The sequence below is a fragment of the Anabas testudineus genome, chromosome 6 (genome assembly GCF_900324465.2).
Source record: "Anabas testudineus chromosome 6, fAnaTes1.2, whole genome shotgun sequence".
Taxonomy (NCBI): domain Eukaryota; kingdom Metazoa; phylum Chordata; class Actinopteri; order Anabantiformes; family Anabantidae; genus Anabas; species Anabas testudineus.
In genome coordinates, this window is record NC_046615.1 from 11,501,511 (window position 1) to 11,645,689 (window position 144,179).

At 40.7% G+C, this 144,179-nt stretch overlaps 7 protein-coding genes across 19 annotated transcripts in view; 4 read left to right on the forward strand and 3 right to left on the reverse strand.

The window, feature by feature from the left end:
• frmd4a (FERM domain containing 4A) overlaps window positions 1-13,816 on the reverse strand; it is a 53,069-nt gene extending 39,253 nt beyond the window's left edge. For 2 of the 7 annotated variants that reach the window (XM_026365275.1, XM_026365274.1), the window contains exon 1: window positions 13,421-13,816. In XM_026365275.1, the coding sequence (XP_026221060.1) occupies window positions 13,421-13,513 (93 nt within the window). In that variant the 5' untranslated portion in view covers window positions 13,514-13,816. Of the gene's footprint in view, window positions 1-5,362; window positions 6,182-13,420 lie in introns of those variants that run through there. The other 5 variants (XM_026365278.1, XM_026365271.1, XM_026365273.1 and 2 more) reach the window with 5 other exon arrangements.
• Window positions 13,817-54,076: 40,260 nt separating this feature from the next.
• Window positions 54,077-57,116, forward strand: LOC113165259 (receptor-interacting serine/threonine-protein kinase 4-like). Of its 2 annotated transcripts, none has more exons than XM_026364651.1 (12): window positions 54,077-54,202; window positions 54,438-54,601; window positions 54,718-55,027; window positions 55,125-55,282; window positions 55,375-55,424; window positions 55,569-55,724; window positions 55,886-55,968; window positions 56,068-56,098; window positions 56,205-56,260; window positions 56,438-56,483; window positions 56,607-56,849; window positions 56,943-57,116. In XM_026364651.1, the coding sequence occupies exons 2-12, from the start codon at window positions 54,444-54,446 to the stop codon at window positions 56,957-56,959; spliced, it is 1,308 nt and encodes a 435-aa protein (XP_026220436.1). In that variant the 5' UTR covers window positions 54,077-54,202; window positions 54,438-54,443; the 3' UTR covers window positions 56,960-57,116. The 2 variants fall into 2 exon arrangements, with proteins under 2 accessions (XP_026220436.1, XP_026220435.1); XM_026364650.1 differs by having other exon boundaries at window positions 54,081-54,202; window positions 54,399-54,601; window positions 56,943-57,115.
• A 2,107-nt stretch (window positions 57,117-59,223) lies between these two features.
• Window positions 59,224-63,759, forward strand: impdh1a (IMP (inosine 5'-monophosphate) dehydrogenase 1a). 4 transcript variants are annotated; one of them, XM_026365869.1, is made up of 15 exons: window positions 59,224-59,322; window positions 59,846-59,894; window positions 60,496-60,597; window positions 60,728-60,802; window positions 60,960-61,166; window positions 61,263-61,350; window positions 61,438-61,637; window positions 61,942-62,032; window positions 62,136-62,231; window positions 62,339-62,482; window positions 62,631-62,772; window positions 62,890-63,033; window positions 63,150-63,233; window positions 63,432-63,448; window positions 63,582-63,759. In XM_026365869.1, exons 1-15 carry the CDS (start codon window positions 59,225-59,227, stop codon window positions 63,683-63,685), a joined length of 1,641 nt encoding a protein of 546 aa, XP_026221654.1. In that variant the 5' UTR covers window position 59,224; the 3' UTR covers window positions 63,686-63,759. The 4 variants fall into 4 exon arrangements, with proteins under 4 accessions (XP_026221654.1, XP_026221655.1, XP_026221656.1 ...); XM_026365870.1 differs by lacking the exon at window positions 63,432-63,448 and having other exon boundaries at window positions 63,582-63,624; XM_026365871.1 differs by lacking the exon at window positions 63,432-63,448 and having other exon boundaries at window positions 60,728-60,787; window positions 63,582-63,624.
• Window positions 63,760-65,802: 2,043 nt separating this feature from the next.
• LOC113165684 (proline-rich transmembrane protein 4) lies at window positions 65,803-70,600 on the reverse strand. The gene is made up of 5 exons (XM_026365379.1): window positions 70,355-70,600; window positions 70,251-70,254; window positions 69,996-70,028; window positions 69,128-69,844; window positions 65,803-67,898 (listed from the first exon to the last, which is right to left on the reverse strand). Exons 1-5 carry the CDS (start codon window positions 70,598-70,600, stop codon window positions 65,803-65,805), a joined length of 3,096 nt encoding a protein of 1,031 aa, XP_026221164.1.
• Window positions 70,601-72,584: 1,984 nt separating this feature from the next.
• Window positions 72,585-76,267, forward strand: si:dkey-5i3.5 (uncharacterized protein LOC565091 homolog). Its single transcript, XM_026366438.1, has 4 exons — window positions 72,585-72,757; window positions 73,246-73,519; window positions 74,965-75,211; window positions 75,374-76,267. The coding sequence occupies exons 2-4, from the start codon at window positions 73,283-73,285 to the stop codon at window positions 75,733-75,735; spliced, it is 846 nt and encodes a 281-aa protein (XP_026222223.1). The 5' UTR covers window positions 72,585-72,757; window positions 73,246-73,282; the 3' UTR covers window positions 75,736-76,267.
• A 2,153-nt stretch (window positions 76,268-78,420) lies between these two features.
• rbm28 (RNA binding motif protein 28) lies at window positions 78,421-84,053 on the forward strand. The gene is given in 21 exon segments (XM_026366601.1): window positions 78,421-78,742; window positions 78,895-79,041; window positions 79,143-79,261; window positions 79,378-79,453; window positions 79,577-79,669; window positions 79,762-79,833; window positions 80,005-80,107; window positions 80,196-80,455; window positions 80,537-80,606; window positions 80,706-80,815; window positions 80,912-80,985; window positions 81,119-81,254; window positions 81,564-81,628; window positions 81,763-81,921; window positions 82,082-82,201; window positions 82,203-82,232; window positions 82,319-82,393; window positions 82,478-82,601; window positions 82,900-83,038; window positions 83,344-83,458; window positions 83,615-84,053. Coding segments are annotated over 21 exon segments (2,340 nt in total). The 5' UTR covers window positions 78,421-78,624; the 3' UTR covers window positions 83,750-84,053.
• Window positions 84,054-84,337: 284 nt separating this feature from the next.
• Window positions 84,338-86,424, reverse strand: LOC113165986 (leptin-like). Of its 3 annotated transcripts, XM_026365845.2 has the most exons (4): window positions 86,384-86,424; window positions 86,072-86,236; window positions 85,359-85,539; window positions 84,338-85,265 (listed from the first exon to the last, which is right to left on the reverse strand). In XM_026365845.2, the coding sequence occupies exons 3-4, from the start codon at window positions 85,506-85,508 to the stop codon at window positions 84,930-84,932; spliced, it is 486 nt and encodes a 161-aa protein (XP_026221630.1). In that variant the 5' UTR covers window positions 85,509-85,539; window positions 86,072-86,236; window positions 86,384-86,424; the 3' UTR covers window positions 84,338-84,929. The 3 variants fall into 3 exon arrangements, with proteins under 3 accessions (XP_026221630.1, XP_026221631.1, XP_026221629.1); XM_026365846.2 differs by lacking the exons at window positions 86,072-86,236; window positions 86,384-86,424 and adding an exon at window positions 85,645-86,055; XM_026365844.2 differs by lacking the exons at window positions 86,072-86,236; window positions 86,384-86,424 and having other exon boundaries at window positions 85,359-86,055.
• Window positions 86,425-144,179: the final 57,755 nt, after the last annotated feature.

Below are 144,179 nucleotides of genomic sequence, written 5' to 3' on the forward strand. Positions count from 1 at the left end.
GTGGTCTGTGTGTTCATGACTGTATTTGTGTGTGTGTGTGTGTGTGTGTGTGTGTAATTCTTCTTGTCCAAAGGGAATCCCGTCATTGTAAAGGTATTGAATGTCTTCCATTTGGCCATTTCACCTGAGGGAGAGCCAGAATGTGAGGGTAGGAGGTGGAAAGCTTTTGTTCAGTAAATAAAAAGCACCTGATCAATCATGTGCCACAGTTTCAGATGAGAACTGGGCTAATCTTTTAGCTTTAGTTGTTGATTTATTTTCAAACCCTGGTTCTATGTCTTACAGTCAATGAAAACCTCGAACAAATGTCCTGACAACATAGAGTTGCTGGTTTTTATATGAGACTACATTACATCTCCTGTATTTTTGTCAGTGTCAGGCAGAATTCAGCCAACAGATGTGCACGTACTTGAGAGAGACAGAGTTTAAAGAGATTTGCAGTATATTAAGACAAATTATATATAGTTAAACGTGAAATACATCTCATCTCAAATCTCAAAGGGAAGCATATCTGGTCAGATTATAACTGCTGGAAGGAGGTTTTGGTTGTTATGTGTCAAATTCCCAATATTTTGGTTCCTCACTCATCTCTAAAAGTGAACACACATACAAAACATCAAGCCTCTGTCTGGTAAACACATGTGTATATGGGGATATAATATCCCTACAAACAGAGGATCTGAGAGTCACTAAGAGGGATTTTCTCAGACATTCACCAGATTTCCCCAGTAATCCTTTGGGATTACTATTCTATACTGAGACCCTGACCTCTGAACTTAAAACATTATAAACCCCTATATCCCCATCACTAATGCCACAGGTGAAACTATCCCTTCACTCAATGGACAAGAACCACCTCAGAAAAAAACTCATATCATGTGCAGTCTGCCCATTCAGTTTTGCCTCTGGCCGCGACTCAGACACACTTAGAGGATTTAGAGGGATACCAGTAAGAATTATTAAGTAGGCTGCTCAACCTTGGCCCAATAAAACACCCGCTAGATTTTGCAACTTGAGTGTTTTATCATGTTTACCAACCGAGTAGTCTCGCTGCAGCTGATATCTAGGAAATCGTATTGTGTTGTTGTAATAGATCATTTCTCTTTCTCTCTTCTTTCTGTTTACAGTCAGTAAAGATGCATGCCTCGGTACATGACTGCAGGAAGAGGAGTTGAGTGTGTGAGCATGCACACGTCTCAAATTAATCAAGTCGGCCACCATCTTATCAAGTACTGTGCCACATTACCAGTGAAATTAGATTCTGGCATGGCAAAGAAGCTTATGGTGCACAGTAAGTAATAACATGACACATTAGGGAGGAGGGGCGTCCTGCTTTAAATGTTGAACATCTAACAAGCCTGCAAATCACAGAGAGACTCATCAAACACATTTACATTAACAAAATATGAATGACAGATAAAATTTGGATTTTGATTCATGATTTATGGAGCAGTGAGAACATTTTTTCCCCATGTTTGAACTACTGATGAATCTCTGCAGGAAGCGTACCCCAACAAGTCTTTTCCCCTCTTTCCTTTTTCTCTTTCACACACACACACACACACTTACACTGACACACTGGGTATTTGATAAACCTGGGAATGGAGCAGTGGAAATGTTTTCCAGACGAACTATGCAAATAAGACTTTATCCCTAGAGAGATATTGTAAACGGCTTCAACCACCAACAGAATCTACAGAGGAGTGTTTGTGTGTGTGTGTGTGTGTGTGAGAGTGTGTGTGTGTGCGCCTCTGCTGGAATATCAAACACAAACATACCTCTAGCTAGTTGCAAACAAATTAGAAAATTACCAAAAAAATAAACAAAGGACTGGAAAATCTTGAGACAAAGTCTGTTCTGGCTCTTCACCCCTCCCATCAGCAAACCCCTCTCTGTCGGTTCTGGGAAGAGATTTTCTCACATACAGTCCCTGACTTTGGCAACGAGAACAAAGATGGCTGCCAGACAAGTATAGTGCTCAAAATTCTTCAGTAGGAAGTCACAAGTTCAACTTCAACCTCTATTTAATGATTACTTGGCTGGAAAACAGGAAAAAAGAAAATGGTTGAGAATTAACGACGACAGGCAGATTTCCTATTCAGGACATTTGCCTGCCTGTCAGGAGTCTATTTTATTGACATCTGTTTCAGAGGAACATGAAAACAAGTGGATGATAAATGGAACTTGAGAGTCAGAAAGGCTTAGCAAACTGGGCCGAGCAAAATCATAGTGAACTCCTCTTCCAAAAACTTCACATGCTTCAAAACACCATGGTCTGATTGAGTGGCCATAGTTTATCAGACCATAAATAAAAGAAGTAACAGACACAAATGAACCAGCTCCGAGACAGAGGGAGGACTGTGGATCCTGGGCTGTGCTGCTGTGTCTCTGCTTTATATCATAATGGCCTGTGGCTCATCAGTGAGAAAGGAATATGATCAGTGACAGAACTATTCTCACAGGAAACACGGCCAGATGAGTTCAGTGGGAGTAAAGCGGCCAAGGTTTCAATCCTCAATGTGAAGCAGTGGAGCTCACAAGCTAACACAGCAGTGGGGTGAAATGAATATGTATGATAGATGTGACATAATGCAAGATTTTAAATATGTATAAACTTTTCAGTGTTGCTAGGAAACAGCTTGCATCTACGTTTCGTTGTCACCTAGGACAAACAGCTTCCTGTCAGCTACAGTTATTACCAAACTTTGTAACGGGAAATAAACTGTCTATGTTCGACATTTATCTTGTCAAGTCTGAAATAATCCACAGCCATGTTGAACACAGTGAGGATGGGTTTTGCTTAACAACATGCCACTTCATGTTCTTATGAACAAAATGATGGGTTGTGGGGAGTCTTGTGAGTTGCAGCACAGCGATGGTTTCAGGTAAATACAAAATTCTTGCTTAGAGGAAGTCCAGCCACCTGTGTTTGCTATAGTCCTTACCCTTTCTTCTTCCCCATGCAGGATATCCTGCTGTTAGGATGGGGTGGAGTGCTAAGAAGGGGGGGCTCATGGGAGAAAACGAGAAGTGAAAAGATATAGTATACACAGCTGAGATTTAGGTGAATGGAAAGCACCATGAGAAATGCCAAACAATTAACCAGAGACACTGGCTAACACAGAACAGCAAAGCACTGGCCTCTCATGCCTGTTGGTACCAACCTGATTCAAAGGGTCACACCACCAGAGGAAAATGTGTGACTGGAGGCTGGTGAGTCAATATTACTCAGCCTGAATTATAAAAGTGTGAACACGTAGCTGTGTTTTCTTGACGAGATGAATAACCCCTGCGTCTGAGAGACATTTCGCAAAAATGCTGCAGCCAGCTGGTTAATGTACAGCTCAATCACGCACATTGCTCCATGTAACATGCAGAGCACCTCAAGTATACACTCGAGCAAAATGCAGTAAAATATCTGGGATACAGTCCTTGATTGAGTATGAGCGGCTGCTGGTGATGGATTTCTTCCTCAGTGAGACTTGAAATGTGAGTACAGAGAGATTTAAATAAGAAATGAAGAAGTAATTTAAGTACGGAAAAAGGCAAAAAACAGAACGTCAGAGAGGAAAAATAGACACGGAGGAACAGGTTTAGATCAGAGGACTGGAGTGGAAATGTTCTATTCTATTTTTGGACAAATGAAAAAACTAGAGACAGTGAAAACTGGCTGATAAAACATAAAAACGCAGTTAAACCCGTCTCAATCAGTCTTGCTCTCTCTCTCTTCTCTCTTTCCATTGTGTGTGTGTGTGTGCGTGCCAGTTTTGTGAGGATGGATATCTCATTAACGGTAATAAAGGAAGCGGGCCAGAGAGGCAGTGCGGTGAGGCAGGGATATCCCCATCCTGCAGCCTGACACAGTGACCCCTCCTTCCTTTTTCCAGTTGCCCTTGCAGCTCCCTCCACTATTAAGTGCTCTACCTTGGACCATACAACTTCATCACAGCAGGTGGAGATATAATGTTTGTAGCTCATTAAAAAACGAGCAAGTGTGTTAAAAAGAGCTTTGAATGACCTATTTCAGATGTTAGTGTGTGTGTGTGTGTGTGCCATCAGGCGGGGCTATGAAGGACAGTTTTCTTAAGGAGGTCTGGTGTATGATTTGAGTTTCCTCTGATTGTGTTACCCTCCCTCAGGATACTTAGGAGCTACATGAAAACATATTTGAAGACAAAAGTTAGAATAACAACCCAACTAACTCCCCCTACGAGTATAAAAAGAGCAAAAAGACAGGAAAACACGCATGGAATTTTTATGTTTTCACATATTTCTGTTCTAGATGCTGCAGGTTCACACAAAAAAAGTATTAGTATATTGTATTCAGTACAGCTTCAGTATTAGTATACTGAAGCTGTACCATACAGCTCTCTAGAAACAAGTCTGATTAAACTGTCTGTGTTAGCCTGTTGGGTTTGTCCTGCTGCTGCCAGTTGCACACAGGGCAGGTGGGACACTTGGGGAATACTAATGGCTCCATGAAAGCCCCAAGTACCAATTCAGACATGGTGAAGTGAATACTGATCAACCATTTTGCTGAATCACAGCGACACAAACGCAAGGCACAAAAAAGATGCAGCTGGTTTTAATAAGGCAACTCAAATAATTCAAACCAGTGAAACTGTTCTATTAAAGCAATCACATACAAGTTACGAGGGTGTTGGATTAAATGTGTACGACGATGGATAAATTGTCACCCGCCAGCCAGTGTGTCTTTTGTGTGAAAGGACCCCTTTTCACATATCCATAGAAACATATACCCGTTTAACAGCTTAGTTACCAGCTCCTTAATAGTGACCTTAGCAACACAACTTCCTGTTAAAACTTTCCCTCCTTAACTAAACAACAACAACAACAAAAGAGCAAACTACACAGAGGAAAGCAGGGGAAAACAAAACAGCTTTTTTCAGTGCAACAGATGAACTTGGCAGAACAGCACTCCACATGCACCTGATTAATGTGTTGGAAAACTATGTCAATTTATGTGTCCCATTTCTCCAGCATGGACTGCCACTACATCTAACCCAGTTACGTCCTCCAAGCTTAATGAAACAAATCAGTCATGTTTAACCCTGTGCCTGTCTCTGGCCCCGGCCTATCGCCTGAAGGACATACCTGGGATACAGTCATCTGTTCACAGCATGCCTTTCTCCTTCTGTCTCAAGCCATTTATAAAGCTTTCTATGTCAGATACCCATCTTCACACGTGGAACAGCATAGAGTGGCAATTTGTGGTTGCAAATAGATGTAAATCTATTTACATTACATTATTATAAGTTAAATACCATGTGCAGGGTTTCCATTGGATGCATTTGCACATTCACCTTATTGCTTCTTTTTGCATATGTGCAGTGCAGCCTACCTGGTAGAGTGGCCTTGAAACACACCTGTGTGTGCGCAAGAGATGCAGGGCTCCAGGAAGGTTCCTGGCATGCACACAAAGGCGCCGGAGGGCTGTGGAGGTGAGAGTCCACAGCAGACCCTGACGAGTACATATCACTTCGTCTAGACCCAACAAGACTGCCTCCATTACTGCACTTATTACCAGCGATCTGAAATAAGACTTCCAGAGGTATGTATAGCGATATCAGCGCATATTGGTATCACATTAGCAGACATGTAATTGCACAGGTGAGCCATTACAGGTAAAATCCACACTGGCCCAGGTAATGAGCAGGTATGTTTAGCCTATATTGTCCTCTTGAGACCGCTTAGCAGGAATAGATCATAATTGGGTCATCTTTAGGGGTAAGACACAGAGAGACAAGATAACCTCGCTCTCTTCCTCTCAGTATCTCAAGAATTTAGATGCCTCCTCAAGGTCAAACCATGCTCGTCCTTCTGTCCCAGTCCCACACTGCTCATGGTCCCTGCTGACGCTCTCTCTGTCTCCCTTCTTCCTCCTCTCTTCCTCGCTCTCTTCGTCCCATTGAAGCAGTGCACCCGGTGTCCACTGGTCTCAGCACCAAAAACACAAACATTCCCACTAAGGAAATGCAGCCGTCTCCCCGAATGGCAGTTGTTTTTAAAGTGGTAAGCGCTCTCTTACTGCGGCTCGCATGAAGAGAGTCCTCTCTGTTAGTCTCATGTTTCAAGAAGAGAAGGGTATGTTTCCAGCCTGCACACCTTGTCGCACTATCTATCAAACTCAATCTATAAAAACAACATGCACTGAGACAAACACATGCACATATATATATGTATTCATCACAATTCATCACATTCATCCGAGCATGCACAGACCAAATACAGTCACTGAACTGAAAAATGTGTCTTTCTAACAGCACTGGGATTTTAGCCAGAACATTCTTATAAAAGGACAGATTCTTTTCTTTCAGCTAGTTTTCCCAGGCTGGAGTCTCCTGACTTGACCTTTCTAATTCTTCCAAAAACCTCAGTCCAGCCATTTTGCTCCTCTCTATCAACTCCACACACGGAGAATGAGAAATAATATCAATATAATTCATTACATCTAGCCTAATTGTTTATTTGAGACACAAATTTTAAATTAATCTTATCTTACACATTCCCATTTACAACAATGGCCACATGGAGGCAATACAACCCTCATATACAAGCTGTGCCAAGCCTGAAGTACCTTCATCCTTGCCAGTCTGTTGTAAACTCAACAATACAGCTTAAATGATAAATGTGTTCTGAATTCACAGCCAAACATATCATATTCTACCCCCTGCTGACCATTGCATGATCTTTTGTGTCACCAAACACTAAACTGACTAATTTTTCAACTGTTCCTGCACTTTGGTCAGAAACTGTTGATCAATAGAGAAAAAAATATAACTGTAATTGCTGTAAAGGGGGCTCCTGTACTTCTCATTAGTTGTGGGTTTAAGTACCATTGTTTGCTACTAAAACACAACCTTAACTAGCATGTTGACATATCATTATGGACACAGTACACTGTGCACAGTGGGCACTTTTTATTTTTATTTCCCTGTTGCTGTGTCTGGTTTGTTGTAAAAAAAAAAAAAAAAAACAACCTAATCTCCAGCTTTGCAATACAGTCTTAAGTTTACTTAATTTCACCAAACACATGCTACTGTACAAGATTTCTCATTCCACAGAACCAGTTTCCCATCCCTCTATCTCAGGACCTCGTATTTCACTCTCAGTAATGTCTTGAGAAACCCAATAGGAATGTGTGGTATTCCTAGAGTGTGAATTTTCCAAAATGAATCACATTCTGGTTGGCTTCGGCTGGCGCTGCACACAGAGTCTGGAGACAGTCACCTCTCAGCAACTGTAATTTACAAGGGGTGTAAATATTTGTTGTGGTAGGGAGGGGGGCGAGAGGTTAGGTATGACAGTGCACTGTTCCCATGATTCTGTGTGTTTGCAATGTCCCGCTCAATCCTGGGAAAGGTCGTGAGGGCTCTGTGATGTAAACAGACATCAGCAGTGTGTCAGCTGGCTGGTTATTACCATAGCAATAAGAAAATGGAAAAGGCCCCGTTTAGGGTTTTACAACGATAGACAGATGGACTCGACACCTAAAAGTAAGATAAGATGTGTTGCTTTATATTTTCTTACACACATTCATCCTCATCTTAATAAACCTCAAACCTGTGCACACTCAGTTATGAGGTCATCTCAGTCCTGACACAGACAGGAAACTCTCTCACTTTCTCTACTCCATTTACTGCTCTCCCTCCCTCCCTCCCTTCTTCTTACTTACTCCTGCCGCCATTTCTCTCTCTTCCTCCCTCTTTCATCTCGCACTCTTATCTTTCTCTTTCTCTCAATCTTCCTACTGCTCTCTGATCTTCGCTCAGGCGTGATATGCTAGAGCGAAGGCAAGTCCGTGAGAGAGAGAGGGAGATAGAGGGGGTGCAGTGGAGGGAAATGGGTCACAGACACTGTAAATTCACGAGAGCATTTTCAGAGGAGGCACTCTATCACACGAATTCGCTAAAACACTTGTGTACAAGAGAGAAGAAAGTACAACCAGGTACTACTCGTGCAATTTTCTTTTACTATCATTTATGAATCACAGTTCAACTGACATCTGGCCTTTACAGCAGGCTTACATTTCTTAGAGACTTAGTCTAAACACACGCCACTGTCACTGTGACAGAGATTACAAGTGACATACGTGTATAGACCCTGTCTGGAATTCAATTCCAATCAGTCTAGTTTAATGTGATTGCATTAGAGGTGCAAGCAGGAAAATCAATAAATACTGCAACGTGGCTGACGTGAGGGATGAAAGCAGGGAACTTCTATATGGACGCGTGTGAATGCGTGCGCATGAGCGTCACTTTCCCCGTACATCCGCGCGCCTGGAATAATTCAGCTAAAAAACGCTGTTTACTGCGCATCTGCGTAATGAAAAGAAAACCCCCATGATGAGACAAAAGCTTTGAAGCATCAGGACTTCTTAGTCTCCCTAGTATAAAAGTTGACCTAGTTCATGTGTTACATGCTGTTATATACTTTACACACACATGCACAAAGCATGCACACATTTTCCTTCTGCACACACACACACACACACACACACGCTCTTTCTCTCCCTCTCTCTCTCAAGCTAATCATTCTCTCCACTTTGCCTGGCAGATAAATATTAATGAGGATTACTATGTTACTGCAGGACACCCACGGGAAAACAAGAAACTGCACCTCTTCTCACTGTGTCGCTCCCTCTTTCTAACCCTTTCCTGCTCTGTCTTTCTTTGTCACTCATGCACACCCACCCACACACACACACCCACCCACACACACACACACACACACACACACACACACACACACACACACACACACACATACACACACACACACACACAGACCATCTTCAAAAAAGTCTTTAAAGTGTCTCTTTCTCTTTAACTTTCCCTTTTTATTAATTTTATTCTGTAATTGCAGATTACACACACACATACACACATGCGCGCACACACACACACGCACACAAACTATGAATAACCCTGTTCATACGAGTGAGTCACACACAGTGCCTCCGTTCTCACTGAGTCGTGTTATCTCTGTCTAACAAAAAGCACAGATTGTGCTGGGATATTTCAGGAACATTTTGGGGTCTCCACATCCTGTTTTGGGGAGGGGGGGTGGAATTTAACAGACTCTTTCCCATCAACCCACACTCATCTTTTTCTCTTTTCTCTCTGCTCTGTCTCTTTTTCTTCAAAGGAGTCATTTCTGAGAACAGAGAAGCAGAGATAATGAAGGAATCATTCTGGGCTTTGCATGAAGGTGGCAGAGGATGGGGACACACAAAAACACAGACAGGCTCGCTCACACGCATCCATCCACTGGGGATGTTTTGGCAGAGGACAGAGGAGTCCAGTTTCACCATAGCTACCCTGCTAGCAAACTGTGTCCATAGAGAAAACACATTATCAGCAGCTCACTGCCTTCAGCCTTCACTCACAGTCAATAGGTGATCATCTCTCCACTGTTTGATTGTGCTCTGTACAGATTTACTTTGAACTTGTACGCAGCTGTGCCGTGTGTCTATAGGACTGCAGGTTGATTTTGGACGGGAAATAGAAAACAGAAAAAAAATCATAGCACAGAGTGATGAAAGAAGTCTCCCCTGTGCCCCCCCCCCCCCTCGCCTTTCCTCCCTTGCTCAAAAACATTCTTCCTTGTGAACTGCCTTGGGGAGAAAAGGGGGGGGGGGGGGGGTCCCTTTTCATGCTGAACAGGGTGTGGTGCAAGAAGGGCATTCAGGAGCCTTTAGCTCCAGTTATTCCCACCTCTTTCTTTTTTTATTCCCATCTTTCCCCTTTTCTTTGTCTCATTAATTAACGGACCACAGCTCTCTCACCTACTGTCCTGAGGGCAGTTTGAGAAGTCTGGGAATCAATACAAGAGAGCAGAGGTGCAGGGGCTAAATCTCAAAGCTCTAAACTGATTTGCTAACAGGCGGATGATAAAAGAAAATTAAACAGAAACTTATGCTGAAAGTTGTTCCTTTGTTTTCCGCATCAACTTAGTGTCTGCCTAAATGAATCCTGACTCAAATGGCAAGATAATTAGATCAGGCTGATGAGAAACAAGCAGAGTATAAACCTGATCCACAGAATGCCAGAGTCCAGCGCTGACCTTCTCTGTGATTGGTGCAGGCGAGATGTTTAAAGGTAATGAGGATCGATTAGTATTCCTGCCTCACCTCTTGCCTGGCCTGCCTCTAGCTTTCAGGCCCACAGTGGTGAGTTACAGTTGTGCTATTGTCTGTTTGCATATTGTCTGTTCGCAGACCCATTCTGTGTATGTGTCTCTATATGTGCGGGTGTGTGTGAACTTTTCCTTCTCCGACAGTGATTCACCCCTCCCACCTTTAAACCCCTGCTCCCCTGCGGTGCCCCTGACAACAACATGTTTCCTTGGAGAGCGATTCAGCCTCCTCAAATCCGAAATGTTTTTGGTCTGTTTTGAACCCCCCCCCCCACACACACACTAGCACGCATGCACGCACACACACACACACACACACACACACACGCACACACACTCCTTTGTTTGTTTGTTGTTTTTGTTCTTAATTTCACAGAAAGGAGCTGAGCAGCTTAACATGATAGCAGGATAACAAAGGCAGGGGATAATCCTAATTCAGCCAGCTCGCAGAAGTAATCGAAACAGAAAACATCCCCTAAAAGAAACTGTTTTTAAACTAACACCAACTGTGCAATTTATTATCACAATATACTGTAAACACAGAGTGTTTCTTAGGACTATCTATTAATCCTCCTCTCCTCTTATGTCAGAGCTGATAAAACTATTTTCTGTGTTGCCCCTTCCTTTTCACAAAACTGTTGTAGTGTCGTAATGAAAGGTACGGAAGATGCCAAGAAAGGTGAAATGATTGGGAAAGAACCATCACAAGTCTAGATAGGAAGAGAGGACTTCTGAGCCGCAGCAATGAGGAGTGGAAAGAGAAAATGAAACGAAATTGACTCACAGAGAAAATGGATAGAAATAAAGTCTCCTCGTCAGTCCTTTGTGGTTTTATTCATGTGTCATATTTGTTAACTGTGAACAAAGATGGATACATTCTCAATGCAGATATTCCTCAATTATCAGTGACAGAAACCCACATCCATCAGAAAGTACTGACACCAGTGTAAGACCATTCATCTGCATTAGACAGGTGACAGTGAACAGACGAGGGAGTGAAAAGGAATAGAGGAGCCATTATCAAAATATATTTCAAGCAAGTTACAAAATGCTAATGGTTTTAGAGAAAAGCGTTTAGCCAGTGGGGATGCGCACCAACTAACCTCTGCATGATCACTGGGAAATGCTGAGGGATATGAAAAACTAGGCTTCCAAGTGTGCAAAATGCTTTTAAGTGGATCTAGGCTTGCAGCAATAAACATCTCCACTTCAACATTCCCCTCTGCTCAGTCAGCTGCTTATAGCTGCACAGATTCTGTCAATATTTTCTTTCTGTATGCTGCTATGTGGCTTATGCAGTCGCATAAGGCAGAGGCTGCATGATAAGTTATCTAACATGACAAGTCAGAGCAGAGCAACTCTGCAGCTGTGTGTAGAAGTGAAAGTATTTGAGCCTCAGTAAGTACGTAGGAAGACAAAGACATGGCCCAACAGACTGTTAACCTTTACGGAGCCTTTGGGGTAGAAACCAGTAGATCATGGCGCTTTGTTCACCTGCCATCAAAGAGGTGAGGAATCAGTCAGGCTCTCCTTTTAAAATGTCAATTCTTGAGCACGTATCTGCCCATCTGATTTCATCTTATATAACTACTGTGAAAAGCTGATGCACTCACTAATTTAGAAAGCAAGCTACACATTTGTCTATGCAGTCTTCCAGCACACAGCACAATAATGCAATGAATTAATGTAAATCACAACAAGAAACCCCCCCCCCTTCCCAGTCTGTCTGCACACAGCTGGCTTCAAGAAGAATGAGTGGCAGTAGAAGGGAATGTGCAATCAGGAGAGCGAGAGAGGGAGAGAGACCTCCCTCCATTCCTGCATGAGGAAATCAGCTTTTCTCCATTAATTAAGGTGATTTGAATGACTGTGTGTGTGTGTGTGTGTGCACAGGCACCAGCCAATCAACTAGCAGCAGTAAGCTCTCTAAAAAGACCAGTGGCAATTCAGTTTCCTCCAATCAAGCACTATTATGTCCACAGTTTGCCAGACACATTAAATCGTGCATCGGCACAGACTCAACCGTAAGTTGTAAGCATCAGAGCAAATTCTAAGTTGCATTATCTCAAATTTCATTTACTCTGAAGTTTCTTATTTGAAAGGACTCTAACACGACAGCCTGGGGATAGAAATGATGCAGCAGTTTTTCTTGTGCTGGAAATAGACTGAATATGTTTGTGTTATTAAAGCGAGAGCCGTTTTCATCCGATATTAAGTAGAGGCACACTGTGTCATGTATGGTAGGTATCCTCTGTGCACGTGTTCAATCAAAGAGAGAACTACAAAGAGACTGGCAATTCTCAGAAGAAGCCATGGCATTTAGAAGTCACATTCAGTCAAAGAGACGTGTTAATGAAACATCAAATGGGGAAACTTTCAAAAGCGAGATGAAACTCAATTCAGTATGAGCACCTCATAATTTTGGGGGAAACAGTTTGGAAGAGGTGTAAGCACAGCTAACTGTCGTTGAGTTCGAGTCACTCCATACCAGCGTATTTACAACATGAAAGAGAGCCGACGCACGTCACAGAGTAAAAACAATGCAGTGAGGAATGACACACACGCACGTAAATGTGGTGTCAGCTGCAGAGTTATGCATCTCTCTCTCTCTCTCTCCGCTCACACGCACACAAACAGCTTTCAGCTTTCTCGCAGCATAAACAACCTTGCTGAAGAGTACAAGCGGTGAATCACCTGGCAGGTTGCAGCCTGTCTTCACAGCTGTGACATAAAGGCTAACTTTGCAACACACATTCCATGTCTAACTTAACTGGAAACTATTATCTTCAGTCGCTACGCGAAATGATTTTTCACTGGATAAAGAAAGCATGCAGGACAGGATCCAGCACTTTAAATCAAGCTGCAGAGGATGCTACGTGTGGCTTTGAGTCAGTTTAGTTGTGTTGACAGTAACAGGCAAACAAACTGCACTCAAACAGCCCTCCCACAGTGAGATTTCCCCATAACCTTGAAAACCGAGGACGGCAGTGGAATACATTAGCAGTGACAGAGACAGACTGAGCCGTGGAAGGATTGACAGACTCAGACTGACAGGAAGAGAAACACAGACACGTATTGTCCACTGCAGAGATTAAAAGCTTTGCTCTTGACTTGTCTTCCACCAACTCAAATCTAATGCCATCCCCTGGATTAGCCAAGAACCTTTTTATAAATCCCATTTATACACAGAGAAAGGGAGCGACCAAGGCAGAGGAGAAGGGAGAAAGTGAGAAAGAGGAATCTAGTGAAGCTTGTGTCTTACCCTCTCTCCACTGTTCCTCCGTAAAGTCCCCACCGGCAGCTTAAGCATCAGCCGGCGGGTTCTTCCAGGCGTCACCGCTCCCTGGACCACCATAGCATGCTCCACAGTGTGTGTGTCCGTGGGCGTATGAGCATGTGTGCGAGTGTGTGAGGTGGGTGTCCTGGCTGACCCTTCCAGCCTGGCAGCCGGGGTTCACGCAAACTTGTGCGTGGGTGTGTATGAGGAAAGAAGCTTGTGATGTAAGGGTGTGTGTGTGTGTATGTAATAGTAGTAGTAGCCCCACACCGGTCCTATGTCCCTCGATCTGCTTCTCTTTCTCTCTGTGTTAAAACACCACCCATTCTGCTCCACTCAGCTACGCTCCACTCTGCCGCTCAGGAGGTGAATGAGTGTGTGGGAGTGTGTGACAGGGAGAGGGAGTGTGCTTTGTCTCTCCTCTCCCTTCTCCAGCTCTCTGGCAGCTCCCCCTCCCTGCCTCCCACACTCACTTCCTTCAGTTGGGGGCTTAACCAGGTCACTGGATTAATGTGACGTTACGGCTGTCATTAGCATACGCACTGGTGTCACGTGAGCCACTAATAATTGTGTGTGAGCATATATATCCCCACCACACACACACACAGCCCTTGCAGGGGATCATGTGGGGAACCTCAAAAGGAATATGGGATGTTTTGCCATCTGGTAGGGAGATTATCTTGGAAATCCCATATCCAGCTTTCGCTCCCTACACTGTCTGGTTAGGATATAAAGGGGCTCATGCATGCAGATACTGATCATCTTATCATTTAGCTCATAGTCTACATGCACTAAAATGTAGAAACCCACCTGATATTTTATCCACAAAGCTGCATCAGTGGTGCACATGTAGTTGCACTGCCCTCGTAGGAATCTTTTATCATGATGTGTGCAGTGGGATTCGGCTGAGTCAGTCCTCTGTATCGACCACGGTGGTCTTTACATGTCCATTAAAGCTATTGCACTCATGAGTTACAGCAGCACCTAGTGACTTACTGTCATATTCACATCATCACTCACCGCTCACCGCTGAGCTCTGTTTGCCTCTGCACGGCAATACTGAACTGATTAACTAAAGTGGATCAGCGCACACATGCACATACACTCACTGGCCACTTTATTAGGTACACCTGTACACTTGTTCTGCCAAGAATTGTACTTTTACAAGGTCATCATTTCTCATTTTCTATTGAAACCATAAGAAAAGTGATAATTCTACTGTATGTTTATTATTGAGGACATAGTGGGAGGTGTAAATAGAGTGGCCAGAACATTAAAACACCTCTTAATCCAACAGATCTGACAAATAAGAGAAATTATAACCTTGTAAAAGTACAACTCTTGGCAGAGCTGTTGTATTATATTGCATTGCATTGTACAAGTGTTCCTAATGAAGTGACCAGTGAGTCTATACACAGATGCCCAATATGCATATGCACAAGCACGTATGTACAGTATGATTTTGCTTGGTTGGCACAGTTATGACATGATTCAGTGCTCACTGGTCACAGCAGGGTTTGAAATCAAAACCACGAAACAAAATGAGCAGTCAATCAAGCCTTTTCCAGCCCATGTGTTTGATTAAGTAACAGACATAAACAAGTATTCTGTATGAACACAGACACATATACACACAAAAAACATGCACGCTGTGCTAAAGCTGAGCGACAAGCATACAGGAGAAAATCATCCGCAGTGGTAATCCCCAGTAAGCATTATTTATTTAACACCATAGCCCACATCAGTGTGTGAGTGACTGTGGCCTACATGGGAAATATCAGAGGGCTATTTATAAACTCAGTCTGCAGACAGCCAGGTCTTACAGATGACACACTGGAAGAATTGAAAAAGTTCTCAGTCTTTGCACTGCGACTGGTATTCTGTGTGTGATGTTTGTGTAAATTCAAATTGTGCTGACAGAGATTAACAGCCAGCGCTGATTCAAGAGACAAAACCCTGCTGCTTTTATAGGGAGATAGTATGACACCTTGACGGGGAGATGACAACACACTCGGCTAATTGAACAGTTTAAGTGTAGTTTGCGTGTGTTTGCTCTCTTCTGCACCGTGCCGCTTTTCCTTAAAAGATTTTTCAAATTCCTCTGCGTGTGAGGTGATAAGCCTTTGTCTTGACAGCAGAAGACAAAAAAAAAAAAAAACAACTATTCTTGATGCTTCAGGCTAGATGCACAATGACCCATTTCAGTCAACAAGCACACAAGAATAAAGGCAAATGGAATTTCACTTAGTAATACAAATGTGCAGTGCACAAACATATAGTACATAATAGCACATAAAAATACAAGAAACCCAGGCAGAAAGCTAGAAGATTAAGATGTCTCCGTGTGGTGGATCAGTTCATGGCAGCGGTTCTCAAGCATGATTTAAAAAATAAAAAAAAAAGGTCATTAAATGTAGATAAGAAGAGAGAGATGGAAAGAATAGGTGGGAAGAAAGAGATGCTAGTGACGAAGCTGCAAACAAAGCGCTTGGATCGTCTGGGTTTTACTTGTGTGTTGTGTGTGTGTGTTGTGTGTGTGTGTGTGTGTGTCTCATCTTTGTTCACAGTTGTAATAATAACAAGCAATTGTTCTATATTGTAGAGTCCTGATAACCCAGCCAGTCTCTGCCCACGGCTGTCTGACTCATCCCTATGGTCCTGCTCCTCACTGTTGTTGTGTGTATGTGTGTGTGTGTTTGTGTGCGTGTGTGGGTGGATGTGTTTATGGAAATGCCCTCTAGCTGGACTCTCTTCCCAGCCCAGGCAGCCAGGGAGGGGGTTAACTGTTTATGCTACAAGACTCCACAAATTACAAAGAGCTGAGCTGCACAGAAAAACAACTGATAAACAGTTGTGTGGCTTCAACAATACCACCATGATAGTGCAATTCATTTCATGTCTCACTGCATGCTACTGTCTGCGCTTCCAAGGCTACGGTTGTGCTTTGTTTCTCTATCTTATGAGAGCAGGATGAGCAGAAAGCAGGGCCTCCCACCCTTCATAAGGCCAGAACCAATCATAATGACTTCTCCACAGGGGAACATCCACTTCAGTTATCATCCCTTCAGCAGCAGCACTGGGCACGAAAGCCTGGGAAACACTCAGAAAGGTAACAGCTCATGAGATTTTAAGGAAATTGGAACATTTGTGTGACTCATTGTGAAAAGTGGGACATATTTGTATTTGGAAGAGATTTGGTGGAACGCAGGGACAGGTCGTCCTGGTCAAATCATGTCGCTCGGCACAACATCTGCTCAACCTGCTGTGAGGTGACTGGGTCTGCGCGTGTGGGTGTGTGCACATACTGTATATCCACTTGTGTGTTTTTCAGTATGATTAACATTTCAGTCACTCTGGCAACAAAGGATTATAGACAGACTGAAAAATCTCATGCATCTTGACGAATTGTGTACGTAGTGTAGATATTGCCGTGAATAAAATAACTTTGTCTCAGCATGGTCCACATCCAGACTCATAAACTGCTATTGTACAATCATTTGTGCCTTAATGAAATGATACAATATATCATTGCAATAGGTCAGTTAGAATTATATTATGGGGAGACTATAGTAGGCATGAATGGGCTGCTGAATGTGTAATTTCCCCAGTGATCATCATTCCAGACTTCTGAATAATTCACTCAAGTCGACTGCAAAGCCTGCGTGTGCAGGGCCAGTTAACAGAATCAGAAACTGGACCATGCATGCTATAATAAGTGGAAGGCTGAATGATAATAGCTTATCAGGTTGTGCATGTACACATAGAAATTGGATCAGGTTCATGATAATTGTATTTTCTCTACTGATTTTAGTGACTCTACAGTCAATTCAATCGGAAAAGACTAATCAGGCAAGAAAATGAGAAAAATCTTATTGCTAAGCCTGACTAATTTATTCAAATTTGATGTGGAAACACGTTTTCAACTATTGCACCACACAATCTGTCAATCTGTTTCATATGTTCAATTCTTTATTTTCATTTTTAGTCACCAAATCCACTGTTTTTTCACTGTTCACCATGAGAAAAATACAGGTCTATCATAACACGATATATTCTCTTTCTAAAAGAACAAGGTAGCTGTGAAAAGATTTGAAATCTTTCCACAAATATTCTGCCTTGGTTGTGAGAGGTCTGGACACTGTGACTCCAGCCTCAGACCCATTGATACCATTGTGAGGTCAATGTAAACCGAATGACAATTGTACAGGAGGAGATGAGAGGGAGAAGGTCAACATGCTATTATTGAACAATTTTGTCACTGGGCAAAGGACACGCCCATTACATAACAGTGTGGTCACACATAATACATTCAGTCAATAGCCTCAGCACATCTATAGTAGCACAGCCAAGAGAGGAACGTGCACTGTAGACTGTGCACATGCCCATACACACAGTGCAAAATGTCATGAAACAATGCTCGCTGTGCAAAGAGTAGAAACTCTTGGTATCAGTACGTCACAGTGTTTGTGCTGCCGGCAGAATAAATGCTCTCAGAAACCACAGGGCCTTTGTGGCAGACCAGCTCTGCCAAAAATATGAACTAGTGCTTTATGGCTGCTGGAAAGAGAGGAGACATTGGTGAAAAGAGCAAAGCAGTGCTGTACAGCTGTGATGGAACCAATCCCTTCCAGCTGAGGTCTTTCTGTTGGAGGAAACGGGGAGGGTAGAGGAGGAAAAAAGAAGAGATACGGGAGGAAGGAGAGGGAGACGAGCGACATTTAGCTCTGCCTCCAGGCCTGCATTGTAGAAGCGGTGAGGATGCTGGTGGAGAAGACTTGGGGGATGGAGATGTTTGTGGGGCACACCAGGAGGAGATTCAATTAAACTGCACAAGGAATGAATGCATTTTTAATCACACCGCTTCATTTCCTGACGTGATTGTCAGCCTTTGTGCCAGACAGTGAGGCATCCTCTGACAGAGGAACTGCCATCTCTCTCTCTCTCTCTCTCTCTCTCTCTTCCTCTGTCCTCCCCTCACAGCTCACGTAGCTGAGCGGACCAGCAACACAATACACAGCAGCTTTGGCAGGAGCTGATATGATGTCATGAACGGACATTTTACAGCAGCCAGAAAAAAAAAAATCCAATCAGCACACACAAGTCATGTTACTATTTTATTCATGCTGTCACTGTGCATGTGGCAATGTACATGTGAATGAGACCTGTGTGGAGGTGGGGGTTGCTATTTTCAGATATTCTTTGCCTTTGTGTCAATGGCAGTATAAATTGTCCTAAAAGTATGAGCTGCTTCCACCACATACACACACTCACTTTAAGCTGTTTGGCACAACTCTGTAACCCATGCTATGTGCAGTCATGTGCTTTTAATCTCCAAAAGTGATTTTCAATGCAGAAGAAATAGTGTTCACCTGAAAAATTTACAGTCCATGAAGCTTTGACTTAGGCTTCCTGCAAGCAATCAAAGCAACAAAATAGTGACCTCCTTTTTTTTGTAGTAAAAGAGGTTGTAAAGGAAGTACATTGCCTCAGATCCTCTTCGCTTTCCTGAATCATTCATATGCACTGCTGTGCTAATAAAAATAGCAGGGTACCCTTGAATGTAGCTGTGCTCTCAGCTGCTGCTCCAAGCCAGTGCGCATATATTTAGCAGGGCTCTGGAGATCCCTCTCTACTCGACGGTGAAGAAGCACTGAAATTATTGTAATGACCCTTAATATTTCTCTTACAGCCCAGGTCTACGGCTCCATCTCAGTTAATTCAAACGTACACACAGAAGGTGTATTTCATTTTACATTTTACATTCACCAGGCATGCATCTACACTTAGGTTGTGAGGCAGAACAACATGGAAAACCAAATAAATCGAATAAATGTATATTGCTATTTGGTAACAATAGGCAGATTTTAAATTTCCATTTCCCACAAATTTATAAATTCAAGAGTTTCGATTTGGTTGAAACTTAAAAAAATCTATAAAAACTGCAGCTTTGTCTGCTGTCTAGGTACAGCCTGACAACATTTTTTCTGCATTACAAGCTGCCCGATGCACAACACACATCTACTTCTGGTGAGCCATTGCATAAAATTATTCAATTCACCCTGCCTTTATTTGATGGTTCACTGAAACAGGGTTTCTCTCAGCTCATGCCTGCATGTCTTAACAATCAAGAGCGTGTGTGTGTGTGTGTGTGTGTGTGTGTAAATACATATGCACCACCATATGCACGCCCAGTAAGCTAAAAAAGATGAAGGCAATTTGAATATTTTTAATTCATGTATGCAAAATGACCAGATAACCCTTTGTTTTCCAGTCTCTTCCAGCAATTAGAGGAATAAATAAATAAGCAGTCTAATTAGGATGCGCAGAGGAAATGCAGAGGAAAGAAGCATTTTCCTGACTCCTGTTTTTCCATCCCACATGCAGTGCATGAATAATCCAAATCCTTTCCTGCCCGTAAACACAAATCTTTATTTCTTCAGGTGTAAATCATCTATGGGTAATATGAAAATGACCAAATCTCTAAAATAGGTTGATAGATTCATGCATCAAATATGAGTGTTACCAGGGGATGAGTACTGATAGTGTTTATTGGAAGCATAGTACATTTCAGGAAAGGATAGATTAGTTACTCAAACAGATGCCTGTGCTGTAAACAATGTTAAACGGAAACAGCACTTTAATAACCAAATTCATTACAGAAGCGGGCAGATCAAAACAACCAGGTAATCTGATATGTCATATTTATAATGTGTTTGTGTGTGTGTGAACAAAAGTAGACAGCGTGTCGTCTGTGTATAAGTATGTTTTTGTATTTACTTCACATGTGTAAATATACGGTGGGTGAGGGATGCTGTGTTTTATACACTGTAGCCCAAATGTTTTGAAAACTACAGGGGTAATCTACCTCTGGTCTCAGAAGCAGGAGGTTTGACCATGCCACAGCTTCTTTACACTGTCTTCCAGTTGGTTTCAGGATTGATTTCAAGATTTTACTTAGACATTTTTACAGAACTTTTAACCCTATATGTACCTGCACAATCTAAGATCATCCGGTGTTGTTCTTTTAGGTGTTCCAACCTCCCAATTGAGGACAAAGGGTGACAGAGACTTTGCAGTGAGGGCACCAAGGCTTTGGAATGACTTGCCTATGAAAATTAGGCAGAACAAATCATTGGTAAAATCACATTGCGATAGAAATGTTTTTGCAGATTTTTCTGCGTTATATCTTGTTTTGCTTAATTATTTGTATGTTCTTGTGTTTTATTCCAAGTGTATGTTTTTTTTTTGCATTTTTTGTTAAAGTACTTTGTACTTTGTAAGGGAAGTGCTCTATAAATCCAATAATAATAATAATAATATTAATAATGATTATTATTAAATCCCTCCTTCATTCCCCCATTTACTCATGTTCAACCCTCACTTTAGATTTTGTTCATTGCTCATCAAAAGATTTATGCCAATGTTCACATAAATATGAAGGCTGTGGACCACACAGTATGCCCGGACTCAAGATTTAATACTTTGACTTTGGTTCAAAGACAATTCCTCACATACTGAGTTAACATTCCCAAAGTATTTAGTCAGAGGGCCAACCGTGCGTTGAGTCATGCATAGGTCATCCAGTCCAGGTTAGACTCTTTATTCACTAAATCTTCCTGTTCACAGAGTTTGACGTTTAATTTGCATGTTTTTTTCTCAGCCAATTAATGCGAGAGCATCTGGACAGAGACACGAACATATGTTGGCCTCTGGTCACCAACTGCAGGTATTCACTGAGTAGGTCACACACACAAAAAGGTATGATGTTGAAATACTAAAATGCTCATTCAAAAGGCAGATAAGACAATTGGCGAGTTTTAAAACCAAAGTGAACATAAGAAAGAGTGTGCAAACTTACGAAAACATCCATAAGCATGTGCTCCAGGGTCACCTCTAAGTCCTCAAGTCGTGCTGCAAGAGTCATGATTCAGTTCGTAAAGACTCGATCAAGACCCAAACTCCAGTTCTACAGTCTGTTGTCGTCCTCTCTCTTATTACGTATAATCATGGGATACTGATTAGGAAGATCTTCAGCCAGGTCAACCATGTAATATCCCAATTCTTTAAAGAACAGTGCCATGACAGTATCTAACAGTTCAGCCTTATTTTGCCACACTCTCCTTTCATTCTAGATCCAACACAGCTTCCAAAACATCCAGTTGTTATCCAAACAGCATCTATCTCTCTATTTTCACTAAAAAAACGTCTCCAAAAACTCCAAAATTTGCTTTGATCACTCCTTTGAGCAACCTGTGGCTCCTGATGAGGATTTGTTATGGATCGGAGTCTTGCAGTCCTCTCCAGAGATCTGAGTTATGATCCATGGGTGAGATGAAGACACAGACAACTCTCTGGTAGAGGAAGGGCGGAGGGTGGGTCCCACTGTTCCTGCTAGGGATGCACAGAAGATGGGGAGGAGGAGGAAGAGGAGGAAGAATAAGGCCAGATGGAAGGAACTAATATGTAATGGAGTCATGTTTCATTTTTCTGATATCATTCCATTTCACGGTCTCTAAGATGTTTGAACAGGATATCCCCTCCCTCATTCCCCCCCCCCCCCCCCCCCCATCCTCCCCCCTTTTCTCTGTCCTCTTTCAGGTCTCTATCCACAGTGGGTGTCTTTGTGTGGTGGGAGAGCCTCGGGCAGCTGATGCCCAGTTCTGGGTGCTCTTGGCTAGGGTCATCCTCTCTCACACTGAGCCTCTCATCAATGGGCCTTTGTAGGAGCCTCATTAAGGGCTGGCCCTGGATGCTGCGGCTTCCACAGACCCACGGAGAAAACAACTGCGATATGGCCTGGATCTATGACTGGAAGCTTATGTAATAGTTGTGGGACAGGGTGGGGGCTGGAGGGTTGTAGAAGACAGTGCATGTGGTGTGGAGGGCTGAGGGCGAGGAGGATAAGGGTGCATGGCAGAGGGGGCAGCGTTTCAGTGAAGGAGGAAGGAAAACAGAAAGCAAAAGAAAAGAAGGGAAGCAAGGGGGGAGTGAGGGATGCTGGTGGGACGCTACACGGAGAGGGGTTGTTTTTGTTTTTCTGGCAAGCACCGCTGAATTGTACCCTCTATTCTTTGCCAATTAACCAGATGTAGAGTTTAAGAAGGGAGACTGAGTCAGTTAGAGGGGGGTATAGTGGGAAATGAGTTCAACTGGGCTGTAGCACCAAACAGGATATGACTAGATACAGTAACAGGCTGTGAAGAGACACTGATTATGCTTACTTGTACACAAGAAACTAAGTTACGCATGAAGAAAGGCAGTACTCCTGTCATGTGGAGTACTACTCAGTCTGAGGACTGTTTTATAAAACTGTCTACAGCTTTGACTGAGAGAATGATACAGATGGAGTCATAGTAATGTCCTAGAGTTGTCTCAAGTCATGTTTCAGATTTCACATATTTGACAGAACACCTGTGTTATATACTGGAGGTATGCAGGTAAACACATGAGGCTATTTAACAGTTTCAGACGGTCTAATGAAAGACGTTATGATATGGTACTCTGAGATATGTGGGATGCAGTGTTTTTTGACCCATGCTAGCGTTAGAAAGGTTGCAGACCTGCTGCATCTCAGAGACACCCATTTAAACCTTATACAGTATCTCCTTCTTGTCTGTCCCCTGCCCTCTTCCTAAGCCATACAGACCAAGAGTGCCAGTGGCCTTTGCCCTCTGACCTCACTTGGGTGTGAGGTCAACAGGAACAACTACTCATCACTCCTCACATTAACTCTATGGTCAGGAGCACTGGGCTGTGATGGAGGGCACTGCACAGCAGTGACACACACGCAGACACACACACAGACACTCCAACAAACATCACTAAGTAAAAAGTACACAAGTCCATCAGCCTTGTGTTGCCCTCAGGAGGTTTCCCTGTCTTCCTGAAGTCGGTTCTAATGCTCCATGCTGTGAATGTGAATGAAACACCCACCATTAATATCCCTCTAATTCTCATTTGCATGCAACTCATGCATTTAAAAAAAAAAAAACCCTCCAGCAAGATGGACAGTATATGGGCTGTAAGACTTGTCAAGCAGGTGGCAGTGCATAGAGAGTGGCAGGTAGCCTATATAGACCAGTGTTTTCAATAAGTGATGAGCTTAGCCCCCAACAGAGAGGCAACACAGGACAGCATGTCCCAGTGTGAGTCCTTCTTGGGAAGGCTGGGGTTAAAACCCAGATTTCTGCGTGTAATCCAGTAGGTGTGTGATGGTAAGTGAAGGTTGTGGAATCAGTCGCTAGTGCAGTGTTTACAACTGTCTCAGAGAGAGTTGAATCTCCCCTCACTTCTTTGCATAATGCATAAGCAAAGAACACATTATGTTCCATCCAATTCATACAAACCACAATCGTATATACTTAGAAACATGTTAGTGTGTGATTTATACAAATGAGGCAGTTTGAACTGCCAAGCTACTGTCCCTGCACATGATTTATTTAAATACAAAGGTGGGAATTAAAAGCCTCCCCGTGGATCCTTCTTCACACTGCCTCATGAAAATGATCACGCACACATAAATAAAAAAACATCCTAACTATTACATAGATTTATAGATACATATAAAGCATAATAATTTACATTAAAACATCCAAACCACAAGCTTGCTATATTAACCACGGTCAAATTTCCTGCAAGCAGTACCTTAGGACGAATGTGTAAGCAGTTTAAGTCTGGGATATTGTTCCATCCCGTTTCCTCGCTGAAGTTGACAGTCCCAGTAATCCAGTAAACAGCAAGAGCACCGGAGTGGCAGCTAGCGCAGCAGCTCAGACTGTGCATTAGAAAACTGGCATTAATGAACCTCTCTGATTTGGATAAAAACTCTGAGGAGAGCTTCGCTCAATAGGTCTAATCTTGAACAAGCGTACAGTGTGTGTGTGTGTGTGTGTGTGTGTGTGCCAGTGTGACCCTGATTGGTGGTGATGTCCACCTGGTGAGGAGAGCGGGGGATATGTGCTAATCAAGCACTAGGAAATCTTCCAAGTGGTTTGAGGTTTGTGCACACAGCCAAAACACACAGACACATGCTCACACATTCAGAAATAGTATCCTTTACAGACATGTTGATAAAGCCTCTTAAGCACCTGTTTGCAGCTAACTGTCTAAAGGGGTTATTGTTAGTCTTACACGCTGGACCAGTAGGTGTTAAAGTCTGCAGGTCTGCAGAGATTGCAACACACTGCACTTAACCTTCTCACGTGCCTGACCTCAAAAGTTTTGCCGACTCACTATATGTCATATTGTTATTATCCTTCTGTTGTTTAAACACATCATGAACATATCTTTACTTTATATATTGTAGGTCTGTTGCTGTCTTATTCTTTTCTGTGAGTTGTCTCCTTCCATGTACCTTTTATTCATAGCTCCTGGATAGTGTAGTGACAACATGGCTGCCCTCCATTCAAAAATCCTGGCTGTAGCCTACCTCCTTACGCTTACCCTGCCATTGCATATTTTGTACCTTGTAAGTTGCTTTGGATAAAAGCGCCTGCCAAATGACTAAATGTAATTGTAAATTTGTTAGCTTCGAGTGATGAAGGCCAGCAAATGCAGATGAAAGGGATTCTGCTAAGTCATTCTCTGCAGCTGCAATTTTGCTGTGTCACTCAGATCTGTCATTGCACATTATGGTCAATGGCTCATTGTTATTTGTGCCTCCTTGGGTGCTGGTGTGTGTGTGTGTGTGTGTAATTTAGACGCAGGTGCTCTCCACTCTCTTGTGAAGGTCACCTTGAGAACCCATTTATAGTCACAGCTCACCAGAGCAAGTGTTTTTGAAATATTTGAGCAGAAAAAGAGAATATCTGATATGAAGCGAGCTTAAAAGACACTCATAAAACAAACACGCACACCTTCTACCTTTTGTTACTTGTCCAGAGCTTTCGCCTCCGTCCTACACACAAGCCTCTCACCGAGGAGTGAGTGTGTGTGTCTTAGAGGCACTGAGCAGACAGAATGCGACAGAGACATATTTTAGAGGCGGGTTGTATGAAGGCGCTGGATTGAGTCACGCTCCAGCATTTTCTGCCCCAGTAAACTTAGCCCACTTTATCCAGTTCCGAGGAGGCTTCCCAGCTTACGCCGCGCACAGAAATAGACACAGACAGACGTACACGAACCCAGCAACACTGTCAAGTGGATGAGAAAACACTGTTTCGCTAACAGTGACTTAACAATTAACACTCTAGTAAGAAGGCATGTCTGTCTGCCTGCGAGTCTCCACAACTGTTGTGAATTACTCTAGCGTGCAAGCAGCTCACTCACACCAACTTAGGATCAAGCCATTCACGTGAGCCCCCCGATTGCCAAAGTCCACACACGATTAGGAGTCTGATTTGTATCAGCGTGAGCGTTAAATGTTTGATGATACGGCTACATATTTAATCTTTACAGGCCAGATCATCGCGGGGATATGTGTTATACATGATTATACTCCCATGGGAAAACAGTGGGATACTGGGAAAAGAAGGAAACATGGATTAACATAATTTAACTATTGTGTGTTTATGTCTGTGTGTTTTGATAATGTGGATATAGAATTTGATAAAACAGACCAAGCTGTAGATTTTTACTGCAGATTGACTGTTTTCATTCTTCAGACCTCTGCATTTGTCTACATCCAGGATGCAGCTGTGCTTATATTGTTACTCTCGTAAACCTCTCAGCCCCTCTTCACTACACAAAATGAATCATGTTCCTTGGGGCACAAAAAAATACAAACTACCAAACTATGCACACAAACAAATGCAAAGTACAAAGAGGATGCACCTGAGCACGCTGCGCCAGACACGCAGACACACACACTCATACTTGCATTTCCTCGTTTTTCTAATGAGCCAACATGACCCACTCATTCTTTAACCCCCAACACGCGCTCCCAGGAGTGCAGTAACCCAAGCCAGACTGCCAGTTCCACCTCCTGCTGCAGGCATGAGACTAATCTGCGTGTTACTGTACAGATGGGCCCCACACCTCTGACAGGTGCACTGGCTTCTCTGCACCCATGTAACCAATGGTGAACACATCAAATGGCACGAGCAGACCGTCTTTGTTAATGTGCAGAGGATGAGAGGGAGGAGAGCCCCTGGGGTTCAGGGAAAGAAAGATGTAATTTGAGGAGATCAGCTTCACCTCCTGACACGACTCCAGGCCGCCCGCTTCACTTTGAAGGTAAAATGTAGAATTAGTGCATTAGTCTGTTTTATGTGTTTGTTGTTTTACGCTGAGTCATTTAATAGTCTGTATGTTTAAGAAAGAAATATTTAGGCGACTATATTACTGACTCTGTAAGGACAAATAGATGGGATCGAAGGATCCAGTGGGGGAGTGAGGTGACAGAGAGGAGCCAGACTGACCCCTGGGGCCACAGCCTCCACTGGGGTCCCCTCCCACCTTTCTCTTGTCTTTGTCCTTGCTACACCTCCTCACCTCCACCACAGTCTGGAAAAAATAGAGGAATGACAGACAGGGCTTGATCAGGCCCGGGTTCCAGTCCAAGTCAATGCCCTGTCCCTTGGTAATTACAACTTATTTACATTCAGCTCATATTATCGCCATGGGAACAGATGAGAGACGGAAGATACAAAAGGGGAGGGGAGCTGAAAAACACTGAAGATTGGATATATAAAAAATGAAGGTCTGGGAGGAAGGGAGGAGGATTTATTGGGGATGGAGCACAGGGGGGTTAAATCCAGGTAATTGCCCCTCCAGCAGACAGCAGGGGTAATGGGATGGCCACTCAGTCACTGACAAAAACTCATAATTATTAATCAAGAGCACTCTTTAACATATGCTTTCCCCGTTCAATTTCTTTGTCCCTCCCTTACTCCCCTCACTCGTTTTTGTCATTTTCTCTCCCTTTCTTTCCTTGGATTTTGTCTTTCCCTTGCTCATTGTCTCCTCCTCGAACAGCAGGAGGAGCAGGGATGAGGTCATTAATTATACATACAACAGTACGATGGTCACCACACACACACACACACACACACACACACACTCTCTCTCTCTCTCTCTCTCCTCATTCCCCACCTGGTCCCCTCCACTAGCGCTTGTGTCTCTGTGAAAGCTGTGATGATGAATGACAGGAACTGCAGAGTTGTCCAATAAAACTTGGTGTTTACTGGGGCCAAATGGGCAGCACTCACACATAACAGCAGAGCAGCAGACCAGTGCTTATTAGAGCTGAAGGTCTACACTTATTAGCTCCATACATCAGACAGCACATGGCGATGAGGAGGTCGGCTACATCAGAATCAAACGTTCCTCCTCAGTGCTTACTTATTTCAGTGAAGAGACTCCTGTAGCTTACTTTTAACTACAGGAGCTACAAGGAGAAGAACGTTCACCACTATCACCACATGCCAGGAGGATCTGCTCTTCTGCTCAATGAAAGAAACTGATTCAGACAATCAAGTGCTGTGGCTTCTGATTTAGGGAAGCCCTGGGCAAGGCGAGTGATTCCCATCACACAGTGCACTCTGGTGGTCAGACAGTGGACTACATCTCCCAAGGAAAAGGCTTCAAAAGATGGACAAAATTACAGAAATAGCAAATAAAAGGAAGATGGAAATTAAAACAAACTGAAAATGCCTTTAAAATTAACCATGACTTTCAAGTTGCAATTAACACTATCAGGTGCAGCTTTTGCAAATCTTAGGACAGGCAAATTTGCAACATGATGTTTCCCTCAGACCTGGACTGATGCCACTGGAAATCAACTAACCTTTGTCTCACCAAAAAAACCTGAATTTACAAAGCTGGCCTTTTTGCAACACTATCATCACTATCATAATCAAACTGCTTGTATTTAAGTATACAGTACATACATAATAATCACCCAACTGCACCCACTCCAGGACTTGTAAGACAACATTCCACGTGGGGTTGAAGGTTTCCTAAATAAAAGGAGTCTGTTTCTTCTCTATTGTATACTTTGTACATTATTATCTAAACCTAGTACAAGCGTCAGCATGTAGCTCAAAGTATGTTCTGTGCGTAGGAAAAACAAGCTTAAACACATAATACTGCAAACTGTTCACACATTAGCAAACAAAAATGTAAACAGGATCATGTGGCTTTATTATTATTTTTAACTTATTGCCGTTATTGAATCTGTGCTGTGAGAGTCTGTTTTAAAGTGCCCATATCTTAATGTGTGCCATTACAGACAAACAAGACAAAGCATAGCACACGGGCTTACACACATGGGGCAACAGTGTCTCAGTTGGTAGGGCAGTGGTTCAGGAAATCCCAGGATTGATGGTGGTGGTTTGATTCCTGGTTCCTCCCCAGCATTCTTGGACAAGACAGTGAAACCCATAGTAGCGTCATCATCTATGTGTTCAACAACAATTTCATCATGGAGAACAATAAAGTCGTTTTCTAAACTGTGAATTATAAACAGCATAAAAATATAGTCATATTATACAGGTACATATTTAGGTAGTCTGTATGTATGTCAGACAACTTGCAATGGTGCTCACGCAAATAGAGTACACAACAAATAACAACAGCTGTTCCACAGAACCAGACACATCCACATACAAACACCTCTAGACATGTATTAATGGCCTTAACTGCAATGGCAGATGTTCACATCTGTTCAGAATAAAACACGCATGTACACGTACACACTCAAACATACACACACACATAGAGACAGGGGTGAGTCATAAATCTGACACACGTCACATTTAATTGTTCTAACAAGCAGTAATGAGAGCATCGAGGGTCAGCGAGACACTTTGGATGATGTAAGTATTCCTTTGAGAATGGGTCGGCATCAATCTGGTAACCCTGGTTTAATATTTGGTTATAACTTAGCGCTATTGCAGCTGTCTACACATGGGAAAAAGGTGATAATAGTGACAACAGTGTTCAAGGAAAATAGAAATCAGGGTCAAATAAAGCACAGCACTATTCCCCAGCAAATCTAAACTGAAAAAAATATGATATTTATATTCATCACTGCTGCATTTTTCGCCCGAGTTGAACCAATAAGATCACTAACACTGGAGGAGATTGGTAAACTACCTGTGATGTCATGGTCTGCTGCCTCAGAAAATTAAGAGCTAAAAACTCAAGAACCGCTCCTTCCCCCTCCAGGTCTATCTCGCCACTCTGCGCAGATTTATTGGCACGCTCACCATCACTATCTTTCATCTCACCTCTCACCTATCCAACCATTCGTCTGTCCATGTTCTAGCATCTCCAGCCTTTCTGATGGGACGCTGACAAGCTAACTAATTAAATTAATAAAGAAGTGTGGTGGTAACATATGGAGCTATATGTATACGTCATAAGTCATGCGAACTGACCAGTTTGCATAGAAGAGTGCTTTCTACAGTACAAGCTACTTTGCCAATTATATTCAAAGAAGCACGGCCCAGGTCAGAACCCAGTGAGGGCAATAACTGCAACCCCGAGCTTTAGGCTACATTCATATTTATAATAGAGCCAGCATCCCTGCAAATGTGTCCATGTAGGAGTAGTGTAGTTGCTGGAGACCAACTGTGAGTTTGAATTGCTGAGTTGTTCTGTGGCGTGTCTTTCTGTTGATATGAGTGTACTTAGCACCATAAAAATTCATTTCCACAGTAAATGCTGTTCTTTTTACTCTACCAATTTTCCTCTCTCTATTCTACAACAACATCCCTCTTTCTCTCTCCCCTCAGGACACTGCTGACATCAGCCCCATTCTTGGTCAGTCAGTGTTTGAGCAGACATGCCACTGACTGCCGTCAGCGTCTTCTTTGGCCATTTAAGGAGGTCATAGTTCAGAATTCAGGGTAGGATGTAAAGGGATGCAGGTATGATGACTTAAAAATGACAAAAATAAAAAGAGAAAATGTGCTCCTCTGGTGAAGTGAGGTGAAAATGGCAGCTTAAAGAGTGGAGGAAATGCTTAAGTGTGTGTGGCTGAGGTAGATAAGAGAACAATAGATAATGGGCTAAGAGGAAGAAAGAAAGTCCGTTTTCATATATGCACGGGTGTTTGTCTATGCAAGAATATGTCTGTACCAGGTAGATCTACTGATGATATATGATACTTGTTCCCTGCAGGGTCACCCTTTGTGGCAAGGGTGACACTACTAATCCTTTGCTCGTTCATCAAAGGTGTGTATGCACGTCTTTCCGTGTATGTGTGTGTTTGCCTGTGTGTCTACATGCTTGTAATTGCATTCCAATATTGGAAGGTATAATTGCCATTCTGATTCTCTAAAGGTTAAAAGCAGTGTCTCTTGTGGCTATCTACTCTCTGCAATTACAAGGATAGAGTCAATATACATAATAAGACTGCTGGAGGCTCTTTAATCTGAGGTGCATGGTTTTACTAGTAGCACACAAACACAAATACATTAATTGAAGTATGGTGTAACAGTAAAAATTTCATTACAATACACAGGTGTCTTGCTGCGTCTTCTAACTATCTTTTTAGACACTCAACTAATTTCCCCTCCCATCTTTCAATTGCCTCTCTTGGAAGTAATTTTAACAATGCCTGTGGACTGATAGTAGCCAATGAAGTGGAAAATCTTCATCTTGTGTTTCCATAGCAACACCTAACATTAAGTGCATCACTGCTTTACTTGTCTGGTTGCTCAGTTGTGCTGATTGATCTCATCATTCGGGGCTCTTCAAGGGGACAAGAGCACATTTGACATGCCTGACACAGCAGGACGCGCTCACATGGACGGACACACACACACACACATTGACACAGTCACGATCAGAGATGGCGTATGGCTGACATGTAGTGCCATATCTTCAAACGGGGGCAAAGTGGAGATGTGCAGCAGGGAGGAAAAGCTTCAAACAGGGAACTGTGGGAGTACTTTTCTCTCTACATGGCATCCCACTGATGTTATGTATCATCTTTATCTGACTGTGTGTCATCAATGCATAGAGTTATGTCTCAAAAGACAAAAGCATTAAAAACATTAGCAATAAATCTGTGATGTATTGGTGGGTCAGAAAGTGATAAAACTATTACAAATTATTGGTAATAACCTAGCCTTTACATTGTGGCCACTTTGAGTTAAAGCACCTGAGGCACCAAAACATAATTTAATCAATATCAGACATGAATAATTTAAAGCCTTGTTAATAGATCTGTTCTTTATTCTTCTGTGATTTACTCTTTAGGTCATAGTAGACGTGGCTTATATCCGATTTACTACATAAAATCTACACTTCCAATATCACTATTAGAGACTCCTCTTGACAGTGCATTTGGTAGACTAGGGCGTCAGCTGGAAGATGGGGCTGTCCATCCAATGAGTGTGTGCAGGTTCCCCATGTGGCTCCATCCACCAGACACCTCCCTCTGCTACTTACTCTGGCCTTTAAATGTTGCCAGCCAACACGCTGTGCTTTGAATGTGTGCGTGTCTCAGTGTCTGACTGGGTTGCCAAAGGCTTTCCCACCTTGTGTTGCAAATCCAAACCCCACCAACCCTGCCTTTCTCTCCTAATTATTTTCATCCAAGCAGCAAGGCAGTCAGCTTCAGGGATGTGGGTCTGGTCACTTCCCTTTTGGCTTCTCAGCCCTCTCATTGTACTAAAAGCCAACTGACTGCTAATGAACCAGGTGGATGGATGGATAGATGAATTAGGGTGGGAAAGAAACATGGGGTACCCAAGGCTTGTAAAGATTTTGGGAGGGATAATAAGAAGTCAGGCTGATTTGCCATTGTTTGCATGTAATGCAGTGGAGAATGAAACACACAGGAGAAGAGCGCAGGTGAGGAGAGACGATATCAGGGCCATCAGCTGAATTTCCTATTTTCACAATGAAAAGTGTGGAAAATTAAGGTCCATCTAATTTTCTAACCTTTTCTGAGTAGAATCAGGATTTCTGACTTTTTTTTGGTCATATTTCTAATGATTCATCCATCTATCCATTATCCTAACTGCTTGTCCTTGATCCATAGAGGTCACTGGACTGCCTATCCTAGCTGTCAATCGGGGAAAGAGAGAGAGACTGACAACACACTCAAATTCACACATGTGCAATTTAGAGTCACCAATTTAACTAACATGATGTCTTTGGTTGGCGGAGGAAGTTGGAGTAGCCAGAGAAAACCGACAACACGGAGGGACCTGGCTCACTTGTGGATCCTAATCACATATCAATTCCATCATCAATTCCATCATGTTCACAAAAACGATCTGATGAGGAAAAAGCCTTCAGACTAAACAGACAGACAGTTGTGTGACACTGTGCTGAAAAAGAGAGTGAGCCACAGATTAATGACAGGAGTGAAAGAGGAAGAGCAGAGAAGTCTCTGATTAGACTGAGCATTGACAGGGTTAATCTCTTTATAACTACTCCCTATTGATCCACTTACACACAGAAGGAGTTGACTGGAGAGCTGATACACACACACAGACACTAATTATTGTGTGTGTATAACAGCACACATGTTGTGAGGGGAGGATTCCTATGGAGCTAGAGCTCCTTGTTCTACTGACCCACATGCATATATTACACCCAACTGGAGATATCAACAGAGACCTTGATCTTTCTCTCTTTAGACTTTGTGTGCATCTTTTGTATGCCTATCCAGATCTGACTTCTTCTTCTCATGTTTACCAGACATAACGAGGTGTTATACTGTGATGGGGAATCCATGTGAGCAAGGTTCAGGGACACTGAAGATAACAGATAGGTTCCTTCTGTCAGATTCCCCCAGGATTACTTATTGCTCACAGCATGTAGTGTTTGTGTTGAACTACTTTTTCGCTATATGTAACTACACAAAGGCAACACAGTCGCACAGCTCACTGATGCTTATTTTATTAAATTTTGCCGCTTGACTGACTGTTACTGACATCCTAAATAAAGAAGCAGAGAGGAAGAGTGATACTGAAAATAGTGAGTACGTGCACAGAAAATATGCTGGAGTGAGGTAGATACCCACTACTAGACTCCACTAGATAACCTACACAGTCATCTCAGTGCAATTTTCCCATTTTAGCAAACAGAGGATTAGGAACAGAGCAGCTTTTACAGGCTAAAGCTACTTGTTGTTGTCTTGCGTTTAGGTCACCTTTAATGTTTCCCTGAAGCGAGACTTAGAGGCATACATCCCTACAAAGACAATGGAAAATTTATTATTCTTCTCTGCCCATAAACTAGATTTTGGTTTTACAGTATTCAAGCAAAGAAATCCCACCCATTAATGAGATACTGCCACCAAGTAAACACCCTAACATTGTTCTACTGTGTAAAAATACAAACATTGTGTATAATGTATTTACATTTTTATTATCTGTACTCCTTACTTTTTTCATCTCTGTTGATGTCTAGCAGCAGACTAAAAAATCTTGCTTTGAAAACCAAGGTCGATGGTTTTGTTTCTTTTCTTTTATCCCCGCGGATAAGAAAAAGTGCATTAAAGCAAGATTATGCATTGTTAACTTTGAGAGACTCTTGCATTGGATCATCATGCTGTGATTCATTCACATAAGTCTACCAAAGTGACTTTGATGCCAAAACTGAGATACACAGATCAACTGTGGGGCATGTGAAGCTCAATGTGGCTGATGAAGATAAATGCAAAAGTCATTTAGTCACTGAAAATGATACCCACAGCTCTTGGGCAAATGTGTCCAGAGTGGCAGACAGGACAGATACGGCCAGCTTGATTCCACGCCATATCTTTGAAGCCAAGTCTATCTCCAAACAGCCTGCTAACACTCCTCTTTGGATTAGATCATGGGCTGATCTGCAAATACCAATTACAGCGCTCATATTAACTGCCAAAGACACCGCGAGGGGCAGACAGACAGACAGACAGATGGGCAGGTGGGCAAACAAACAGGACAGAGAAGTGAGAAAGACATAGATAATACTGGCTCGATACAAAAAAGAAAAGTAAGGCTCATGCTGCACAAAGGGGGAGGAAATGGCCAAAATTACAATGAAATGAAGAAGAGAGAAAGGAAGAAGGGAGAACAGTGAGGCAGGACAGGTGAGCAGACGGGTGTACTCGTGTGTGACAACACCATCAGGTCATCCCAGTAGATTAACCCTTTCAGCACTGTCACAAATCAAAGTCTGTGTGGAGTATGCACTGAGATTACATTTGTGGATGCACAGGTTTGTACCAGTAGTGACAAATTGAGGAGGGAGAAGTGAGAAATGTACAATAGCCAGGCTGCTAAATTACCTCTGTTCTCTTGGTGAGGATTGAAAGTGAAAGATGGAGTAAGAAAGACAAAAAAAAAAAAAATAAAAACTTCCAAAAGAATAATATTTTATTATTATATTATTATTTATGTTCTCTGAATATGGCTGTAATTTTAAGTGGCAGTCACAAAATCAATGTCCTCTTTCAAAAATGCAATCATGCATTTATAAATATTAATACCACCATTGCAGCTTCTATATTAAAGTGCTTCCCAAAACCAACTAACTCACAGTACACACAGTATTAGTAAATCTAATACTGTATAGTTTAAATGTACATTTCCAATTGCAATACACTATTTTTATCTAAAATCGCACATAGCAAAGAGACACGTCTCAGTGTTCTTTGATAACCATGCAATTGTACTGGATGTCACACACAGGCACATGGACACGGACAAAAAAGTAGTGTGTTCTGACAGTGACACGCATTCACCAACAAAGGCACACAGACATCATTTTCTTCTTTCATTAGCCTTTTTTTAGATGGTGCAGACACAGACAATCACTGTCACAGTGCCACACTGTGAGACATCAACCTAAGAGCCACAGTATATTAACACAGAAGGTCATGTATAACAAGAAAAACGACAAATTGTCAGACATTCACCCCATTCTCTGCACAAACCTCCTCACTTGCACCTCCTTCTCTGCTCCTTGTTTCTCCATCCTAAATGAAAAGGCCAGTGGTTTGTGCAGAAGGGAGATAGGCACCACTGTGAAACACTGAGTCATTCTTTCAAAGCCACCCCTTGTTAATCAATGCAGACACACACACACACACACACACACACACATTGCATGCAAATTGAAACTCTACTTCAGTTATCTGTAAAGTTTAAACAATTTTATAAATCATCTAAGACCCCCTGTGTCTATCACGGTCTCCCAGCATTCTGCATATCACCCCTAGCAACGCTGGCAGCTCAGAAACTTCTCCGCTCGAGTTCTAGCATCACCACGGTGACCGCGGCATGGACTGATTCATTTCAGCACCCCAGCAGCTTGCAAGACACGCTATCTCCCTATATGCCATTCTAGTTGATGGATTCCCGTGGAGGAAGCAGCAGTTGGGATGCTCTGCCATCCCAATGGTAACTTACCCGCGTCCTCATTGGAGACAGCAGTCCCTCCATGGCTGATTCGGTTGGTTCCAGTGGGCTCGGGTCCCCTCAGCTGTGTCAGTGTATTATCCCAGTCCGTAAATAGATCCTGTTAGAAACGCTGTCTCATCCTCAGAGCGAACATCTCCTCTACAACGCAGCTCCCAACAAAACCCAGAGAGCCCGGTGCACTGACAGGCACACAGAGAGAGCCTGTGTATATTTGTGTGTGTGTGTTGGTGACAGGCACACACACACACACAGTGGGAAGCAGGCGGAGAGAGGGCAGTGCCAAACTCCCAGTGCTTCTCCTCCTTCCGCCGACCTGTCAGTTGATGTGTGATCCTCCTCTACAGAGAACTGTGGTTTTAATGTACAATGCAAGGTCTCTCTCTCTCCCTCTTCTCTCCTTGCTTTCTCCTTCTCCCTCTCTCTCACTGTCTGTCCCCTTCTCTCTCACTCTCCCTCACTGCCTCCAGCTACATTTGTTCCCCTCAACGTGGCAAATGATTGCAGGTCTTTTTTTTTCATGGTACCGCTCTCCTGCTAGTGCTCTCTCCGGTTGTTTGCACTCTCCTCTCTCTCTCCCTCTGTCCTTTCTCACCCTCTCAGCTTCCCATAATGCTTCTTTTTCGGTCTTGCTCACTGTCAACTCCTTGTTCCCGCCCAAGCCCCAAGCTGTGTGTGTATGTGTGTGTGTGTGTGTGTGTATGTGTGTGTATGTGTGTGTGTGTGTGTGTGGGGGGGGTGTTAGGGTCAGACAAAATGTACATTCAGTGCATGTGTGTGTGTGCAAGTGAAACAGAAAGACACAGAGAAAGAGACGAGAGGGCACTCTTGGGGCCACTATTGTCCCCCCAGACAATAGTGGCTCTTAATTGCCTAGCAACCTGATCACCCTCGATTCTCTTAATAGACAAGGCGTGAGTCACCCTCGCAAACACTCACACGCTCACAAAAACCTTGTCCCTGCTTGCCACACACACACCCACACTCACATGGCTACATATGAACCATAACCTTCTGTAGAGGACTACACATGTGGAAAATGTCACCTGAGCAACTGTAGATGGTCATTTTAGCAGTAGGAAGCCATATTCATATCAGTACAAATACTTGGGGTGTTTCACGTAACAGAACCTCCATTAAAGACAAACTGGGGAGTGACAGGTGATGATCAAGTGCCACTGGGTGTGCATATTCGCGTGTGTTTGTGTGTGTGTGTTAACGTTCCTCTTTAGGAGTGGAGGAAAACACGGACAAATCATCACCTCTGCTCATGAGCCGCATCTCACCGCTGCCATGGCAACACTGTCCGCTGCTACAGAGAAGCAGTGAGACCATTAAAAAACTGAAAATAATAAATAAAATTGATGCATTCCTGCGCCTGTTGCTTTTCTCAGTTGCAATGTTAAGATGTAGTAAGATGATAGTGGCTGTGTACTCACTGCAACAAGCCTTTCTGCCTGAACGGCATGACACCAAGTGCAGCGCGTGCTCTTCCTCTCTCTCTCTTTCTTCTCTCTTTCTCATTTATTTTCAGCCTGACATCTCTGTGCTGACCCAGATAGTCAAAAAAAGCTCTAACTGAATCAAATTAACCACAAAGTGTGCCTCATTAGCTTTTATACGCAGTCTAACACCTCCTAACCACGGCACATGTCCACAGATCTTGATTATTATACTGTAACAGATTATCGGGCATTAGTTACTAACGGTAGCTATTTTCACATGTGAAATCACAAAAACAACAACAAAGTTCCCCATCGAAAACATCCCATCACGTGATGGATCTAATGGGGATTTCACGTTAAAACATACATTTGACTCCCCACAGCTGCTGGCGAATGACCTGTTCATTGACAAGTGAGTGCTGACAAGCTTAAAATGTATGGTGACTGTTACACCGTCACATAACGATTGGACCGACGAAAAAGCAGAAAGACTGGGACCTCCATGACAGCATTGATCGTAGGCTGGCTGGGATGACAGAGACATCTCAGCACAACAATGTGTGGACAAATCAATGACATTAAACCTGCAGGCGACATGGCCACACTGGCCCTATATAAGGGTGTGTGCACAAATGAGATAAAATAGTGTCAAACTGAGTTTTTAAAATATAAACCTTACTCTATAAAGCATCAAGACTTTGCATATTGATGGTAATTGGACACATGCAGGAACAGATGATCACAAACATCAGTACATGCTGTAAACAAAAACACTATTCATGATCCTACAATGTGAAATTTGATGCAGTATTCATAATCATTGAGCTAATTAACATCTAATTAAAATGAGGTTTCATAGTCATGTATGTCCTTTATAAAGCCTATTTAAACAGAAGATTTCCCTTAGGAGACTGTTCCTTGGTCCACTTCACATCAGATAATTTACCACTTCACACGGCACATCGTCATTAGACCATATGATTGTATCACAGCACATGCCCACACGTACACATATCAAGGACACGGACGAAGGCAAATGAACACGCACAGGCACATACACATACACACGCTATATCAACCCCTAACTCTCTCTCTTTCACCCACACACACACACACACACACACACACACGATGTAAGTTAGATAACTGCTGCCACAGAGGTCTCTATAGTGAAGCAATGGGTAGAGTTTGAATCTCATTATTCAGCTGATCTCTGACCTCGGAGCAGTGGTTGAACCAAGGCGATGACCTAAATGTAAGCTTATGAGCACCTAGTGCACCTTTACCCTCACCATTACCACAACGTCTTTTTTTTTGGCATTCACCCAATAATATGTTCATTTGTTCCATTTTTAGATTTGGTTATTGTCTCTTTAATGTTGGCCCCTAATACTATATTGTTACTTTATCTTGGCCTGCAATGTGTAGGCCAAACTGGATTTTTGACAGGCTAGAAATACTATTTTAGGATGAAACATGTTTATTTTTTTTTTTACCAGGCTGAATGCGCATATGTCTGGCAAGTGTTATTAACATACAGTATCATATACCACCATGACACATTGCTGCTGACAGTGAATGTTAACCTGTCAGCGAATCCAACTTGTGCACACACATGCACCAAACACGTCCCTTCCCCCAACCCAACCCAATGCCGTCACTGCTGAATGTGCACGTAGCCACACATAAAGGAGAGAATGGGTAGTTGCTATATGGGGGTGATAACCATTCAAATCACAGGATAATGCCACACTGTGCAATGCACTGCAATATATTGCACACTGTCCACACACCCATCCCCTCCCCCTTCTACTCAGTCTCCCCATCCCCCTTCTCTAACTCCCCTCACCTCCTCCCCACTCCTCTCCCTGTCACCCCAGCTGGACCCCAAAATGAATCCCTTGAGAGTTTTTACATCACACAGATGTGACACACCTTGCCCTGTGCCTTGGTTTATCACGCTTGTGGTTCATGTTTGCTTTTATCTTTTTGATCTCTATCTTTCACGGTTCATAATTCTTCAACAATACTTTGTGGAGTACGCAAAAGATTTTACTGAGTATGTACAGTACAGTATACAAAGGCGACATCATGGACAAATGTGACAATGGTGTGCAATTTTCTCTCTGGCTGTTTGTGTTTCTACTGAGAACTGCAATTACACTGCAAAGCGCAGACATCCAATGGGCTGAGGTAATTAGCCACTGCTAAACAGACTGTAACTTCATGGGGTAACAGGAATTAATTGCAATGATTATCAATTAAGCTACATCACAGGAAGAAAAGGAGTATTAGAGGTTGTCTTCCTTCTTTTAGACCATCTCCAATTCCATGCTTTAACTTGATGTCTTTCTGTCTTTTAATCTGTTGTCCCATCTGCCAGATTGGCTGTTACAATACTCCACTGTTTATTTAGCCAGTTTATTTAGTTTGCTTTTTGATATTTTTAATAGAATTGAATCCTGGGAATTTCCATTTGTGTGTCAAGATTGTATCAAAACATACCTGGTCCCAGTGAGCCAGGTGACCATACTGAACAAAAGCAGGCTGACAGCCCCGTGGCAGAGAATAGCACAGGCACAGAGAGACAGAAAGAGAGGAAGAAAAAGAAAACAAGAGAAGTTATATTCATCATTATTCACTGTGTGAGCCCGCGTGTCGGACTGAGAATCGATGGTCCTATAAGTCAATGTTCATCCTTGTCGCAGCATTAAAGCTAAATTACTGCCACTAGAGAGGGAGCTGCTGCTGACTCTCAGACACTGGACTGGGGCTTGTTCACTACACACAACATAGGCACTGACTCAGGTGGGAGTTGGTGAGACAAGATGTGTACCTGTTAACAATCACTGTCAATATGGTGGGTGGTCTGATGGAAAAACAGATAGACTGGAACCTGCTGTTCCAGGTTGTTATGTTTGAGTGAAAATTTCAGTTGGCAGCATCCATGTGTCTTGGAAATGACAAATAATTCATAGCTTGTTTTGTTTTGTTGTGTGATGTGTTAGACATTATCAACCAAGAGTCTCCTTTACCACCTTTTATTTCAATACCCAGATTAGATTTAAGCCAGATTAGATCATTTACAGTTATAAGAGCAATTCAGGAAATTAATATTGACAGATCTATGTGGTACAGTATGTATCTCTGAGATTAGTGTGTAAAGCCAAGAAGAGTGTTAATTGCAGTATGAAGCAATTAAACACATTATCATCATTAAATATTTAAAATCCTCATTCCTGGCGGAGACTTGAGGTAAGATGCAGCAATGCAGACGGGTTAATCCAGGAATTACTCAGACAGTGATAGGTGGTGTTACCTTACAAATTCACACACATACTGTACATGTGAAGACTGAGAGAGGTTTATTCCTGCCCCAGCAGCTTTCAACAAGATTTTAGTGCAATCGGTTACTGCTGTTTGGGGTTGGACTCGTGGCCGAGGTTGAGATTTACTATGATATATTAGAGTGTGAAACATTCCTAGAGCCAAGGGTCCAGGCCATGTTTGAGAGTCGGTCTGATTGTTGCCAGAGGGAATTTGTCTGACATCCAATCTAAAGTTCATTAAACAGCAATCCTGGGAAACATGCTGCACATGCACATTGACACGCCAATGCACACACACACACACACACACACACACACACACACACACACACACACACACACACACACACAGACACACAAGAAAATGCCCTTCGCTATTATGCAGAGAGATATACATTTGCTATGTGTGGCCGCCCTTATAGGCCTGCAGCCCTGCAGTCCTGGAGGTAGTTAAAGGGAGAGGGAAAGCCCCTCTTCTCTCACACCTCACTGCAGCTCAGAGGGAGGAACATCTTATCTCACAACTGCAGAGAGGCAGAGAATTAGAGAGGGAAGAAGATGGATGGGAGAGGGTAATGTGAGCTGGGTTTGTAGAAGAAGGACGTAAGGGATTGGGTGAGAGGGGGAAAAGGAAAAGAGAGAGAGAATATTTAATCAATCGTATTTACATAACTTTTATGCGTCAAAGTAACAGCCTTCACAGGCCCCACTGATTAGAAATATGTTGTTTTAGCCAAACTCAACACAACACATCTTCTAGCAGGTATAGAAGCTTCTGCTGCATGTAAATCAGATAAATCTGCACTAATAATAAAACACTTTGACCCCCTATGCGCACACTGATGTATTGATATCGGTGCCAAAAAGTATTTCACCTCTGTTTAAATGCATATTTGTATGAGAAGGATAAGCGAATTGGTTTTATTCATCGTGAGCCACGGTATAAGCGTGCCCGATGCTATGAAGTCACTCCAGAATGGTCTCCTAGCAACCGTTGTCAGGGGCAACCGGCATTCTCTGCAGAGCCTTGGAGAGATGGAAAGAGAGACACGCACAGAGTGACAGCATGGTTGAGAGTTGATCATGGCTAAATTACAGTTTGTTGTGTCTTTAACGGTGTCACAATCTTTGCAGGCCACATGCAGATTCTTCTTCTACAATCATGTGTCATCACGCGTAGACCAGGTCATAAAAGACTTATTCTTAGCCACAGAGTCGTGGTTTTGCATGTTTGGAATACTGATGTAATTTGGAGGCACAGACACCCACAGATAACTGACCTATTTCTGTATTTCTGACACATGCTGTATCCTCACACACTTGCCCAAAGCGTGGTGAGACTTTCACTACAGCATGGACTGGTCCTGACATTTTACCCTCCGACGTTCATACACTGCCCTCTAGTGCTAAACCTCAAACAAAACATGCAGCTGTTTCTGTATATGAAAAAAAATATGATCTACATATAGCAAACAGTATGGGAATTTGATGAATGCAGTTAAGTTGATCATTAACATGTTTGGCCAAAAGCAGATCTTTGGTAAAATCTCCAGTGAATAATGTAAAACTGTGTGCAGGGACACAGCAATAATAGGATAGATGATAAAAAACACTGAGCTCAGACCTCTATCTCAACATTGATAAGATCTGGGTTTCCATCACTTGCTAGAAAATTAAAGATGGAAAATCACATTTTTTATTTATCATATTCTTTGTTGTCTTTTATCTTTGATCGGAGTATAATTGAATTTTTGCCCCCGAGTCCATAGCTGCAACATTCATCATGCATTAACATGCTGTGAAGATGTCAACATGATGTCTTGAAGTGAAATTACTTCTGTTTCAGCATCTGATAGATAATCAGACAGAATCCAAAGCTAATAAGAGAATGACATTGATGGTAACTGGTTTTCACTGATAGTCAAACAGGTACGATACATTATACAGCAAGTTAAGCTCACCAAGCTGAGCTCTAATGTAAATTATCTTTTGATGCCACTGTTCTTGAAGGCACAACAGTAACTGTGCATCTACAGCACAAATACATTTTTAAACCTTCAGAAAACAGGTTTCATGTTTGCTGATTACATAGATTTTTGGTTTGAATGCAAAAGTTAAACTGGAAGATGAAAATAAATGACAATACAATATATGATGGAAACAATATGTGTGCACATATGTGTGGATACTGAATTGCATACATGAAAATACCTGGTTAGAAATATGCAACTGCAAATTCAATTCAAACAAGGTGATTACAGCAAGCTGGTGAGGCAAGAACAAGGAAATAAATGGAAAGGGAAATATAACAGCATGAGGCAGGAAGTGAAGTTAGGATCATGACACAAACCTTTGAACGGAAATGTACATTTTGTACCTATGGCAAACACACAATGTCTGCTCATGACAGTTTAATTTGATAGTGACAATTATTAATTTCATCATTTACAAATTACTTGATAACACAGAACATGTGTTTGTATTTTACATTAATAAAAAGAGGTGGTAAAAATACATGCATAACTTTTGATATTACATGGTTATGTAGCAATACTTGTATTCCTCTGCCTCATGTATGGGTGCTGGGTTATATATTATGCATTACAGTAAGGATTAGTGTGGTTAAAGTCTCGTAATGCTTAAAATGAGCTGCTCTGATATCAGTCAGTCGTGTCGACACACGACTGCAATAACTGCGGTAAAAGACTTCCTTTAACAGTACCAATGAAGAAGGGCTGTTACCTGGTGGGTATATATTTGTGTATAAATGTGAACCATCTCCTGGGGAGCCACTATTTACAGTAACACGCTGAGGAGAAACATCTAACCTTCCTGCTCCCTGACCTGCTCATGACTGCAGGGGTTTCACATTTTAGCTACGCAACTGTGCTCAAACCCACTGAATAAATGCCATGCAAAGGGCAAGTCAAAACATGTATTGCATCCACATAACTAATGAGTCTTGAAAAATGATTGGAACATCATTTAAAGCATAAATAAGCAACTAACTCTTCCCCTAAGACGACAATATTATTTCTAACAGATTCAATAGTCTTCATCTCCCTCTAGAGGTAGAGAGGAGAACGTGTCCCTCCTCCTCTTTCTCCTGTAGTGTCTTGCTTGTTCACAGTTTTCCTTTTGTTGCTGCTATGAGGCAAACCATCTGTGAGGGAGAAGCAGTAATATCTACTATTCTAAGTCTCGTCTCAGTTCCCCTATAATGTTTCAAAGTGAAACTATGACTTCCATATTTAAAACTAAGAAAAAGAAAAAAAAAACTAAAAAACCCAGCTCCTCCTGACAGAGAACCACCCAGCAGTCATTTAATCATCACAAACACACAAATATAAAACAATTATACTATATTTTCTTTTTACATAACAAACTGTCTTTTATTAACTGCAGATTTTACTTACACTAACACAATTGATGTTTTTGCACCTGATTTTTTTGTCAGTCTCTACATCCCAGTCCTAACAATGACAAATGACCTTTAACCTAATTGTTCTTTTTACATTCACGTTTACATTACATTTGCCTGACACTTTTGTGCAAAGCGACTTAGAAGTGAGGTACAGAACAAGCAAACAAAGGAGAAGACATTCAAATTGCAGTGAGAAGAAATGTTTCATTGTCATTTTACCAAAGTGCCAGATAGACAGACTGTTGCAGAAGAGTTCTGTTGGTTTTAAAAATGATGCCTCAACAGACATACATCACATTCAAAGTATGAATTATTTTATTAACTTATGTTCTTAGCAATAAAGAGAGCGATGAAGATGTTTTCAAAATCCTTTGCAGTAAGAAGACTGTTGCTAGGACAACCAAGGTTATACTTTTTTCTGAGGATGTTACACTTTTGTCTGTGGACGTGCAGAGACCTGACAGACGCTGGAAGTCCATCCCTGAGCTGAAATTCAATGAACATTAACACCTGTCTAGTAATTATTTGAACAGTCATTTGCACATTTTTGCCATTGAAACACATTTATCCTGCACCTGTTAACACTTTTATCTATCGGTTTGTCTAAAATTTCATTTTTTTGAAATATCTGTTGTTTTAGCCAGTGATTGCTTAATAAAGAAGCATTCCGTGCATTAATGGCAACCAGAAGTCTGACGTGAACATGGAATAAGCTTCAATAAAATATTTTTTGCTGTGTTGTTATTTCTGCGCTGTTATATTGACTGTGAGAAAGGAGAGTCTCCTCAAGCCACAGTGAAATTGTCGCCCTCGTCTTAAACTGCGGTTATTTCTCAACATACACAAGTAACACTTCTCAAAAACCTTGCAACACATTGCTGCAATCGTCAATATCCAGTTTTGCCAACAGGAGGATTATTTCAGTTCAGAAAAAACAGAGGATGTCCATCAAGACTAGTACTATTTTCTAAATTAAGTCAGTAAGAAATGTTTATCCTCCAAGCAGAACACATCTGCCATGTCTTTTCAGAGCAATTAAAAAATTTGTAAGTTACTGTTCAAATACTAAATTACAGAATGAAGAAAGTGCAATAGCTAAATAATACAAAAATAAAAATGACACAACTTCTATTTTTCATGTGTATTATTCTGTATATGCTACAAATGCAATGTGCTCTGATTTACTTCACTGTGTGGTGCATGGCAGAAATTCTTGCTCGGTTGCACTGTTTTAATTATATTTTTAACAAGCTATTGTTAGTAACTCGAGGTTAATCTTGATGGACAGTAGAACCCAGGTGGGAGACGGTGGGTACAGCAAGGGATTAAAACAAAACTATTCTCCCTACTTCTCATTTTAATTCTTGAAATCAGATGAGCATCAATCTCCTATTTAGTAAAAAAAAAAAAGTCCTGTGTGTATCCTGTAAGTGCTGCTAACGAGTTAGCTCTTTATTTTCTCACTCCATATGCAAGACAATCAGCTCCACTGGGACCCGTGTCAACCTGAAATGCCACACTCGTGCAATTATTTTTGCAGTAACAGACATACACACAGTGCGGGAGAAAGGGAACTTGGAAGCAAACAGAGATTGGTCTTTCCAGTCAGACATCTGCTTGGTCCCAGAGACAGATGGCAAGCCAATCAGACCGCCTGGTGCCTCTGCTACTCCCCACCTCCTATGCCACCCTGCTGCCCCTCCTCTAAACCTGCATCCTGGCAAATATGACAGGTGGCTTCTTGCAAATGTGACACTGCCATTGCCCTGGAAAAATAATTTATGTATTCATTACAGTGAAACTGCATCCAGCAGATAAGCAGGTGGAAAAAAACAAAACAACATAATATCACAATTCAACCTACACTACTGTAAACAGTCAGTGTTTTTTTCACAGTTCACATTGCAGATTGCAAATGGACAGGGCCTCTGCTGCCCTCCTCCTCTGCCAGAGGCCTGCCTCAGATTCTATGATTGATTAAACTAGAATACACAAAGGTTATTGTGTTTTGATGCTGTGACACCACGCAGAAGCCCCTCATTTATCTAACGTGAAAGGTTTATTTCCATGGCAGCTTGACCTTCTACAGGGGACGACTGTGGGATAAATGTCATATGTGGGCTTGGCTCCCGACAACATCCTGCAGGACAACTGAAATAAGGAGAGTCTCCAAAAGTTGCTGCAAGAATTTCACCAAAATTTAGTTTCTTCTCAAAGCATTGCTCGGCTGAATCATACAGTAGGTAATGTGTGATGTATGCAGGATGTGTGTAAATGTAGGACTGTGTGGACAAAAAGGAAAGGCAGATGCCGATCTTTCCCTTGCTTCTGTTTACTGAAGTAGCCGGTATCTTACAGTGAATGCAAATACACAAGTCAGCCCACGTTTATGCACAAATCATAAACTGCATCGACGTGAGAACCACATAATTAGCTAGCCTCGTTTTACCCAAGCATGTCGGTGCACCTTGAGAGGTAGCCGGAACAGACCTGGAGCACTCTAATGAACATCAGGATGAAGGCAGAGACAGAACACAGGGAAACACTGGCAGGCTTTGATGAGCATCTGCCAGGGAACACACGTTCTGTTCATTAATGGCTGATGCATTAACCTCTTCGTCATACCACCTCCACAAGCTAAGATCAGTTGATAACCTGGCTCACAGTCTTTTGGCCATTAGATGCACACTGAATGCTGTCACACTCCACTGGGAGCCTGCTGCATACATTAACATGCAGGGGAGGATGTATTGTACACACACACACACACACACACACACACACACTGCGAACATATTTACACATGAGACCTTCCTCCGGCTACACACACAAATGACCACAGCTGAATGAGCAGATACTATGGTGAAGTCAATTATAATTGAGGTGCTTTCACCTCTGCAGCTCATCAATAGCTCTTAAACAGGCTGCAGTGTAAACAGCTTAGGAGGATTTAATGGTATGCTGTGGTCTCACACACATAAATACACACGTGCAGCAACCCTAATACATTTATGCATGTGGTGAGAGGTGAGAACCATTTCTCTTGCTTGAGCTTCCTCTTGATTTCTCACATTTACCCTCATTCTGGTAAAAAAAAATTATAGAAACTCACAAATATCTTAAAAGAGACCAAACCAGAACAAAAAGGAAAGTGACAATTGGACTTACATACTTCAGGAATCCTGTCAAAATGACTACAGTGGGATGACTTTGCTCCACCATCAGTTGTACGCTTGCTAACATGTTAGTCATTATTTTATAGGCATTTATGTGAAGCCAGGTGAGCGGTGTGTTTTATAAACTGCTCTTTTGACCTCTGGTGGGGAAATATTGATTAATTAATAAAACCTGGTGCTTATTGCAGCCTGGAATGCTACTGATTTTGTGTTTGGTCATTGACAAATAAATATTTTCAAATGCCAAACCCACAGATCTTGAGGACATGCACTCAGGCAAATTGCTGGGAGCAGTGAAAAACAAACAACATATTCCCAAGAGTAAATTAAAATCATACTAATAAATCTGAAATAAAGAAATTTTTAAAGTGAAACACATTGACAAAGTTGGATCTTGGTTGTTGCAGTTCTTCCTTTCATAGGCTTTGATCTTTTACATGTAATAATACTCTTCTGCATATCGATAATTTATGTTGGACAAATAATTTCATTGTCATAAGAGAAAAAGCAGATTGAACACAGCTAGCATGGTGAAGTGTGTAAAACATTTTCAGTTGTAAAGTAAGAGTGTGTGTGTGTGTGTGTGTGTGTGTGTGTTTTTTTTTTTTTTTTGCCTTGCAGCAACTCCAGAGCTTTAGTTTGCTGAGATCAGCAGTACCAGCACCTAACTTCACTCAGGCATGACTGTTCTGCAGTCAGACTGCAGTATTGAGGAAATAATGAACTGCAAAATTACTTTCATTGTTTTATTATTATTATTATTATTGTTATTCTTATTCTTATTCTTATTCTTATTCTTATTCTTATTCTTATTCTTATTCTTATTCTTATTCTTATTCTTATTCTTATTCTTATTCTTATTCTTATTCTTATTCTTATTCTTATTCTTGGAAAACTAGCATCGTAAAAACATAAAAGGAAGAAGAGAAGAGGAAGAGCAAAAATACAGTATTTGAACAGGCTGGAGACGAGCAAGAAAATAACTATAATGAAACACCATCTGTGCCTTTGTTTCTTATTACTGTAAGAAGCAGGAGAACTTGGAAAATTACTTTGAGAGTGGGCAGTAATAGGAAGGTGTGTGTTTGTGTATCTGTGATGTTTGGGGTTTGTTTTGTTTCCATCCTAATGTGGATTCAAAGTATACACAGCATTTTCTATAGCTTATGAAATCACTGCAATAATGTATGCTTCATCCAGGTGTACCAAAAGTACAAAACATTGATATATTTTCTATATACATACAATCACTTACATAAACTGTAAGCCATTGTTACTGGGCAGCACTCAGTTATCTTAGCATGATGTCATTCTGTTAACCCTCCCCCATATTGCTCAACCCACTCCATTTATAAACTAGCTTCTGTGTCGTAGAGGACATCAGACCAAGAATGAAAAATACAATAGCAATTTAACATAGGGAAAAATAATCTGTAAAAACAAAAAATATATATCATAACCTATGTTTTATTGCCTGGACATAAGTGTTTATGGGGATTCATTTTATGAAGCTAATGCCCAAGTCAATTAAGTCTCATACACACACACACACTGAAAACATCACGTCACTGAGCAATGATTTGATTAGTGCTGAATGAATCATCTGGCTTGATCACACTGACTCATCTGGTCTCCATCCTCAGTGACAGGATAATTGAATGAGGGACAGTAATGAAGAGGCATGGACGGCAACATGAAGGGCATTGTGAGGTCTTCATATTAGAGTTGCCTCTTGTTCTGTGCAGTTACAAGTTCATAGCTGGTGCTTGCTGGGTGAAGTGACGCTTCCATTATGAGGTTATCAATATGACTTCACACAGAGCACTGTGAAAGCCACACACTAGCTGGTTCATAGATGTGATAATTGCTTTGGCAGGTGAGCCATGATGTCATTTTTCTGAACTTCTTTTATGCAGGACACAGACAGAGGGCGTCATGGGAGTCGCTGCATCACTGTGGGACAGTGAAGTTGTGTGCTGTATGCAGAGCGGCACCCTCCAGCAATATAAAGATAATCCACTTAGCTTCTCTGTGTGTCAAGATACCAACTTGACCTGCTTTCTCTCAGCTGTATTTGCAGGGCCCAGATAACAAAATTCATTCTGATCAACTGCCCCTGCGTGTGGAAAAAGACAATTGATCTGACAGAGAAATAAAAAAGATTATCCAGGGCAGAACAGTGAGATAAAAATGTGTTTCTATTTTTGACAGCTTCTCGACATTCCATGTGACACTTGAGAAGTGTGTTGAATTTATGATAAATCCTGGATTAGCTGCATCAAAACCCTAAACCTTCAGAATGGAGCCTGTGAGATGTTGTTGGATTTAGTCTGTAATCGTTGCTGTTATTTGCCTCCTGCACTCATTAGATGTATAGTATTTTAAAACTCATATTTAATGAGACCCAACAGGTTCTATCTATGTCGGAGACATAAAAAATCCTCTTCTCTGAGCCCTCAAGAGTCACGCTAATCAGCTCAGTAATAGGTAATCTAACAAAGACTACGGAGACCTGGTTCTGAGCCCTGCAATCAAGAGGATACACATTAGGTTGAACCACAAAGGAAAGGATTTGGTATGTTACAACACAGGAATCAAAACACACAGTAGTAGGCACCCATTCCAATTTAGGAAGAGGCTTTAGCGAGGAAACACAGCACATCCTTGTGTTTGAGATCACAGCAGTAAAGCTATCATCCCTATTGAGGTCAAATGATAGCATCTAGTGATCTGCTCCAATATCAGATGACAACATGTCTCTGTGTGTCTTAGCTGGAGACCGACTGGTTATCGATCTCCTCATCCTTCTCTAAAAGATAGGACTATCAGACAAGGCAGAGAGAGGGAGAGAGAGAGAGAGAGAGAAAGAGTCTGTTCATGCAGACACATAGGGGTGCCGCTCTCTACATAAAATGTGCCTGTATATAATTAATCTATGAAAATTAAGTGCATGTTAAAAAAGGGCATGATTCCCACATGGCTCATTTGTCAATTTCTCCATCCAGTCATAATATTTTATTGCTCTAATCCATCCATAACAATATACTGGCCATAATTCATATAAAAAAGTCTCCCCCACTTGACCCAATCTCTATGACAGACATGAGAGCATTCGGTTTTATAGCTGGGCCAATCACATTAGTTCCAGACCAACAGTGCCTTAAGGAGACGTAAAACACAATTTACTATATTTATTTAATTGTGTCTGACACAAAAAGACTATGGCAGAAATAAGAAAATTTGTTTTTTTCTGTTTGCGGTACCTGCGTATTGTTTTTCAAAAGACATAACTCGTTTAATTACTGAAGGAGATTATCACTCATTCACCTGAAATATTAATACACCCAGAGACAGAAAAGAAAGATCAATATTAATCTCATACACAGACATATGCACACACACACACACACACACACACACACACACACAAACACACACACACACACACACACAAACACACACATTTTAATCTCCCATTAATAATTAAGATAGGTTCAAGCTCTGAACATGTCAGCGTGAATACAAATGCCATGGGTTTTATGAGCAAATCACTGAGCTCTGAATTATCTTATTATTATTATTATTATTATTATTATTATTATTAAATAACTGATTTAAATTTTGTTCAGCGTGTATCTAATGGAAAATTCACCACAGGACATATTAAAGTCATGTTCATATCAAGTCTTGGAGATCTTGAAAACCATGAATATCGGACAAATATGCCCACGAAAAATACAAGAGTCAGACTTCTGAATGGTGAGAAATTGCAAATGTTGGCTTCTAATCACAGATGGAACAGTAACAGTAAAAAGTTGTGACAATAAGCCATTTTTCCTGTGTAAGCTAGGATGACAGAAAAAAAAATGTGGTGTGACAGCAAGGCATTTTAGGGATGCCAGCTATGACAGTAATGCACATGTAAAGAAACACTCTCCATGCAAATGCTAATACACGGACAGGCAGCTTTAAAATGGAGTCAGGGGACACAAACTGTCAATATAACATGATGCTCAGGAGATGCCCGCACCATTTAAAGCAAAAATAAATAAACAAACAAAGATTTTAGGGAGTTTTGGTGGGAACAACCCCAAAGGTGAAAGGTGATTTGTTTGAAGTGAAAAAGCTACGCTACTTTCTTTTTCTAATTCCCTCTTGCTCCCATCACCTTCTCCATCATCTCATGCACTCTTCTCCCACCTTGTCTTTTTTTTTTTTTTGCCTCCACTGCCTCCCCCCTTGAGTGGGGTGCATGGCCTATTGCCATAGTAACAGACAGCCATGACAGGTGGAGATAACAGGTAGTGCAGCGATGCATGACACCTCTTGGGACTGCAGAATGCCAACACTATAGAATCAGAATAAGCAGAACACACACTCTTATACAAAGTGACTCTGCACACGGGGTGTACATTCAATTTGTTCAAGCTCATCACAAGAGGGATTCGTGCCTTATCTGTATTCTACACATGTATCAAAGCCACAATGCCATTGTTGCACAGCAGCTGGACAGAAGGGGAAATGGGAGTTCAGTGGACGAAAGCATGTTGTATGTTTCTATTTCACTGCTATCAATCACCAGATCAGACCTAGGCAGACCTAAACCAAATCCTACAGGGGATCCCACAATATATCAGCCACGGGTTGCAACAAATTTGTTCTCTCTATGATGTGCAATTAAATGTAGTCATTAATCTTGACGATGGGAAGTGATCAAATGCTGATCTCCTATAAACACAGAGAGCCTAGCATTTTAGTCACTTTATTCACATGTGCTGCAGTCTTGCATATTATTTTACCCACATCCTTCTCCAACATGCACAGACGCTACGTTCAGCACTGCACTCCCATGGCTGCAACAGTCTGTGAGGGATTTCTCCTGCACTTGACCACTGCAGTACTTGAACACGTGAAGCAGTCAGACAAAAGATTTCCAGAGTTCTCTGAGTTTCTGAGCATCTTCAGCGCGCGGAGCAGTTTCTGATCCTTGCTGGGAAGTTATCAAAGTGTTTCAAACTGGTACAGGGTAGTAAAGGGGAGGAGCAAACAAGCAATATGCCTTTTAATGGGATGACAGCTCACCTCCTGCTTCAGTGGCATTTGCCACAAGGCGAGAGTGATGAGAGAAAGGCACAGCAGAGAAAGACAAAAACAAAGACAGACAGTAAACAGCAGCAAAAACTGTACCACTACAAGACTCACCATGAGCATACACACGGCCGATTCGGGAATGAGTTGGACAGCCATGATGGGATCCTCCTACAGATTCTTGTCGCCAATTTATTGGAGGGACAATCTTTCTTAGTCTTGTCCTCCAACCTTTATTTCTGCGTATTCGCTCAGGATGCAGGCTCACCCCTGTCCAGATGAAGTCCTATGACTTGGTCTTCAGACTCTGTGTCCTTAACCCGCTCCCTCTGCTTTCCAGTGTCGTAGACAGCCTCTAGTCTCTGATTGTAATGCCACAGTCTCAGGAGAGTCTGTGACTCCCCAGTCTCTCTGCCTCTCTTCAGATTGAGTGAAAGGCAATCCTCCTTCTTCCAGTTCTTTGATCTGAGAGCAGAGGAGACCCCCCCCACTCCTCCTTTCACTTTTGAAACACTCCCTGCAGACCCCGAACCCACCTCCCCCAAACCGCTGTGACTCGAGCACCTCTTGCTAAATGCTCCCCTCCCTCTGTTGTTGCCTTCTGCCTCCCTTTCTCAGCCTGCTCTTCTCACAAAGCACCACCCCGTACATGTGGGTTTTCAGTCAGTCTGCTTTCTCCCGAGGCGTTCCTGTCGCTGCTTCGGAGGATGTAACCTGCATCAGTGATGCTCTCCAGTCCAACGCACTCCTCCACTGTAGTGGGAAGACAGACACTCACCTCACCTCACCACTCAGAGATCCAGCACAGGGGGCTCCTTTTTACACGAAGTCCCTGCCTCATCTATCATCAACATGAGACAAGGGCAGAGCAGGAAGCAAGTAAAGGAGAGTGTGATAGATAGTTTCAGAACATGAGGCAAAGGGAGATAGGAGGGAAGAGATGTAGTGTAGAGAGCATCCACTGGTACGAGACGTCCACTTTGAGTGTAAATGAGGGTGGGAGGAGAAGAGGGAGGGGAGAGAGCATTGGAAATGCAGAGAGCGAGAGCAGACCGCGCCTATCGATGCCGGCTGAAACAGCAAGGCGGCATGAGATCTGATCTGAGTGAATATACCTCAGCTCGCGTAATGAAAGGGGCGCACAGTAGATGTTTGGTAATGGACATTACGTTTAGATCCTTGACCTTGTTGTTACCATATTCTATTTTTCTGTTTCAGAGCAGCGTTTGCCATGAATAATTTAGGCAAAACAGTCGCAGCGTGGCTTTTGTCTTGTGTGTGCATGAGATAGCATGTGGTGTAGAGAGATAGAGAGATAAAGAGAAATGATGAGAAAGAGATACTTGGCAGAAACTCTAAAATCATCTGATTGTACGTAGATGGATGTTATTAATGTGAAAAAAAGCTGTAATCAAGTAGTACCAGCTTAGTTTTAAACATATTGAACATGCAATCATCCCCATTGTGAACAAATGTAAGTGCAAATGTATGCATATGTATTTGAATTTTTAATTAATGAATCCTATAATTCATCAAATTTGTATTCATATTCCTATAAAGTAATTTATATTTCACTTATTCTTTAAGATCTTTAATATTCAGGTTTGAAAATCTGTGGTTCAATAAGAGGTTATGTGTTTATTCTTTATCTGTGTAACAGCTCCCTCAGTGGTGACTGACATAAAATCGCAGCCACCACAAAGCGATCACATAGAAAGATAAAAACATCTTGACTAACATAGAGTCTGACTTCCTCTTGCAGTGTATTAGTTTGTAGAAATCAAGTCCTGTTTCCTATAACAGGAAGTGTAACACTACTCTCAGTCGTATATACTCTGTGCATAGGTCAAGTTCTTTTAAGTTTAAACCACGCCTTCTGCAAAGCTGCTCAGAGAAGGAGGTACAGGAAACTGAAACATGTCGCCTTGTTTTGCCACATTTCTGGTTTGACTCCTAACCGTCAAAACCGCATGTGGACAACACATTAAGAGTTATTTGGTGAGTAGAAGTCAGATTTTCACTAACATAATGAGAAATAATCGACATAAGAGAAAATTTAAAAATGGAAGAGTTGCAGCAAAAATGTGCTCATGTGCTCACAGTACAAGCAGCGCTTACAATGTAGTATGAAAACCTAATACATTAACCATCACTGAACTACTTTATTTATTTTCATACCTTTTTTCAATCATAGCAATAGATGTGAGGTTACAGTTTTCCTGCTTGAGTTTAGCAGGAGATGGCACTGCAGAGCCGTATGACTGAACAAATTGGTGCTGAAAGCCTCGAAGGGGAATGGGAGAAAGTCGGCTCTGGTGGCTTTGGTAGGGTCTACAAGGTCAGGCACAAGACGTGGAAGTTTGAAGTGGCCATTAAGCTACTACAAGATGATGTTGGGTAAAGTCATACACATCTGCTAATTTTTAGATAATTAATAATTATATTAATAAAAATAATGCATGCACATCTAGTGTGTCTTTTGCTCTTTCCAACTATTTTATATCTCATTTCAGCTCCTTTAAAAAAGAAGCTAACATTATGGATGTGGCTTTCTGTCCGTATGTACTGAGGGTGTTTGGGATTTTTGAGGGACGTGTGCCACCTGAAAATATGTCCGTACAAAAGGGAATAGTCATGGAGTTCATGCGTAGAGGATCTGTTCAAACCCTGCAAACGAGTCTGTCAGGCCCTCCACCATGGCCCTTAGCCCTCCGTTTGGCACACGAAGTGGCTCTAGGCGTGAACTTCCTCCATTCAAAAGAGCTTGTGCACAGCGACCTGAAACCAAGTAATGTACTGCTGGATTGTGATCTTCATGCCAAGGTAGAGTGCCATAAACCTAAACTCATGGCGTTTTATAAAACATAAACATGAATTGCTTATTAATGTTGTGTAATGTTCAAATCTTTTTTCTCAGTAGCTTGCAGACTTTGGCCTGTCCAGGGTCTCCACTAGTGCTTTGAACAACAGCAACAGCAACAGAGAAGCAACAGAAGAGGTTGGAGGCTCATACAAGTACATGCCTCCAGAGGCTTTTGAGGTATCATATGAACTTGTCCGTGCCTTTGACACATACAGGTAAACATTCAGATTAAGGCTTGGAATATGGTTTAAAACCTTTACTGTATGAACATTAGGATAGTTACTTAAAGCCTCTTTTTGTCTTTTAGCTATGGTATCTTTCTCTGGTCTATTGTTACTGGTAAAGAGCCCTATGAAAGTATGTATGATTTTAATTGAATTTTATTATTTTGTGTCCAATAGTTTGTTTCTTGTGCTGTTTATCATTATTTCACTCATATAGGCACACACTCAGTGTTTTCATGTTTTGATGCATGTCTCTGGTATATCACATGCACTGCAGCGGCTAATTACAGTCTTGTGGCACTGAGGATTCGTGAAGGAGACAGACCTTCCTTGGAGGCAATTGACCAGGAGAAGGCAGAAGGGTTAAAAGAGCTGGTTGACCTCATGAAGGAGTGCTGGGATGGGAATCCGGACAAAAGGCCTACTTTCAAATGTTCGTGTTTGTTATTTTAACACACTCACTAAGTCATTGGTATTATTAGTATTAATACTATTAGAATATACTTTACTACAAACTTGACACGTACACCTGCTTTATTTATAAAGCCACTATTCATATATCGTATGTTTTCTAAAATGAAACTACTGTTTCAGGTTGCCTTGATGTCATTAAGGATGTGTACTCAAAGCATGAGAGGGCAATTCGAGATGCTGTCAATGAAGTCTTGACAAGACTGGTATAAACTTATCAACTTGAAATATAGTGTGAATTACACTTAAATTCTAACTTATGGGAAACGCTTCTAATCTATTCTTTTTTCCTCCCTGTTCACCAGGATTCACCAGGTTTTCCTCCTCGGACTCCAGGTAGATTGTTCACTGCTGTCTGTGAGCTTAGTGAGTTTAAGGTGATAAATAAGTCTGTGCCTTTCACAATAAAACCGTTTTCAGTTGCTCCTATCTCTTTCTTTAGAACCATCAAGATTTCATGACGTTATGGATAACGCCGCACCTCAAAATTCACAACAGGTATCTGAAATGCACTTTCACCTTTGACCCACTCAGGTTCACTAAAATCAAATAGTAACCTAAACCAGTGGAGTCGCTTGTTAAAATCTGTGTCAGTAACTACTGTCATTTAATGCATGTATGAGCATTACAAACAAACACAGCATAGAGAGATATTGTTTTTTAATTGTGCCGCAGGAATCACTTGATGGTCCTACTAAAAGAATGAGTGCTACAGATAAAGGTGAGTATTTTTTGTAACTTCATGCTGGAAATAGCATAAAATATTTAAGTTGTTTGTTACTTCAAATGAAGGGACACATTTATAATTTTAACATGTTTTTTTATGTACTTCTTTTTCAAACAGCAAAATTTGTCGATGACAACAAGGCTGCGTTATTTCAAAGAGTTTCAGAGGTAATGGCCATAGTAGACAAGCTTGGAGACATGGTTCACAGTGAAACCTACTCAGTGATCCTAAGTAAACAGACAAGCCAGGATCAAATGAGGGAGCTTTTTCAAAGGACACTTCGCTCAGGAGGTGTAGTGGTCAAAGCAGCCTTCTACGACATCCTCAAAAAAGATCACGCCAGCCTAGTGAAAAGCCTTGGTAAGAGTTGCTGCTGCTAAAGTAGGTAAACATGGATAAATCTATGACAAGTCATTGAACATGTTTTTAATTTCCTAATTTCTTTCCCCTCAGGTGGAGAACTTGAGTGAAATGCAGCATTTTTGCTTCTCCTCCTGTGCTTTTGTCTTTTATGAAAAATGAATACACAGTATTTGATTTGTTTGTATTTTTACCTTGTTAACGTACTGTACTTTTTGTTATACTACTAACTGAATTAATATAATTGATTAAATAAACATGTTTATTACTAAGAAGGGAGAATCCCTCTCCCTGCCTTGTCCTCATGCTTTAGAAAGTGTTGTGTTCGGGTGTTGTAGCTTATGTCTTACCAGAGACATGTTTTTCATTGTTGGTAATATGAAGAAGTGGCGTGGCTTGTTTCTTTGAGATAGAAAGAGAGAGAGAGAGAGAGAGAGAGAGAGAAAGAGGGAGAGGCTGGGTAAGAGGCTTTTCTGGATCAATCCCCCAGTAACTGTCACAAGCAGTCAGTCAGTCACCTGCAGATGATGGTGTTGAGGGCATCAGGTACCGAGACGTTTGTGTCTCAATAGAACGTACAGAATTGTTATTCCCGAAAAAAATGGTCCTGACAACGGATTACCTGATTAAACATAATAGTACCAAACTGAAAAGACTCAGTATTCTAGGATATGACCGTATGAGTCAAAACACTTTCTCCTTGAGGTCTGCAAAAAACATACACACCTCCACACCACGGTAATCCTCCGAGGGGAAATTGTGCTCATCAAGTGTCATCTTGACCCATCTTTCTCTTCCTCAGTCCTACTGCCTCACTCCACCCTACACACCCTTCTCACCCCATCCCATCCTGTATTAATGCTCCCAATCCTCTTTGTGGGAGAGTGACGTCTGCTACTGTCAGAAACAGAGTTAAGCTCAGCAGGCACCAGGAGAATGAAGTGGAGAGAAGCTCCCAGCCTTAGGGATAACCAAGCAGCACTGTGCTCTAGGCCTCCAGGGGAACGGGTCTCTGCCGCTTAAGCGAGGACTGACTTTCCTCCAGAGCGGCTGCTCATGCCTCCAGTCGGGGAACAAACAAGGGATTCTAATTTGGTACAGCAGCAGTAGTTTACATCAGGTTAGCTGAAAACTCTGTCGTTCTACCTGAGGGGCTTAATGGCCTCCAAGGATAAGTGCTGAAAAAAGTGGAATACAAACAGCATTGTTTTGAGGGACTGCTTCTGCATCTTTACGATTTTTTTTTTTTTTTTTTTTTGAGAGAACAGAACTAGTTTTGCACAGGTGCTTTTGCACGTGTACATGAAACATTTTCTGTGGACATTCACTCAGCTTGGTATTTAGAAGAACACAATTGTGCACGTGTCTACTGAGAGCCTTTGGGGCCACAGCTTGCTTGAAGTGTGAGAGTGTGATTTTGTTCGCGTGCGCAATTCAAGTCGGAGGTGCTTGAAGAGTCTGAGTGTGTGAAAGGTGGTGGGGCCATCTGGAGGTCATAGCCCTGGATTTCCCAGAGATGGAGGGTTACGATTATGAACGAATTGGAGATGGGGAAAGGGATAATTACCAGATTGACTACCGCAGGATTGTAGGGGACATGGAACCAGCACGGCCGCGAATCGTGAACAGAGATGGGGAACAGCCTCACACCTATGGGGCATATGCCCACCCACCGCCACATGGACACGGACATGAGACTGCAGCTCAGCGATACAGTGCCACACGAATCCAAGCTGGATATGAACCAGAGAGGTCAGGCTCCCTCTCACAACTCTGCATACCCTGTAGGGACATGATTGCAACATTGCCTGAGAGATTTTCTGATATGCTGAAGGGATTGTGTGCAGCCTTATGATTGTATTTTCAGCAGCAACTGAGACATTGTCACTTTCTAGTAACTTTGTCTGTATGCATTTACAAGCCAATTTATCAGCTACCTGGGCAGCCAACCAAATCCTCTTACCTACTGTACTGCCGTCATAGGTGTATAGAAGGACTTTCCATTCACAAGGATGGATTTCTTTCATTAGCATTTCCTGTCTTGGCTCCAAGATTTGTAATAGGATCTGTCTACAGCATGTTTGTAAGAAACAGAGGTTGAAAGACATGAGAAACACAGCATAAAGGGATAACTACACAGACTTTTTATTACTTTAGAAACAATAAATGCATGCATTCACTGGAAATAATGGATGGAGAGCTACGTTAAAGCAGTCAAAATGTTGAACTATTCAAAATCTGCAACAAGAATTATATTCATAGATTCATTTTAATATATTTCCATTTGTTTAGATGTATTTGTAACATATTCTGAACTGGCCTTGAGTAATTCAGCTGTGTGAGAAATGCATTTGTGTTTCCTTTCACATTTCAGCATGGCAGACTACTTGATCAGTGGAGGCACAGGTTATGTTCCTGAAGATGGGTTAACAGCACAACAACTCTTTGCTATCGGCGACGGACTTACTTACAAGTAAGAAGTGCTCATAAAAAGGAACGCTGTGTTTTAATGACAGCACACTAACACAGATGCATCTGCAAAAATCGCACTTATGCATGTGCACATGCAGAAACATGTTATGCAATGTCTTCTATCAAATGGATTATAAGTAGCACTACTTTCAAGAATGATTGTGAGCGGTGCCGTAGACATCGGAAGCAGCGTGTTTGTTTGTGTGTTTGTGTGTGTTTGTGCACATATCAGTGTGTTAATGGGTGATGATAAGTCTAGTTTCCCTAATGGAGGCTATATGGAGGATTTATCGGTGTGCAGAGGATAAATACAGAACATTTCAGTGAGACGAGAGGCTGACAGATTATGTCGTCTAGCTGTCAGCTACAGTGAATTTTAAAAAGTGCTGCTTTGCTACAGTTCACATACACCATTAAAGCTAGAGTATCATCCTTGTTTATGTGACTATTACTAGTAATGTTGATGAATAATTTAATGTAATGCTTATGATGTTATGATGTGTATGTTTTATCTCTCCTTTTAGTGATTTCTTAATCCTCCCTGGTTTCATAGATTTTACTTCTGATGAAGTGGTGAGTATCATGATTTTCTTTGGTTGAACACAAGCTGTTAGATTTGTTCTCCACAAATGAATTAATGTGATGTAAGTAATGTGGTTCTACTTTTGTTTGCAGATTTTTTCCTAATTCTGATGATAATTCACAAGGCAAGACTGGTTTTGCTGTAAAAATGAATCCCTAACTCTTTTGATATGTTCATCAGTCAAGGGTGCTTTGGCACAGGGTTGTTTATTCGTCTGGTTTTGTTTTTGTCTTTGCAAGCTCTGTTGGGACATTAAATTAATTTCATGCCTAGGCCACATGGGTTACTACTGAATAGCAGATGTTCAAAACAGACGCACAACAGCGTCATCTAACACTGAGCAGGTGAATTCATCGTGTTAGTCTCTAATGTGTCACAACTTGCTTTCGAGATTAGAAAAATCAAATCACAAAAAGTCAAATTACAAGGCAAATAGAAACAAACTAACCTTTAGCAAATGTGTTGCTTTTGTGCTGCAACTGCAACACTGTGGAAATACTGCTTGTATGAAGGCACCATCATGTTGTTTAGCCAGTAACATTTAAGATATAATTTGTGTACATTATAACATTTCTCCTTCCAAACATTCAGGATCTAACCTCTGCATTGACTAAAAAGATAACCTTGAAGACACCTCTTATATCATCTCCAATGGACACAGTCACAGAGTCATCCATGGCTATCGCCATGGCAGTGAGTCCAAACACAACACAGCCTCACATCCACCATACACATCTGCTGAGTTTAGCATCTTCCTGCTCCACAGATTGTTTCACTGAATATGACTTAGTTTTCTGCCTTGTCTCTGATTGGCTGCTTTCAGCTGATGGGTGGAATTGGAATTATTCACCATAACTGCACTGCTGAGTTCCAGGCGAACGAGGTGCGCAAAGTAAAGGTGAGACTGAGCAGGTCAACGAAGACATGAACTAACAGTAGAAGAAGAAAGAGTTTTCAGTGACTCTATAGTTCTCTTTCAGAATAAGATGTTACTCCCAAAACAATATGCACAAAGTCCCTCAACTGCTTAAAACCTGTGTTTTTGTTCTTGCCAGAAATTTGAGCAGGGCTTTATCACAGACCCAGTGGTAATGAGTCCCCGACACACAGTCGGAGATGTGTTTGAAGCTAAGATACGCCATGGTTTCTCCGGGATCCCGGTTACAGAGACTGGCAAGATGGGTAGTAAGCTTGTTGGCATAGTGACCTCCAGAGACATAGATTTTCTGTCTGAGAAAGACTACGACAAAGCCCTGGAGGAGGTAACTCATTATGTTTTTGTCGCAATTTAAAATGTGTGGGTGGTACAATAATATATTTGTCATTGTTTTATTAATTTGAACTTCACCTTCATTCAGGCAATGACGAAAAGAGAAGATTTAGTTGTTGCACCAGCAGGAGTCACCCTAAAAGAGGCTAATGACATATTACAGCGTAGCAAAAAAGGTAAATCTTTCAAAGTGGTTTCACTAGTGTAAAGCAAACTTAGATTTCTTCTTATCTTTCACTAACTCCACAACATGACTCTCTCAGGTAAGCTCCCTATAGTTAATGATAGTGATGAGCTGGTCGCCATTATTGCTCGGACTGATTTGAAGAAGAACAGAGATTATCCTCTGGCTTCCAAGGACTCCCGCAAGCAGCTTCTCTGTGGAGCTGCCATCGGTACCATGGAAGATGACAAATACAGACTGGACCTCCTAATGCAGGCTGGGGTGGACGTGGTTGTCCTAGTAGGTTTTGATGTTGGTATGATTAAGTATTTGGTTACAATTTGATTTTGATTTGATTTGAATTTGGCAGTCTGAGATATGATCAGTATGTCGAGACTAGATTAAATGAATAATAGCTTTAGCATTATTGATGATTCTATTAAAAAGACATTTGTCTCTTTTTTTATTGATTAATATATATATATATATATATATATATATATATATATATATATATATATATACATATATTAAAAAGCTGTACTATATTTTAATACACAATCTCTCAACTACATCTTTTCACATTTGGAACTTTGAATTGCAGGACTCCTCCCAAGGAAACTCAGTGTACCAAATCAACATGATAAACTACATCAAACAAAAATATCCTGAACTTCAGGTTATTGGAGGAAACGGTGAGCTCTGCATATTTTCTTTGAGCTTTCAACTGCATTTTACATTATCACAAAATTCCCAATTAAAAACTCCATCCCTGTCTGTGCCTCTGTCTCCCTCTAGTGGTGACGGCTGCTCAGGCTAAAAACCTCATAGATGCTGGTGTGGATGCCTTGAGGGTGGGAATGGGTTGTGGTTCTATCTGTATCACCCAAGAAGGTACGATAAACAACACAAGTACAGTACTCATGCAGATGAAATCATGTACAAAGTAGCAAAGATTTGTTTTGCTAATTGCAAACATTGCATTCACTCATGTTTCTCAGTAATGGCATGCGGACGACCCCAAGGTACAGCAGTGTACAAAGTTGCAGAATATGCCCGACGTTTTGGGGTGCCAGTAATCGCTGATGGAGCCATTCAGACTGTTGGACACGTGGTGAAAGCTCTGGCCCTGGGAGCATCCACAGGTAGAAAATACATTTAGAAACCACCTTTATACTGAAAGAGGAGGCAGAGGTTGAGTGCATGTATTGCTGCTGATCTACTTATGTAACTATGTCTCTCTTTTTTTTTTTAATCAATGTTTGTGTGAACTGTTCATTTGCTTGCCCTCAGTAATGATGGGATCGTTGCTTGCGGCAACCACAGAAGCACCAGGAGAATATTTCTTCTCAGACGGTGTGCGTCTGAAGAAGTACAGAGGAATGGGCTCCTTGGATGCGATGGAGAAAAACAACAGTCAGAAACGCTACTTCAGGTGGGACCGTGGGTTTACAGAGGTTGTTTGTAACTATTCATGGAAAATGTATAGCCATGGCTGTCGTTGTACATATGACAGCCTTATCTCTTACTTTGTGCGTGTGTGTGTGTCCAGTGAGGGAGATAAGGTGAAGGTGGCTCAAGGTGTCTCAGGCTCTGTACAAGACAAAGGCTCCATCCATAAGTTTGCTCCTTACCTTATTGCTGGCATCCAACACGGCTGTCAGGACATAGGAGCCAAGAGTTTGTCCATTTTACGGTACGTGTGAAATAGTGTGTGTGCATGTGTGTGTGTGTGCGTGTGTGTGTGTGTGCTATGAAGTTTTATTGTGTAAGGACTTTTGAATAATATGAGTTTTGTGCCTTTCATCCCAGATCAATGATGTATTCTGGAGAGTTGAAGTTTGAGAAGAGAACCAGGTCTGCTCAGATTGAGGGAGGAGTCCACGGCCTCCACTCGTAAGTCTGACATTTTACACCTTGACCCTTGCTGACCATTGACTCTTCTCTGCAAATGCTTCTTTCTTCAAGTGCCATTAGGTGTGTTTGTAATTCATTCCTTTGTAAGAAGTCCTCCATTCTCAAATTCACCATAATTTACTTGTTAGCATCAAAATGTCTTCTCTCTTCCTTTTCTTGCCCATGCCATCATAATAGATACTCTTTTGTGCCATGTAAGTACATCTACGTGTTATCACACCTGCACCTTACTCCTTTATTTATTCATTTCCATTCAAGACTTGAAGTAGTGAAATATTATCACACACAAAAATGATAATAACCTACACGTTTTTATTCCAAATGTAGTCATGAGAAGCGACTTTACTGAGGCAGGTGGAAGAGGAAACACTCGATCAGGACCTAATGTTCCAACTCCAGCAGCCATGAGCAGATGCAGTGGGCCCATGTGATTAAACTACAACCAGAAAAAGCTATTGTCGCTGTAGAGCATCCACACTCTAAGATCTGATGGATGTAAAAGGACATCAGTGCGTACAAGTGTGGATGTGACTGCCTATGAACTCTTCATCTGTCTTTCTCCCGCTGTGGCAAAGTCACAGTGGTTCTAATCTAATTTACTATTTTGCTGATCCCTCTTAACGAGCATGTCATTGATTACTGTGCCGTACTAAGTATAACGAGTAGAGTAAGCATACATACATGTTGCTATGTTCTCTTTGAACTCATACTGTGCTGGTTAGTCAAATTTAAGTTTGAAAATTTGGCTGTTACATGATGGAAGCTCTGTACTGATCACTTATGTATAGTTTCACTCCCAGTGAGAGTGTGATGCACTACTGCAGGAGAGCTTAGCTTAGCATCAGACTTAATTCACACACAGTATGTATCTAGGACAATCTTAAAGCAGCCACAATTTGGAATCGTACACTGGGTTTTCCATGTTCATCTGATATCTAATGGAAAACACTTAAATAAAGATAAATAAAATGCTTGAGTGACAAGACAGGAGACTATCAATGCTTTAAATTTCAGTTTCTGATTGAAATGCCATACATCACCTTGTTTTTTGTATGAATATAAACATGTACATGGGGTGATCTTGTATAATTTGCTTTGCAAAATCACATTCTTAATAACAATAAACAACATAAGACAAATAATTCCAGAATTTTGAAACAAAAAGGTCAGTCAATGATATATATAAGTCAGTAGGTTAGATAAATAAATTCTAAACATGATTTTCCTTCTTATGTGAAGTTATTGACATGAGATCTTTATTTTAATAACTTATATAAATATATAGAATGAATGAGTTACTGTAATGCACTGGCAAATTTATTTTTTCAGTTTCTTTCTTACAGGATTACAGAAATAATATAATTGTCTTCTTCTATTATGTATTCGTAGGCTTTAAAATGATATATACTGTAAATAATAAAGATCATTTTGACAAGGGACCTTTAACATTCTTTTGTCACGTCTAGAAATTATTTTCCAGAAAGTGGAAATAAAAAGGGTCAATATTCTTGAATCCTGTATACAGTAGATGAGTTGTTTTTTTAATTATTTAATTTTAATTAGGTAATGGAAATGACTTGAAAGTTCTAACCTTAGCAATGCAAACTGTCACTGTTAACCTCCCACAGGATTGTGGCAAATTTCAAACACACCATTCAGAAGGTTGGCTAAACAGGAAATACTTACTCATGCTGTATACATGTAAACCCACCTTTTTTTTCTTCTTTTTTGTTATAGTTTTTTTCTTTACATCAGACTGAAACAACACACAACCCATGAAATTTGTAGTATTACATGCCAACATGCTTGTTCTCATGTTGCCGACTCTGTACACAGCTTAGTGACCAGCTAGTTTATGCAAGTATGTGTCAGCAAATGTGATTCACTATTTTACACTATGTCATTTTTAACTCCTCCTGACAAATTTGTGATTTTGGTATTTTCTCAAATTATTTACTGCTGTAGATGAAAATGAGTCTGTGCCTTATTGTGATAAATGGGATTATCTAGTTAGGTGTTAAGTCTCATAATAAGTTGAGTACTTTTTAGCATGTCTCATATTTCCTACATTTGAAAACCCATATCATATCAAAACCATTTGTTCTCTTACTTGTCTTCATTTGACAAATGCTTAAGAGTCTCTCTTTTAGCAAGAAGCTCATGAAGTCATTTATATAAATATTAAAACTCCTGCCTAAGTTAAACTTTTAATAGTATTTGCATTCTTTAGAAAAGGCTTGACATCCATGAATGTCAAACGAGCTTATATATAGTTAGAATATTGTCACAGTATTTTAAAAGCATTATTGAAAAAAGAAGAGCAAAGTGAAACTGCTGAAAAAATTCTTATGAAGTCAACTTTTAAAATTTTTGAATATATATAATACCAATGGTATATTATTTATAGAAAATAGACTGGGTATACATATTATATTAATAATGTCAACCCTCTTTTCATTAGTTCAGGTAAAGATAAACATCTTACATCGTTTGTTCAGATACTATTTCTGTACAATGTCATATTAATTCTAATCACAACTGTGACTTCCTACAATTCAATGGTATCACTACAAACACTCAGGTCATCTATTTGTCTACACACATTGACAAACTCTGCCTGTACAGCCAGATCCCATTCCAGCTGCTTACTTTCACTCAGATGTTTAGTCCCTGCCAGTCGGCCAGATCCACGGCTGTCCCGGGAAACTAAGCTCAGGGTTCGGTAATGCCTGTGGTAAGCAAGGTGTGGGATGGCTCGTGGAAGGCTACTCTGAGCAAAACTGTGCCCTCTGTTGGCCCAGGAATGTGAGCGCAACTTCCCTGTCTCTTTGGGATTGATGCACAGACCCTGGGTTGAGCCAGAGACACTCCCTTTCCAATCCCATTGCTCTGGAGACTTGCTATGAGACGCTAAAGAACAATGTGGCTGAGACGGTCTTGAAGTGGTGTTCTCTTGAGTTACATCTCCACAGGATGAGGCTCGGTATAGAGCATTTTCCACAGAACTGGAACCGTGGTTTGACGTATCTCGGTTTGGAGAGCTCAGAGACATGCTTGAAGAAGTATGATACAGCCTTGGCAAACCAAAGATACTTTGAGAGAATAGGGATTCATTAAATAGAGCTTGATCAATACTCCGGGAAAGGTTTATGGGAGATGGGGGCCGCAGGTCCACAGTGGAGTCAGTATCCAGACCTAGGCTATCCAGTGATGACACCTGGGACTGAACTGCATTTTTAGGTCTGTGTGGTGGGCTTGGGGGTGTGGGTAAAGGTAGCATATTAGATCGCTTTTGGCTGGACCTGGGGACACGGATTATGCTATTTCCAGGAGATTCCTGCATTGGGCAAAGAGGAAGAGCCTCTGACTGTCTTTTAGTGATGACATCACAGACCACCAGCTTTTCTTGCTTATTTTGGGACCAGGAATCATGTGAGGAGAGGACAGGAGAATTTGTACCTTCCTGAGAGGGCAGGGTGAACCCTCGTGAAGGGGAACTGCAGGAAAGGCGGGACCAAGATCCTGGCCGAGGATGCGATTTCGTAGAGGAGTTGTTGTGACAGAAGAGAGGATGTGTGCCAATGAGTGACAAACCCAGACACACCCCAACCTCACAGAGTCTGCAGCCTACCTGATAGCCCCACCAAGGCCAGGGCTGGAACCCAAAGCCATCAACTCCACCCAAACCAAGGGCATGCAGGATCCCATAAAGATGTAGGCCTCCACACCCTAACAAACACAACGCAGCTCCTACTCCAGCTACTGCTGCTCTATCCCAATCCTCCAATTTGGCAAAGGGGCAGCTCGTTGGTCTTGTTACCTCAGGAGATCCTCCACTTTCTCCATTGTCGTTTAACCTGTAGATGTGCTTAGTATCAACTTGTATTAAGCAGTAGAAGATGAGGTAGGAGCATGAGAGAAAGATGGTGAGACATACAAACACACCCTGAGGGAATAGCAGGATCATGGCGGGAAGGCTTTGGAAGAGCTGGAGCATGCCAACACACCCTAAAGAGACTGCAAAATGCAATAGGGACATAAACAGTAAAAGGCAAGGTTTGGGCAACACTGAGAATGAGGTGGAAACAGCAAGTGGGAGTGAAAGGTGCATGCGTAAACGAAAGGAAAGAAGGAGGAAGGCTAGAGAGAAGGCGGAGATGAGACAAGGGAAGGACAGCTCAGAGAGCAGGAGGGATTCCAGAGGAGGAAGGAGCTCTTGGTGATTGTAAGCATCATAGAGCAAACAGAAGGCTTGGATCACTGCAAACGCTAAGAGGAACAAATACAGGAGGGTGAAGTAGGGGCTCCCTGCTGGACACCGCAAGGGCAGGCCTAACAGACAGACCACAGAGATTAGGCCAAATACAGCGAAGATAGACCCTAAGCCATAGATGTGTGCTTCCCATGCAAATCCCCACGTGGCGAGTGCAGAGTTCCAGTCTGAATACAGAGGGACAAAAAGAGCATGGCTGAGAGAAGGAGAGGGGTGCAGGGAGTCACTGGGAGTAAAATCGTCCAGATAGGTGGGCGTCCAGGACTGGTTGACTGTTGTTTTGCAGGGTGTGGTAGATGTGCCCATCTTACCATCAAGCAAGAGTGCACCACTGGTGTTTGAGCCATGCAGATCACTGCTTCTGGAGCCATCTGTAAAACAATATCACATGCTAATACCAAGAGAGGCACATTTAAAAACATACAAGTGTTCCACTAGCACCACGGGGTGGTGAATATGCGTAAATACAGGCCTGACAGAATTTTTTTTCTTGACTTTTTAATTAACAATTTTAATAATGATGGAATGAATTCATGCATGTAAGCACCATAATGATCTAACCAATGAATACAGACCAAAGTAACGTACTGTATATGCACAGTCTTTATTGTCTTTGTTGTCAAAAAGAGTGGGATCTGCTCTGTGTGAAGTTAATCCATAATAAAACAGAACAGGCTTCTAAGTGGGAATCTCAAACTGGGTCACAGCGAGAACGGGAGCATGAGCAAGTAGTATGTGTTTCTGTTGTGTGTGTGTGTGAGAGGGGGAGAGATGTGTGTTGATTAGCTTGTATTGACCTCATTGCTGCTCTCATTTTAGTGGCTATTATTAAGCATGGTCAAGAGGTGTTGTACTGTCTATAGTGTCGCATGTAACAGGAGTGTGCAGATGTATTTAACTTCCACATCTGACTGTGATCGTGTAACCAATAAATAATGTAAGTGTTTTATTCTCTAGGTTTATGGAGACGTCAGAACCTAGGGGTTAAAGATTGAATGTGCCCTATTTCTGATCATACATTTCAACATACTCTGAAAAGACTAAACATCTTGATATAAAAATAACTTTTGGTAACTTACCACACAGCTTATGAACAAACTGGTTGTGTGTATTAAATACATTAGCAGCTTTCAAGAATAATTTCTCACACACTTCATTCCTCTATGCTTGTGGACACAGCACATCATTTACTTTGACAAGTGAGTGCTACTGTGTGCATGTTGAGTGTTTGTGTGTTTGTGTTTGTACTGTAAATATAGTTTAAGCTCAGTGGTGCACTGCGCTCAACCTCTGGATGTGAGTATTGGACAATAGTAGAAAAAGAGTGGAGGACTGAGCGGAAGAATGTGTGATGAAATGATTGAGAGGAAGGGAGAGCAGTGGAATAAATGTTAAGAGATTTTGGAGGAGAGGGAAAGCTTCAGGGGGTGAAGTGATGTGAACAATTCTGTGAATGTAAAGCAACTGTGTCTGCCAGCAGAATACATAGTGTATCACAAACACTGCAGTCACATGGACAAAAGCAACATAATCGCTGCTTGGCCTTAAGTGGTAAATTGTAATTGAATGTATTTAAATTTAGTCAAGGAGGGAGGCTCACCTTTATCTGCCTCCATGGTGGCAGCTCTATCCACAGTCTCTTTCAGGGGGACAGTCCTCTCTCCTTGTGTGGTAAATGGAGAGCCTGTGGTCCATTCCCACTTGCCAGTGGCTACTGGAGGAGTGATGTTCTTAGGGCTGGACCAAGATCCAACAGACAGTGGTGAAGCAGAGTCCTGTTCTGGGCTGTTTGATGGAAGTGGCCCAGGCAGAAGAAATGGTAAGTTTTTTTCAGTTGTCTCATCCTGTGAAGCCGAGAAAACTGGCTGATCCTCCACAGTCTGAGCAGAATACAGTACAGATGCTGCGCTGGTTCCTGCTGACTGATACTTTAATATTTGGTCCTGGGTAGGGTGAGGTGGTACTCTTTCTGAGGAAGACCGTAAAGGTTGTGTATTCCCCCTGGAGGCAACATCTTCGGTAGCACTCTCTGTGGGGCTGGATATAAGTGCCTTCTCATTTGGATACAACAGCGATGTCTCTGTGGTCTCCTGCAAATCAGCGTATTCACCAATCACTCCTTGTCTGTCTGATTCCTCAGATGAGGACGAGGACCAACTCAAAGGTAGACTGAGGAAGTCGACATTCTCGCGTCCAAACATGGGATCCACAGATGCTAAACCAGATCCGTGGGGTCTCTGTGATGGCTGAGTGAGTTGCTTCACTGTTGTGTCTGCGTCAAGCTGCCGGGTCTCCTCTGTCTTTTCTCCAGTTAATGCTGTGACATGAAGTGAGAGATGTGAGACATGCAAGGAGAAGAGAAAAATATTCCACAGGGAGAGCATGGTGAGGGTCCGTAAACTCTGCAAAGTCACATGCTGTAGTTTTTCGGGGGTGTTGTCCAATCACATGCTTGACAGACCTCTAACCTCCCGTCTCTGGGGATCTCATGCTTAAAATACCTGGAAAAGAAAATTGAGAGAGAAATCACATATAAGACACAACCACTATGAGAGTGCAACCACTCACACAGTGCACATATCTAGAATATGTCTGCAATAAACAGCTTGACTGCGCATGTGGGATGAGGACTAAAATGCAAATTCTGTTTTCCCAACGATACACGTAAACAGTATGTTGAAATTTCGACATCCTTCCTGACATACACACACACACACACGCACTGTACTAGAAGTGCAGAGAATCATTCATAATGGCAACACATAAATAGACATTAAGGACACCTCTGCTCTGGTTCTTGTCGCTGGTCTCATTTCAGCATTCTTACCTCGTGAATAGCCCACTCTGCAGCACCCTCTTTAAACATATATGCCGCTCTGTGTTGCTGCATGCCTGCAGTCTGTCTCTGCGCAGCACTCTGTGTCCTTTCATACCACCGCGCCGTGCTCCTCTCCTCTCCATCAGACGGTCGACACATGGGACAAACCCCACCTCCTCTAGACAACCCCCACTGTCCCACACGCTCCTGCTGCACTGATCTGACAGTGAGTTTGACTGTTTGCACGATTCTCATTCTCCTAAATCTAAGATATCAGCCTCAGTCTCTTTTCTAGTTGCATGGAAACCTTACTGCTGCCTCTCTTTCCTCACACACATTAACTGACATTATGATGTGTATCTGGTGTTTAGTAGAAGTGGAGAAGAGAAGAGAAGAGAAGAGAAGAGAAGAGAAGAGAAGAGAAGAGAAGAGAAGAGAAGAGAAGAGAAGAGAAGAGAAAAGACAAATATGTCAAATAGCAAATATGTCAAAGGCAGTCTCAACAACCAACAGGCTGACAGTACTCTGCACTGAACTAACCACTGCTACAGATCAATACATGCTATTGACTATAATTTACAGCTGATGCTGTGCTCTTCCTCTTAAAGTATCCATCACACCAGCAGCTCAGTTTGAAATGAAATGTCACAGCAGTGGATGAAGCTGAATTTTCTCTTTGAATAGAATGTGTGCATATTGCATGACAGTGTTTAGTCATGCACACATCCCCCACCCCTAAACCTAAGAGATGCATCTTTTACCAAATAACTACTAACCTTATAGTCTGTAATTAGCCTGAATATTGTTTTGCACTGTGAGGTATTATGACCATGGTCTTGAAGTGAGCAATGGCTCTCTGATAATGCTGCCATGTTATTCACTTTCTTTATGTTTCTCCTCCCAAAATTCGCATGCTGTTTCCATCCAAAGGGGGAAACCTAGTAGACTCGTGGCCTAATTCAATTCCCAAAGATGGTTCTAAAATAGACACTGATCCACATACCTTTGGATGCATTTAGAGTCACAGAGTTTAAAGCACAATCACACATTGTATACGTTACTCGGTCTGGCTAATGTAAAGCTCTGAAATGTTGCTGAATTGCTGAATTAACAAGGCAAGCGATTTTAAAGCCAGCATTTTTGTGATGTGGGGATTCAGGACCTTGATTCATCTTCTGTCCAAAAAATGTGATAAATATGGGTCAAACTGCATCTGCCAAACATATATTTAGCACACAACAGAGAGACATAAAGGCTGGATCTGGATGCCAAGATTAATGTTGGCTGTAACAGCAGAAACCGCAGCCAACAATGAGGAGCACAGTTTACCAACTGCCACCTAACTTTCATCTAGTCTCTGCACAGATGTCTGCAGGATAACAAAACTGGATACATATTCATACAAACACAGTCTGAAAGTCTATTTTATATCATTCAGACAGTCAGTCAACGGTGAAGATAGGAATTTCCCGAGGGCTGCGATTAACCCGCTGTCTGATGAGGACACAGGAAAGCACCAACCCAGCCGTAACTAAAGGGACTGGAAAGGGACAATGACAGGCCAAACACATGAGCTCAGTGAGGGACATGGCCAAATTATTGCCGCCTCACACTTTGCTATCCAAATTCATAAGGCAACTGGTTTCTGTTTAGACAAGTCATCCTCCAACAAGACTCAGTCAGCAGGGACTGGGGTCCAGCTGGGAAGGTGGACAGTAAGGACAGCACACAGAAACAAAGCTGCACAAGCAAAGGGAAGGACAAAAACAGACGTGGCTGTAGTTAGGATGACAAGACAAAGTTACATACAATTCAGTCTTGATTTTATTCTAAGATTTACACATTTCTTTTTTTTTTGTCCGTTACTCGATTTAAGGGTCTTTACAACAATTTACAACCACTTGTATGGCTTGGAAAATAAAGTTTATGTCACAGTGAGGGGCAGGAATCAACTGCAGTGATCAGCAGATCAGTATTGCAACAAACAACAGTCTATATTTATATTATGCTTACATTTATTGTACTACTATAGTGCGTACGTTTAATATTAAAACAATTTCAGTGTTGTCACTATAAATATTAGTATTAGACATTTGATAATGATGGAACATCTTCTGAAAACGAAATAATGCAGCATAAAAAAAAAATAATGTTGGCAAATTATATTAATGACTAAATATTATTATTACCTTTAGAGGGCAGCAGCGCGCCTGAGACGCCGTTGACTGCAGGACAACAATCACCCGAAGAAGAGAGTGAAGCGGAAGTAGGAACAGGTAGATCGATAACATCAAGGGTCAAACACCACATTTGGCAGATTTGTATCAAAGCGGGTGGCACCACATGAGTGGATGTGTTATGAAGCAGCACTGTCCAGCCATCAGAGCATCTCTGGCACAAAGCTGAACTCATGTAAGTGACCGTAACTCAGCCAGATAGCAGTGTAGTGCTATGCTAACAAGTGTTGGTGGGACAGTGAAGGTTGGCTACCTAACACTAGATGAGGGTTTCTGGACTTATGTTCCTAATTCAAAGTTAGTTTTACGTCTGATTTTAAAACTACGACAAATACAGTTAATCACATAGTCTAGGCAACTGAACTGTGTTAGTTTAATGCTGTATGCACGGTAAATCTTTAGGCAAAAGTTAACATTAAGCAGCTAGCTTGAATTTGACAAGCTAAACGTTAACTAGCATTACAAATAATAAACTTATGATTAATTACATGTTCAGTGTGTGTACTTGGGATGCTAATGTCTGTTATGTTACAATGCTTTTCTCCTTAGTATTTTATCATGTGTGACTATACTGTTGGTTGACCAAGTTGCAGCATTTCATTGGCATTTTCCCCAAAGTGTTTGTTTTTCATTGTAGTTCCCTTGTTTCCTTCTTTCCTGCAGACACCTTTAGTCCCCTTAATCCTTGCCAGCAGCTCTTATGTTGGCCAGGACGGCTCTGAGCAGAGGCATCATTGCCCACCGCCTCGGCAAGAATGTCACTTTATATACAAATGAATTAGCATCTCCAGCCTCAGGACCTCAGACCCAAACCTCTGAAGCCCATAAACCCCTCATGCTGATGTTGCCGTGGTTGGGCTCGCGTCCCCAAGCTGTGGCTAAGTATTGTGAAATCTACTTCTGCACCGGCTTTGATGTGCTTGTAGTGGAGAGTGAGGTATGGACAGAGAGATTGAAGAGATTTATACACTTTTTTTGCTGATAACGACTATAATGATGCAGTCTATGGTTGTAATATCCGTATTTATGAAGCAATTAAGGTGTCTTATCTGCGCTTAAAAAATTAATTTAAACAACACAAAACAATTAACTTCTGAAGTCACTGCAGCCCATTTCTATGTAAACAAGATAAAAGGTTAATTGTTAACCGTAGAAATGTACACAGCAAGAACAAAAAAACAAAACTGCAGAATCAGTAATGTAAAATCTTTGCTCATATATGATCTTTTTGTCATGAGTGTTTCTACTCATGTTTAGAAAACAACCAAATCCCACATACAGACGACAGATCTCTGACCTCTGACCCATTCATTTTGCTTAAATGCAGGTGGTGGTAACTGAAATACAGAGCTAATAAACTACCATGTAAACAATTCGGGTTTCAGCCTCTGTGAAACATTGACTTTTGGCATTGAGGATAGAATTGGGTTCACCACATTTGGCAGACCTCAAGGATAATTTATTTTAGTGAGAACACTAAAGATAAACATAAGTGTTGTTTGTTTAAAACAAATATCTATAGGGATCTGTTCCAAACAGCAGGTGTACTAAAAATTTAGAGTTTGCTGTGCTTCAACTCTGACTGAGTAAAAGTGTATGTTGCCATGTGATATACTATGAACGTAATCTGAGGGTTATTCCAGAAAGCCGGTAACTCTAAACTTAACCCTGAACTTTAGGTTCTACATTAATGTGTAATTTGAATGCAGTTTTATATTTAAGAAAAACAGCTGCAGTGAAATAACCAGAGTTGAAGAAAAGAACCAGTGCATTGATACTTAAATATTATTGAGCAGACTTGGAGTAACATAACAATGCCTTTAGCCCCTGAAGAATTTAGGTGGATATTAATTTTTCCAAATAACTGTTTAATGTGGAAGATTATATATATTTATTTTCAAATCTATTACAAGGGTTGGAATCACTTGTGTCAGGTAAATAAAGGCGAGGTCATACCGAAATGTTGCAATATAAACACAGGGAAATCATGGTAATAATCAAACGCCAGACCAAACATTTCTTGTTACAATGCTATCTCAGAGTTAATTTGATGAAGTTTTTCTGGTGAGTAATATATTCAGTGTATCGTTTTAAAATCTAAAAGGCAACATTTTGGGAAGGCTTTGGTGTTTAAGGATGGAAAAAATGCCTGGAAAAAATTATGTGTGTACTAGCTAATTGTACAACAAAATCTGCCAGCAATTGAGAAAGTATAAAAAAAAAATGGAACACAAGAACAGTACTCAGCAGAGATGTGACATCTTCACTGCTGTACACTGTGTTCTGCTTCTTCGTACCCAAAATGCCTGAAGTGGTAGTGACTTTGAGAGAGACTGATAATGAAATGAGAGGTGCTTGAACTCTATGTTTGTTTCTCCAAAGGTGCAGCAGTTTCTGTGGCCTCGCTGGGGTCTTGAACATGGAAAGAAGTTGCTGGAATTGCTCGAGAGTGAGCGCTTTGTCTCCCGGCCGCTGCTTGTCCATGCATTCTCTATTGGTGGCTACACATTTGCTCAGCTGCTCATCCATGTGTCTCAGAACACAGAGAAGTATCAGTCGCTCACAAAGAGGATTAAAGGTCAAATCTACGACAGCTTGGTTGTGGGCTCTGTGGAGAACATGGCCATAGGTAAGTACAACATTTATATCGTTAAACACATACATTAATGTTGTCAATATCCATTATGCACCATCACATTGGTTGGATGCCTAATAGTATATTATAACATTGAATTATGCATCAGAGTGAATGCTTATTTTGAATGAGGTATGGTTTCTTCTCTCTGCCCAGGTCTAGGTAAGACTGTATTTCCTCGTTGGGAAACACTAGTAAAACAAGTAAGCCTTCTGTACTTTGGCTTGTTCAAACAACAAACGGTGGACTACTTCAACGCAAGCATCGAAGTGTTCTGGAAGACTCCCGTCACTGCTCCTGCAGTATTTTTCTTTTGTGAGAACGATGCCTTCAGCGATGCACAAAGTATGGAGGAGGTGATTGATTACTGGCGCAAGCATGGGATTGATGTTACATCTAAGAAGTGGCAGGATTCGACACATGCAGGTCATCTGAAGAGGCACCCAGAAGAGTATTTGTCAACCCTACATATTTTCCTCCAGTCTATCAGCATGGCTCCACTGAAGGCCAAGATGTAAGGTGGTTTCATTACAACCTGATTCTATATTAAGCCATAGTAACGTCACTTTGATTATTTTCTGTTGAATCTAAAATGTTTCTTAGATTACAACATGTCACACTGACAGTGATAACTAACTTAGAGAAAAATAAATACATTTAATTTTTCACTTTATTAGGTATAGCTTGTACAAGCTCTGCCATGAATTCTATTTTTTTAAGGCTATCGTTTCTTAGGTTTGTTAAAATTGTCAGAAAGGTGATAATTCTGTTTCTAATGTTTACGCCCCTCATTGATGTAAAAGGGGTGGCCAAAATATCAAAAAAGACATCTGAATATAATACACTCCAGTATAACTCCACCACCAACTATGACCTCAGTAATAAATGTATAATAGATTTATCCCCTTTCTAACAGTTTCAACAGAAACTGAGAAGTTAAAGCCTTGTAAAGGTAGAATTCACTGCTGAGCCGCTGTGTAGAATTAAATGAGATCATACAGATAGTAGTGTAACTAATAAAGTGACCAGTGAATGTATGAGTATATATAAGAATGACATGCAACTAGGGTTTCACCACTAAGTTTTGTGGCTTTTTCTGTTTGTAAGATTTAAAACTTTTAAACTGAGAATCAAACACAGTGACATCTGGTGGTTCGCACAGTTGAAAGCAGCTCTTTAAGAATGGCGCCAAAAAGCTTTAATACCTCAATAAATAGAAGAGTTTCAGTCTCATGTGCAATAAGTCCAAACAGATGAAATAATAATCTTGTGCTGTAGTACAGTAATCCATAAATACATCATGTTTGTTGAATTGAAGACCTTGAAGAAATATTTTCCTGAAGAAATATTTTCCTGAATGAAAGAAGTGTCTATAAAATGTCAGTAAGCAGTGGAAAGTGCCTGTCTGCTTACACGTGTAGGGCGTATATGTTGTTTTTTTTTTTACAGTGATTTTTTTTGTCTTGACAATAACTACAAAAAATAATTTAACATATTTTGCATTGTTTTCCTTTATGTTGCTACATGATTTATTAATTGATTAGCAGATTGTGTTTATCTACTGATCGTTTGATCATTCCAGTTCTGTAGCATTAAAATAATAAATACATTCTTAATTTAAAGTCACTTTATTACTGCAGTTAGACTGAAGAATAAGTAAATAGTTATGACTTTGAAGGAAAAGATACATCTAGTATAAGAAGTATATTTTCCAAAAGATTTAGATGTCTCTAAATGCCAATTTCTAAAATAAATCTTTTGCTGTTTTCTAATTCAAATCTATTTTTATACACTAATTTTGTAACTTAAGGTAAAAAGAAGAGAAACTGAGATTGATGAGTTGTTGAGTTTGTCACAAGCTCGGAAATTAGTCGGTCTGAGCTCAGACACAGTCTTGTTAGGATGTCAGCACTGGCATCCAGTGCTTGTGTTCCAAAAAACACACTACTGTTCAAAGTCCATGCGGGTTGTGTATCTAAGTGTATTTGTTTGTTTTCTTTGAATACAGATGCTCCAAAAACAACTAAGTCAGTCCACTCCAAGTCTGTGTTGCTTGCACAGACAATTGTTATAGTGGTAGCAGTAAAAACATAAACTTTATCCAGCTACATCAATCAGTTCATGACATTTTTTGCACTTAATGCAAAAAACGCACATATAAAGTATACCACTGTACATCTCAGTGCTCTCTTTCTGTGTATTGCAATTCATGAAGGATAGTATATTTGAAGTGATGCAGGTTTATCAGGACAGGAAAAAATATATATATCACAATGAGTCTGAAGGGTCCAGTACTTGACATTCTGATGTTCAGGGCAAACTCTTTTTTGTTTAGTTTTTTTGTTACATGGCGTTTCTTTCTTTACTCTTCGTGTTTGTTTACTGGTTGACTGTACACACGTCTTAGGGAGGAAAGTTACTGAATTACTTTGACTAAATGGTAACTTGTACATTTACAGTTCCTACATTGGCAGCAAAAAAAATGTTAAGAAGAAAGTAAATGTGAATATTTATAAACACTCTTCATAATGAACACTGTGAAGGAGGAAATGTGCTGTTGTGCATGTACTGTTTTGTACTTTCTTTGACATTTCCAACATCAGAAGTGTTCTCTGACATGTTTGTTTTAATTTTTTCAACATTGCATATGCACCTTAAGACAGAGGTGGCCACCATGTTGTTTTTCTAAACTGTTGACTTTTTGACACTCGGTGCCTTGCAGATATTGATACTACCTGTCTTTCTCTGTTACACTACACTGTACCAGTTAGCCTCCAAGATTAAATTTGTTTCAAGCTTTGTGTCACATAACTTCTTTTACATTTCAGATGTGTGCAATTATGTTGCTTTGCCTGTTTTCTCTTACCTTGTTTGTGGCTTGGAAATAAATAATGAAGGGGTGTTGTTTGAGTTTTAATGTTGTTTTAATGTTGTCTTGTATAATCTGTTATTTATAGAGGAGAAAATGACAAACCACTAAAATTATAAGTAAAGATAAAAAAATATATACTATAATATAAATAGTCATTTTGCTTGTCTCTCAACTAGCTGTTACCTGCATTTGTTGTGTTTGACGCTCTCCCATCATTTAATTTTGCTGTCAACGTTTAACCCTCCGGAGCAGCAGGTGGCGCCAGGAGCCGGGTTTGTCCGAACAAAAACGAAAAGTGACGAGTCGGTGACAGCTTCCGGTGACTTTCGAAGATGGCCGCTCACATGATGTAAACATGCGAAACCATGCGACCAAGTCCGGCAGCTAGTTTAGTTCAAGTTAAAACGCGGCGTGGCATGTATTGATCTCATTAATTTGTGTGATATCGGATAGTTTGACATTAGCTACCAGTGTCGGACTGTTGACAAATTAGAAATCAGTTTTTGAGTGACCAACGAGCTAACGCTAGACAGTCATGCCAGCGCAGACCATTTTCGTCGGTTCTCTTCCAGCTTCAGCTTCCAACGAACGTCTGGAGGAAATATTCTCTGAAATAGGTCCGATTAAACAGTGCTTCGTGGTCAGAGAGAAAGGTGATGCTGCTGCTATTTGTTCAGAGTATTACTACTAATATTCATAGCTAATGAGAACATTTATTCTGATATCAAGCGTGTAAATCCACCTTACTAAAAGTTATAACATGTATAATATTAACTTACAAAACTTTTTCTTGTTTATAATCCAGGCACAGAAAAATGTCGGGGATTTGGATATGTCACATATTCCATGGAGGAAGATGCGCAGAGAGCCTTGAAAGAAGTAAAAGAGTACGACGGGAAGAGACTTTCTCTGTCAGTGGCGAAAAAGAAAATCAAAGACAAAAAGAAAGCGGGTATGTGGGAATATATGTCCCAACACTAGCAATAGGTACAGCTCTCACATGAACTTATCTGATGACTGCATCTCGTAATCCTGATAATGTCTTTCATTTAGCAGCTAAAGAACCAGCTAAAGAACCAGCTGCAGTACCAGAGAAAAATGAGCAGCAATCCAAAGGCTTCAGGAAAAAACAAATGAAAGCGAGACTTATTATAAGAAACCTCAGCTTTAAGGTACAGTACTGTTGTGAAATGCATCAAACATACATCCACATTATGACCCATTCCTTTAATGTCATTCTTATTGGCTGAGAAACTGCTGGTTGAGATGTTGCGTATTTCTGTCACAGTGCTCCGAAGATGATCTGAAAGAAGTGTTTTCCAAGTTTGGAACCGTTCTTGAGTCCAAAATACCACTCAAACCTGGTAAAGTGCATTTAATTCTTACTAGATGTTAGAAATATTTGAAGTTACAGTGTGACTGTTGGTTAGGTCGATTGGTGACTCCCTTTATTAAATAATTATCTTCTTTTAAATTTTCTTTTCAAGATGGGAAGATGCGAGGATTTGCATTTGTTATGTTTAAAAATGTGCCTCAGGCAGCAAAAGCGCTTAATACTATGAACCTGAAGGAGATAAAAGGTCAGTGACTAAAACTCTAGTGTTGCTTTGTCAAACACTGGCTTTGAGAAGATCATGTGACGTAATTCTTAAATGTTACTGTTAATTTACAGGTCGGCAGGTAGCAGTCGACTGGGCTGTACCTAAGGACAAGTTTATTGCCACACAACATTCCTCAGGTGCAGGTATTGTAAACTGCCTGTTTGTTATGTATAATCCAATCCACAATAATTAGCTTTATGATTTATATAGTAAATGACAAGAAACTATAGTGAAATATTTTTTGTAATGGGGTACTCAAAATACATTGTCATTGAAGGATAATCATCATGAATACTGTTTTATTTATCTCATAGAAAATCAAAATGTAAAAGTGGAAACTGCAAAACAGTCAGACACAGAGAGTGACACTGACGATGAAAATGAAAAAAAGAAGCAAGCAGGACCTGCAAAGAAAAGGTGTGGACCTCAGAAATGTAGTACTTCTGTTCATTTGCCATCAGTTGGTGAAATAAGTGAATGACTTTTGATCCACATCTTTCTGCAGAGTCACTTCCAAAGCAGCTGTGCAGCAGGTGGAGGAATCCCAGTCAGATGATGAAGATGACAATGAGGAAGAAGACAGTGACGAGGATGAGGATGATGATGATGATGATGAAGACGAAAAAGAAGAAGATGATGATGATGAAGAAGAAGAAGATGATCATGACGATGATGATGATGATGATGGGAGCAGCCTTGATTCAAATGACGATGAAGATGAGAGTCAGGATGACGAGGAGGATGAGGACGACGAAGGTGACTCAGGTAGAAATTTCTACCACATTTTAATGTCTTAAGATGTAATTGAATCATTTTGCTAAAGTGCTTGTTTACTACTTTCTGTAGCGCAAAAAAAGAAAACCTCTAAGAAACTTCTCCCTTCAGATGTGAAAGAGGGCAGAACAGTTTTCATCAGGTTTGATTTTTCTCATTACGTAATCTTCAACCTGCTTTTATTTGCCACTATTTCTCATTTTGTTTCATTGTTGCCTCCTCACATTCCCTGCAAATGTAGGAACCTGTCCTTTGACACAGAAGACGAGGGTCTTGAAGAAGTACTCCTACAGTATGGGGAACTTAACTACATCAAGATTGTTGTCCATCCAGACACAGAACATTCAAAAGGTCAGAGGGCAGAACTTACGTATATGAACAATTTTTATATTTCATACTTTAGAAAAAGGGCTGAATGACTCACTTTGTGTTTCTTATTTTAACCAGGCTGTGCATTTGCTCAGTTTAAAACTAAAGAGGCTGCAGACAGATGCATAGCTGCAGCACAGGATGAAGCAGAGGTAATATGCATGAATAATGCATGACAGTTATTGCTTACATCTTCCTTTTATATGACACTGCATCATCTATTGTCCTATTTTGTTCAATGAGATGATGTTGCTACATGTTGTAAAGTGGGGTTACTTGATGCAGAATGGTGGCATCCGTGTAGATGGAAGGAAGCTGTTGATTGTGGCAGCAGTGACCAGAGAGGATGCTGCCAAGATGAAAGTGAACAAGGTGAAAGTAGAAACAGGTACAAGGAACATGTACCTGGCCAGAGAAGGATGTGAGTAAACCCCATTCTTATGCTTTCTTTCCAGTTTTCTCATAGCTCTATTTATTCACCTCAAACACTCAGTTTTACGACTAATTACCAATATTAAGAAATTGACTTAACATCTATAACATTACAAGTTAAATCTGGGAGCCAAGACTAACGCAGTTTGTCACGTCACAGCATGACGTAAGGAGAGACAATAAAAAATATCTTACTCAAATCAATCAAAGAACTACTTAAGGAAGCCATGTCTGGCTTTTGAGGTGCCTGAAAAATGATTGCAACTTTAATAATGCTGTTTTTGATTTCAACACCCAGTAATCCGTGCTGGAACCAAGGCTGCAGAGGGTGTGTCTGAAGCAGATATGGCCAAAAGAACCAGAGTGAGTTTGTTTTTCATCAACATTTTGTATGTTTGATATGATTTTCTTTTATGTTGAACAGTTTTTTTGGACTTCTAATCTCCAGATATACTCCTGTGTTGACTCATACCTTTGTTGTCATGTATTCCTCTTAGTTTGAAGAAATAAAGAGGGCCAAGCTTCGAGACATAAATGTGTTTGTGTCAAAGACTCGTCTGTGTGTCCATAATCTGCCCAAGTCGGTGGACAATAAGAAACTCAAATCCCTCTGCCTTCAGGCTGTAAAAGGAGCAAAGGGAGTCCGCATTACAGAAGTGAGAAACATGAATAACCCTTCTAAAAATCTGTTGGTGTTTGTAATATTTATGTTTGGCTGTAACAGAATGAAAACCTTTGTACCTGTGTGACCACTAGGGGGTGTTGTTGTCATTCTTGCTCACGTTGTTTGTGCGTTCCCTTCCTTTCTCCTTTTAGTGTCGAGTGATGTATGACAAAAAGCCACAGAAGGGTCAGGTGATGGGACAGTCGTTAGGTTATGGATTTGTTCAGTTCCAAGAGCATGAACCTGCACTCGCCACACTTCGTTACCTAAACTAATAACCCTGACATCTTTGGCTCACATAAGGTACATTTTTGTAACAAAGTGCTTAAGTGCTGAGATTGATAAGCATGTTCAGAAGCCTAAGTATGTGTTTGTACGTGATTCCGCAGAGACCTATTGTCGAGTTTTCCCTGGAGGATTCAAGGAAACTCAAGATAAAAGAAATGCGACAACAAAAAAACAAGGTTTGTTTCTGTAAATTCAGGACACGTACATCTACAAGTTTTTTTTTTTTTTTTTTAAATAACCCTCTGTGGATATTTTTGCAGGAGTTTTTACAAAATCGGCCTTTCAAAGGAAAACAGCATTCACAGACATCTGGAGACGACAAAGGGCCCAGGAAAAGTGGAAGCAAACCACAATCCTCATTGGAGCAGATGGGAAAGCAGCGAGGTATCAAAATATTATTTCAGTATTGGACATATGGATCTCAGGCAGATTAAAGGGTTGCTGCTTCCAGTGATGTGACAGCTTTTGTTATTGTTGTGTTTGTTTATGTTTGTTCTATTGACCACATACATGCTGTCTGACATTACAGCACACTACTGCTGTGGAGAGTCTGTGTTACCTCTGCCTGACTGTTAACACTGAGTTAAACTCAACTAAACACAGTGTTTTTAATTTTGCTGTCACCTTCATCTTCTTTCTTAATTCTAAAGAATTTCCCTCTGTCTACTTCTGTGTTTATCAGCTCCTCCTCAAAATAAGAAGAAAGACGGGAACTATTCCGGCTTTCAAACAAACCCTGAGGTCGAACATGTTGATTTAGAGAATGGAAAAAAAAGAAGGAAGGTTCTACCATTGCCTTCACATCGGGGACCTAAGATCAGGTAGTTTTATTTGTGTGCGTGCATGTGTGTGCGTGTATTTTCTAATTAAATATGGCCCTAGCTCATTTGGATCACTTCATATTTTTTAATTGGAGAGACAGCGTCTTGTTTGTTTGTGACATTGTTCTCATGTGTTTGCTGATCTTCCTCTTCGTGGGCCTGTTTAGTGAGTTATCCAACTAACAATGCTGTTTACCCTAAACATTATGTAGCTTTTCCCCACATAGTAACTGAAGTAACCTGATTTTACCCTTCCTCAACTGTGGACATCAGGTCTTAATTACACACTGAACTGTCTTTTGCAGAATGCGTGATAAAGGAAAGCAGCAAGCCCCGCCACCAAAAAAGGCAAGACCTGGATCTAAAAGGAAGGAGCATCAAAAACGACACTTGGAAAAGCCTACAGAGCCAAGAAACCAGGTCTGTACATGTTCTGTTATATATGCTGGGCTCATGTTCACAAAGCAAAGAGTTGCTGTTGGAGCACTTAAAATAACATTTAAAAACACACTATCATATTGTGAGTTTACGTCAGAGCTAATTTTATTTTGTTGTTTTTTTTTTTCTTTTTTCCAGAAGGCAGCAAAGAAACATTTCAGGAGCAGAGATGGCGACCGTTTTGACAGCCTGGTAGAGCAGTACAAGAAGAAACTCATGGGGAACAGTGACAAGAATACAAGTATCAAAAGAAGCAAGTGGTTTGATAGTTAATTGTTTGTGTGAGTGAGTGTATGAGAGTGTGTGTGTTTGAGAAATCTTAAATTTCAACCACAACAGAGGTCCTGTATATTTGACATCCTGAGCTTTTAGAATAAATACTCTGGTTCTCATGTATCAGTTTTATGTGAAGTGTACAGTCAATGATTCTTTGTTGGAAACTGTACTTTGGCTTGTCTTCATCACTGCCCACATTTCTGCTTGTTTTTACTCCTATAATAACCTGAAATGTGTAAGTACAGTTTTTTTTCTCTGTGTGCAAGTATTTTTTTTAAATGGAAAATATATTGAAATACCAGAACTTGTGAGTTTTTGTTTTGATATTTACTAGTTGGTATTAGGTATATATTTGTGGTATGATTCAAAAATGTGTCTAACGTCGTCAAACATTTGCTTGCTTAATGTTCTTAACCAGAGTTAATCATAAGCTGATAGCTCTGGATAAACACTTCCCACTCATGAACCCTGAATATAGGAGTGGAACAAGACACGAACACGCACAGAGGACATAATACATTAACCTGGTCTAAGCCCCTTTTTTTGCCTTATTACACAAGACTCAAAAAATGGCAAATACAAGAATACATTTACAAAATATTTATTCACAGTTTAAATTCAGTAGTTATAAAAAAATACTGTCAATTGTATAAAACGATACAAAATTGATACATATAAATAGCCATTTTGGAAGAGCGGATAATATTGCACTGAACGTTTCTCTTTAGCCCTCCTCCTCTTAACAAACACACCTGTTATTCTTGGCCATTTTCCACATGTTTTCAGGAGTTTCCAGCGATTACATCATTGATCAGCCTGATGTTTTCCTTTGGCTGCAGTTGACTGATGCAGATATTTGACTGAATTAACACGAAGATCCCAATTCTCATGATACAGTAATATAAACCTACGAGCAGCTGGTTTCTTTGTGTGCAACGTATACTGCAGATCAGTTTGCCTCTAAACATCCCTGTGGAAACTGCTGCGAACATGCTGACAGCAAAAGCTTTTTTTTTTTTCTTCTTTTTTTTTTTACAAAATATTTAGCAATATCATTAGATAAATAAATACATATATAAATAAGTGCGTGATCAAGAATACATTTCCTTCAAAGCATGTCAGATATCGCAGATGCAGACAAACAACTACTTACTACTTATTGATCCTAATATCTTTCTCAGCAAGTCTCAAGATGATCCAGATTTTTCAGCAGTATATTGAGGAACTGCTTCACTCTCATGAGAGCCTCGATGGTCACGGTGAGATTGAACCCCTTTTGACTCTGCAAGTCTTGCAGAGGCCCTGGCGTTAAAGGTTTTGGCCGCTGTTCGGCGCAGTGTCCCTGCCTCCACTGATGGAGGTAGCCCGTCAATGAGGACATTTCAGTCTTGACCTGGGAGACCCCATTAAATGTGTCAGAGATCAGACTGTTGTAACCCTCCAAGACCGTGACTACAGAAGAAGAACCATCCAGATTATCAGCAGGTTGACTGGGTATCAGGCCAGCGAGGACCTGCAGCGAGACAGAATGAGATTCAGTCAAACACAATGCAACTTTTGTTAACACTTACGATTCTGTCACCATAAACAGGACTAAAAACCTTACCTGGAAATCTTTGTCCAGCCTAACTACCAGCTGTTCTGCCATCCATTTCACTTTTGATTTCATTTTCACTACTTCCACTGGCAGAGGTGCTGCTGTGCCCACACTTAAGAGTTGCAGCAGAGAAAACAGGAGCAGAAGAGTGTAGTCCATGGTTCCCAGGATGCACAAAATTCAGAAAATCCTAGGAGAAGATTCAAATCAGACATGATTAAAAAACTTATTCTTCCTTTAATGTTCTTTATCGTTTCCAAGTTTCATTTGCTGTGTCACCACTGTGTAATCTCACCAAGTTCATATGAGCCTGCTGTCATTTTTTACCCCTTCCTCCCATTAATTTGCTCAATGTGTTTGTTCATAGCAGCAAATATTTGTGATAGCAACACCTGTGAATTTCCGGCTGTGTAACTGTTACAAAGATCAACAGATTTGCCTAGTGCTTTTATTCTCAAGCCAGAGTTTTCCAAATTTCAACATGTTGTATAAAAAAAAGAAGGAAGGATAAGCTCATAAAAACCTCAGCTTGAGCTACAAGATAGACCAACTATAATGAACAAGAATTTATCTATAAAACAACACATGGCATCTAAAATAAAAAGTTTTTAAACATCCCAGAATGCTGTTAACAGATGTAGTTAGATAGTGAAGTAACAATGGAAGAGTTGGAGTGCGAGGAAAGAGATGAGCAGTGAGATGAAGAGGAGAGTTAACCTTACCTTAGCTGGTCGCTGCCGTTATGCCACTGTTAGGCTCCATCAGGGTATCTTATAGTCAAGCTGTTGACTCATCTCTTAGTCACCTCTCTATGACCCCCATTCCCCTTCTAATCCACCCACTCACTTACCTCTCTCCATCTCATACCCCTGAATCCCCCAGTGGCTCTGGGAGAGAAGGGAGACATGTATTTGCAGCATATTTTTGGTAACTAGTCACAGGGAGAAAATGTACACAAACAATTCAAAGTCAAAAGATTCTTTCCCCTTTTATAAAGAGGTGATTAGAAAGTTAAACATGTGCCTTAGTCTTACAGTGGTCACTTAAACCTTCCCGGTGAAGCAGGGGCTTTTACTTTTGCTCCAGCAACAATTTCTAAAGGATGAGGAATAGGAATATGTGACCACACTGTTGCAAATCCAGAATTACAACACTCCCATCTCCTTGCACAAGTGATAATACATTACTGATCTGAATAAGCATTTTTCTAATCCTGTGACTCCAGAGACATGTACAGTGTGACTAACTAATCAACAGGGTTTTTATGTCATATCCTGTACTGACACTTGGCTCCATTGATATTTTCTGAACATTGCCCAGTGTCACAGGTGACATTGGGCAATAAAGATGCTCTTTCCAACTAATGTTTATTTAGTATCTATCGTAACACAGCATGTCTAGGAACACTACTGCAGCAAATCTGACATTTTTAGCATTGTATATCATTAATTCTATTTTAGTTGATATCGATGATAAGTTCTTGTATGTTTATTTATGGTCAATGTGAAATAATCAATTGATTTTTTGTGACGGCCAAGCCACACACAGGGTAATTGAGTCACAGGGCACACAAACACTCACACACTTGCGATTGAATTAACTCAAACATATTTTCAGCTGGCATTTTTCATGTGTTCATCACACCAGAAAAAAACTAAACAAACAAACAACAAAAAAAAAAACATAAATATATTTTGAAATGTCACATTTTCTTGCAATCTGATGTTGCATCAGTTTCAGAATAGATAATAGATTGTTTTGTAGAAAATACATTTTTACACAATAATTGTGGTTATTGATGTTTTTTTATGAAAGAAAAATCTTGTTTAAGATTCTTCTTTTCCCAGTACACATTAATAGTCATACATGCCAGCTGCACAGGAATCACACTGACGTACAGTATGCAGTAATAATGCAGCAGTGGTCTTCCAGTGAATAACATGATCAGTCATCATGCCAGATGTTTTATGGCTTCCTGAATTTACAGATTATCTCATCTATTCCATCGATTACTACACTGTTTCAGTTGGAAGCACATGTTGGCTGCATCTCTGTCCTGGGGAGAGACTGAGAAGAGTAAGTTTCTGTTTCTCTGAACTACCAAGAGGGTCAGAGAGGCTAGGCTCCATATGTGTTAGAGGAAAGTTTGGATCCAAAGGGAACACAACTAAAACTCAAGCGTCATTTCACTACTCCCTAAAGGCAACTTACAGTAAATCCTGCATACTCTTAACTACCTTGTGCACATGCATACACACTCTCTCACAGAGACACAAAGCCCTCATAAAACTGTTAATACTTGTTCATTGCCACACCTGGGGCAGAATAAACAGACATGAGATTGGATCTCAAAATTGTTGGGAAAAGACACTGTGAGAGACATGTTTCTGGGAAGAAAAGTAAAGGGGTGACAGGGTCCCATTTGTATTTTGAACGGGAATCGTCTATTATTCATGATGGAAAAACATGTAGGAATGAAGGGAAACATGATTGGATGAACAGTTTCCAAATATTGTTAAAAAAAAACTTTTTCTGAGCTCTTCTCTGGTTCAGGCTCCATTGCCGGCAAACGAGCTGACATCTGGGATGAATTAAAAACTGCCTGTCACTAAAACTATTTTTAAAACGGCGTTTCGCCTACCAGTATGTGACGTCTCAGTATGCAGGAAACAAGATAGTGTTGGTGGGACTTGACTAAGTTATGTCTTTTTGCCACAGAGTGGAATACACAGTCATCACACAGGCTCTCGTGAGCGAACCAGTAAACAAACAGGGCTGCCACGTTTCATTTTAATACTTGAGATGGATCTGTAGTGTCTGTGGTATTGATTTAACCTCAAAGGTTAATCACAATGTTTATCCCTCTTTTAAGTTGGTTCAGCATTAAACATATCATGAAAGGAATGAGTCAAAGTTATTTCCTTTTTGTCAGTTAATAAACGTCTTTGTTTAGTCCAGCACGCACAAACTGCTTCCGAACAGCCAACATCCACATTTTTACTTTTGTATAGTTTCATGGCTCCAGAGTTTTATATCAGGATGTGCCGTTTTATCCATGTGATCACGGAGGATCAGTGAAACTGCATCACTGAAGGACAAGACGTCAACTCCTGGAATGTGACAGAAGGACACTGCAAGGCCTCATTAATAATTCATGAGGACTTTGTGTCACATGACTTATGGGAGCACATGAGTCACAGTCTCATAAAAAAAAGAAAAAAAAACCCCTCACTGGCCATTTTAATAGGTACACCTGTAGAATCAAATGCAAAATACAGCAGCTCTGCTACAAATTCTACTCTTACAAGGTTTTAATTTCTCAGTTTTTGTAAATAGGGTCGTCAACATGTTAGAAACACTTGTTAATGTAATGCCGTCCAGTCCCACTATGACCTTAATAATAAACATATAGTAGAATCATCACCTTTCAGACAGTTTCAACAAAAAAAAAAAACCTGGTATAAACACTTCCACGCAGTGAAACCTTTGTGTTCAGCCCTCTAAAGTTACTGTTTCCTGTGAGTCACAGGAAAGCTGGGAAGTTGGATTCATTGATCCTGCATGTGCTGCCCTGCATAATGTCTTGTTTTCACACCCCATATCCGTCTGTGACATAATCACCATAAAGCCTGTCTGAAAAGACCTGACTCAGCGTTTTTGTTGGAGGACTTTGCACAATCAGAAAGTAAAATTATGTAAAAGTCCAGTCACAGCACACAGGAGTCCTGCTGAGTAACGAGTGCCACAGGTCGTTTTTTTCTCATTTAAAAATATTTAAGCACCTGAGTAAGTTAAAGTGTGAATCATGCTATGAAAGTTAAAGAAATGTTTCAGGGTTTATTGGATTGCAGATGCTCTTCCCCACCAGCAAATGATCAGCAAGTGGCTTCACGTTTCTGTGGATTTTGAGTATTAGATTTTAAACAAGCTAATTGCTGTTGTTGTTGGGTCTGCAGTAAAATAAAAAGCTCCAGTCAGGTGAGGTGACTGATGCAAAGTCTTCTTATTTGGAAATGGATTACTGTTTTCATTTCACTTCAGTTTATATATGTACCAAATCTTAAGGCATTTGACAGCGCATGGTTTAAGACCTTACAGAATAAAACAATAGAACTATACATTATACAGAAAATTCAACAGTCCCATTTTGAGCAAGCACTAGATGACAGTGTAGAGGAAAAACCCCATCCACTATCTGCATCAACTGGTTAGAGTGAGTGGAAAGTGGAGAGACAACAACAGACAGACAATACACTGGGCAGATTGGTTGGGCCAGTAACTGCATACTAGAAACATACAGCTCCAAGGCGAGGACACCTGCAGAACATTACAGACAGAGGGAGACAGAGAGGAGGAAGCACAACTACAGGAGACACAAAGTTAATCACATGTAATGGTGGCATGGGGAGAGGAGAGGAGAGGAGAGGAGAGGAGAGTGAATTACAACAAATGCATGGACTAGTTTTTCAGCATCACTTTGAGACAGGATGCTCCTAATTTTATCAATATTCGTCATGTGGAAGGAGGCAGTTCTAGAGATTTCTTTAAAGTATGAGGTAAAGGACAGATCATGATCAAAGATTTCATCCTGAGTAACTATCCAATTACAGGGTATGAGTTAGAGTCTATTAAAAACCCTGTAGACCACATTGAATAAAATATAATGCCAGAAAATCATTTGTATGACCTTTGTGTGTTATGGAACACTGCACATGTACACTTATCTACAAAGCAATCCTACACCTGAAAACACACTTGTGCAAAACATACAGACACACACCGAGGCCTTGGCAGGTCTTGACAAACACACTGACTCATAATCAAAGTGGAGATCTGAAATCAAAGCCATCACGCAGACACATGTTCTCCTGGACACGATGCCTGGAACAGATTCTTTTGCAGGACTGGGAATGAGTAAATACAGACGACGCAGCTGAAATCAGTCAAGGTGCAGCCAGTCGATGCATGAGTAGCAGGGGTGGCACAATAACACAAATTTAACACTGAAGTACAAAGGTACAGATGAGGACTGGAAGACAATAAAGTAGAAATGTACAAAACCACAGTACAAGTGCCACCAGATTTAAGGAGAGTTCAATGTGTTGGACTTTAAGTCTGAGAAAAGTACGTATGAAACTCCCAAGTAGGAGGCCATACATTAGTTCTAGGGGACTGAAAGACAGTGAACGTGGTTCTGTGGTCAGAGAAATGTTCATGTTGCAGCTTGTATTTATTTTCTTGCATAATCAGGGATCTTCGTGACAACGATGTCCATTCAGATGCAGAAGTCAGCACCTTGGGTCACATAGACACAGAGCGTGTGAGCTTGACTTGTCCGCCTGCAGTCCAGATCTGACTCTTATTGGAAACGTTTGGCATCATTTGGAAAAAGAGGATCAGACAGCCGTGACCACAAACTGTTGATCAGCTTAAGTCTTGTATCCCACCTGCTGGAGCCTGTTGTCAGATAAATAAGCAAGTGAACAAATCACAGATTTGAGTTTTTACTGCGTTCTATACAAAATAGTCTAAAGGTAAAACTAAGTTGTTCCATCCCCCAGCATAAAGAAAGCCGGCCTTCTTTCCAAAGCTTTGTGAAATAGTTTGAGTCAGGAGATGAAGACAGTTCAATAATGTTTGTTTGTGTGTGTGTTTACTGGAAGCCAACATGCATCACTGCTGTGTGTACCACCTGTTTTTTTTTTTTTGGTTTGCATGATACCAAAGAACTTGTTGCAGAATGGTTAGAGGAAATGACACATTTCTGTTTATTAAGGCAGCATGTCCACGGGAGCTCTTAACGTTTTCCCTTAACCCTTGTGTAATGTTCATATTCCGGCTACAAATCCACTTATTGTGGGTTTTATAGACCTGAGACGCTGAGAGAGGAGTTTTAAGACTACTTATCTACAACACTGTACACAAAATACTCAACAGGTGTTTACTTCACCTCAATTACAAGATGTTTAGGCTACATGTTTGCTTAGAATTTGACCTCTTTGCCTCCATAAGGTCACATGTACCAATAAAGGTTCAGTTGTTTTTTTGAATATTTGTCTGAAGAAACAACATAAATCAAGACGTAGTGAAATAAAGCATCTTTATTCTGAAGAAATTAAAGTATCGTAGGTTTTTATGATTACTGAGCTTTTGTCTTAAAGAGACAGGAATGGAAAAGGAATTCTAAACATCCAAGACACACAACTATGCCACTTCATTTTCTACAGTAGGCGACTGCATGTGCTGCACACAACTAACCCTCAGTAGTCATAAATGCTGATCCTAGTTGCACCCTTATCATGTTGACAGACATATTTGTTGGCTCATTTTCAAGAGAACTTTGTTTTTTCCCTATTTGTTGACTTATACCTGGAGATTTATTAGGTCTATTATACATTAATGTGCAAATGAATGCATGGTTACACTGAATTATATGTCCTGTGTACAGCCAAAGAACCGTTTAACATTTAGCAAATGTTACATCTGGGTTATATTATTATATTATTATTTATATTATTATATTATACTATTATTGCACTTTCAGTATTGGTTTGAGTTTACCATTGATAACTAAAGAAAGTTCCTTATTTAGACATTGTATATACTTCACACCATCAAACTCATAATCATCCTTGCAACTGTATCCGTGGATTTGTTTGTGTGTGGATTCAAGTCAAATGTCCTCATTCAAAAAACAACAACAACAACAAAACAAAAAAACAACTTGAGCAATGCTGCCATCTTCTGGGTGAATTATATAGCGTTGCAGGTGCATTTAAAATAGAGGTAATGGGAATTAATGCTGGTCCTCAGAATAAAGATACCTGCTGTTTTTTTGGTTTATTTTTCAAGTCAGGGAATAATTTAAATCTTGGATAAAAGTTTAAAGCAGTTTATTTGGGAGGAAAGAAGCTTTACAGTGGACAAACATAACCAGAATGAGGATCGTTGGAATAATGTCAGGTATGATATATTTTTTTTAATAAGTGGTGGACTATTTTTTTATCTATAGCAAAAGTGAAATTAAATCAATCACAAGAGTCAAATGCAAAAATCCAATCACTATTCTGCAGCTGTATACACTCACAGGGCACAAATATAAAAATTCACCTCAAGTGTCAGGAAGGAATTTTATGCAGGTCGTCATAGATGTGATCCTGATGTGAGGGTCCCCTGCAGATGCTTTTTGGGGTAAGGGCTTCCTGGATAGTCATTGGACAGCAAGCCCAGACCGCAAAAAGACCTGAAAAGAACGTGACTGCTAAGCTGAAACCAGGACCACGATCACACACCGCATCTGAAACACACAGTCACGCATCTGTGAGACTGACAGTAAATCAGGATGAAAATGTGTCATACATAACAATTCTGCATTATTTCATTTATTGTTTTTCTATTGGACCAAAATACCTCAGGTAGAATATAAACCCTACACCCACAGAGCAAGCTTTGAAGGAGCGTGATAAAGTTCAGCATTGTTTTTGAAATGACCCTCTTTCTCAGTCAGTGTGGTCTGTAAAGGTAAATATTCACTGAGGCCTTAAATAAAATACACATATGGCTAAATGCCAGCAGTTCCCTAAACGTGACAGTACGTAACTTCTTCTGAGACACTTCTCTGATTTCACCATATAAGACGGGAAAAAAATCATTTGAAAGCAAACAGGTGTATTTAAGTATTTTGTGTTTCTTTAGAAACACTTTTCACTACGACATCAAATAAACTACTAACACCGTAAATCTTGTTTATTAAGTTAAAGGTTAATGTTACCAGGTCGTCTATCCTGATGTCATCCAAATGTTTGTGCAGTGAAGCAGACATCACGCTGCTTTTCACCTTAAACATAATTGCTTCTCTATCATGTTTCAATTGAACAGTAACACAGGTAAATACATCGTACACTGAGTCACTGAGTTTGTTGAAAGAATCCATAAATCACGTATAACTGTATAATGACTTTTAGTCACCTAGTGTAAAAAAATGTCATATAAACCAATAGACATAACCAAATGTATCGTCACCAAAACTATGAACAAATAAATAACTGTAGCTTAATTCAAGAAATCATACTTACAGCATTTAAGTTTCTAAAAGGCTCCCTAAATTTAATTTCCACCTTACACTTCAGGTAGCCAGTACAAGACCAGAGTGTGTAACATCAACTGGCAAAATGTGAACTAAGAAGCATTTCTAAAATGTTTTGCTGCTTTATGATCAAAGGTATTCAGTAAAACTGGAGCATTTGTGAGTAACACTAAAATGAAAGTATGCTGCAACCATGCATGGTTTTCTATTTCTAAGACAAGACTGACGTAGTGTTTGGAAACCAGAAAAGGGGGGGGGGGAAGTCAGGAGATAAGAACATGAGTACATTTTAGGTGAAATTGTGTGTTAATTTATACGTAGGAAGAAGGCCGGAAGACGGAAATCTGGTTTGCAGGTGACGAGACTGTAAATGTGGACGTGCACTTGCTGTGTGACACAAGTTGGTGTAAAGTTTAATTCAAGATGGTGCATGTGCATGAAGATTGAGATGAATTGATTTACCCAATTGTATATTACATACATAAATCATACAGGGCAATACAAATCAAAAAGCATTTTTTTACAATTCACCTACTGTGCAAATAAGTGTCATCATTTCACACAGGTGTCATGGAGCAAAAACTTGATGGCTGCAGGAAAAGGTAATATACAGTATGTGATGTGGGACCTATAATTAATTGGAAAGTAAAATGACAATATGCTGTGTGAACAATGAACACAGAGTTGTCTGGGGAGGTTTATGGGGTGGGGGGGGGGGGGTCACTGCTGAACAATGATGCTGCAGCGGACAGAGGAGAGTGGACCACATTGGACGAGCTTCATGTGAGCTGTCCATGGTTCTGAAAGCCTCACACCAGCCCTGCCGGTAAACGCCCTAAAATCCCCCCCCCCCCCCCCCACCCCTGCCACCCCACCTCCTCTCACGACACTGTGCATGTGTGCAAGTGTGTGTGTGTGTGTGTCTGTGCGTCTGTCTGCTTGAGTGTGTCCGACGATGTGTGCATGTGTGTCTGTTGAAGTAGGAACACCACCACCATCTTGTTGAATGCAACATGCAAAATCTCTTGGGTCTTTTTTTTTTTTTTTTTTTTTTTTGTCTTTCTTTCTTGTAACAAGGGGGTTGCACTGTCAATTCATCCTGCTTATACCCACGTCACCTGGCCAGTAGCCTGGAAAAATAAACCCTCCTCTCATGACATGCGATCGGTGGGGGAGAAAAGAGCGCAGAAAAGACACCGCGAACACTTTGACAGACACTTTGAACTTCTCACTGTAAAGATACGATCCACAGGCGAATTGAAAGTTTTGGAAAACACAAAATTTCCACGCATCACCAGCGTTTGGCTGTGCGCGTCGGGCAGGTCGCCGAGCTGCGAGCAACCATGACGCGCACAATCTTGAGCTAAACCACAGCTGATATTGCCCTTACTGCCATGCAAAACCCCGAGCAGCGATTTCTAGACGAGCCCTGGCACAGCAGCAAAATCATGTGCAATGCAAGAAATAGAAATGGCTGAGAGTTGTGTTATTTAATGGGATGTGAGAGAAGGGAAGAAGGGTGCACGTTACCTCTGTGCGTCTCTAGATGCGAGAGCTTGGAATAGGTCGGGGTTGTGTGAAGCCCCCTGGGAGAAAAGAAAAAAAAAATGCACATAAAAACATAGTATCATCACATGTATCTAATGGCAGCGCATTGCATTACACAGGGAAAACACAACACAATGGGCGCACACAGCGATCACACGAAGAACAAACAGCCGAGGCTGTGTGCACCGCACCAGATAAACACAGATACATGTTGTCGAAAATGTTACTTCATAAATCTAGTACACTGGCAAGTATCATCCCGCAAATGCGCTGTGGATGAGAAGGAAAAAAAAAAAAAAAAAAGCATCCATATATACACACCTCCCTTACTATCGCTGATGCTCGAAGGGTTGGGGCGACGTGATGCCATTGTGATCATTTTCACTTCTGCATTTTGATTCACCTCTGTTTTCGATGCATTTTTGTGGAGGAAATATACTTCCATTTTGTACTCGTTTCCATCCTTTCTTGTAGGAAATACTGCAAAAGACCCAAATGGAAGCCACTCAATTCCTCCAGTCTGCGATTGACCCGCATTGACGTCATTGCGTCATTAGGTCTCCCCTGGAAACACGGGGCTCCCAAAAATAGCAACACATTAATTCAGCCTGCGCTGGGGTTGGCTTGGCGGGGGTGACTATTTGTATCAATCCATAACCCCTCCTCTGATTCTAAGCAATAATACAGTGCTTTCTCTCTCTCTCTCTCTCTCTCTTTCTCTCTCAAGGACGAGCTGATCACGACTCACGGCTATTTTTGGAAAGAGAGAGAGAGAGAGAGAGAGAGAGAGTGAGAGGGAGAAAGAGAGAGAGAGAGAGAGAGAGAGAGAGAGAGGTGGGTGTGATGAGAGACGCCCGCACCTCTGCTCTCCTCTCTGCTGGCTGGCTGAGAAACAGAAACAGCACCACAGGGATAAAAATAGAAAAAAGAGCGGTCATCCAGCTCAGCCAGGAGTGGGGGGGGGGGGGGGGAGGAGGAGGAGGAGGAGGAGGAGGAGGAGGAGGAGGAGAGGCGAGACCCGAAACTTAGTTAACGACCAGCAAAAAAGGTCCGACCGTCGGCCTGCCACTGTGAGCCGGCATCCACAGCCATTCATTCATTTCAGGGAAAACACACACACACACACACACACACACACACACACACATACACACACACATGCAGGGGTTATGCTTTTCATTCATTCATTCATTCATTCATTCATTCATTGTAATGAAGGAAGAACATCTCACTGAGGTGATACACAGCCAGCAGAGAAGCTGCTGAAGTTTCCAGCTCTTGGCCCCTAAAAGCCACTTGTTATTCATTCATAGAACAGAGGTGAAGTATGACATACAATCCATTCACACGTGCAGCAACCGCGAGGATTTGGTGCCATTTCATTTGCCTTTTGTGTTGTAACACCATCACCTCTCTGCGTTGAGGCTGCAACTGTGCTTTCTGCTTGTTTTCCGGCTCGTGTGTAAAACAGTTAACATGCAATACTGACATGATGTTACTCCTTATTTCCCAAGGCACCTTTGATTTACAATGCAAACCACTCTCATGCAACCAAGATATTATAATATCACCCCTGTGAATAACCTTTCTTCACTATCATTATTATCATTAATATCAGAGAACTGAATATCAGTATTTTAGAGTTGATAAGACAGTGTTTGGCTTAAATAAAAGAGCATTTGCAGTGGCCATGTCTAATCTAACAGCTACCATGTTAATAGTGAGCTTTTGTGCCCACAAGTGTGAATCCTAAAGTACTGATGCCATCTACTGGTTATTTAAAGGATTTGCATATAATAGAAAGCTTGGTTGCATCATCCTTTTGTGAGCAGGTAGAAGCATTTTTCACTCCCTAACCTGCTGGTGCAGATTGGTATTACACTGGGATTTGGTATTAAAGCATTGGGAAAAGATGGGGTGGAACATAATCTGCTTCCTTTCTCTCCCCTCTTCTAGCCCGCTGAAAATTAGGAATTGATTACTGGACAGCGTGACCTTTTTCTTTTTTTTCTTTTCTCCCCCCAGTTTCTCTGTATTGTCCTCTGCTGCAGACAGATGAATGTTGGATTTCTTCTGACAGGTAAAGATCTGCAGACAATGAGCTGAAGAAGAAACTGCACACGTTGAGGATCAAACACTGCAATGACCTCTATAAACAGCAGGTGGCAGGAGGGAACACTATCTGGGGACAAACCTGTTGCAGCACATCTGCAAAGTATAGTGCAGCCTGTGTAAGCCCCTTTTTTTATCCCGCCTGATGAGCTGCCAAAGCGTGAGCCCTTCAACTTGTGAATATTCAGATTCGTTGCAGCACTGATAAGCATCAGCTTTCCACATTCACATTTCTCAGCCACAAACAGCCAAAACACTGCAGCGCTAACTGGAAAAGGACTCTAATGTGGCGGAGACTAATTGTGGAGATAGTGACACGGTCACATGCGTGTATGTGAATGTACACATGCATCACTTCATCCTAATGCACTGATCACAGCTTCCATCCATGTTTGTCTCTTTTCACCTTAGCTCCGGAGACTTGTAATAAAGCACACAGTAGGAGAAACAGTAGACGTAACATAACAAAGCTTATTGGAACCAAAACTGCCTGCCTTAGTGATCAATGTCAGATGCTTCTCGCATGTTTTTAATTGCGCCATTTTGCGCCCATATGGTTCAAATACAGCACAGTGGGGTACCTTGGGAGACATCAGTGAAATCGCCTTGGGAGAAAATAACAGCAGCAATATCTATCCCCAGTCACAGAAATTAAGAGCAGACGCTGGCATCCATTACAGCTCCTGACGGTAAGCAGTTTAGCTCAGCCTGCTGTAAATCACTGCCACTGGAGATGCGCGCTCGGCACTGCCTTTATGTGTGGTTTTATCTCCACATATTCCTGATTTATCAGCTGTTCCTTTTTGGCAGGTAATAGTGACACAGCTTCACCTGGTGGAGCGCCTTTGCACTAAAGAATCTTTGATTTATTTACTACAGCCACAGTTATTCTTTGGATACAGTAGGAGGCTTCTGGTGGTTTGTCCTACATCGAAAGGGTATGTGTCTCTTTAACAGCTTTGTAAAGGCGCTGTAGGGAGACATAGACTAGTTTATTTCCAATTACCCAGAGACATTGCATTAACTGAAGATATTAAAGAGGAGAGTAATGCTGTTGTACAAGCCAATCGCCTGTGAATGCTGGAATCTGCTGAGCCTGCACTGGGTATACACATGCTCTAACACACAGCAGCCACATAAACGCTTGCCTAGGCTGAAGCTCATACCAACACTCTCATGTGTGTATGTTCATTTAGAGACGCAACTGTCATGCAGTCAGAACCTTTTATGGGAAAAACGCCTTTGCAGTTACATTTGGCACTGAGTGTTTTGTTCACTGGTTTGCTTCCTGCAGATTTCAAGGCAGCATGCCACAGATTCCACCGGGAACACCATCAAACCCCTTACACCTCTTATAGAAAACCACCCAGCAGATTCACGTGAGGCACTGAATATAGTACTAGACTTGGTAGATGCACTAACAGTAGTTACTGTGTTGCAGTAGAAACGGCAGTAAAGAATGGGAAGTATAGGGATTAAATTGGCCACTCATGCCTGCCCCCATTAAAATGAGGAATAATAGTAGTGTGCTATAAAGTGAGCAGCACTTTGCTTTATGACCTGCAAAAAGTTGGGCTTTGTGTTTAGTGCCAAATAGCCAATATTAGCATGATGACACACTAACCTATGATAGTAAAAATGATATTATTATACTTGCTTAACATCAGCATCAGATTTCCGCATGTATATCAGAAGATGCATGCGCTCAACAACAGTGTCTGTGAAGCAGCTATGGACAGGTCATGTCAGGAGAATCCATATTGGTGCCAATGTCCATAAATTATCTTGAGAAAGGAGTCTAAATGAGTTGATTGTTTGGGGAGTGAATAAGCAGAAAAGCTATTGACTGGTGCAGAATTTGGCCATCTAACAGATCTGCTGCAGTAATTACCAGACATGAAAGATAGGATATTAAAAATGGGACAAAGCTACACTTAGTGTTTGTCTTCAGCCTCTGAGTTCTACCTGAATTTTTTGCATTGCTTACCTGCTGAGCAGGACAAGAAAACAGGAGCCACCGAGGGAACGTAATTCACTTCTCAGCAATATTACTGCAATATCATATATCATCGCTTGTATAAGCATTCAGTGTCCCGCCGTTCAGCAAATATTGATAAAGTTGCATCATTCAGAGGAAAAAGAATGAAGTCCTTTGTCAGGCAGCGGATGGAATGATTTTATATTCTGCCTTGCAGTGTGATGGATGATGAAATGCTGGCCTAAAAACAAAAAGTGAACAAACAAAACAAAACAGCAAACTCGGCTGAAATACCCAAAGGACAGTCACTGGAGAAGGAACAAAAGAGATTGATATTCTATCAAGAGTGTTTGTTTGTTTTGCTGTAAATCTATTGAGAATATGCCCACACATATTAATAGAGGGAAAACTCTATACGAGCTATTTTTCCTTAAAGATATATGTCAGCACCATTGCTCCCAAAAAAACATTGTTGTGTTTTGTTTATGTAAGGAGCAGGTATTTTGTGCTTATTTCATCCTTGCTTTGGTAAATGTAATTCTTCTATCCATACATTAGAGTCACCTCAGGTACTGTAGAATTTCCAGAACTACACTGCTCAACGGTAATTCTATGTAAGTGTAATACACTTATATTAAGATTCAAATGTAATCTGGCTTATGAGTCTGAGTTATGATATAATATGTTTATGTAAGGCTGTATGTCTTATTTTAGAGAAATGTCTCTTGCCTTGTTTTCATTAGCACACTTACCCTGAGCTCTAATTTTAAGACAAAACATTAAGTCATTTTTCTTGTATATTCTCAACTTTATCTTTCAAGTTGAGATTAATGATTTCACTGTTAGCAGTAGCACTTTTGCAATAGCAAGGAGTGGAATGAGATGGTTTATGTTCACTTTAATACAATACTAATTCCATCCTAACATCCATCTCTCTCTGGATATCATATAAACCAGTAGAGCACATCTACTGTACCAACCTGACAAACTAACTCTAACTAAAGTAAACCCATGATTACTGGGCAAAGACAGACAGTGTCTGCTCCCCCACCACTTAAATTGTATATATGAAAAAAGTATAAGAACTTCATGAGAATCGAATGTGGACTGTAAAATATCATAAATGCCTGTTAGTAAATGATTTGATAAATGATCATCAATTACATTTCTTTTGTCCTACTGAAACCTGGCTGCAGCAGGAAGAATATGTCCGTCTGAATGAGTCAACCCATGTTGTAATTATCATGTTCCTAGAAACTAGCTCCATGGTACAGTACACATATCCGTAGCTTAAAGCAGACATCACGTAAGCTGGAAAGGAGGTGGCGTTCCAGTAATTTAGATTAATCTTGCCTAATCTGGAAAGACAGTTTAATAATATATAAAAAAATGCCCTTCGTAAAGCTAGAACAACATATTACTCCTCATTAAAAGAGGCAAATAAGAACAACCCCAGGCTTTTTTTCAGCACTGTAGCACGGCTGACAAACAGTCATACCTGAACCTAGTATCCCCTTAACTCTCAGTAGTAATGAGTTTATGAATTTCTTTAAAGATATAATAATAAATATCAGAGATTTTGATAAGTGTCTGCAATGCTACAACATTTATTCCCGTCCAGAGTTGCATTCATTTTTTGCCAAGAAGTTAAGGTCTGGACTCTGTGGTGGCCAATCCATGTGTGAAAATGATGTGCCCTGCTCCTCGAACCACTCTTTCACAATCTAAGCCCGATGAATCCTGGCATTGTTAAATAACTTGTTGTCAGTTGAAAAATAATCATCCATGAAAAAATAATCATCCGTCGAAAATAATCTTCCATGCAGTAGATATCCAGTGGGAGGCTCTTAACTATTTGCTTAGCTAAGTCAAGGTCGTGACTTTTTTTGACGGCAGCGTATTGAAAGCACTGGAAAAATACAGTATAAGACCAAGTTATATCAACTTCAGGGATATCAATCTGTTTATTTAGGAAGCGTAAGTGATTGAGAAAGCAGTTTCACCTGCGTTGGTGATAGTGACAACAGTTGAGATGGAAAGGCAAAAACAAGACATCTTCCTAAAAGGGAATGGTTTTGTATCTGGGGGCCACAACATGCTATCTTCTTGTCTTTCCTGATGGATTCTTCTCATGTTTTGTATTTTTCTTTTTATTCTACTGGTAGCATGGCAGAGTTTTCTGTGTCTCCTAGCACAGTCTCAAAAGCATGAAGGGAATACCAGGAGACTTAGGGTAGGGCTCTGCAGAGCTCCAAGCCATAGCCAATGACCGGCTCTCATGTTATCCTCCACCACAGTATGAGTCAGGATGAGCCTGTGATTTTAGTTTTTAGAGTTTTGATTTTCATTGTGATTACAGCTCTCCATGGGTTGATGATTTTGGTTTTCATGTCACGTCATTTTGATCTTTGTATTTTCTATAATTCTATAATGCACATTAAGATACAAGTATGATCAAAGATCCAATGTGTGAATGAAATGTTTCCTTCCAGGTCTTAAACCTCCAACACAGTTTTAAAGGTGTTTCCAAAAGTGACAACCATCCGATATGCCCACAATTTCCAGAAATGTCCTCACTTGCAGGTTGTAAAACTCAAACCTGTCCTCACAATAATAGCATAGTCTCTCTCTCTCTGTCTCTCTCTCTCCAACACACACACACACACACACACACACACACACACACACACACACACACACACACACTTACACACAAGCAGTCACCTGGCCCAGACTGCCTGGAGAGAAAATGTCAGTGTGATCCACTCATTCTCCACCTTCACTGCGGGGAGTCTAAGGGATACTCGTGTGTGCTTGTGTGTGTGTGTGTGTGTGTGTGTGTGTGCACATGCTTGGATGCTTCTCTGTGTGTTCATGCATGGTGTACATAAGTGAAATAGCAGCTGGAGTCCTACCACTGTTATCAGCCCTCCTGAGGGACAGGGAAGGACGCTGGAGAACTGCTTGTCTAAGATTCATTCTACATGTGTTAGATGTGATGGAGGACATCAGTCTGCCTGCAGTTGCAACCTTTTTCCTGTGTGAGGCAGCAGAGATACAGCCCTCTTCCATCCTTCATGATAACACAATGTTGACTGGCACTGCTGCAAAACTGACACACACGAAAGCTTGCACACACACACACACACACACACACACACACACACACACACATGTGGATACACTGAACCGCTAACATGCTGGAAACAGTTTTAGACTGGACACAGTAGATGATACTAAGGCCTAGTCAAGACACAGACAGCAATGGTGTATAAAGCATGGAGGTGGAGTAGGTGGCAGTGGACTGGGAATTGTTATAAATATTTGTCTTGTATGGAAAGAGATTTCATCCCACACCAACAGGCAAGGACTGTTTGTGACACCTTCGTAAGACTGTGGAGAAGGATGTGCGTGTGGTTGACTGATGGTAAGATTTTGCGTGAAGATTTTGAAATAGGGTTAGGAATGCTTTGAGGCAAGACAGAGTGGGCATGAAACAGTCTCCGTCCTGAAACTACACCTAAAGGATAAATATGATTTTGTCCTTGAAGGAAGAAAGGAATAGAACCACAGAATATGATAGTGTCCTCGTGTAATGGGGTGAATGGAAGCCGTTCTGTGAAATCATTCATACACTGAATAATCCTTCAAGCAGTTACCACGGGAATGATTGACTGTCGAGACATTTTCACTTCATTTTAGATCCACTTTTTTTTCGGCCAAACGGCCCCTGGATGAGTGACAGGCCACACATTGCTGCCTCTCGCGCCAACAGGTGGTGAATAATGATGTGTTTTGGCCACACACACACACACACACACACAGACGCATACACACAAACCGAGGGCATGTAATCAAGAACACCTGCAGCCTTGACAGCCGACACTAAAATGATAAATATTAAATGGTAATTTGGATATGCTAAATATGCTGCATGCTAATTAACGTGGCAAATGTTTTAACAGTGAAACTCATTGGGTTTCTGGCTTAGTATACTCATAAATACATTCATGAGGCAACATTAAGTGGTCCACTCAAGGTCCACTAAAAATCCGCTCAGCAGCCAAGGAGGTCTGTGGAAAACAATGAGATTTCTGTGATCATTAAAGGGTTTACACACTGTAAAAATTCCTTTTTTATTTTCCTCTACTGTGCGTTCCTATCCCCCACAGTCCCACATGCTGACTAAAAGTTTATGTGTTTGTGGGATATAAGAAGAGGCCTGGAGAAGTCAGAGGAGGGAGGCAGAACAAGTGCATCAACAACTTAAATGTCCATATTGTTGGTTGGTTTATGTACATCAGTGTGTGTAAAGCTTGCACCACAGCTCAATAATGAGTGGCTGATCAATGACTGCAGTGCTCGGAGGACATCTTATTGTCCTGCGGCTTACTAGAGGGGCTTGACCCAGTCAGACACACACACACACGCACACACACACACACACACACACACTACTATTTCCTCCTTATTAAACAATGTTTTTTTTTAACTGTTATTCCAGTATTTACTGTTCTGATGTGTCAAAACATCTTCAGTGAGAACAGTTCTGACCTCAGCACCATCATAGATTGTTTCAGAAGCTGTTTTTGTTCTGTGCTCTTCAAATGAAGCAACTTACTGCAATACTGGCAGGAATCTCGAGGTAAACATAAACAGGATTACACTGGATTTCAATAGGCTATAGCCATCACTACACATTCACTCCCAGAGAAACCTTTGCTAACCACTGTGACAGGCCAAAAAACAGCAAAATAAAAAGTAAAAACATCCTGTTCGTTTGCATGAACCAGAAGTCACGAAACCATGCAATTATGTTGTGCAAGTGGCTGTTTGCCAGATGGCTTGTGTTAGTCTGCTTCCCTATGTGTGTCTCGCACATGTGTAAAGCACTCTTAAACTGAAATTTGTGACACCACACTTCGCAGGAGCTCAGCAATCGGCTCTTGGAAATCTAAGCGGTGAGCCATTGGCAGCTTGCTTCATGTTCTGACTTGTGGGATGTTAAGTGGCTTAGCAGCTTCCCCTTAAAATCCCATGAAAGCCCAGTCTCTGTCATCAGCAGTCTAACTTGTGCTTTGAGCCTTGGGATTCAAGATGGCATCCCATTATTGTAGACAGCAAGAGACGTAGCAGTGAGGGATTACTAAGAAGAACACTCCAAAGGGATAGGATCTTCATCAAATATAATTAACACGATTCCTGCTTTTGCCAAGCTGGAGATGAGGGTTGTGATTAAAGAGGGCTGTGTCAAATGTGCAATAGATCCCTAAGCCATAGGAGGCCATAGATTTATTCTCCATGGCATTTAAATTTCCACAGAACCAATCACCATTATGCACACAAGTACAGTAACATTTAGTGTCATGATTCATGTATGGAGAATCAGCCTCTCCCTTAAAGTTGTGAGTCATTTCTTCTTTAAAGAGAGAATCAGTTGGAGTGCTGCAGTCAGTGTGCCTTTATTAATCTAGGACGTTTTAGTAAATAGATAGATAAATGGCAATATAGGAACAGTTTTGTCAGGTAGAGCGAGCATCTTCCAAATTGAATTCTCTCTATAACAATGCAGAACAAAATCATTTACTGAGAGCTGGTTAAACCCAGCAGCTGGAAACTGCACTAATTAGTAAACTACAGGGAGTGTTCAGATGATGATGTGACACACTGTTTCTTGGCAATGCTGAACCTTGTTCCACTGTATGATCTGTTTTTCCCCAAACAAATTTAGTGGATGTTTTACATGGAATTTGACCCTCACCAGCTCACATGTTGAATATACAACTGTTTAGTAGGTGTTACAGGATTAAACAGAAGTGTCTCTGTTTACATTTTTATTCACAACATCTTTTACATTGAAAGAAAGATATGAAAATATTAATGGAACCTTAGGGTTGATTTAGTAATATCCCAGTTAGTAAGAACTTAATCATGTGTGCATTTTTGAAATCTTTATTGCTGGGTATTTTGCGGGGGGCCTACTAAAAAATTGAAAAATTTCTTTCATAGCAATTTGCTTCAATGCTTTCTCCTTGATTTAGATTTCACTTTCTGGCTTGATAAATCATGTTGTGTGTGTGTGTGGTATTTGACATTGCATGTATTTGGAAGTGCTTATGCATTCATTTTGATTAATTAAGCAGAGAATAAACAATGTGTTAAAAAACTTTACACTGAATAATCATGTACCAGACCCAGTACATGGAGAATAAGAAAACAGATGAGAAGTAGCTGATGCTGAGGGAATTTCAGTGCCATGGAGGAGCGTAGAGCAGGGAGTGGGGAGAGAACATTTATTAATGCACCCCAAAACCAAAATCACAGCCCTGCCAACTAAAGCAGGGCACAGTATGCTTTGCAGAGTGACAAGGGCCTAGTGTATTCTAGTTTATTGGCACAAGTAGGACCGCAGGAAGTGCAGGTGCTGGGGGTGCTGCAGTGTTCCAGCTACTCTGTCACGTGGACCAACAGACCTTATTTTACTAGTTTTTACATAACGCTGTACTTGAAATGAGCTATTACTGCATTAATATTGGAAAACTGGAAGACCTGGGGGTGGGGTTGTGTGATTCGTCTTAAGCAAACACTTGATCACTGATCTGAACTGAAGGCAAAACACTAGAAACTAACACACAAGTCCAAGCTAAAAGAGAAATTCACTTTAAAGTCAAATATTCACTGAATCACTCTTTTTTACACTTTGTCACAACAGGAAAAATTGATGTATGCGATTACATTTGATAAAATGATCACAGAGCACGTAAGTCATATACATTTTTTAAAACGCTATTAAAAAAAAGTCAGTACTTACCCTTAAGATATGAGTATTCACGTGTTTTTGTACATGCAAACATAGGCACATAGTGTGGGGCAGCGGTAAAAAGGAAAAATGTGTAAGTGGTGAAGGAACCGTCTATGGTAGATTCAACATTTTAATTCATTCATTCATCTTACCTGCCAAACTTACCTATTTACCCTGAAATTATGAATAGTTTTGTTACTCAGTATAACACACCACTAACCTTTAACTTGTGTCAGTCATAACATTTCAATTCTGCTGCTGTAGCTGCTGTCTCTATCACTCTAAATGTTTAGAACTGCTGAGTCTCCATCATGCACCAGTGCAGTAAAAAACTTTTCTGACACGGTGAATAACATTAACGTGAACCGCACTTTCTCTCTCCTTCTCTTTCTTTCTCTCTTTCTCAGTCTCAGTCTCAAGCAAAGGCCTGTTGAGTCTTACCAGACTACAATGATCGAGGCAAGTGGCCTGGCTCTGACTCTAATAAAATGTATCTTATGTCATAAAAAGTAGAGACAGGATGACTCCTTTATGAATGGCTGATTGATTTTATAGATGAAAACACTAAACATCCTGCCTGCCTTTGCCTCGCGTTATTGCAGCTGTGTAGGGGACATCACAGCCAGCAATGTTAAGATGTGAAAAGTTTATTTACTGAGTCACAAAAGAAAAAAAAAAAGCATATTTACAAGGACATTCTGACACGAGGTTAGCATCTTTTTCAAGAAAGATGAATGGATAACTTATTCATAGTTCTACTTAAAAATCATTGAATCAAATTCAGGGATATGTCACTGAAATATTAATGTCTACATTAAAACATAAATGTCTCTCCTGCAATGAATCCATGTGATTTTGATCGGCAGAGGCAAAGCGAGATTGTCAGAGTGGCAAGTTGAGATAAGTGATGCTCGTGTGTACAACAGGAAGTAAAAGAGGTCAATGAGAACAAGCCCCATGTGACTTTAAACATGGGTGCAATCCATCATTCACTACGGTACGGATGAGTGAATGTGAATTATGTGTGATGTGCCTTTCCTTTTATGGGACACTGGTGTAGACATACTACAAGATTGTGTCATAACTGGTTCCTGACAAGAAAACCTGTGCACAATGCGTACATGCACAATATAGAAAATGCAAGGACATACTGCACATGCGATCAAAAGGAAACTGCAGTGTGCTTTAGGAACCCCATTGTGAAGGAGGTGAAATCAAAGTAGGCTCTTATTCAGTGCAAAAAATCAATCTACACAAACTCAATGGCTATTGCTTGAGAATATGTAGACTTTAAAACTCACCACAGAACGTACGAGGATCCTAGTAGGTTGAGATACAATAAAACAAGGACATGTGATGAGCAACATGCACTACAGGTCTCTTCAGTGCATCCGTTATCAAGCAGAATAGTGGAAGAAGTCTCACTTGATCGAATTCAATTCCCAGCCGGACTCTGAAACATGCTTTCATGAAAAGGGCACATTTATATTCAGTTAGTCTTCACATACAGTATACAACTCCCTCCGAGAATGCTTTCCCACTTCAGCGTCCACTAATGCTTTGTGATCCCTTGCATTTTCCAATGCAAATAGGAATCAAGAGCAATAAGCTCCTGGGCAGGTGATGTTGAATTCTCTGTCTTCTTGCATAAGAGTCCGTGTGCAGAGTGAAATAGACTAAACATACAAATTACACAGTAATCCTGCCCTTTTGCCAGTGATAAGCCAAAGCTGGAGCAATGAGCTGAAAGAAAATGTTAGTGCAGGAAAGCAAAATATCTATTCACATTGTTTTTTCAGAGTCATAAGAAACAAGATTTCCTAGGAAATAACTTTTCACTGTTTGGCATTGACTGAGAACACTGAATCTCAGATTAGAAGTATTGTGTGAAAAGGGATCTGACAACAGAGTTGTTAGAAGTAGAGAATCTTTACTTGTACAAGTTCCGATTTTAAAATATTACAAGTAAAAGTCCTACATTAACAAAACAATAAAAATAGCATATTCAATAAAATGTACTTCAAATATACAGAGCAAAAACGTTTCCCCGTGACTGATATTATAATGTTAATACTGCTGTATCAATGCATTAAAATGAGTTTGGTAGCGTTGACTATTGCATATACTGCACAATAGGCAGTTTCAGTCCAGAGCTTGTGTGCCATCCTAAGGTTCTCAAGGTAAATCAGAGGGAGGCTAAACCTCAGTATACTAATATATTTGTAGTAAAAAAACACCATGCCACCGTACTGTCCAGGAATAGCTTTTAGGTTACCTCGCAATGTGTTTTACTCTCTCTCCCTGACCCATAGCAGCAGTGTGTTGATCCAGGCCTTGACAGAGTTACACTATCAGTTCAGGGTAAGTCCCTGCACATACTACAGAAAGGAGAAATGGTCTGACGCGATTATACATTATGCATTTATTGCTCATTACTCCTCTCTAAAGACCGAGCTCTGGCAGAATATAATCACCGCATTTGTGATAGACAGTTATAGCCGCCTTTGTTGCAAGGCTATGGCTGCAGTTGCAGTTGTTGTGCTACGGGTACGGCTGTGATAACCGTAGGTGAGAAAGCAAGAACTGAACCCCATGTCATGGTTCTGTTCACTCATTTTCCTCATTGCATTCCCGCCCACCCCCGCCCTCACACACAAACACACTCCAGCTCAGCTGCAGCTCATTCATGTAATCAAGCCAATGTATAAAACCTTGCTACTTACCCTCACTCTTCACCAGATCATTGCTGACAGCGAGCCAGATTTTGTTTAGTTCTGCAGCTGCCCTCAGTGCTTTACTTGTTAGCTGTTACACATGTCGCTGCCATTATTTCTGTGTTTGCACCATTGTAGTTTACATCGAACTCCTTAGCCTCCACCCTCACCAAGAAAGTGTCTACTTGTGCGTGTGTTGTGCACTATGATATAATGGTCTGGCCATTTTGGACCCACCAGGCGCAAGTAATTTAATGCTTCAGTGATTGTAGCCAAGATAGACATTAAGAATTTAGTTGTTATGAAAATTGGCCTGGATTATCTTGGCACCTGACAATCTTCAACTGAGATTCTTAAATTGTCTGATGGAATTTATTCAGAGCCCATCACGTTTACTCTTGCTCATGCAGAACTTCTGAAAGATCCAGTGTTTGCTAAGCTTGAGGACCCTGCTTTCACTGAGTTTAATTCTGCCAGAGCCTGTAGCCCCAGCATGTCAACAACAATTTTGCCAAGGCTCTACTAGCCTCCAGCACATTTTCCCTATGGCCAGCTTCTGGCACCTTAGCAGTGAACCTGTTTGTGCCACAGCTAACCTGACTTCTGTTCCTAAGACTGTATTGCAGGAGCCCCAGGGAACAAGCACCATCCCTGGAGACACTGGCCATGTCCCCAGGCCTCCTACGCACCTGAGCTTCACCATTCAGTGCACATAAGCTTCATGCCCCGGGCAACTGTGAGTTCCTGACCAGCGCTCGCTGTGGACCTGGATTGGTCAACAGTGAGCCTGTTTCTGTCCCTGTGTTGGCCGACTCCCCACCTGTTCCTGTTCGACCACCACCATCTCTCTAAGATCACAAGCCTGACAGGCCATGTTTCTATTTGCTAGGACAAATGGCACCAATGCATATAGGAGTTATCATCATCATCATCAATAGAAACTCTTCCAGTCAAACTTTCATCATCACATCAAATTAAAAACTGTTTGACTAGGAGCCTATGCTTCCAAAATTACCATAAACATGAATGTTTGTAACAGAACAACAACATAAATGGGCCCTAAGCACAACTGTTGCTCTTCCTTTTAGTGTTTTCATGACACATATAAAAGGTCAGTGTAATCAACATGTTATTATCACTCAATTAAAACAAAATTGTTTTTCCAAAGGCTTGAATAGAAATGAAAAACACGCTCTCTCATCATCTCTCCTTTGCCGTCTTTATAACTCGCTCTATTTCTCTGCCCTAATCCCCTGTTCAGTGCGAGGTGTTTTATTCTGTGCCTGTCAGCAGTTTAAAACGGCAGGCTCATATCCATTCATGGCATTGTGTTGTACAATTACACTGACAAATGCTTGAGTGATTTTCTTGGCGTTGTTTCATTTGAAAAAAAGAAAAAAAAAATCCACAGTACAAGGGTGTGTGTGGGGGGGGGGATAGCTAGAGAATAAAACTGTGTTCTTCCGCTACAGGGTCCTTCTCATAAATATTGTAATTGTCCGGTGATAGAAAGGGAAAAGGCAGCCAAAGATATTTCCAGTTTTCTGGTTAGTACAGGAAGCCTTAACTTGTCTCCAAGCTGAGCCTGGGAGATAATAAGGGAATATCTAAACAGTATCTTCATCATTATGCCGTCCCATAAAGGGATGACAGCACAGTGTAAAATATGCAGATTTAGCAGGCAGGACTCCATGAGGAGAATAATAATTTTTTGATGGTTTGTGCCGTATTTAATCTGAAAGCTTACTGAGATAAACATAGAATCTACTGTAGAGTGAAAAATGTCTCAGTTGGGCTTAAATTTTGAATTACACACCCATACAGTGACGGAGGGCGACTCGTCTAACTGAAAATAAAATGAGTGTTCACGTTAGTTGCATGCAGCATGAGCTAAACTTGTTTCTTTGATTATTCCAGTTAAAGCAAAGGTAAAGGTTAGCTTCCAGGTTATGGATATATATATATATATATATATATATATATATATTTATTGTGTGTATGTGTGTGCACATGCTGGCTTGATGTGCATGTGTGAGTGTGTTGGTACCGGCAGCAAACATTATCTCTAGAATAAATGCAACTGTGAACTGCGAGTTGCAGGGCAGTCCTAAAGATAACACTGAATGGCAGCCAGCAGAGAGGTGCAAGGCTTCTTGTCACCTTTAAGTTGTTTTTTATGGTTATTATCCAGGCGAACACGAGCACAGTCTCAACACTAATACACACAGACAGGAGCTTGCAGGCAAGACAACAACTGACATCTAATAACGAGACAATGAGTAGAGGCAATTACAATTATCGTAATATTTCCATGTCATTGTAGTGCAGCACATTGAGATGTAAGGCTACATCCCACCAGCGTAACATGATTAATTAAGATGCCAGTTGGAAGGTTATTGTGGGTCGCATTGATTAGCAGGGTCAGAGGGTTCGAACACCCCTGCTCTACGGAGCTGGGCATGTTGGCAAAGGCAGCAGACCAAGAAGGCACAAGGATCAGTAGCCGCACACGTACACTGTGAGACACAGAGGTAAAAACACAGGCAGACAAGTGTGTGGACAGCCGGGCTAACAGACACATAAATTCTCTGAGAAAGTGGCAGAAACTTTTCATGCTAATTAGCTGTCTGATCAAGTGGCAGAGACAAATATAGGTGGCAGGATACTGGTGGCTTTTTCATGCAGTGCGCTGCAGAACGAACGCTGCCGCTTTGAACGACTAGTGATGGTTTGTGCGCCGCAGAATCGCTGATGCTTTTGCTCTCAACACATTTTTCAACAACGCCTTTGAACAACAAAGTCAAGGTCACTCAGGCACTGAATTTTTCTGCTCTTTTATTCTTCTTCCCACCTCTCAATCCTCATCCCTGAGTTTGTTGGCGCTAAAGGAATATTTTAAGGAACATACTGAGTAACCAACTAATCTGGCAACTTGTATATTTAAACAAAATCCTCCAAAGCACTTCTAAAATATCAATTAGGACATTTTTATTCAGTTTGTTAAACTTGAGAGGTTTTGGTTGGCAGATATTGTTACTGTTGGACATAGTCATCTTCGCTCTTTCCCCATTGCCAATTCAAACTAAGCCAACTGGTGGCTTCAAATGTAGTGTAGAGACATCAGAGTGGCATCGATCTTCTCAATTCCTTTTTAGTAAGATAGGGAATGTGTTTCTCAAAGTGTTGCCTTTTAAAATTGTAGATAATGAGTCCCTTTTCACTCAAGAAAAAAAAAACCCACAGCACCACCTTCAATTAATTTTACTGTAAAATGCAAACTGTAAAAAGTCTTTATTGTCACACATTGTTTGAGTTGCAGCTTAGCACTCAGTGGCGCATGTGTTCCCATTGGTGTTACAAAACAAATGACCTGGCGTAGTATTACTTTGATTCTCTGAGGGGACGTGGTCTAACACACATCAACTGTGTGTTCATGTTCCCATTTTTTTTTTTTTTTTAATTGTTCCCTCGTTCTTGCCTTCCTTCCCTCCATCCTTCCATCCCTGGCTCCTCAGTCAGTTTTTGGTCCCGGGGGAAAGAGTGAGGGTGGAATCTAGGACACATGAAATATTAAAATCCTTCTTGGGAAGTCCTCATCATCAGCATATGTTGCTCTCATCTCTGCTTTGCTTTCTCTTTTTCTACTTTAGCTGCTTCCTCTGTTAGTCTTCCTCCCACTTGTGGTGGTAAAGTTCGTTCCATCACTCATTCATTAATTCACTATTTTATTCAGTTTCAGTTTTTTTTTATTTGACACCATTATGCATTTGCATTTATCAATTCCAACACATGTATTATAATATTTGCAACAACTTACTTTGCATTCAAGGAGGAAATAGAATATATTTTTAAAATCTAATTAGTATCAAATTATTTGATACTAATTAGATTTTTATTTGATAATAATATTAATAACCTATAAGCAGAGTCCCAGTAACATTACTACATTTATATTTAGAAAAGATAATTAACGTTAGTTAGTAAAAACAGGAAGATATTTTCTTTGTGCTTGTGTCAGATCAACAAATTACAGATTTTAGTTTTTATTGCATTTTTAAAAATGTCCCAACTTCTTATGAAATGGGACTTGTAGTTGTAACTTTTTAATTAAATCAATTCTAATTAATAATCTAATTGTTTTTTGCTTTATTTTATTTTTGTCTAATCTTCATGTTGCAGTTGAGATAGATGTAGATTTAGATTCTGACAAAAAAAAAATTATGCAACTTTGTTAAATTTCTAATCATCATTTTCTCTCGTCAGCATTTCGACTCCTCACATCTTCGACCTTCTTATTAAGTCATTATCCATGCTGGCATGTTATTTTCAGGTGGTTGCAAGAGTGAAAAATGTCTGCTGTTTCAAGGAAGTGAATCACCCACTTGGGAAATGAAGAAGAGATGAGAGAGAGAGAGAGCGAAAGAGAAATGCGAGCGAGAGATGGCCCATAAAAGTGAACTGGGCAAAGAGCCAGACATTTAAAGTTTTCCTTTACAGGGAAATAGCTTCATTAGATAAACAGGTGTGCAGATGTGGAATACCAATAGGTAACACATCTGACCTGAGGGATTTATAGACAGAAGTCATTCACTCCAAGTGTTGTTTAACCTTCAGAAGCAGTCTGACACTCTGTTAAGCCTGCCCCACTTAGTTTCATTTGGCTGTAATTGGCTTAATGGGCAGTAGACATGATTAAGGGAAAAAGTTTCCTCCTAGAAGCAGAGCTACTCATGCTGGGTCTGCTGATCTACTGAGAGGGACTCTTCCCTTCATGGAATAAGGATGGTAAGTGTGTAGCTTTAGTTTGTTTGGGACCGAAATAAAAAAAAAAAGTGATTTTCCCTTCTGGGGGAGCACAGTTTCCTAAACACATTTAGAGTGTTTTTCTCAAGTGGTGCACCAGCAATCTGTGTGTGTGTGTGTGTGTGTGTGTGTGTGTGTGTGTGTGTGTCTTCAGCTACATTTTGTTGATGATGCTGTCACTGCTGTTGGCATCTTGGATGCATCCCAGCATCTCTCCAGGCAAAAGAAGGGGACAATATATCTCTTCTTACGTCACACACACACACAGACACACTCACATGTCTTGTAGCCTCCTCCTTTCCCTTCTCCTCTCCCATGTGTGGCCTTGGTGGGCTGTCTGGGATCTAGTAGGAACAGAGAGTGTGTAACTAAGCACATCCTGTAAGACAGTCATGCTACCTTCCTCTGGTCCAGACCTCGCCTTTCCTTCATGCTCCGTTTGCCTGTTATTCTCAGGAGGCAGCTCATATGAACAACAGGCCCTGCAGTAAGGAAGGAGGCTGGATTACATTACAGTTACACACATGAATTGAGCCTGGTCCAGTCTCAATTGTATTGATAGATAGATGATTTGTTTCTATAGTGAGTAAGTTATATCTCACATAAGAATCAGTCAATTTAGTAACACCACATGCCCTTTTTTTGAGTTCCACATACAGTTGCTGGATATTTGAAAGACACTAAGTTACAAGTTACTAAAATGGCGTTGAGGGTTCAATGACCAATTTCAATGCACAGTCTCCATTAATTATTTGCATTTGTATACAAGGTTTTGTTTAATATGCCTTATAAAATTCTTTCTGTATCTGTGTCACTTGTCAGATAATTTGCATGAACAAAGAGAACAAAGCTAACAGAGTTAAACTGGGGTGTATGAAGAATCTCTGAGCACTATTTATCTACTATATAACAACTTCTATTCATTGATAAGCATTAAAGTAATACTTGAGAAGGTAGCACTTTCAGAATCATGTAAATAATAGATAATATCTGTATTCCTGCAAACAGTGCTTCTCCGCACATCTGCAGAAAAGAGCATCGTTCAATCAGCCTTCAGTGGTAAACAAACTATATGCGTGTGTCTGTGCCTCTTGCCATCACTGCAAACAGCAACGACACTGTGACAGAAGACGTTGTTCTTCTTGCCACCCTGTTCTTGCACTGTGTCAAAACGCAGATGCTGGTGTAGAAAGGCTGCCAACCCCCACCTTTCACAGGCCCCGCTCCGACGTTGCCTTGGAACATGTTACATGAGACCTGTGGATGAGACATATTTTACATTTGTGTGTAATATAAGTGGTTCTTGAACAATTCTCATATGGTGCAGCGTGGAGTGTGGAGTGCAGTTTGCAGCCACTTGCTTTGCATTTATTAGGTGTCTTGCGACAATTAAGTAAGCTGAAGACAGCGCTGATGGGATTTTGGTGTGATAAAGCAGATCTCTATGCTGAGTGCAACATTGAAAACCACTCAATAGCTTGGCAATTTCAAATGTTCCTAGGTATTGATTAAGTATTTGCTCAGGAACAGTGTCAGACTCTTAATGTGGTTAGAAAATGATTTCATACCATGTGCTTTGCTATCATTAATCTATGTCACTGGTACAAATTAGCTGTTATATAAAAGTGCCAACATGTAAAAGCTCAATGAAAGTGCAGGGATGAGTAAAGAGAAAAGTGACATGCACCTTTGAGTGACTCAAGATAAGTTTGAAATACAAAGTAGCAATTTCTCCTTTTTAATGAGTTTTCATTGATATATTCCTCAGTTATGTATTCCATAACAAGGCTGCTAAAAGACCTTGTCAAATCCCATTAATTAAAGTAATCAGGTAACTAGCCGGGTAGGTAACTTTTTGGATTTGGAATCTCCACGTTCTTGGTGCTTGCTCCTTGTATATTGATTCAAGAGGAACTTCATTTTCAACTGATTTTCTTTTAAATTAGCAGCTAGCTGAAGGTTATTTGGGTGTTTGGTAAGAATACAGGTCATCTTTCTTGGGAGATGCTCTAGGCCTAATCAACTGAGAGGAGGCTATGGTACTGGGAGACATGGGACACACATCTGCCAAATGGCCTGAGAGTTCTGACACCTCTCTGACCTGGATAAACAGCTTGAAAAGGGATGTTCAAGCATATGTACTGCTAGACTAAAAAGCAAAAATGCAGGAGAAATGAATGCTGCTCTGTTTAAAAGATAGGTGAGCGGGCCAGAGTGGAGAAACATTGTAGCTGCCCTTTCATGAGAGGTAGCTTTCTTCACTGATATCAATATTTTGTGCTTTGCTAGTTTTTCTTGTTGGAAACTGTGTCGCCACTCCAAGTTTTTAATTTTGGTCCTTGAATCAGTGTCTGCGAAGAATCCTCAGCGAGGTGGTGGCATTTTGTGCTGACTTCATTAGTCAGAACTTGTAACAACATAATTGCATGTATGCATGTTGTCAACAGAGAAGAGGTTACTCTGCAGATGCTTGGTTTGCATTCAAGGTGTCACTTTCAGACACATTAACGTAACTGTGTCTCTGCCTTTCAATCATCATTAGCAGAATTACTCATTACTCAAGGGTAAAAGGGCCACAGTAGCTGATGGAACAGAGGCTTCTGTGTCACATTGAATAAATGTGACTAATGATGACACTGTCACAATACATGAACAGAGACATAGTGTATTTGTGTTTGGCTTCCCATAAGGAAATCAGCGTCTAGGGACAATTTTCTCATCAGCAGGGGCAAAGTGCTTGTTAACATCCCCACAATTAAGAGCATGTGCTTTAATGAATGAATGAAGTGGCAGACACTACCGAATATGCAAACATATGCAAAAGCATACTATGTGTGCATGTATACAGGAATATACAAACTTCTGTATCCAGGGCCGTGTGTACAAACTAAACTCATAGACTTCTGGTTATTAGGAGCAAGTGTTGCAGGTGGAAACATCTAGGCTAACTAGCCTTCTTGGAGTTCTTGGATAGCGTAATACCGATTTCATCCACATGGAAACAGTGACAGTGGAAGTTAACAAAACCCTTTCTTCAGAAACATTGGGTAGTGACCAAAAGCACTGAATAATGATGCAAGCATGTGAAAGAAGCATCATCTGCAGTGTGTCTCACCCTTGGGGGGAGTCTGTGGAGGACTGAAAGGAGGTAGTTTAAACATATGATCAAGATCCTTCCCATACATCTGTGTGTGGATGTGTTCTAGGCACATACAACTTGACCCTGAACATACTGATGGGCTTACATATCCTATCTGGCATGGGAATACCTTGGGATTCTCCTAGTGATGTTAGAAGATGTGGCTTGGGGAAAAGAAAAAAAAAAAAGTCTGCATATCTTTCTCTGCTGCTGCCAGATAAGCAGCAAAATACTGAGGAATGCTACGATTGCTGACTGACTTGGCGTGCTTGAAAGTTTATGCTGTGTGGCAAATCACCTTAAAGCAACTTTTCTTCTTTCCACACTTTGTCCATATTTACACACAAGCCAAGGGGAGATGCAGAAATGATGCAATATTGCAGGAGACAAAAGGTGCAGAGCAACAGAGCAAAAGCACATTTCTAGACAGATGGGTACACAGTTCAGTTATCACTGGCTCCGCAGTCAATATTCAAGCTATAATGATTGCGATATGTGAACACAAGCACTCTGGTGCACATTATATTTCACTGCGTGCTGACAGATACCCACAAATTAGGTACTTCCACAAATCAGTCAAGAGTTCAAAACCTGCCTCCCTCTACTCTTTCTCAAACGCACATCCAAAAGAGATTCACGTGTTAGCTGCAAACTCACAAAGGTTTCGTCTTTTTCCCCCTCTTCATCTTAATGAAGCATCAATCTCCACTTCTTTATAGAGAAAGATATATCCTTAAAATATCCTGAGAGGATTGAAATAATCACAATATTTTAAAAGAAACGCTACTGCAACTGCACTGCTTAGAGTGTGTTTGCATTTGGTGGGATTTGTTCTTAACTCATCCTTTACAGTCTGGTTGTCCAAGCCATCTAGCAACAGCAAGGCAAACAAGCCTCAATCATGCAGCAAAGTGAAAGTCAATATATTCATGAATGGATTTGAGTGAGATGCCTAAGGCCTGTAAAAATAATGGAGTGTGTAACATTATTCCCTGCACCCCAAATGGAAACAGCCTTAAGGGGAAAATATCTAGCATAAGACAGCTCTACTCATCTATGCACAGCAGGGAATGCAGGGGAAAGAGGGTGCAATGTGCACGCTTACCTACGTCGGGAGACCCACAGCCAAATTTAGAATATTACAAAGCTTTGCCTCATTACTATTCTCCTTTCCACTATAAACCTTTCTCATGCTGTGTGGATCTAAGTGTATTTTGTGCATGTGTGTTTGTCTTAAAATTGCTTTTCTGCTTCCCCAGTGAACCCGTGCTCACACAACTCTCTCTATGAGCGTGTATTTGGACCCAACAAACAACTGAGCTTCAGTGCTTATGTCCTTAAATAGTACAGAGGAACAGTGTGTACAGTGTTTGGGAAGCACCACTCACAAACTGAATTTGATTGTCTATATTTTATATGTATGAGTTCAGTCCAGCCCATGGAACACTTGTTTTTCCAAACCGCATACTCAAGCTGAAGTAGATAAATTGATAAATATAAAACAAAATAAGGTCAATGGACTTTTCATGGCAGCTAGTCTGATAAAAAAAATCACAGTGGAATCAAACACACTCCATTTTGAGACAGGGCTGACTGCTCTGTGCAATACAGCATGCTATCAAACCTGGTTGGGGTTTTTTATTCAGTGTCAGGGAGGCCAAGGCTGGAAGAGTTGTCACAAAAAGAAATGCAGTCACACACTGTCACAAAACCAAGGACACACTCTGTCTTCATCTTTTTTTTTTTTTAACAAAAGTTTATTTTCTTTGCCTTCTCACTTTTGGATCTCCACATTTCCCGAACAACTTGTTCGAGTCTTACTATGAAGTAAAAAACTTGTTTTATTCTTTTGTGCACACATCAGGAAAACTGAGTAACTGCAGTACACGTACCGTACAGTGGCAAAACATTTCTGCTGACTTGTAGTATCTTTCTGTGGGAGAGCCGTTACTCAAAAATACATAAATATGCAAAATATTTGGTCACTTTAACTATAATGCATTCTGCTTCCCACTTTCAGCTTTGAGCTACACTACAACCAACACTAAAAACACACATTTTGCTTTTTATTTACATGTTCGCTACTGTGAATCTCATTGAAGATTTCAGCAACCAGAAAATGACACTGTTTGACTAACAGTACTTTCAAAGCCTTTAGGCCAGAGAGAAAAGTGCAAGTGGCGCTTAAAACGGCAGAAAGACAGCACACACGGGACAGAAAGTGGAGAAAAAAGTCGAGCTCTAACTACCCACAATCAAACGGTAGGCAACTACAAAGTTTTTCTGGCTCCTTTGTGACACGCTGGCTGCCCTTTGTGGTTTGACAGGTCTTTTGAGCCGTGTTGCAGTTTTGATATCTTCTAGTATTCCTGCCCTACAACTGCAACAACCTGCAACTTGGACATTTTTTCTTTGAAGCCATTCACAAAGAATGCTAGCGGTAGCGCCATGACAGCTAAATCGAGCAGGAAAGTAGTTTTGCCAAACACACTATAAATGGACAGGTAGCCCGAGCCCCCTGTCAGCTGCAGGCTGATTTTGGCAGAGTGAATATTTGCAAAATTTGAGCCACTCAGAAAACACTCCACTGTGATTCCTTACTGTCATTTGAGGCAAGTTGCAAAGAGAAGCTGGGAACAAGTGTATTTATTTATTTATTCAAACTTAAATGGTGAAAATTGTAAACATGCAAGAACATGCTGTAAGCAAACTAATGAACTCAAGCGAGTCCAGTAAATTGCGCCCTGGATGAGTGAAAACATCCGCAGACGTCTCTGCACGTCTGCTACCATATCATAAACATGGTACGCAACCGCTTGACAGATGCCCCCACCCCCTCCACCCCGCCCATACAAAACTTTTTGTCTATGATCATTCCTTTTTGTTTGCCTCTGTCTCCTGCTCTCCCTCACTCCGTCACTCTTTTCTAAGTAGGTCATCCTGTTCTCATCTCACTCCAAAACACCAAAGCTATATAACCAGCTACCTTCATACCTACATCTAAATCTGTTTTCTGTTTCAGAAGAGGAGCTGCTCTTTGGTATTTCACGGGTAACGTTAAATTAATGCATCGGTTTTGCAGTTTGCTTCGTGTTTCCTGCAGCTTCAGACTGTAACTCCGGAGTGAGTGGCTCTGTGTGGTTTACCAGCAAAATAATCGCCCATCATCTCTCTTCCTGTCAATTTTTGTCCAAACAACCCACTCCATCTTAGTTAAGTTGTCCAAATATGTGTCCTTCCACTCCCTCTCTACACCCTATACTATTACACACATTCTCAAATGAACCTTTATTGCCTCATCCACCTCCTTCTCCCTCTCTTTACCTATTATTCACGTAGCACCCATTTTTTTGTGTCTTGAAATGTGTCAAACGATAACATGACACACACACACACACACAGTGAAGCGCAGCGAGAAAGAGCGAAAGAGAAAACGAGAGAGAGAGACAGAGAAGAAAGCGTATTAACCTCAACGAGGCACGTGTGAGCGCTCGGCACCCCCCCCCTCAGCTCAAGGTTCTGGGGTTGACTGTCACGGCACCCTACCTGGTGCCAACACGCTATCTCTCGCAAAACCGTCTGTGCTCTGTGTGACAGCCTCTGTGTCACGAGCAGAACTGCCTCCACTTTTGTTGTTATCTCTCAGTCCCATTCTTTTATTTGCGAGCACTAAATGGGATGACAGGAGCTTATTTAATTGGGTGAAAAATACATAATTTTGCACAATGCGTGTCTATAGAATTATTTCAAACTGTCATCTGCTGTGCTTTTGTCAGGTGTTTTGTTTGGAAGAACTTATTACCTCCTCATTTACTGTTTTGTTATACAGTACGCATGAAGTAGTTCTTTTTTATGGATTCTATTGTGGTTTTGTAATTGCTGTTAGTCGAATCACTTCGCCGCTCTATTGTGTTAGGTGTTTTCCCACAATGTCTGTGTGATCTCCTTCTTTAGTGTAAAATGCAGTTTAATTAATTTAATTTGAATAGTGCAGCTGAGTATAGCTAAGTGCTGCTTTCATGCAATAATTTAACAGTGTTTAGCAATCACATACAGAGTCCTTTTTGTTTTTACTTGTCCTAATTGTGCTGGTGACAAGCATAAAGGGTTTAGTAACATTTCCTAAGAGGGACATCATCCCTTCCTCACTTATTTTGCCAGCTGAGCACTTCCCAACAGTGGGTGTTACCGCTCCAGAAGTATAGTGCACTTCTACTGTATTGCATTAGTCAGCTCGCTAATGTCAATAGAGGAGGTTTAGCACAGTGATACTTTTTAATTGACATTGTTTACATTCATCTTGCATCCATCTTAAACTGGCGTTGCAAACGAGACTTAGGTGAGCGGACAGTCCACATTCCCCTAAAACTAAAAAGCAACAAATTGACCTTCACGTCCGCTATCAGCAGACTTCACACACATGTAATAACCCCAACCCTCGCCTTTAACCCCAACACACATACACACACACCTCCCTCCTGACCCATCTAATCCTTAATTACTACGCCTAATTAGGCTCTGACAGCAGAGGTCAATCAACTAATTACAGAAACACAGGATGAAAGGAACAAGGAACAGAAGAGCAGTCAGCCAGAGACCTCACAGCCATGATTAAAACATGAATATCACCATAATCTCTTCAAGCGCACATATCAAGCCCTTCACCTGCACTCTGACGGAATTTCAACACATGCACACGCTCACAGGTATGTGCAAGCTTTAGGAATAAAAATATTCCCTCGTGTATACCTACACACACACACGAATGTCAGGTTCCGACACACAATACGTACACGGACAGTAAAGGCGATATGCTGTGACAGTAGATTCCCCCATAATGCAGCTTGCCTTGAGGCCTATCACAACCGTCGCTTTCAGTCTCATCGCTTATTGATCTACAGCTGGAGAGCCATGCTGAGTACAGCTCAAGTTGATCTATGGGGTGTGTTTGTTTGTATAGGTGTGGCGGTTCAGTGTGAACAGCATGTTCTTTATTAGTTATTAGTAGATTGGAGTGAATGTATTTATGCACGTGTAAACATCTGTGTATGCTTAACTAAAGTATGTATGTGTGTGCACCACACTATATGCTGTAAAGTGAACATATTGTGCGTTCGTACTTTGTGTTAGGTTAAGATATGGATCGATATGTGTTGAAGCATCTTGTATTTTATAGCCACATCAATACTAGGATCAGCGTCTTAATCAGCACTGTGTATCTGGCCTGGAAACAGAGTCTTGGGGGAAATGTTATTTGGAATGCCATCACAGCTTTGACGTAAGCAGCCCCACAATCCCCCCAGTGCTCATCATTAATGTTACATTTATGCACAGCGAAGCAACTACAGGACACAGGATGCAGGTTGGTTTGGAGTAAAGCTGGCTGATTATTTGCTTCTCAGAAGTGCTGTCTACATGATGTAACTTCACAGACATTGGATATATTTATAAATTAATAATTTCATCTTCAGTGCAGTGTTTTGCTCCTACAGGCTTGTTGGCAGGCTTGTCAGTTAGTTAGCTTGTCAGATTTTCATGAGCACATTAAGGGCTGCCTTACACCGCTAGAAGAGCAGTAGAGGATCAAAAGCCAGAAAACGAGAGCAAAATGGAGGCAGTCGGTTTTCTACTGTTGTAGTAGGCTAATAAACTGGATAGGAATGGAGTTTAAAATTAAAAGGATCATTTTCATCATACTTTAGATAATATGATATTCTTTTATTAACATTACAATATGAGCCTCAGTAGATTCTCAAACTAAAAGCGAAAACTTTTGTTGTTGTAGTTTCTGGCAAAATGTTGTTTGAGCATTAGTGTAGTTCATTTAAATGAGGTTAACTACACTGGACATTTTATTGTAAGGAATAGATGTAATTCTGTACAACGTTGTGCTTTCTTATGTGTGTCATAATATGTTAACATAAGACATCAAGAATAATAACTTGCAGCAGGGTTGGTTTTCAAGGTTTTGTTGACAAAAATTGAAATACATCATTATCAGACCCATCATCTACTTCTTTAGGTGTTTCTAACAAAGAACAAAATGGTTCTCCCATTCAGTTGGCCATATAGGCCTGCCATGTTTTTATTTGTTGTAGTACAATAATTTCAAATTACAGTAAGCACGAATGGACGACTGAGTGGGTTTACTGACACATCTCCTGAGCCCGTGCCCAGTGCGCATCTGTTTTAAATGACCGTTAATATTTCTTGTTTTTCAGTCACAGCGTTCAAAAAAATGCAAAATGATTCAGAGGAGACAAAAAATAACCTACTGCCCTTTTTAGTGTGTGTATTTTATACGGTAGCTTCAGCAGCACCTGGATTTTTTTACAGTAGTTTGTTTGTAGATTTGACCAGACTTTTTGCTTTGCCTATTAGTCTACAGCCAATAACACAATGACAAAATGATGACATTTACATCTGTCATATATTCAGAAACTTTGCTGTCACACTCCAGATTGCAATCAGATGCCTCCTCTTAGCTTTAAATATCCTCGAGATGTGTTTACAACTTGATTGTCGCAGTCTCAACACTGCTTTTTTTTTAAACTAGTTGACTGCTAATTAATTGTTAAATTTACTAATATTCAGTTTATGTACTTTTCGAATTAATTGATACAGTAACTTATCCATATATATCCATACGTGTTGACAGTTGAAAGAAGTCAGGGATATTTAAACGTCTCATTTTACTACGGTAATTTTCCTCAGTCTGTTGCAGAGGGCGGGAAACACAAAACCAGAAAGCTCTTTGTCTTTGTTTGTGTACAGTGTGAGTAAAAGGAAAAGCCTTCTGCGACCTGGCAGTGTCGGTGTATTGATTACCTCAGATGTGTGCTGTGTGTGAGCTGGACTACTGGAAAAGCCCTCTACAATGCCTTCTGTGTACACACGGTGTAATTAGGTAACCGGAAGGTTAGGAATCAAATCAAATCCTATCTGCATGTAATATACAATTAGTGTCTTAGGGTAGGTATTTGACTATAAAATCACATGTCTGATTTGCCTCTAATTTTCTTTTCTTTTGCCATCTTTTCTTCTTCCTCCCTCCCTGCAGTGGAGGAGTGCATTAGGGGAGATTAATATGAGGTAGTCATGTTACAAATCATCCGCTCGGCATTTCGCTATTCATCCAATTCTTACTCCACCCCTCGCTCCCTCCTCACCTCCCTACTGCTCTCATCTTTTACTCATTCTCTCTCTCTCAACCATTTCTGTTTCTCACTTCCCTTCTCTCATAAACAGCAGAGTGGTCAGATTGCTGGCCAGCCTAAAAGAGCAGATCGTTTATCCACCGAGCGCTGGAAACCTGCCACAGGTGCAGTGGAACACAATAAGTCTTTCTCTTATGAATACACACTCTCACTTACTGCAGAGGGAGCTATCCGTACCGCGCGTGTGTGTGTTTGTGTGTGTTTGAGCCAGTGCCATCATTTGGATGCAGGTGAGATAAATAGTGATGCTGGGCAACCTTTAAAACTGGCTCTGTAGACAGTCGTAATCCAACACGCCCCCTGAGTCCAGTCAAACTATCCCCCACCTTCCCTCTTGCTGTTTCTCTGTGTGTGGTTTCCACCACCTTGTTCTCCTGCCCTTTTTGTTTTTATTTAGCTCTCAATCTCCTTTCTTTTCCTCAGTAACATCACCGCCTCCTGTCTTTGCTTTCCTGTGCCAGCGTGCTGCTCATATTTGTTGTCTTAGCAGCCCTCCTCAGCGGGGGTTTCGTATTGGCTGTAATAAGTTGTATCTCTGCTATGTGCCACCTGTGTCAGCTGGCACTCTTCTCCTTCTGCCTCACGTCACACACTGAGTTCTTAATGCATTTACATCCTGACCGCTGGGAGGCAAGTAGGTGTTTGCTCAGATGTGCACGTTTATTAGTGTTTGTTGTATCTTTGGCTGAAGTGTGTTTGCTGATATGCTTGTGCATACATGAGCATTTCATCGCTACATTGTCATATTCATGAGTCAGTCTCCCATCAATTTCAATGCGACATTATCTGTGGCAGCTGGTGACAGTCCTTGATATGACTCCATTGTGCCCTAAGCTACAGATGAACAATGACTCATATATTTACCTACTAATGCAGCTCATTCTCAACTTGGACACAGACACACATTTGTCAGTTTGCCTGTTCACACTAAACAGGCTTTATTTACATGCTTGTGTGTGCGTGCGTGCAAGAAAGTAAAAATATCTCTCATTAGATGCATAAGGTTGTTTTGCCATTACTGCTACCTCTAAAGGGATCAGAGGCATTAATAACTATTTTAGTGTATATTTTTTTACCTTGAGAAGATGATGTAAAGCTTGTTTTGCAGTACCTTTGATACCTGATTACTTACTATGTGATTGAAAAGATGCCCTTGATCTGGCCTACAGTTTTGGACTTTGATTCAGTTGCATTCATTAGGTGGCCTTCTGTGTAACTGTGGTTTCAGGAGTGAATTCCCAGCAGCAGTATATCTGAAAGTCAGTCTGGTGATGAAAGGACGTGATGAAATGATGTGATATCTCTTCAATTGATGAACTCACAGCAAAATTATAACCTGATGGTACCCGCCTGCTCCTAACTGACTGAATGATTGACAGTCAGGACGCGCAGTCCCTTATCAATAGCACACACTGACAGTGAGGGACACTCAAGAGGCCATTTCACAGGGGAAGTCTGTCAACAATTTTGTCTGGGAGATGACACACTGGAAGCATTTGTCTTTTATGTCTGCAAAATGTGAATGTTCTTCACTTTAACTTGAAGAAGTGTGTGGAAGACAAAAATTCATCTCCAGGAAATTGCCGTGAGTTGAGATGTGACTTGTGTGCCGTTGTATACTTGGCGGTGAAAAGGTGCACTGTAAATGTCACTTGTTTTGACTTAAAATATAAGTGAAAGGTCTGTCCTAAAACTGTATGTTTAAAAAATACAGTCTGTTCTCCTTTCACAGCCAAAGGTAATCTTGAATAAATATTACATGTTGTGTTTTCTGTGCATGTTTCCTGGCCCTAAGACAGTTGAATTTAAATCAAATTGTTTGCACTCTTGCTTTTCCATCTGACAATCTTGACAGGGACACTGTGCAATCTGACAAAACCCAGTATCTTCATTTTCCATATGTCTGACACACACATAAACTCACAAGACTGGGTGAAGGAAGGAGGAAGCAGTTTCTGTGTAGGAAAACCGAGGTGCTGCTGCAGAAGAACTTTTAAAATATGTTTTTATGGTTACTATATTGATGGATACAATGCCTATAAAAGTATTTACCCCTCTTGGAAATGTTCTACATAACATTTAATTATGGCTGATCAATCTGACATTTTTTTGTGAGTGTTGTAAGTTGATAAAAAAATATAGAAACAGAAAATGAGTGCATTGCTTAAGTGGGACTGCAGCAAAGAAATTCACGTTTAAACTCATCAGCTGCTGATGTGTGAAAGACTGCATCCAACAATCATATGCTCTCAGTTCAATTCAAGTTGTTCATTCAAGTCAGAAGTTTTCAAAACAGAAAGGGTAAGGCTTGACATTAAAAGAATAAAAAAGTTCAGAAATGATAGTAGTGTCAAATGTCAGTGATGATAAGACATTTTCGAATATAATGCGTAGCACAAGAGAAACAGACAATCCTTTTCTACCATTTGAAAAACATTACCATACCACTGTCCAGAAAATCAGAAGCCAACACCAGAGAGCAAATATTTCTCATGTTTTCTGGTGTTGTGCCGAGCACGATTGAAAAGGAACGCTCCCTCGCTGGGAACAATTACCTGCTGTATTTGCACACAATCTCAGTTGGACATTGCTTGGAGCAGGGAGCTGGTAGGTAAATGTTTGTTCACTGTTCGGGCTGACGGACTCGGACCCTTGTGTTCTCTTCCCGGTAACGTGTAAAGAAATAGGGGTTCTAGTGCATGTCTGGCTACCGTCTGCATTCCCACACAGCAGGACTAGCAGCCATGTTAAACAAGCATAAGCAAGCTTGAGATCACAGGACTTTAGCAGACCTCAATCAGTTGCTTCTGTTTTTAGTTATTACTTGGTAACTGAAGAAAAGCAGCTAAACACATTTCATATTCTATGAAAGACATGTCACTGGGAAAAAGAGGTTGTAAAAGTTAATGAAAGCTATGGCTCCTATCTACAGTATTTTTCAAAAATAGCACAGCCTCAACATAAGGGCACATGGTGTTTTGCACAGTCCACAGCATAGAGCTGGCATTCCTGCTCAGAGTTTGCAGTTTGTTGGTGTAACTGGCTCTGATGCTGCACTCTCTGACCCATTCTTATGTCATTTCGTTCTCAACACATTTCACTATGCAATGAATAAAGATTTTCAACTAGAAGATTTAATTGATCGAGATCTAGGAAGTGTCCATAAGGTGTTCACTTTATTTTTTTGAGCAGTGTATATTTTATATATATATATATATATATATATATATATATATATATATATATATATATATTTATATTTATATATATATTTATATATAACTTGCTGCTGTACTTGTGGCTGCTTTAGATTTCCATGCAGTGCTTTAAATGTGTAACTGTGGTGTCAAAACCTGAGAATATTATATATTTCATATCTGTACCAACACCAAGTGTGTTATGTGGAAGTAACTGTAGAATTCTTGATATAGGAATACACTGCTGTCTGAATATTTTTTGTGGTAGTACTAGCCGACGTTATTGTTGTACATCTATTTATCGTATCATTTCACAACTTGTCAGTATGGAGGTGCATGGTCTGGACTTTGTAACTCAGTGTGTGCTGCATTAACGGTTTCTCACACTAACAGAGCAGCAGTAGTAAAAGTGGCTCTGCTTTGTGCCAATAGGAGGATGCACAATTAGATAGCTGCTGCCAACTTGAACAGCCAGCAAGATCAATGGAGTGATGTGTCTGTGTGCTCTACTATGTAATGTAAGGTCAGCATGCAAGACTGTCAGTATGCAGGCGAGTAGAGAGGGGGAAGTGGAGTGGGATGGGAGATGTTGCAGCTGAAAGGGATTTCCCTGTAGTGGTTAGTGATGCATACAGGGAAGATTTCTTGCTATTAAAGAGGCCTAGAATTATGTAATAACGTCATTATATAATTGACACAAATAACCGTGGGTCACATCTGAACTGTGGCTGTGGCACAGACAGTGATGAGTGTATTTCCATGGGCCATGTGTGACAGTGCAGTTTGTGTTAATATCTCTGTTCAACGAAACAACAACAAAAACGATTTGGTTGAACAAACATAAAATCGGGAGGAAGGCTTACCAGCAGTGTCTGGGTTTGTCTGAATAATTGAGACTTCAGATTTTCTCTAAGGCTGCAAATTTGTCAGAAAGTATTTACAATAATAAAACAAAATTAACTATGTATCTAGTTCTCTCAAAGGGAAACCCCCCACCGATTTTAAATCAAGCTGTGTTGCTAAGTACTGCATGTGGATATTAAACAAAAAGTTGTCTAAAGTCTTTTGTGGCTCAAGAAGGAGCTGTGTGAAGTCTGAATTGATCTAATAATGTAACATCACTGGTTGGATCTGAACACTACAAGTATGAACTGACTCAAGGCTATATCTGTTATGACTAAAACAATACATGTGAGTCTCAGACTGAGCTGTTAAATGCTGAACTATGTTGTGGGTAAGATAAGCACCAGGTTTTCATCTGGTTGTCTTCATTTTAACTTTGTCAATCCTGAATCTGGCCAAGGCAGAAAAAAATAAAGCTTCACAAGACAAAATACAGATTGTTTTGTTTTGATTTGATTCGGGCTACCAATTTATATACTTGGGCCTGGTCAAGTAAAGTCTTTGTGGAGGGAAACACTGGACTGTACGTTCTCAGCTACAATAGTAGACTCACTTTGAAACAGAAAGTGGTAGCAGCAGAGCTCAAAGCAGCTGCTAAAAATTGGCCCCACTAATGATAAATGAGCAATTAAAACAATTAGCAAGCTATTCTTTCATTGTTTTCATATTAACATAATGTATTTTTTGTTGATTGCAAGCATAGTAAACATAAAAACAACATGAATTGAGCTTTGCCAAACATGATATGTGTATAACAGCATTTGTTCTCCTGAAAGTGATTTGTTGTTTCTTTGTGCGTTTTAAGGAGGTGTGGAACACTGTAATTTGAGTAAACAAAAAACATAAAACATCTTTTGACTTGAGGGGGCATGTAGGGCAATGTGACATAATATACTTAAGAGTTAGTTTTGGGTTACATATGTGACTCCGCTATTCAAATCTAATAGGCACATCCGCCTAAGTGAGTTCTGACACTGCAGAGCTAACCGTTTCCTGTTTTCACCTCCACTATTTGTCACTGTTTCTGGTTAAAACAACAAACAGCAGATCACATCGTCCTGCACTAGCTAGCGTTAGTTCCACGATTTAAATTGATGCAAGGTCACAATTGTTGTTGGCTTTGTCTGCTCTGTGCAACCTGCTGTTGTGATGAGTTGTGCAGCTGTCCAGATATGCTTCCATAGCGCAAATTGATGGCAGAGCCTAACCCTAACCTCACCTTTGCTAATTGAACAGCTAAGTAGTACAAATTGACAAAACACCAGTGAGGAAATTGGCTTTACACACCGCTGTGTATAAATCAGGGATTGTTTACTATGTAAAAAGCAACACTTTAACACCTCTGATCAACCTCTGAGTGTAGTTTCAATAAATTGAACAAACTTGTAAAACCATCAGTTTCACATCAGTCGTATTTGTTTCATTCATATTAAATTAGTTCTAAATCTGGACATTCAGTATTCAATAGCTTTTGAAAACTAGGATGCAACAGCTTACCAGTGGAAACTCAGAAGGTTATTATTATGAATAATTTTACATGTTCATGTATCAGATCTTCTGCTTTACATACACCCACATATATACTAATATTAGGATTGACTGAACTTCAATCTGATCTAGAGGTGTAACGGTATTTCACATCCACAGTTCGGTTCAGACCAATCCAGGAGTTGGACTACATGCAACATTTGCAGTATCATCAGAGTACTTCTGAATGTGGCAAATGAGGGGTCAACCCCCCCTGCCCCCCTTCAGTTTTTCTCTAAGAATGATTGAATGCACTTGAAAAATCCAAGAACATAATCCTCAGATAACTTGAGCCAAAACAACGTGACACATGTAGAAGACAGCATCACCCATACCAATGTGTTCTCTGTAAGCCAACTGCAGGGGATCCATTGCATGTTTAACCTCAAGTCTCAGTAGGCACAGAATCCTCCTCTTTGGGACCTTCATAATGTGGGATGTGAGAGCCACCGGCCTACAGTCATTTAGTTCAGCTGGAAACTTTATTTTAGGTACTAGAGCAATACAAGGTGTTATCCACAGATTGTAGACTGAGGTTGAAGATCCTCTGTAGGGGTTCACACAATTAAGCCGCAAAGTCCTTAAGCAGCCTAGACTATACAACATCTTGGCCTGATGCCTTCCCACAGTCTTTGTAGCTGCAGCCTGACCCCTGTGACAGATGGTGGGCCATGCTCAGGTGATGCAGGGGGCATAGCTGCAGGGTTTGGAGATGCATACAATCGTCGGAAAAGGAGTTGGACTAGATAGAGGAGTTAAATCTCATGTTATAGCTGCCTAACCTACAGATTTTTGAGTTTTATTGATTGTTTTAATGTTATTCTGAAGTTAACAAAAGAGGATTGAAAACAGGTTGGATTAATAACTGTCTCCAACCTTTTTATTAATGTTCACCAATGTCACGAAACATAAATGTCATTGTAAAGCCCTGCATTGTTTTACTAACTGTTTTTCTAACTTTGTCTGTCTTAAACCGTAACAGTATTTTAGGAGAGTTTGGGAGCTATACACTGCCTACTATTGCCATCTTTTGTAACCCCACACTGGTTTGTACTTCAGATTCTTTGGTATCACTCTACTTTACAGTATCTGAACAGTGCAGGATCAGCTAATAGCACCTGTGGAGCTGGTGGACAGATGTACAGTTGGTTGAGTTGTGGCACAGCAGCCTAGTTTCCTACAACTTATTTAGAATGAGGTTTTCATCTTGTACACAGAATTCTTTGGATGTTGGCGCCGCTGAATTCTTTCCAGTGCTGCGATTCTCCCAATAATGGTGTGTCTGTGTGCTGATGGTGTGTTTGTGGAGCAGCTCTGACTGATTACCGTGTAGAGCAACAGTACAGAGTCTCTTACCACAACAAATTAAACCAGAGTGTCAGGCCCACAGGGAAAACTCTTCATCAGACGACCAAGGAGAAGATAAAAGAGTGCTACAACTCAATCACTATCTGGTCACAGAGTTTAACAGGAGACAAAACTCAGTGTGACACATGCAATGCATCTAATTACTACAAGATATACAGGTGGAGGCAGAAAACAAATGCAACACAAAAGCCTGAGGCTGGAGTCACAGAAACAGTAATAAGAATGTGGTATTCAGTGCTGTATCAGACAGAACAGTGAGCTAGTTTTAGAACAAAAGATATAAAGCATGGATAAGACTCCAGGACTGACAGTTGTGTCAGCACAAACAGACACACACAAATACATGACGCACACAGTTGGATGCACATGTCACAAATCGTGGCCACTTGCTTTTTTTGCTTCTACTTATAGTTTATTCCTCTCAGACACCCATGCACACGAGCACACGAATGTACACAAACACCACGAGAAGCCCATATTGCGATTACTGCCTGCAGTCAAGGTCAAGCTGGTGAATCAAACAGCCATCCCAGTAGACACCAGTTCCCTGCGGGCCATGAAAGACCTGGACGACCAGCGTGCTGCTGAACCCACAGTGCTCCCACAACCCCACAGCGAGGATCTCTGATGGGAATCACGGCAGGAGACACTTCCCTTGGGCTTGGAGCCCCTTCAGAGATGTACACTTAGCAGCAGCAGAGGATCAAAGCCTGTCAGAGAAAATAGATCAGATTAATGAAGCCAAGCTGTTTCTGCAGCTCAGAGACATGGATGGTGACCAGCATGGGAAAATCTGCTTCTCTAAAGATTTTGTAATGTTCTAGATCTTTACTACTTCAAATTACCTACTGCTTGAAACTATTGGTTTCATTGTCACTTATTGTTGATATGAAACACGGAAAAGCTGAAAGGTTTTGTGTCTCCTTGTCACTTAAATGAATTATTTTGAATCTTGATTATTACATATAAAACTTTAGTTTTTTATTATCCTCCACTGCATGCTACTTTGAGCTTCATTCATCATACAGTATATTACTGTGACTTTTTTTTTTTAGAACTACAAATATTCCATATTCACATGGCCTATCTTTCCATTGGTAAGATGTTGCACCAGGTGAAACATACTGATAGCGGCTCTGCACACAGCATGACAGGCAGAGGAAATGAAGCAGAACCATAGATCAGAGTGAGGAGGAGGCCCTCTGAAGGACGGATTTGTCAAGCGTCCCTCAGCCCACATGCAGATGGATTGGAGGCAGTCTCATTAAGTATAATTGTCCTTGAAACGTATGACCATCCAAACCCTGAGGAATACCTTTGGATCTCTGGGTTGGTAATTGAAGCTGACCACAGTAAATCAGCCCCAGCGGTTGTTGTGTTGACAGCCTAGGAGAAGATTAAGCTGGTTTCCCGGCATTGGGAGAAACCTGGATTTATTTTACAAAATAACACCGTCACAGATGACATAAGTAAAGCTTTTAATAACCTTGTGTGTCTGTGTGTTGATACTGTACTTGTTAAGAAAGCCAGTGCACTGATCAATATGATTAGGCCTGCACATAATGTTATAAAAAAGCAGCACATTATTGTTTTCAACCCAGGTCCAATGTTGAAAATTGATTTGATATATACATCTTAGATTACAAAGATGACATGACATGTAATGATGCAGCTCTGTTTCCATGTCAATGCTGGCTTCCAATTAAAACTTTCCCTGTCGTCTTGAGGGCCAATCAGATGTCAGCATGAAAAGCAACTAACATTTCTGGGACAGCGCTGCACAGTGTATAATGTCTTACTGTGCCCCATGATGGTTGAGCGATGATAGTTTGACTCTAACTTCTGTCTCGTTCCAGACACTGATTACCCTCCGTGCAGTTAACTTGGAGCTTCAGCTAATTAGCATCAATGGTAATTAGTGGAGTCGTTAAGAACCTTATAATCAACTTTTCTCCTTCACTCATTTGACTCCCTGGGGCTGTCAGGTCTGTCTGTGTCGGTTCCTTTTCCTCAGCAGGCAACATACATTATACATGCTGTGTTACAGAGCTTATTTTTGTGAAATGGTGACACTGAGTCGGTTTGAAATTAACTCAACAACAGCGCCCAACACTCTGCAGTCAAATGGATTGCTAAGCACAGAGGGTTGCTGTCCATGGTGCTGATGGGGACAGCTCCAGTGTTGCACAGCACACACACACAAGTGAGGTAATTTGAAGTGCACGATTAGTAATTTCACCTGAATAACTGGAGGGTAGCTTTAAGTAAAATGCATGTGCTGCTGTCATAACTGGCCCATAGATACAACATACATTTTTTTTTTGTTTGTTTTTGTATTGATGACAAACCCTACATTTTTGAAAGTGTATTTGTTTTTTTTTTTTTAAAGAAAATGTTTTCATCATTGTACCATTAAACTAAATTACTGTGTGCAAAAAGGCCTTTTTTCTTCTTCCCTCTTTTGGGACCATGTTCTTTCTTCAATTCTTTACCCTGCTAACCAAATCCATTGTGCAATTGCAAATATATCTGAAACCATTGCCATAAAAAAATATGTTTATTAGCTGCATAAGATGAAAATCTTCAGCTGTCGTTGACACTAATCTGCTTATGCTGTGCAACAACATAATGACATTTCATTAAATAAATTCTCCAACCAGCAACCATTTTTTTTTAAAAACACAAGGTTGTTTATTTTTATTTACACATATTTTTATCAAAGGGCTGAGCTTTGCCTCTTGTAATAGGAAGCAGTGGATAGACATTAAGGCAATTACATTACAGGCAGTGGGTGTAGGTGAGAAGTTGCTAAACCCCTCTTGGGACATTGGCAAAAGTGTGTGTGTGTGTGTGTGTGTGCATGTGTGTTTTGGCTGCATGAAGCTTAATGTGTTGGCATGCATTCATCCTCAACTAATCATCAAAACACAAACACCTACTCGCTCTGTAAGCAGAGAATCACAGAGTTCACACAGGCTGTTGTCACACCTGTTGCTCACGGTGAATATGGCACAAACGGTGTGTGAGAGATTGAGAGTGGATGTGTGATTGGTTTTGTATTTTTGTGCTTTGTGTGTGGGTGTATGGTATGAAGTTATGAATTCTAGTTTGTAACAAAACAAGGCAAGGATTACCAAGCAATAACCAACGTAGTCTGATATATTGTAGTCTGATGTAACACCACGAAAGAAGGTCGACTCCACATTACGAATACATGTGTTCGTTGTACTGTTAAAAAGTTGGAAATCGATGTAAAAACCGCATCCAACTTTGATTATTTTTTTGTTTTTGCTTCACATGAAGAATCTTTTTTCTCTTCACTGAGTTGAGAAAATCTTTTGAGCTTGTAAAAGCCTCACATTTGCTGTTTTATGATGTCACCTTGTCATTAAGTTGAAAACAATACAGACTTTCTGTAGCCTGACTTGACTTTTGAGATGGAACTGGGAAACAACCAAGACAACTGGATGCCACGGTTTTGTGACAGTAGAAGCATTCTTATCCACTGTTGTCTCTTTCAAATTCAATATATAATGGTCAACGATTTTGAGAGTCTTTGATAGATCATGGAACAGATGCATAAAACTCTGTAGATTGACGAAAAAAGTGTGTGTGCACAATGAAATATGCACATGGATTCTATTTGTCAGATTTATAAAGATGCACATATACCTTGGCATACTTCATTAAACTCATCCATCGTCGAAATGAATGCATGTGCATCAGACTTATTTCCACTTCCACAATTCACCGGAGTATAAACGCCCTGAAACATCACTTTGCGTATGTTGAAATACCCACTTTGCCACTAATTAGACCTGTCACTGTGAAGAACAGATGGCAAAAAGGAAGCACAGTTTCATTTATTTGTTCTGCATCTGCAAAATTTTATTATACATGAGGGTTACACACAGCTGTGATCATCTATAGCTTCCGTAGCATTGATTTATCACACATAACTGTACACCACCATTGCTTTGATATCTCAATCATATAGTTGTTAAATGTCTGCAAGATAAACATATCATTTACTTTTAGTAGTCATGCTGAAACAAACTCTGCAAAGTGGCTAAAGTGGCTTATTTTTTCTCTTTCTTGAAGGTCATCTTGAAGGTTTTGATCAGTTCTATTCTAAGATTTTCTCCCGTGGCCATGTCCAGGGAGGCTGTCCAGTGTTAACTGCATATGCCTTGAACCTATTAATAATATTAGCAACTGTTTTCACAGAAACATCAAGCTGCTTGGAGATTGTCTTGTCGCATTTATCTGACTCTGCAAATATGTTGCTACTTCCTTTAGCAACTCTCTTCTGTCTTTAGTCTGTGTCACTAACAGCACAAAGAGTACTTTTGTTTTATATATAGCAATAATTGACTCCTTCTTACAGCTTGTTTTATTGTACAGCTGTTAAAATGCATGCAAGTACAAGAAGACCTTTTAATTTACTCTCTTTTCAGGGAGAACAGCACGTTGTTCTTTGGAGGCGAAGAGCGCCAACACTACTTGCTACCTTGGTACATATTTTATTTATCAGGGTGAATAATTGGATTCATTCCTTTACTTCATCTGTTGTTGTGTTAATCTGACCGATCTGCCTTCTGATTGTTTTATGAATACAGACCTGTTGCTTAGATACAGGAGAAGACTAGTCTGTTATTTAACTGACCTTCAAAAGAAGTTGCACAAGAAATGTTGCAAAACAGTGTTGCTGAGCCAGTTCCAGCATACACACGAAGTTAATACTAAAAAAAAAATGCAAGTGTGAAAGAGAAAAAGAAAAAAAGCAAGCTGATCATCACCATGGTGTTGTGGGCACAACCTGGATGATGTGTGTTAAAGCAAAGTCAGTACTGTAGTACTCATTCCCTCACCTGATGTAACCACATATGTCACCCCCCACTCACACCACCCCCAGCCCAGGCCACTTGTTTGCATGAGGTATCAGCTGGTAAAGTCACATTTGTTGTTGCATTAGAATTCCTGAAATTGTACACACACACACACACACACATACACCTACATATTTCCACTGACAGATGTGCACAGATGTGACACCAAACAATGCCTGTTGACAGGGTCTAGCAAAGGAGCCACTTTACCTTCAGCCCAGGTGATAATGATGATGCTCCATCAATGCCAGGGCTTGAGCTGAGGTAGTGTAAAAGCACACACACACACACACACACACGGACACACACACACACACACACACACACACACAATAAAAATGATCTCCTGTCTGTCTGAATATATGGCTGTTTAATGAGGGTAATTACCTACAGTATATTAGTCTCTATTTCACACTTATTAGCCCTTTCCTCCCTCTCCCTCTGAATATTTCTGCTGTATTTGGTGGAATCTAAAACCTGAAACACAAATGGAAAATTGCCATTATGATGCTGGGAGTGTAAACATAGAAATCAGACAACAAGGTTGCATTTTTGGTAAATTATATTACAGATGATGGAATACTCAAGGTAAGGTAACATGTTATTAATTCCCCAACGGGGGAATTCAAGTGTCACAGCAGTACAGAAAATTACTGAATTAGTGAATTATTACAAATCAAAAATCAAACAAAAAATCTAGAAGATAATTCTAAAATACAGAAAAGAGCATTAATAATTGGTAATAAATATAATGAACAGAGTGTGTTACTGTGTGGGAGTCAACATCAACACCAAATGTAAAGTGCCTGAAGAAAAGGTCTGCAATGAGGCAAATCAGTGTACAATTAGTCAAGTCACTTGAGTTTGTTGGGAATGACAGAGGCCATAGTAAGATTGCAGAAGAAAAAGAGGACCTGTTGCAGTGTTCCTCCATGAAATCGCTTTGTGTGTCCACACTTCCCAGCTGTAAACCATCGAGGTGAGCGGGGTCTGCGTTTATGTTCATGTTCTGGTCCATGATTGGCTCCCATGAGCCAGATTGTCCATTTCCGCTTTGTGTCCTCAGCTTCTGATAGATTTCTAGTTCTCCTGGTGGATTTCAGGTCTCCCCTCTGGGAGCAGACCTGTATACATATATATGTATATATATATATATCTATATTAATCTCATTGTACGATGTTGCAATGACAATAAAGTTTATCTTTTTTTATATATACATTAGCTGGTGAAGATGAAAATCGCCTGACTCCGTGTCTGTGCAGACAGTGAATGATCATGAATAAATAATGAAGTTACTGCTGTTGTGGCATCTGCAGAAATACACACAGAAGCTCTGACTTTGGAAATGTTCATATGGCTTTTATAACTGGGTGATGCTACAGGTGTTTAATAAAGTCAGGAAACAATTCTACCTCCAGCTGGAAACCACAAACAAAACGTCTGTGGACCGATGTTTTGGTAAAACCCAGATTGCGCATGGAAAGAGGAGACATTATTGGTGAGTGTCATTCCTCTCATTCATCACACTGTTCTATGTTCTAATCATAGTAAAGGTGTCTTTGTATGGACATGTCAGTTTGTGGAAACAGAGAACAAAGTGAATGAGGCAAAGTTGAACCTACAGGTAAAAAATGTTTTGTAATTCTGATAATACCATACACACAATGTGTTCTGTTCTCTTTGGTTTATGAATCAATATTGGTGCTGAAATGTTGATGTTCAGACGTAATGTCACTTCACCTGAGATGTTCATATTACTAAAACAATGCTAAAATCAGACTGTAGATGGTTTTAGTATGGCATGAGAAAATAGTAAAACAGACATGAAAAAACTGAATAAAAAACACACCATTGTAATGTGTTGTAGTATTCTTGTAGCATGATGCCAAAAAAAAGGCCTTCAACTTAAATCCATTGTAAGAATTTCACCACATGGCGTTTTGTTCAGTAATGTCTTTATGTGCATGTCATTGTGTGCACATTGCTTGACGCTGATGCCTTACTAATTCAATTTCATGCAGATTCGGGCTCTAAGCTTCAAGATTTCACCAGTCTCGTTTCTCTATCAACCTTCTTGATGATCACGTTAATGAGGGCACGAGAGGAGAAATGCACGTTGTTCTGTGGTGCATTGTTTTGTTAGGCTAGTTTATATAGTACTAGTAATCTTTCTTTTATGATGCCCTTTGACTGAGATGTGCATTTAAAATCGCCTGTATTCACAGAACCTTAAATGAAATCTAGATCTAATGCAAATTAATAAATGGTGCATTGCAGCAAGCTCCATAAATCTGTCATTGAATTAGATTTAATCTCAGCATTGTGCTCGAGCTGATAATATGCTACGCACAAACTCTTGCATAATGTATGGATCACCTCTGCATACCTCTGTTTGCTGGCAGCAAAAAAAGAGGACTTTGATGTTGGGCCATTAGGCTGTTTAGAAAAGAATAGTGAAAGTGAGACATTACCGTCTCTTAATTGAGAGAGTGGCTGGCATGGGAGAATGACACTTTGTTCTCATCTCTCATTCACCGAATGGGGTGAATTATTGCTGTCAACACATGCATTACCTAACACCATACATTGGACACACAGCCATATAGAGGCATATACCCTTGGTGAATGCATAGTTTTTTGAGAAATAAATCAACACTGTGTGAAGCCTTTTATTTCACCAAGGACAGTGTCAAGACCAAACTGCATCTAAAAAGATTTACCACTAATCCAAATGTATTTAGTTCATTTCATCAACTGCAGTATTTCAACATCTTAAGAATTTGTTACAGGTCAAAAAAAAAAAAAAAAAGCCTTTGAACCACCAGGTCTCTTGGTCACCGTCAGAGCCGTACAGCAAAATCCACACCACTTCAGTAACTAAGGTTATTGATGTGGTGTGAATTTACCTGTGTGCAACCAGTCAAACGTGTGCTCGGTAGCCGAGTGCTGCAGTCACGAAGAAAACAAATAGGGAAACCAACATGAAAACTTAAAAAATCATGAGAAAACAAAGAGAGAGATTTGAACGCACACACACACACACACACACACACACACACACACTCACCAACAGTCCCTCACATGTCTCGCCCACAGCCCTTCTGGGCTTGTCTCCATGGTAACAACAGCAGGGATGGTGTCCTTGGCAGAGATGGAGGGATGAAGAGACGGATAGAGAGAGAGGAGGTACAGACACTTGTTGAACGGTTAAAAGGATGCCTTGACATTCTGAATTTTAATCAGTTGTATATTATTTTTCTCCCTTCCTGTGTTCATTGTTCCTCCGGCTCTTTTCCTTGTTTCCTTCTCACTGTATATCTGATGTGAAGCCTTGATGCAACAGATTCTTTTATTCTTAAGGGATACCTTGACATTTGGACTTTCATTCAGTCATTTTTCTTTTAAGATATACTGTAGTTTCAATGGTGAGGACAATTTCTCTACATTTGTAGCCACTTCAGTGTTCACCGAAAGGCTTTGTTTACATTCTCTTGCGCGAACGATTCTCGAATGTCCACTGAATTTGCCTGGAGTACATATGCACACATAAGAAATCTACATTGTGTGCTGGCCTGCGTAAACAACTGCTCGAATGGAGGTTTTTATTGTTGCAATTAGTTTGCCTTGACAGATAAAATTGTGGTGAAATGTCATCATGCCCCGTAGGTTGAATAATCCAAACGAAACTCACTAGTTCTCACACTAACAGCAGAATGTCGTTAATAATCAAAAAGCTCTACTTGCCATTCCCAGGGGCAGAGTCATTCTTTTAAATCAGAGCTGTGAGACTGCTTTTAAGTGATTGTTCTCATATCAAAAGGAATCCACTGAATAAATGACATTTCAACTCTGTATTAACTTAATTCTAAGAAACGCCCTTTGAGGCACATTTTCCCAGAAGGTGATGTCACTCATGCATGCAATACTAGCCAACGCAGCCCTGTGGAAACGCTTCAGTGAAGTCATCATCGACACGTGGTGCCACATTCGCGTGTCTCTTACTTTAAAGGCTGTCATTCTTCTTAGACCCTAGCCCACCGCCAAAGCTTGTGTTCAATGCAGAATAACCTACGGGCCACAGTTCACAGTATCTGTTCTTTTTCCATGAAGGTAGGGTTCTACTTGTCTCTACACTGTATGTGTCACCGTGAGCTCTGCTACTATGTTAGTTGCTGAAATGTCGCTGCAGAAATGTCAGCAAGGAAAATCAAGTTACCCTGTAACCGACGGAAAACTGAAAACATGCACTCCACTTAACCTCCAGGGCCAGAATAAAATCACAGAGTAGACATGAAGCAAAAACTAGACCTTACTTTAACTTGTGAGCATGTGCTCACCGCTCTGAAGTATATTCAGCGATCAGAGTAAAGTAGGCCCCCCCAGGGTTGGGGAGGACAGGACAAAGAATGCTGACCATGCTCATCATCATCTAAATCATCATCAAAATGATGATACCAGTCATTTAAGTGACATGTCTGACAACAGTGTTTGTTATGTCTCAATAACAAACACTCTGTGTGCTGGCAAAGTGGTGTGTGTGTGTTTGTGTGCGTGTGTGTGTGTGTGTGTGTGTGTGTGTGTGTGTGTGTGTGTGAAACTGGCAAGGCAGAGACAGATTGAGAGAGACAGAAAGACAAAGGGAAAAAGAGAGTTCTCCCCCAGGTGTAGACACTACCTGTCTTGATAGCAGATGGGGCAGCTCAGATAGAGAGGTCCTTATGGTGTACGGAGCTTTCAGCAGGGGTACTGTAGGTCACACACACACACACACACACACACACACACACACACACACACACACACACACACACACACACACACACACACACATTCTCATTGGTAATATATCCAGTGCATTTCATGCTGGTACTGTAGGAGGAGACAGGAGAGAGAGGTGCATGGGGGCAGAGACGGGACAAAAAGAAGGAAACAAACCAGAGCATAAAATAAGTAAATAAATAAACAGATGATGTGCAAGACTGAAAGATAGAGCCAGGGAAAAAGAAGGAAATATTCCATGTGTACGTAGGCTTCCGGTGCCTATTCAGACACTGTGGGTTCGTTGCCACACCATGAAGCATTGGCAGGGCACAGTTTTCATTATGGTAATTATGTGAATAGTTATGTAAATAAAATAAATATGTAAATATTCAAAGCCTGGAGCCACACTTTGGAAGGAGATGGCACCTAAACACAAGGACCTGAAAGATTAAACATTTCATCTCCTTTTCTCCAACCCTCTACTTTTCATTTCTCTCTTCTCTGTCTGTCCTCTCGAGCTGCCCTTATTTTGGCTTTGAGCTGCACGATGAAGGGTCTTTGTGTTGACTTCTGCGTGATTAGTGGCCTAATATTTTCTTCCTTGTCACTTTACCATGCCACATATATGAGTTGTCTCCTTGCAAGCATCTATCCTTTATTCCAGTATGTTCTCTTTGATTATTACAAAGCTCTTCCTCTGTATAAGTGCATAGATACACACAGTTCATAGATAGATTCGTGGATAGATAAAGGCACGTGGCATATTGCATGTGTTACTGGGTAATCATGGCCGTTGATTCATTCTGACAAATACTTTCCAAAATGACATTTATATTAATTTATATAAATGTCCTTTGACACAGTCTATTTCTCTTTTAAATTACATAGAGCAGGTTTATAAGACCATCTTTTCATGGAGCTTCAAAGTACTTTTAATGGCTCGTCAACCCTACACTCATTTATTAATGTTAGCTATCGTCTGACTCATATAGTAACTGTAGGTCAAGTGGAATGAGTCTACAGTAAATTCAGTCATCGTTGCAAAATGTCTTTTTAACCTTCATTTCATAGAGAGGAACAAAACGCATTTAACCAAAAACAACAACAACAACAACAACACTATTAAGCAAACATTTCACAGAAACTACAATTAAAAAAGGAGAATTCTGTATAATTTTTGAAAACTTCAGATGAAAATCAGGACTGAGATTTGTGTCTCTATTCAGGGTAGTAATTAACTAACATTAAGTTGCTTGCAGCTTCAGTTCCCAAAACTAAAAGGACAGGGCAGGTTGAAGTAGAAGCGTCACAGAGGATGTTATTAGGTGTTCTTTCTCTCTTAGCGACTCCTGGAGAACCTATTGGTGGACATCAGTGGTGGAGGACTCTGTCATGTTGACGACATTGGCACTTAAAGGAAGATTATAGTTCATTTTATTCTATTTCTAGCACATTTCCAACAAATGTAGCCACTTTTACAATCTACTCTGAGATGTCTCACTAACATGTATAGGAAATATACATTTGTTTCTTATGAACAACAATTTCATATCATGATTTATGTAATTGTAGCACATATTATGAAAGCCCTGTTCACACTTAAAAGTTCCATCATTTGTTTTACAAAGTTTTTCAATCCCTCAGTTGTATGTATATTAACACATCTCTAATGCTGAAGAACCACCTAGACTTTTCAATATGCAAACCAACAATTCCTTTAAGTACCGTAAAAATAGGAGAAGTGAACTACCCATCAGAAAAGCATTTAGAGGTAAATTGTCAAATGGACAAATAATCACAGCTATCTACTTTCTGAATGTTAAACTGATTGTGGATATGCTTTTTGTCAGAACAAATTTCTGTATTGTCTCAGAAAAAATAAACGTGAAAGGTAGCACAGTTACATTCCTATGTCAAGTGCTGTGCTGGAAAGGTTCCTTTTGAAATGTGATTTGTAAACTGTGATAACAATTTTAATTGCTAATTGTTAATTCTAACAAATGTTTTAACCTGGACAGGAAGACTGAGCATTTAAACTAGGCAGTGTTAACCTCACAACAGTACTCAACACCGATTGCTGTCTAAATAGCTGTAGATGTTTTAAGGTTTGAGATGCAGCACCGATCACAACATTTTCGTTGCTAGTAAATATGCTCCAAGTTGGAAGCTCTTTGTCTGATGACATGGCCTCCCCAGCTGGTTGCAGCCAGGCTTGGCAGACTGAGATTGCTTAGCAATGCACATTGATTTGATTGCATGACAAGTGCACACTGCCAGATAAATGCAGCCTATTTAGATGCAGAGACAGCTGTTCCACCCTTGATGGTCAATTTTGATGGTCAGATTTACCCCAGTGGCTTTGCTGATCTGTGTTGCCTGTAAAAATATGTCAAACAAAGGAATTCCTGCACAGCGAGATGTAAAGCAGCAGATTGAATGTTATATTCTACTTGTAAGGTTTCTACAAAAAATAATATCTAATATAATTCAGATGTAAGACCTTTGATCAAGTTAATTGGTAAACCATTCGCGTCAAAACTGCACATATGAACAGACAAGAAATAAAAAACAAGTTGGTAGAGATTGGAACACGCATGTCAATTTACAGTCTGAGTAGATATTCTTTCTCTCTCTCTGAAGTAGATCCCCATCACTTTCTCGAAATAGCTCACAAATATAAAACCCTATAGTTCAAAGAGCTGTCAACACATAATATTCTTTGAGTGAGTGAGTGAGACAGAGAGGATTCTAGCATCTGGCTATAAATTGACAACTTCTACGAGGGCTTTCAAATCAAACTCAACAAAAGGGATGCTGGAGAAAAAGCCTCAGTGGAAGGCATTCACAAGTCTACTAAAAATGCTGCATTTGAATTAAATTGGGTAAATCTACCACATACGATGCCAATAGTAATTATGATATAAATGCACTGTTTATTAGCACAGATTTGTAAATGCAGGCAGATTATTTGTGCATGTTTCAATTGCAGACATTTGACTGAGTTAATCTATTGCTTTCACTGGTTCCCCCCTCTCATTAGGCACAGAGTTAGTAATGGGCTGAACTGATTGTAGCGGTAATTACTCGTATTGAAGACTGTACAGTGTCCTGGCAGCAGTTTGAGCCCGCTGGCTATCCTGCTTACCGCTTAGAAAAGAATAAGACAGCTGAAGGTTACAACGTGCCTTAGTTTTAAAGGATAAAACCCCCATTTAGAAACGGATGCTTGAGGGAAATTAAAAAACAGAGGGAGACTTTACTGCCTGAGATTTCATCATTGTCAGCCCAACAATATAATATACAGTCAGCTTATCTTTCCACAATTGGCCTGCTCCTCTCTAGGCACTCCAAAGAAGCATCAGAAAAAGTTCTACCTGTTCCCATCTGTGTGGCTGGACTCAGGCCAAGTGCCAGTGTTTCTGGCAGATAGTGGACTGACTCTGTCAGGAGGTGTAATACAGGTCACATTGCTGAGTTATTATGTCAGCACCCTCAATGATTAAAATGGATTATAAATTGTAAAATAAGCCTGGATAAAGGGACAAATCAACCCTAATCTATCTTCAGTTAGGGATTAGACTGTTGGGAACCTTTTTCTTACATAATTGTATCAGAGAGAAAGTATGTAGCATTGCTTCGCATGTGTGGTACACCACAAAAATGATCCAATCACTTTTTTTTAAATTTATTTTCTAACGTAAACAAATATGGACAGGGTATTACAACATTCTTAAAAAATAATTGATAATTATGATATATATTTTTCCACATTAATTGTTAATTAA

Excerpts from the sequence above, each read along its gene's own strand:
- LOC113165986 (XM_026365845.2), bottom strand. The coding sequence starts at position 85,508 with ATGGACTACACTCTTCTGCTCCTGTTTTCTCTGCTGCAACTCTTAAGT. Across the intron at positions 85,266-85,358 it reads GGCTGGACAAAGATTTCCAG|GTCCTCGCTGGCCTGATACC; the intron begins GTAAGGTTTTTA and ends GTCTCGCTGCAG.
- LOC113165684 (XM_026365379.1), bottom strand. The coding sequence starts at position 70,600 with ATGAGAATCGTGCAAACAGTCAAACTCACTGTCAGATCAGTGCAGCAG. Across the intron at positions 69,845-69,995 it reads GAGATCCCCAGAGACGGGAG|CATTAACTGGAGAAAAGACA; the intron begins GTTAGAGGTCTG and ends TTCATGTCACAG. Across the intron at positions 67,899-69,127 it reads CACCATGGAGGCAGATAAAG|ATGGCTCCAGAAGCAGTGAT; the intron begins GTGAGCCTCCCT and ends ATTGTTTTACAG.
- impdh1a (XM_026365869.1), top strand. The coding sequence starts at position 59,225 with ATGGCAGACTACTTGATCAGTGGAGGCACAGGTTATGTTCCTGAAGAT. Across the intron at positions 60,803-60,959 it reads ACGAGGTGCGCAAAGTAAAG|AAATTTGAGCAGGGCTTTAT; the intron begins GTGAGACTGAGC and ends TGTTCTTGCCAG. Across the intron at positions 63,034-63,149 it reads AAGAGTTTGTCCATTTTACG|ATCAATGATGTATTCTGGAG; the intron begins GTACGTGTGAAA and ends CTTTCATCCCAG.
- LOC113165259 (XM_026364651.1), top strand. The coding sequence starts at position 54,444 with ATGGCACTGCAGAGCCGTATGACTGAACAAATTGGTGCTGAAAGCCTC. Across the intron at positions 55,425-55,568 it reads TGGTAAAGAGCCCTATGAAA|CGGCTAATTACAGTCTTGTG; the intron begins GTATGTATGATT and ends CATGCACTGCAG. Across the intron at positions 55,969-56,067 it reads ATGAAGTCTTGACAAGACTG|GATTCACCAGGTTTTCCTCC; the intron begins GTATAAACTTAT and ends CCTGTTCACCAG.
- si:dkey-5i3.5 (XM_026366438.1), top strand. The coding sequence starts at position 73,283 with ATGTTGGCCAGGACGGCTCTGAGCAGAGGCATCATTGCCCACCGCCTC. Across the intron at positions 73,520-74,964 it reads TGCTTGTAGTGGAGAGTGAG|GTGCAGCAGTTTCTGTGGCC; the intron begins GTATGGACAGAG and ends GTTTCTCCAAAG. Across the intron at positions 75,212-75,373 it reads TGTGGAGAACATGGCCATAG|GTCTAGGTAAGACTGTATTT; the intron begins GTAAGTACAACA and ends CTCTCTGCCCAG.